General features: G+C 42.1%; 2 protein-coding genes across 3 annotated transcripts; both read left to right on the top strand.

Moving 5' to 3' along the window:
• Nucleotides 1-16,021: 16,021 nt before the first annotated feature.
• Nucleotides 16,022-26,191, top strand: l(2)34Fc (reeler domain-containing lethal (2) 34Fc). The gene is made up of 4 exons (XM_080268507.1): nucleotides 16,022-16,191; nucleotides 24,428-24,561; nucleotides 25,131-25,219; nucleotides 26,050-26,191. The coding sequence occupies exons 1-4, from the start codon at nucleotides 16,050-16,052 to the stop codon at nucleotides 26,120-26,122; spliced, it is 438 nt and encodes a 145-aa protein (XP_080124633.1). The 5' UTR covers nucleotides 16,022-16,049; the 3' UTR covers nucleotides 26,123-26,191.
• A 10,673-nt stretch (nucleotides 26,192-36,864) lies between these two features.
• On the top strand, nucleotides 36,865-93,653 carry Cul3 (cullin 3). 2 transcript variants are annotated; one of them, XR_013896483.1, is made up of 15 exons: nucleotides 36,865-37,189; nucleotides 44,592-44,789; nucleotides 46,638-46,823; nucleotides 47,367-47,570; nucleotides 50,677-50,856; nucleotides 56,430-56,624; nucleotides 58,307-58,483; nucleotides 59,594-59,872; nucleotides 63,037-63,215; nucleotides 69,166-69,523; nucleotides 76,320-76,489; nucleotides 87,086-87,224; nucleotides 90,097-90,224; nucleotides 91,778-92,971; nucleotides 93,161-93,171. XR_013896483.1 is itself a non-coding variant. In XM_080268610.1 (14 exons), the coding sequence occupies exons 1-14, from the start codon at nucleotides 37,127-37,129 to the stop codon at nucleotides 91,800-91,802; spliced, it is 2,481 nt and encodes an 826-aa protein (XP_080124736.1). In that variant the 5' UTR covers nucleotides 36,865-37,126; the 3' UTR covers nucleotides 91,803-93,653. The 2 variants fall into 2 exon arrangements, 1 of the variants encoding a protein (XP_080124736.1); XM_080268610.1 differs by having other exon boundaries at nucleotides 91,778-93,653.
• Nucleotides 93,654-123,460: the final 29,807 nt, after the last annotated feature.

Raw genomic sequence — 123,460 nt, forward strand, 5'->3', positions numbered from 1 at the left:
ATCCAGATGCAAAAAAACATAAATTTTATTGGTGTTTGTGGAGGTATGAGCTGTCTAAAATTGTGCAATAGGGAAGATCGACTTGGACCGTAGAATTAACTATGTGAGATCGTAAAACTATTCGTCCATAGAAAAGAGGAATTACAGTAGTAAATTATAATATTTGGGGCGTTCGCTGAGGTATTTACCTGTGGGTGCTTTCTAATCTATGTATCTATCTTTCTAATCTGCCTATCTTTCCATCTATCTATCTACAGTATCCATCTATTTATTTATCTGTCTATAAATCTATCTTTTGTCGCCACCAGTATGTGTCCTGCTGATCAAAGCCAATATATTCTTATTACCTTAAAAAAATGAGGAAGAAAAAAAAAACATGTAATTATACTGGCTAACTCATAATATTAATAATAGTTTTTATCATTTAACAAAACCACTTAATACTTTACGTGCTCTCTCTCTCTCTCTCTCTCTCTCTCTCTCTCTCTCTCTCAAAAACTGTACTCTGTTCACTATAACTTGACCAAAAATTGCCATCTCTCCACTCTGAATGCTGAGCTGCAACAAGATATAATCACTAGAGTGTGTGCTGTGCTCTCGTCATTTTAACTCTACTTCTTTCCCTTTAACGACGTAGATTTTTGTCCCGTGTGCGAGAGGTATGGGGGGGGGGGAAATCCGTCCTTGGTGGCATCCTGTTTTTCTTTTTTATTTATTTATTTATTTTTTTGTTGAAAGTTAGGACATGTGTGTTTGTTTCCTCTTTGTTGGGTTTAGGAACAGGTTAGAGAGAGAGAGAGAGAGAGAGAGAGAGAGAGAGAGACCCTGTGGTTCGTTTGGGTTCGGGGAGAGGTGTGCGGTAATAGAGATAGATAGATAGATAGATAGAGAGAGAGAGAGAGAGAGAGAGAGAGAGAGAGAGAGAGAGAGAATGAGCTTGTGATGGAGTGGGAGGAGGAGGAGGAGGTGGATGAGTGGCATATGTGACGAGGAGAGACTTCCTTCCCCACATAACATGGGGTCGACACCAGACGGTTTGACCTTTCGTCTCCCAAACAGTCGACGACAAATGGAACAAACCCAACCCCAGACCCGCTTGCCCAGGGCCCGAAGACACGAACGACAACGATCCAACATGAACTGTTTTACTTGGAAGAATACCAGAATAATTTTAATGTGTGTGGGAATGGTGTGTAGAAGGGCTATGGGTGCGTGGAGGAGGATGAGGAAGATGCTGTGTGTGTGTGTGTGTGTGTGTGTGTGTGTGTGTGTGTGTTATAAGGGAGGAATGAATCTCCTTGGTTGCTAGAGTGTGTTTGTTTTCACCTGACGGCACTGGGGCATTACTTCAACTAGAACTCTAAATCGTGGCTGCATAAAATCGGATGAGCCTCAGTTGTGAAATAGTAATGAGCATCTTTGGTTACTACAGTCCGTTTGGTTTCACCTGACAGAACTGGGCCACCCGACTTCAACGCGAATACTACGTCGTGGTTACGTAAAATTCAATAAGTCGTAGTTATGACACAGGAATGAGTCTCCTTGGTTACTACTCAAAACAACCCTCCTGTCTGAACTACACCTGGCCATCAGCTGAGCTGTAAATGGGTTCGATGTTGCTGGAGAGGGACTCCTTCAGGTGGTGGCACAGATATAACCGCGTGGCTCAACTGCCTGGTTACACAGACGTCCCTCAAGTATCCTATCCCCCGAGAGGAGGATGGTGGGCCGCGGGAGAAGTATATGTTAAGCCTGCAGTCCACTGGGCGTACTGTAGTCTCAAAGCACTCTTTCAAGCCTCGTCTCACCCTCACACTCACACTCATCCTCTTATCACTCCACATCTACCTACTATCTTATTTTCACACTTACTTTCATTCTTGATCATACTCACACATTTTTCTCACCACCATACCACTATCTACTCACACTTTTTCACACTTCCTCGCATTGCCTCACCCTGAATTATAGTCATACACACACACACACACACACACACACACACACACACACTTTCCACCACCTGATCGCCATCCACTCACACTTTTTTCGCACTTCCAAGCTTCTTTTCATCCTCAGTAATACTCAAATACACCTCGTTCACCAACCTAGCAGTATTTCCCACACTTTTTCTTCTTATATTTCCACGCCTTATCTCACCCTAAATCACACTCTCACAAATCCTGCCGCTATCTACGCAAACTTTTTCTCACTTTCAAGCTTCTTAAATCTCACACACACACACACACACACACATACACAAGCTCAACACGGCCAGAGGCATTACCTAAATAAGTATCTTTGAATGAGTCAAGCTCTGTACCAGGTTAGACTAAATGATTTTTCATTATTAAAAGGAAAAGAAATAATAAGTTTAAATAAGACTGGTTCAAACAGAACATAGAACCACGATGCGTTGAGTCAGCTGGGTTTGTTTATACTACAGAAAGACCGGGAAAGCGTGCACACTGTAAGTACATACTCTGTTCATTTAGTATTACAAAATGGATACATACTTCAGTAAAACAAATTTGGAAAAGAAAAGGGATAAAAGTAAAAAGCAAAATGACGATTTCTACCAAAAACTAGTTGAAGTGGAGACTCACAATAGACTGGTTGAACGTGTACACAATCTAGAAATGGCTTTCAAAAATGAAATTGATGAAATAAAGAAGCAAATGCACTTGCAAAAGGAAGAGATAGATAAACTGGGAAAGGAGGCCAATAAGAAAGACACAACCATCAGTGAACTAACAGTGGAATTGAATACCCTTAGGAAGAAAGTGAGTGAAATGGGAAGTACAGTAGTCAATCACGAGAGTGTTATGGAAGAGTTAAAAAATGACACAGAGACAATTAGACAAGCAAGCAGTCTTATGGACCAGAGCAGTGATATTGAGGAGAAGATAACACAGGTGAATGAAGCTGTGCAAAGCTACAAAAATGATGTAGAAATCACGTATGCTGAAATGGTGAAAGTAAAGAAAGACTTGGAAACAAGGGTGGAGGAAAAAAGCATTAAAAAGGAAGTGAAAAGAATAATCCAAAACAATCCAAAGTTAGTCAGAGATTCAGTAGAAATAAGTAAATCAATAGTAATCACTGGTATAGAAGAGGAAGAAATTAAAAACAAAATCACTAGAGACAAAAAGGAGATGGCAAATGTAATGAGCTTACTGAAAGAAGTATCAGAGGAAATCTGTAGTAAAGACATAGAGGAACACAAAAGGTTAGGGAAATACGAGAAAAGCAAGACAAGACCTCTAAAGGTGACTTTCCAGAGTGTAAACACTGTGGAAGAGATACTAAAAAATGCAAAGAATCTTATGGAAAAAGAGGAGTTCAAAAATGTATGGATAAAAAGATGTCTAACACAAGAGGAACTGGAATTACTGAAAGAGAAAAGGGAGGAAGCAAAAACAAAAAATGAGGGAAGATCAGAAGAGGACAAGAAGAAATTTTTTTACAAAGTAATAGGATTGCAGGTACGAAAGTGGTACACAAACAGGATGGAAGAAAAAGGAGGAAGTTAGTAGAACCATGTCATGACAAGTATATAAACAAAATGATAAAGTTGATGTACTCAAATGTGGATGGAATGGTATCTAAATTACTAGAGATGAATGATTATGTCAGAGAAAATGAACCACAAATAATATGCCTAACTGAGACAAAATTAACACCAAGGATATCCAATGACATACTAAACTTAGAGGAATACAATATATGGAGAAGAGACAGAAATTTAAAAAAAGGAGGAATTATAATATTAACTAAGAAAAATCTAAAAGTCAAGGAAATAAACCTAGATATACCATCACAAGTAGAACTGATTGCAGTAGAGATCGACACATCTGAAGGTAAAGTAATTGTAGCCAATTTGTATATGCCACCCAAATCAAACACATGGGAAAGAGACGAATATGAGGACCTAGCAGAGAGTACAATTCATAGTATAAGATCCTTGCTACATAAAATGGAAGAGAAATCGGAAAGAATTATACTAACTGGGGATTTCAATACAAATATAAATTGGAATACTCTAGATATAAATAGCCAAGAAAGCTGCTGGGACCAAAAGCTCCTGGATCTCGTACAAGAGTTTTCTTAACGCAACATGTGAGGGAAACCACTAGAAAAAGAGGACTTGATGTACCTTCAGTGCTAGATCTAATATTTACTAGGCAAGAAAATGACATTGACAGTTTAATATATCACCCTCCACTCGGCAAAAGCGATCATGCAGTACTAAATTATAACTTCAGGATAGCATATGACATAGTAAACAGCACTGACAGTTACAAAAAGAGACTAAACTATAAAAAGGGAAATTATCAAGACCTAAAGAAGTATTTCTTAGAAGTTGATTGGGAAAATGAGCTTAGAGGACAAGATTTAAATGCTGTATATAAAAAATTTTGTGAATTTTATGAAATAGGAGTCCAGAATTACATCCCACAGCACAAAGAAGCAGATAAGAAAATACAGAAATGGTTCAATACAGAATGTAAAAAATCTAAAGAAAGAAGAGATTTGTTGTGGAATAGATGCAGAAGACACAATAGTGAAAGGGCATATAATAATTACAAACAGGCAAGAAACGACTATACAAGAATAAGGAGGGAAGCCCAAAAACAGTTTGAGGAGGATATAATAAATAAAAGTAGTGATCAACCAAAGCTGTTTTACAGCTATATCAGAAGCAAAACCAAAGTAAAAGATATAATACAATCCATCACGGACGAGGGAATCACTTATACACAAGAGAAAGATATTTGTGAAGCACTAAATAAGAATTTCCAATTAGTTTTTACAGAAGAAAAAAATTTTGAGAGAGACTATGTGGAACACGCATGTCCACACATACTACCAGATATACAAATAGCAGAAAAAGTAATACAAGAGGAGTTAAGTGGATTAGACAGAGGAAAAGCAAGTGGTCCTGATGAAATTTCATGTTGGGTGTTACGAGAATGTGCAAATGAGTTAAGTAAACCATTATTTTTAATTTTCAAGAAATCTTTGAGTCAAGGGAAACTACCTGATATTTGGAAAAAAGCAAATATAGTCCCCTTATTCAAGAAAGGAAATAGACAAAATCCTCTCAACTACCGACCAGTATCACTGACTAGTGTTGTAAGCAAGGTATTAGAAAAACTTATAAGAAAAGCTTGGGTAAATCATCTAGAAAAACACAGTATGATAACAGAAAGACAGTTTGGTTTCAGAAAAGGAAAATCATGTGTTACTAATCTGTTGAGCTACTATGACAGAGTAACAAACACAATACAGGAAAGGGAAGGATGGGTGGACAGTATCTATTTAGATTTCAAGAAAGCTTTTGACACAGTACCACACCAAAGACTTTTATGGAAGCTGTACCATCAAGGAGGAATTCGAGGCAAACTGTTTTGTTGGATGCAAGACTTTCTCATAAAAAGAGAAATGAGGACAGTACTAAGAGGAAACTACTCATCATGGAAAGAAGTGACTAGTGGAGTACCACAGGGTTCGGTGCTGGCACCAATCATGTTTTTAGTGTACATAAATGATATAAACAGTAACACTGGAAATGAGACCTATCTGAATATGTTTGCAGATGATGCAAAAATACAAAGGAGAATTACTAGCACAGACTCTTGTAGGGAGCTACAAGAAGAATTAAATAAACTTCATGAATGGAGTAGTACATGGCAAATGGAATTCAATGTGGACAAGTGTCATGTAATCAAGTTTGGTAAAAGTGGAAAAAGACCTGATTGGGATTATAAGTTAGGAAATAAAACCCTATACACATCAGAAAGAGAGAAAGACCTAGGTGTGATTATCAATAACAGACTATCTCCGGCTGACCACATCAGCGAGAAGGTACGGAACATGTATACACTGCTTGCAAATATGAGAATAGCATTCACATACATAAATGAAGACATGCTAAAAAGGATAATAACATCATTCATTAGACCAACCCTGGAATATGCATCAGTAGTCTGGAGTCCTCATCTCAAAAAGCATATAGACAAGATTGAAAAAGTTCAAAGGGCCGCTACAAGGGACCTAAGCTATGAAGAAAGACTAAATAAACTGAATCTACCAACACTACAGGAGAGAAGGAAAAGAGGTGACATGATAATGCTATATAAGTGCATATCAGGAAAGGAGAAAATAGACATAAATGATTACTTAACATATGGAGAAGCATCAGCAAGAGGACACTGCAAAAAACTGCATAAGAAGAGAGGTGATAAAGACGTAAGGAAATTCAGTTTCCCATACAGAGCAATTGATCAATGGAATGCACTACCGAATGAAATAGTGTGTGCCAAAACAATTCACAAATTTAAGGATATGTACGATAAATATGGTCTAAGACACGGGACAATACGAGCTTGACTCATTCCTGTAAAGATACAATTAGGTAACAATTAGGTAAGAACACACCTCTTGCTGGTCCAGTGGTAACGCCCTCGCTTAGCATCTGCTAAGACGGAGGTTCGAGCCTTGCTCGGGATGCGAAAAGTTTCACTGATGAAGCGGGTGGTCACTGTCCTCCTTGAGCAAGAGGATGGGTGTGTGCGTGTGTGAAGGTTAAGGCTTTGCCCTTAGGTCGGACTATATGAGCTCGCAGCTCTCTTCCGGGAGGGTAGGATGCTGATGATCAACATCACGTGATCCTGACCGACCTGGTGAATTACACACACACACACACACACACACACACACTGCTGCTACCTACTCTTTCATTTTCACATTTTCACACGTCCTTTCTCTCTCTCTCTCTCTCTCTCTCTCTGTCGTTACGCCACCCTATTGCTTTTAGTGTTCTTTTCACTATGCCTTCTTGTGATGGTCTGGCCATGCGGAGAGAATGGAGAATGAGAGACTGACTAGGAGTGTATGAGAGTGAGGTGTACTGAGGGAGGGGGAGGGGGAGGGGGAAGTCGAGGATGAGGATGAGGGATGGGGGAAGGCAAGGAGAATGAGAGCCTGACTAGGGGTGTATATGAATCCGGTGGAATTGGAAGAGGGAGGAGAGGTGGAGGAGTCGAAGGGATGGGATGGAAAGAATGGAGAACGAGAGACTGAAGAGAAGAGTGTATGTGAATGACGGGGAGGGGGAGGGGGAGGGGGAGAGAATAGCCTCCGTAATGTTCAGCTTGGTTTCGGCCATGGAGGCGATAATCGTTCCAGGAAAAGTCACCCTCCTGAGAACCCTCCAGTGCACAGCGCCTCAGTGCCATAGAGGGAATTCTGAACCCTAATGCACACACAACCATACGCTTAATCTCCTTGAGCAACCGTGATTTGTTTTTGAAGGAAAGACAAGGGAAAGAGAGGACAGAGTCTTCACGTGTACAGTGTTCCTCCTACATAAGCAAATCTTCGTTACGAGGAAAATGATCATAGGTAAATGTACAGTAGTTGTCTCGGCAGGAAGCACAGTGAAGGACGGTACACTATTTTTCCGTCTCTTCTTGCTCTTCCTGCAAGAAAACATGTAAGTTAAGACGGGGAATCTACCGTAAATATGTTCCAGAATCCCACCCCTGGGTAACATGTGGGAGTTCATCTGCACATTTAACAGCATACTCTTTTACTCAGTGGCCTTCTTGTGTACTGAGGGAAGGAGAAGAGCTGATTTATGTAACGTCGGTAAACTACTACCAGAATCTGTTGTTGCACCCGTTCGTGTGTGTGTGTGTGTGTGTGTGTGTGTGTGTGTGTGTGTGTGTGTTTTCGGAAACAATGTTATGTAGACTGGCAGAATGTGCTTGCTTTGGGAAGAGTGACAACCATTTTGTTGTTGGGGCTGTGAGGCCAAGTCAGGTTTCCGGGGGCCTGAATGGCTAATGAATGACTGTGGTCTATTTCATGGGAAATGATGTTGATTATGTCTTCTTCTTCATGTTTTTCTCCTCTCTTGCTTCCTGGATCCTACCTCTTTCCATCTTTGGGTGGGAAAAAGAGGTCAGGATGATTTGATAACGATAATGATGATGATGATGATGATGATGATGATGGTAATGAATATGCGAGGATTAGGCAGCCATGAACATCACCTTCATCTCCATCAGGCAAAGTATTGACTTCGTCCAATGCACCGAAAGTGGTTGCAACTCCTCTGCAGTACCAGTTAATATTTTTCAGTTCAGGTGGCCACATCTATATACTGATTTTATGCTGTATACAAAGAATAAGTCTAGTTAAGTTTCCTTTTATATATCTAATGATACTGTAATGACAAAACAAAGATTTTTATTATTATCATTATTATGTTTTTAATTATTATTACTTTTATTTTTTTTTTTATATTATTATTATTATTATTATTATCATTATTATTATTATTATTATCATTTGCAGTAGTAGCAGTAGTTGTTGTAGTAGTAGCTGTTGTGGTGGAAGTAGTATCCCTTGGCAACTATACTGTCCCAAATAACGCACGAGTAACTTGTTTTCTGATGTAAGCAGTCTCTTCAAGTGGAACGTCGTGTTGATCACTCTACCACATCCTTCATTCATCCCCTCCCCGTCCATCTCTAACCGTGACGCCCCAGGTCCACATTTATAAAGGATCCTAACCAGTGTGTAGAATTATCACGTCACCAAAACAGTTAACTAGTTGTCACAGATTGTTTTTGCGTATCTTTTTTTTTATATTGACATTGTTTTGTTTTTTTATTGTGAAATGTTTGGTAGCTAGACAAGTGGAAAAAAAATATATAAATACGGGATCATAATTATATACATGGCCTAGGGTCGTGTTGTAAGTGTCTTCGGTGATTTCGTAACAGGTGTTCTTTAGCCATTTATTCTGCACATTACGCCTCAATATTATACATGTTCCTGAAGCAAACTGCAGGCTATCGGTATCAAAACGAAATGAATATCGTACAATAAAACGTTAAGGTGTAATATGCAAAATAAACCACTAAGGAAGTGTTACGAAGCTTTCCGTCTCATCTGGAATACCGTCATGGGTATGATGTGTTTCTTAATTACATTTTCTGAATGAAAATAATGAACTCGAATCGGAAAGGAAAAATGGACCACATTAATTAGCTGGCAACTACTGTATTCCAATCTAAAAAACGGATGAGTGTACAAATTTTTGGTACTCCATTCACAACTTACACGAGCATTATCCCCATGTTTCTTCCAACTTCCATGCTACTGTACATCCCCTTCCGATTCATCTCAGCCATGACATCCCAGTGTCCCGGAGTCACCGGCCCATACTCACTGATGCTGCCACTGCCGCACTGCGCATCCCGCCACTCACGCTCATACCAACACCAGAATCACACCGCAGGTACTGTACAGACTTATCATTTCGGTTGTTGTTCAGCCGCCTTCCTGGGGCAGGGTGGCAACAGGGTTCTTCCACACGGCGAGGTGCAAGGAAAATGAAGGAGACATAGCCCCCAAGAAGATGAGCTGTGTATAAGGGATACGTATGAGTAGTAATCTTAGTCCGAACTTTGACAGCTTGGTAAATGTGACTGAGTTCCCCCACCTGGGAATGTCGTTCAAGGTCAGCTACCAGGCCTTGGTTCCCACGTCACTTCCATGGTAGTATACCTGGGACGACGGTAACCATCCACCTAATACGTTTTTTTTTTTTTGTGTGTGTGGGGGGGGGGGCTAACGAGTGCTACACCTTGCCCAAAAGTGACAGAACTACGCAGGGCAGGGGCGTCCATCCTCCCTAAGCCGGGCACATGCTCCGGCCGCATACCCACGAGGGAACATCACACTCACTCTAAAGTGAAACTCGTGATAAATTAGGGTGAGAATGAGGGTAAATTCAGAGAGATGGTGACACCACTAGAGGGTTACGGACATCACCGACACAGGGATTTTTTTGATAGACAGGGGAATCTTGACTACTGCTTTCGTCTGTGCATTCTGCAGACAGCCAAAAGATATTTAAACTACACTGGCCGACATACGAGCAATCCGTGTTCAGATATAAGCATTTTCAGATTAAACATAAAAATTCTCTTGTGAGCCAAGCAACATATGTACTGTATGTTAGATGTCTTTTCACCAACCTAAAGTAGCATCTTGACGTAATAGGCTGTTTTACACAGATATGCCATTTGTTACCTGGGGTTTTATCCTCGTCGGCGAAGGAGGCATTGTAGCACCTCTTCCTTAGCGATTTATTTTGCATACTACACGTTAATACTTTGTGTTATTAATGGGCGCAGATAAACAGACTGAACCTATAAAATAAAGGACATTTGTAGCGTGCCGGTACGGCCTGTGGACCCTCCAGGGAAACGTCGTCTGTGGCATTTTGGAGCCGCAGACTGGGAGGCCCTCAGGCAGTACTTCTTTGATTTTCCCTGGAATGATTATTGCTTCCATGACCGGGAGCCATCTGAGTGTGCCTTGCGCATTACGGAGGTTATTCTCTCGGACATGGAAGCATAAATTCCTTTCTCATATACTTTGACTAACGCAAGAAAGCCTTGGTTTAATCACGCTTGTTCTAATGCTGTCCGCAACAAGGAGAGGGCCTACAAAAGGTACCGGAGCCAACCCACCCCTGAATCACATCATCTTTACGTTTCTGCCCGGAATCGTGCTAAGTCTGTTCTTCGCTCTACTAAAAATAATTTCATCCATACTAAATGCTCTCAACCCTCCAACTCGAATTCTTCCCGCTCCATCTGGCATCTTGCCAAAAATCTTTCTAACAACTTTACCTCATCATCCTTCCCTCCTCTTTTCTACTCTGATGGTTCTGTAGCTATTTCTTCTACTGATAAAGCAGATCTCTTCGCACAGACTTTCTCCTCCAATTCTACCTTAGACGATTCCGGTGCTGTTCCTCCATCACTTCCCCCCTCTGACTTCCTCATGGCTGACATTAAAATTTCTTCAGTTGATGTATTTTCTGCCATCACTGGCCTCAGTACTAACAAGGCATATGGGCCTGATGGGGTCCCTCCTGTTGTTCTCAAGAACTGTGCTTCTGTGCTTACACCCTGCCTAGGCAAACTTTTTCGTCTTTGTCTGTCAACTTGTACCTTTCCTTCTTGCTGGAAGTTTGCTCTCATTCAGCCAGTCCCAAAGAAGGGTGACCACTCCCAACCCTCCAACTATCGTCCAATTGCTTTAACGTCCTGTATTTCAAAAGTTTTCGAGTCAATTCTTAGTAGAAAAATTTTAAGGCATCTTTCCTATCACAACCTTCTTTCCGATCGTCAGTATGGGTTCCGTCAGGGACGCTCCACTGGCGATCTTCTCACCTACCTTTCAGACTCCTGGTCATCCTCCTTTCGGGACTTTGGCTTAAAGCTTTGCCATTGCACTTGACATCTCAAAGGCTTTCGATCGAGTCTGGCATAAATCTTTAATTTCCAAACTGCCCTCCTACGGTTTCTATCCTTCTATCTGTGCCTTCATCGCTAGCTTCCTTTCTGGTCCTTCTATAGCCGCTGTTGTAGACGGCCATCGTTCTTCTCCTAGATCTATCAACAGTGGTGTTCCTCAGGGCTCTGTCCTTTCACCAACTCTCTTCCTTTTATTCATCAATGATCTTCTAAGCTGTACATCTAACCATATCCACTCATACGCTGATGACTCCACCCTTCACCTTTCCATTCGGTTCCCGCAACGCCCATCTCAACAGTTACTTCAACAAACAAGGGATGAGGCTATGACACACCTAATGTCTGACTTGGCTCGTATCTCTGACTGGGGTAAAAATAATATGGTTGTCTTTAATGCATCTAAGACTCAGTTCTTACACCTATCAACCCGACAAAATCTTCCACAGGTATACCCACTAATGTTTAATAATATTCAGCTTAATCCTGCATCATCCTTGAACATGCTTGGGGTTTCATTTACTCGGGACTTATCTTGGAAAGATCATATTACATCTCTTGTAAAATCTTCTTCCAAGAGATTGGGTGTGCTAAGCCGACTCCGCTCTTTCTTTACCCCTGCGCAATTGTTGACTCTATACAGGGGTTTTATCCGCCCCTGTGTGGAGTACAACTCTCATGTGTGGGGAGGCTCCCCACATACAGCTCTTCTCAATAGGGTGGAGTCAAAGGCTTTTCGTCTCATTAACTCTCCTCCTCTTACTGACTCCCTTCAACCTCTGTCTCTTCGCCGCACTGTTCCATCTTTATCTCTTTTCTATCGCTACTTTAATGGTCACTGCTCCTCTGAACTGTCTGCTTGCATTCCTCCACCTCTACGACGGGCGTGTAGCACCCGTCTGGCAGCAAACTCTCATCCTTTTTCTGTCCAACTCTCTAATGCAAGAGTTAACCGTTACTCCCAGTCTTTCATTTATGCAACAGGTCAGCTCTGGAACTGTCTCCCTCTGTCTGTATTTCCTGCTGCCTATGATCTCCAGTCTTTCAAACGCAGTGTGTCCAGGCATCTCAAAATGATCGGATCTTGAATTTGGCTCTATATTGTATTTTTTTTTTCTCTTGGAGGGAACTATTACTGCGGGCTCATGGCCTTTGGTTCCTTCTTCCTCGCATAAAAAAAAAAAAAAATAACATACTGCTATAGGGAATTAACAAATGATAGAAGGCGTCCTAGGCTGACGAGATTACGGACTTTGAAGTGATCAGTTTACCATAACGTGCCAAAGGTAACTGAAAAAAATGTTATTGTAGCCAAGGAAGTAACCGGTTCTGTCGAGAGAAGAGACAGGGGTTTAGGAATGTGTGTTACGGAGCTGATGTGGGACGTAGGTGAGATGATAATTATGTAAGGGTTGTGGAGCCTCTCTCTCTCTCTCTCTCTCTCTCTCTCTCTCTCACACACACACACACACACACACACACACACACACACACACACACACACACACACACACACACTATTCTCAGCTCATTTGTGTACGATTCCTGGCTAATAGAATAAATAAGAATAAAATTGCCTCTACTTAGAATACAGAATAAGGCCTACTTAGAATACAGAATAAGGTCCTAGGCAGATAGACCAGATGTGCCTCCTTCCACCATAATTTATACCTGACCTCCAAGTTACAGCATGATGGGATTCTTACTGGAATTATTTACCTACTTACCCTGCTCAGTAAACGTACGATGTGTGTGTGTGTGTGTGTGTGTGTGTGTGTGTGTGTGTGTGTGTGTGTGTGTGTGTGTGTGCTTAACCTACTCAGCATGACAAACGTAGGATGTGTGTATGTGCGTATGTATGCATGTCTGTATGTATGTGTGTGTGTGTGTGTGTGCTTGTGCGTATGTATGTATGTATGTATGTTTGTACATGTATGTATATATGTATGTATGTATCTCTCTCTCTCTCTCTCTCTCTCTCTCTCTCTCTCTCTCTCTCTCTCTCTCTCTCTCTCTCTCTCTCTCTCTATATATATATATATATATATATATATACATATGTTTATATTTATATATTTATATATATATATATATGTATAAAGATAGAGAGTACAGTATATGTATCTGTTTGAGTTTGTGCGTGTGTGTATTTATGTATGTATGTATGTATGTGCATCTGTACGCGTTTTTGCGTGTCTGTCTGTATGTATATGTATGTATGTAATGTATGTATGTGTGTGTATTCGTGCGCCCGTGTGCGTGCGTGTGTGTGTGTGTGTGTGTGTGTGTGTGTGTGTGTGTGTGTAGACAGGAGAGAAGGGAAAGGCTGGGTGAAAGTGCGTCCCCTGTGACTCTGCCTCTTAGTGCCTCGGTCATACCTTCGCCAACAACATGCAGTCCGTCCCTTGTCACAGAGTAGTAAGACAAAAAATCGCCTAGGCTATTATTCCACAACGTCAGCTTCACACTTGAGCGTGTCCTTTGCCTTCCCTGACGAGTAATATCGAAGAGAATCATTTACGGGAAGAGTAGTTGTTGTTGCTGTTGAATCCCCTCAGTCTGTCTGGCCAAGTAGATCCAGCAACTTTAGGCAAGCAACCTTCCCTGCAGGACCAACTTGTGCAGTGAACCGATCTGGGAGGAGTGTGGGGATCTGGTTCCCGGATGGACGCTGCCAGTGTTGCTCCACCCCGCTAAAAGGAGCACCATAGTAGGCTCTACAACACCCAGCTGTTTGGTTATATGATTACCACTCAGCTCTGTAAAAGGTTTCCTGGGTTACAGAAACACATTAAGCTTGTCATTCAGTGTACAGTCATCTGAACTGGAAAGAAGATATATATAAAAAGTAACAGGAAGGATGAAAGAAATTTGAAGAGAAGAAGGTAGATACAGAAAATGAATGATAAAGGTGAAAGAAGAAGTAGGCAGCACTACATCAACTGAGTGGATGATAGCCACCACCACTTACCCCCATGGGAAGAGAAATATGCAAGCTTCTTTCACCTTAGGAATATTAGCCACCAGAGGAAAGTGGCAAGCAGAGGGAGTGAAATATTAGGCGATAAATTTGTACCTGACCTAATAGTACACGTGTTTGTTTTTCCACTGTTCCCCTTCACCCGTTAGTAAAATTGGGGACCTGGATGTGAATTTGATTGCTGCATGTCAAGTTCTCGGGGAAGAGTGTGACTTGTTTAAAATCAATGTTTGCCTCGTTGGCCCCCGTGCAGTCGATAGGGCATTCATAGAAGCCTTGAAACACCTGGACTCGTCTTCTGGTCAGGTAAGGTACTGTATCTCCCTAACACCTCCTCCTTACCAATTTATTTCTTCATATGACACTTTAAATTATGTACGCTGTTTATGCATGTGAAGTTGAATGTACAAAAGTCCGTTCGCCTCCCATCTTGTTTTCTCACTGCTGGATTCATTGATACGTGAATGAGACTTGGTGGAAAAAGATGCATATTATCACCAACACATGAATGATATTATACACCACAGCTCGCTATGTTACACTCAAGCGTCTGTGAATCCAGTGATGAAACAGAGACAGAAAAGGTGAACGGACTCTTTATTTAATAAAGAGTTACCTGTACACTTAAGTTCAGTAGCAACCTCCTGTAGCAGAGATCACATCGCGATTTCGATGCCTTCGATGGCTTAGATCATGTAAAGCAGGTTGCTTCCGAACTAAATTAATTAAGTCTTCAACTTGTATGATGATAACGTTGCTCTCACCACTATGGACTTGCAGTGACGGAGTCTAGTCATATCCATGACTTGACTTGCGGTGACTCGGCTCGACTCATCTTGACTCTATTCCTCTGGTTTGGTGTAAACGTAGCCTAGCACCTCATAAATATTCGTCCCGTGGATTTACTTCCCTCCCCCTTTACAAGACGAGTCACGACCCATCTTGATTCGGCTCGTTTGGTGTGCTGTATATGCAGCCTTACACCTCATAAATACTCCCCCTGTGAAATTATCCCCCACCCCCACCCTTTCGGCGAACTTTTGCTTGTTTGCATGTAACCTACATTTTTTTTTTTTATCTCTCTCTCTCTCTCTCTCTCTCTCTCTCTCTCTCTCTCTCTCTCTCTCTCTCTCTCCTACGTCAAAGAACAAGATCGTGAGCGGACAGATATGGCCGTGGGTAATGTCATCCTCTTTTCATCTTTACTGGACGTAAGGTATAATGTATCCATCCTGAATGCTATTGGAATGCAACTGGAATGACGTGCTACTCACGAAAAAGTGCTATGGCAAGGATGCAAGGCCGTCGTATTATCATATTCCACCATCTTCGGTCACTGAACTACAGGAAATAAGCTGAAAAAGGACGTAAATCTCCACTAAATTAAGGTGAATGAACTACAGTGGTGGATGCTGCGTGTGTGGGGACAACAAAGAGGGTTTCACAGGAGGCCAATAATATTAAATACACAAGTTCATTAAGCGGCCAGAGAGTAAAAGCTGTAATCCCCCATACATACTTAGTTTGCATCAGTAACTTACAAGGGGTTACGGAGGTGTAATGTGTAAAATAAATCTTTAAGGGGGAAGTGCGACGAAATCTTCAAAGCCCATTTAGAACACGAATCTATTTTGCTTTCATACATTTCGTTTTCTCTCCCTCAGAGAATGGTTAACATGGCGATCGTGCAGGTGTTCCGGGCATGGCTGGTGATACTACCTGTGCTGATGGTGGGAAAGGTAGAGTGTTACAGCAGAGAGGAAGTGACAGCGGCCTGCGACTCCATGCGACCAGGACACCTCACTGTCGTCCAAGTCACCCCTCCGCCTTACAACGTCCGCATCACGCCCAGGAAGAACGGCTACTATGGTGAGTGTGGGGCTACACTGACTTGCATTGATAGGCAGGGTGGTCCATATAATAGGCATGCCAGTTCTTGTGTATTGCGAGGATTGCTCACTGTGCTGATGTACGGAGCGCGGATATTTTGGCCTCTTCGAGAAATTTTTGGTCAGCTATTACCCAAACTGCGGGCATATGAAAGCCAATAGCGTAAAGCAAGAGATGCGTTGTGCGAAGTAGAAAATGATCCAAGGTGGACACGGGACAGCCGTTCCCGCAACACACGAGAACTGGGATGCGTAATATATGGACCACTCTGTAGGCTACATAGGCTATATTGTAAGCCTGTGCATGGCCAAGATTGTATTCTTAGTAGCTTTGGATAATTTCAGAATACCTCCTCCTTATACGATTTACAGTATAATGACTACTATACCTTAATAATTTATCTTCTTGCTATTAGTCCCTTATCGGTGAAACCGGTCGGGGACTACAGGTTTGCACGATTCCGTCAGTATGTCAGTCCGTTTGAAATTTCGTGTCTACTCTGTTCCATTCACATCGACAGATTTTGATACAATTTCACACAATTGTTCCCCATATCATGACGGTGTCTCGCGCGCAGCTACCAGCCATCTTCTCCCAAGGTCACACTTGGGGCTCAAACAAGGTCGGGTGTTGCCATAGTTAACAGCCATACCTACATTCGTGTCCGCTCTGTAACTTCCACATGCATGGACAGATTTTGATATAACTTCAAACATTTGTTTCCCATACCATGACGGTGTGTCGCGCAGAACAACCAGCCATCTACTCTGAAGGTCAATTACATATGTATGGTCATTATCCGGAAGGGGACTTTGTATTGCATGGCAATACTGAATGCACTTGTTTCTATGGTTTTAATATCAACACAGTTTGCGTCAGGAGCATACAGAAAGATTTGGACGTATAATGTGGAAAATAAATTATAAATAGCGAGGGAAAAGATGCAATGACAGCTATGATAGAATCCGGTCGACAGACACGCAACCAGTATGACTTTGGACGGGTGAACGTGTGTCCAGAATACCGCCACTCAGGCCTGAAAAGGTGCTTTGCTTCTGTAGATGAACCTTACCCACACACAGAGAGCAGTAAGAACTGAAAGTGCAGCTGCCAAAAAATTAATAAATAATAAACAAATAAATAAATAAAAATGCCCAGGTCGACTGGCATTCTCAGATGTATTTACGACCGATTTTCTGACTTTTTTTTTTTTTTTAAGAAAGAACGAGAAATGTGAAGTTTCTGCATTATTTTCCTTCTTTTCCTTGTACTGCCTTAAAAAAATCTTAACAAACATACTAGTCTATTTTTCCAGAATGAACAGGAGACACAAAGATTCTACACTCTTTATTCTTCCTGCTACAGCAAATTTGAGTAGAGAATTGCTCATAACGTCATGTTCGAGAAAGGCTACTGTGCCTTGCTATGGGAAGTTTCCACTCATTCACAGACAAATACTTTTAAGTTAGGACTTGATCCATGTAGACTCAAGGATTTTTCTTGTTTCTGTTTTTTTATTTATTTATTTACTTAAATAGAAGCCTTAACGCTGTGGGAACGATGTAGCTGAAAACGCATCAGGGAAAAATTACTGTTGTTGGCACAGAGGGATTTTTTTTTTTTTTTTTTGGGGGGGTTGTTTATTTAGCATTCAGTACAAGCCCCCAACACTCTGGGAAACACTGTCCCTGAAGGTCAAGCAGGAGGGGGTGGGGTGCATGAGAGCAGGGGGGGGGGAATCGGTATCTTAGAGCATAGAAGGTATAGAAGTAATTATTATTACAAGCACAATAATGAACAAAGACATAGAATGGCACATACATGGTAGAAAGTTGTTACAGTAATTATTATTACGTGTTTTGAGATGAGTAAAGTGGTACTGTACATAGATACACACGTGTGTACATACGTATGCAGTGAGAGGCACATATGGACACATACATATACGTATATATCTATACATATATGAATACATTCACGCACATGTAGCCACAGACATACTGCATGTACAGGATAGGTGAGCATGCTTAAAGATATGGGTATGTGTACAGGCGTGCATACACATACATATGCAAGACGCACATATTTATGATATATTCATATATACATAGACAGGGAGACATACATATACATATACACCCTAAACAGCCACATACCCATAGTCACATACACAGGTAGATAGATAGAAAAAAACCATATGCATTTTAAAATTACCTCTTGATTCAAAATCCCAGCACTAGGGCAATACATGCACATGCACCTGATGTGCAGGGATGTTCTACGTACGATAATTATCGTATTTGTACTATAATTTGGGATGCTTGTACGATGTACGATATCACATTCAAAATATACGATAATTTTTGTCTATTTCAGCTTCTCTAGATTTTTTTTTTTTTTTTATATATACTGCAGGTTAACAACACTCACTTCCCGCCACACGGTTCATTGTGCCCACACCCCAGTAACCCACGCTTCCCCTGAGTCACTCACGAAATTCCTTTCCCCTCCCAGTCCCATGGGAGGTCAGGGCCAAGCCCGGCCGACCCCATAAATGTCAAGGACTTAGAAGTTCAAACTTTACTTGGTGCTTGGTAGTGGTCTGGTTCAATGCCCTGGCCAAGCTGTAGTGCTGCAGTACCCACTACCCACTCTGCAACTTTGTATAGGACTTCAGTAAAGTCGTAAGTACAGTTGATATGCTGGTATACATAAAGCTTTGTAGGATATTCTTAATTTCTTACCGGGAAACGTGAGTGTAAGGAAGGCAAAAGTAATGTACCGTCTTAATTACTAGTTTGTATTCACCTAATTGTGATTCTCCTGGATTGACTCAGTCAAGCTCATGATGCCCCGTGTACATATACCATTTCATCATACCTTTTTTTACACACCATCTCGTCTGGTAACTTGTTTTAATTGAAAATTTACCTGTACGATAATTTTAGGGTAAGATACGATAATTTTCATGCTACGGTACGATATATTGGGTCTCTGGGCAGAACATCCCTGCTGATGTGTGCGTGTGGACAACACACACACACACACACACAGAGGGCATCGTCGGGGGTAGACGTCCGTCACCGGCGTTCCATACCAGACCAACACGGCCAGAGGCATTACCTAAATAAGTATCTTTGAATGAGTCAAGCTCTGTACCAGGTTAGACTAAATGATTTTTCATTATTAAAGGAAAAGAAATAATAAGTTTAAATAAGACTGGTTCAAACAGAACATAGAACCACGATGCGTTGAGTCAGCTGGGTTTGTTTATACTACAGCAACACGGGGAAAGTGTAAGTACATACTCTGTTCATTTAGTATTACAAAATGGATACATACTTCAGTAGAACAAATTTGGAAAAGAAAAGGGATAAAAGTAAAAAGCAAAATGATGATTTCTACCAAAAACTGGTTGAAGTGGAGACTCACAATAGACTGGTTGAACGTGTACACAATCTAGAAATGGCTTTCAAAAATGAAATTGATGAAATAAAGAAGCAAATGCACTTGCAAAAGGAAGAGATAGAAAAACTAGGAAGGGAGGCCAATAAGAAAGACACAACCATCAGTGAACTGGTAACAGTGGAATTGAGTACGCTTAGGAAGAAAGTGAGTGAAATGGGAAGTACAGTAGTCAATCACGAGAGTGTTATGGAAGAGTTAAAAAATGACACAGAGACAATTAGACAAGCAAGCAGTCTTATGGACCAGAGCAGTGATATTGAGGAGAAGATAACACAGGTGAATGAAGCTGTGCAAAGCTACAAAAATGATGTAGAAACCACGTATGCTGAAATGGTGAAAGTAAAGAAAGACTTAGAAACAAGGGCGGAGGAAAAAAGTATTAAAAAGGAAGTGAAAAGAATAATCCAAAACAATCCAAAGTTAGTCAGAGATTCAGTAGAAATAAGTAAATCAATAGTAATCACTGGTATAGAAGAGGAAGAAATTAAAAACAAGATCACTAGAGACAAAAAGGAGATGGCAAATGTAATGAGCTTACTGAAAGAAGTATCAGAGGAAATCTGTAGTAAGGACATAGAGGAACACAAAAGGTTAGGGAAATACGAGAAAAGCAAGACAAGACCTCTAAAGGTGACTTTCCAGAGTGTAAACACTGTGGAAGAGATACTAAAAAATGCAAAGAATCTTATGGAAAAAGAGGAGTTCAAAAACGTATGGATAAAAAGATGCCTAACACAAGAGGAACTGGAATTACTGAAAGAGAAAAGGGAGGAAGCAAAAACAAAAAATGAGGGAAGATCAGAAGAGGAGAAGAATTTTTTTTTACAAAGTAATAGGATTGCTGGTACGAAAGTGGAACACAAACAGGATGGAAGAAAAAGGAGGAAGTTAGTAGAACCATGTCATGGCAAGTATATAAACAAGATGATAAAGTTGATGTACTCAAATGTGGATGGAATGGTATCTAAATTATTAGAGATGAATGATTATGTCAGAGAAAATGAACCACAAATAATATGCTTAACTGAGACAAAATTAACACCAAGGATATCCAGTGACATACTAAACTTAGAGGAATACAATATATGGAGAAGAGACAGAAATTTAAAAAAAGGAGGAGGAATTATAATATTAACTAAGAAAAATCTAAAAGTCAAGGAAATAAACCTAGATATACCATCACAAGTAGAACTGATTGCAGTAGAGATCGACACATCTGAAGGTAAAGTAATTGTAGCCAATTTGTACATGCCACCCAGATCAAACACATGGGAAAGAGACGAATATGAGGACCTAGCAGAGAGTACAATTCATAGTATAAGATCCTTGCTACATAAAATGGAAGAGAAATCGGAAAGAATTATACTAACTGGGGATTTCAATACAAATATAAATTGGAATACTCTAGATATAAATGCCAAGAAAGCTGTTGGGACCAAAAGCTCCTGGATCTCGTACAAGAGTTTTTCTTAACGCAACATGTGAGGGAAACCACTAGAAAAAGAGGACTTGATGTACCTTCAGTGCTAGATCTAATATTTACTAGGCAAGAAAATGACATTGACAGTTTAATATATCACCCTCCACTCGGCAAAAGCGATCATGCAGTACTAAATTATAAATTCAGGATAGCATATGACATAGTAAACAGCAATGACAGTTACAAAAAGAGACTAAACTATAAAAAGGGAAATTATCAAGACCTAAAGAAGTATTTCTTAGAAGTTGATTGGGAAAATGAGCTTAGAGGACAAGATTTAAATGCTGTATATAAAAAATTTTGTGAATTTTATGAAATAGGAGTCCAGAAGTACATCCCACAGCACAAAGAAGCAGATAAGAAAATACAGAAATGGTTCAATACAGAATGTAAAAAATCAAAAGAAAGAAGAGATTTGTTGTGGAATAGATACAGAAGACACAATAGTGAAAGGGCGTATAATAATTACAAACAGGCAAGAAACGACTATACAAGAATAAGGAGGGAAGCCCAAAAACAGTTTGAGGAGGATATAATAAATAAAAGTAGTGATCAACCAAAGCTGTTTTACAGCTATATCAGAAGCAAAACCAAAATAAAAGATATAATACAATCCATTACGGACGAGGGAATCACGTATACACAAGAGAAAGATATTTGTGAAGCACTAAATAAGAATTTCCAATTAGTTTTTACAGAAGAAAAAAATTTTGAGAGAGACTATGTGGAACACGCATGTCCACACATACTACCAGATATACAAATAGCAGAAAAAGTAATACAAGAGGAGTTAAGTGGATTAGACAGAGGAAAAGCAAGTGGTCCTGATGAAATTTCATGTTGGGTGTTACGAGAATGTGCAAATGAGTTAAGTAAACCATTATTTTTAATTTTCAAGAAATCTTTGAGTCAAGGTAAACTACCTGATATTTGGAAAAAAGCAAATATAGTCCCCTTATTCAAGAAAGGAAATAGACAAAATCCTCTCAACTACCGACCAGTATCACTGACTAGTGTTGTAAGCAAGGTATTAGAAAAACTTATAAGAAAAGCTTGGGTAAATCATCTAGAAAAACACAGTATGATAACAGAAAGACAGTTTGGTTTAAGAAAAGGAAAATCATGTGTTACTAATCTGTTGAGCTACTATGACAGAGTAACAAACACAATACAGGAAAGGGAAGGATGGGTGGACAGTATCTATTTAGATTTCAAGAAAGCTTTTGACACAGTACCACACCAAAGACTTTTATGGAAGCTGTACCATCAAGGAGGAATTCGAGGCAAACTGTTTTGTTGGATGCAAGACTTTCTCATAAAAAGAGAAATGAGGACAGTACTAAGAGGAAACTACTCATCATGGAAAGAAGTGACTAGTGGAGTACCACAGGGTTCGGTGCTGGCACCAATCATGTTTTTAGTGTACATAAATGATATAAACAGTAACACTGGAAATGAGACCTATCTGAATATGTTTGCAGATGATGCAAAAATACAAAGGAGAATTACTAGCACAGACTCTTGTAGGGAGCTACAAGAAGAATTAAATAAACTTCATGAATGGAGTAGTACATGGCAAATGGAATTCAATGTGGACAAGTGTCATGTAATCAAGTTTGGTAAAAGTGGAAAAAGACCTGATTGGGATTATAAGTTAGGAAATAAAACCCTATACACATCAGAAAGAGAGAAAGACCTAGGTGTGATTATCAATAACAGACTATCTCCGGCTGACCACATCAGTGAGAAGGTACGGAACATGTATACACTGCTTGCAAATATGAGAATAGCATTCACATACATAAATGAAGACATGCTAAGAAGGATTATAACATCATTCATTAGACCAACCCTGGAATATGCATCAATAGTCTGGAGTCCTCATCTCAAAAAGCATATAGACAAGATTGAAAAAGTTTAAAGGGCCGCTACAAGATGGATACCAAGCTTAAGGGACCTAAGCTACGAAGAAAGACTAAATAAACTGAATCTACCAACACAACAGGAGAGAAGGAAAAGAGGTGACATGATAATGCTATATAAGTGCATATCAGGAAAGGAGAAAATAGACATAAATGATTACTTAACATATGGAGAAGCATCAGCAAGAGGACACTGCAAAAAAACTGCATAAGAAGAGAGGTGATAAAGACGTAAGGAAATTCAGTTTCCCAAACAGAGCAATTGATCAATGGAATGCACTACCGAATGAAATAGTGTGTGCCAAAACAATTCACAAATTTAAGGATATGTACGATAAATATGGTTTAAGACACGGGACAGTACGAGCTTGACTCATTCCTGTAAAGATACAATTAGGTAAGAACAATTAGGTAAGAACACACACACAGGCTTGTATGCATATGATACTCGTACATGCATATACAAAGATATACATATACTGTATATACACGTATACATAGACACATACATATACTAGTATACATATACATACATATATAAAAAAAAAATGGTTTAGTAAGGCAAAGAAGCCCGTAGCATGTGGCGCGAGAAAAAAGAATGAAAATGCTGCCAGCCGTGCTATTACAGGGGAAACAAGTCTAGGTAAGAGTGACCCGGGAAGGTCAGCAGGACACACTTTGACTAGACTCACTGTAGGACATCAGGACAGGGAGATATTATTGCTTAGAGAGTGGACTAGAGAGGAACTGATTCCTGCACAGTTTTCAGTCCAAATGCAACAGAAGTTTACGAGTTTTCTGCTTAACCAGTGTGTGTAGGGAGGGGGGAGGAGGGTTTTGTCGCAAGAGGTGGTGTACTTGGAAGAACAGAGCTGTGACAATTTTTTTTTTTTTTTTTATGCAAGGAAGAAGGAACCAAAGGCCAGGAGACCGCAAATTGTTCCCTCCAAGGAAAAAAAAAATAAGAGAGCCATATTCAAGATCCGTTCATTTCGAGATGCTTGGACACAATGGATTTGAAAGACTTGAGATCATAGGGACTAAGAAATACAGACAGAAGGAGACAGTTCCATTGACTTCGTCCAAATGAAATGCTGGGTCCTTTTCTGATTAATTCATTCATCAATCAGTCTGTTAATCAACAAGTCATTCATTCATTCAATCCGTTCATCACTCAGTCGTCAATCAACCCACCAAGTTAATCATGCATTCAGTTCTTTCATCACTCAGTCATCAGTTCACCCGCCATCCTATACATCCATCCATCCACCCACTCGTCACTCCAATCATCCACTGATTTATGCAACCATCCATCCATCAGTCAATCAACCCGCTTTGTCTGCAGTGACGGTGATCGGTAAGAGTGGACGTCAGTTCAGAGGGTTCTTGCTGCAGGCGAGGGACGCTGATGGCCGCCGAGTGGGTCGTTTCGACGACGTGCAGGACGCAGGAAGGATCATCTCATGTTCCTTCAAGGGGGTGAGTGCCATTCAAGGTGTGTCAGACAGTACTTTCAAACATAGTTAAGACCGATTCCCAGTCGTAACTTAGATTTTGCTTTTGCACTGGACAACTTTGCACGCTCCTTTCCTTGTCGTTCGTGCCAAAACAAATACGAGTACTGTATATAAGCCAACGAGATTTTTTTTTTTTTTTTCTGTTGTATACACTAATGATTTTGTAGGAGTAACAGGAGACACGAGTAGACTTTGCACTCTTCTTTCCTAGCCCTCCCTTGGAAAACAAATCACAGTTATGACAGGGAACTGATCATAAGTACCAGTATGTCTGTAAACCCAGACCCTGGCTATTCAGTTACAAACTTGCTGTATTTTTGTAATCTGTTAAACTACTGTGCGACACTACTGAGTCATTGTGCCAGTTTGACTAATGTAATGTAAGTTCTCTGGAAACATAAATAAATGATGATATGTTAAACTTATTTCTGACAAAGCGTGTGAGATTAAGGATATTAGGGGCTGGGAGCAATAAAACAACAACAACAACAACAACAACAATAATAATAATAATAATGGGTGTGTTTTCAGGGCGCCGTGCAGCACCGAGACAGCAGCGATAAGGAACAGGTGACAGCGCTCTGGGTTCCTGCCAATTTCACAGGACCCGTCAAGTTCAGGTTAGGAGAGAGAGAGAGAGAGAAAGGGGGGGTATTCATTAAACACAATGAATCTTAGTTAAGAGATAGAAATGAGTCTCTTCGGTTACTTGTCCAATAAACATCCCAGTCTGACTACACTTGGCCATCAACTGAGCTGATATAGGTTAGGGATTTCATCAGATCAGAACAAACGCACTATAGGTCATGTATTCTAACCCCTTCAGTACGATCATCTTATTTTTATTTTATCTTCGTTGTCTCCAGAGAATATTGATCTGCATGGGGGAGACTTTTCGAATTGGAAGAATTAAACACAGCCTTAAACCTTCCTTAACTCCTTCAGGACAGATCTTTCCCAGGTTCAGTAAAATAGTTTGGATGTAGCAAGAATTGACAACAATGATGATGATGACGATACTGATGATGACGATATTGTTGTTGATGATGATGATGACGATGATGTTATAGTTGATGATGATGATGATGATGATGATGGCTAAAATGACCTTTTCCAAACTCTTCATATTTTCTGTTGCTGAGGATAACAATTACAATGAATATGATGACTAACAGCTCCAAATTCTCTTACTTTGCTTGCTGTTGATGATGATGATAATGATTATGATAATTACTTTTCTTTTTTCATTCTTATTATTCCTATTAATGGAAAAATGAATAATGGAAGGTTCTGTAATTTCTCCAAACTCATTTTTTCGCTGCTGCTAATGATGATAATAATTATGGTGAATATGATAAGGTATATGTCAATGTAATTTCAGTTATCTTTACTTCTTTCTTTCTTTCTTTCATTATTCACTCATTCATTAATTAATTTATTTATTTTTCAGGGCAACTGTTGTGGAGTCCTATTTCAGTATCTGGATGGACGTGGAATCAGAAACTCTCAACTTGACAAATTAGTCTTTGGTCCACTCCCAGTCAAAATTATGGTGACTGGTTACAGTGAGGGAGTATGGGCATGTGAAAGACTGCGAGTCGAGGATGAGTTCATGCCTGTCACCACCACCACCACACCGTCTCTCATCACATCTTCATTATTTGCTGCCACACTTCTTATTATTATAAAAAAGGGAAAAAAGGAAATAAAATATATTGACACATCCGTCGTCACACCTGTCGCCTCCCAAACACATGTGCTACCACCTTTCATACACCTGCCCACCGACGGTGTCTTATTTAGCATCGTATAAGTGGCTTTAGTAATTTCGTAGCACCTCTTTCATCGCAATTCATTAAGTAGGCTACATTCCACCCGACTTTCCCATTGCATATTACCGATAAAAAGTTCACCGGTATCGATATAAAGACGATATAAGAGTATACAAGATAATGTTAAGGTGAAATAAGCAAACTAAATCACCAAGAAAGAGGTGCTACGAAGGTTCCCATGCCATTATGAGTACGTCCTTAAAACTGAGGGGGAAAAGTGTGAGCAAGCCTTTAATTTCTGACGGTCATTCAGTGGAACATCTGATACTGTTAGATGTCCTCAGCCTGCATCCAACATTTAAAGTGTAGTCAGCAACCATACAGAAAGATGAGACATATTCTATCATCAGATCATGTTTGTTCTTTTATTATCCCGTCAGAAATTACAGCAAGATCAAGACATGCTCTACCATCAACACACTCGAGTTCTATCATCGTCACATACTTAATAACTTATTGTTAAAAAATTCTACCTCGTCCACACCTTAGCGAACTCAGTTTTAACGACGCAACCCTACAGTCAGCTTCAGTGGTATTCGGTCTTGTAGTGCGGTGGGTGGAGTAAATGACTGGGAACTTCACGGTCACTCAGTCAGTCCTACTCTATCTATCTATCTATTACCAGACGCCCCAATCCCGTTTGGGGTGGCCACAAACAAATCGCCTCCACATCGCCCTGTCCCCCGCCATTTCACTGCCCTGTTCCCAACTCACACCCCCATCTCTCATATACCTCTCCACTCCATCCCTCCATCTCATCCTCGGCCTCCCCCTCCCTCTCCCCCCTCCACCTCACTCACATACACTCTCCTCGTCAGTCTCTCACCCTCCATCCTCTCCACATGGCCAAACCACCTCAGTGTGTTGCTCCTAACGCTTCCTATCACATCCACATCCACACCACAACGCTCCTTTATATCCTCATTTGTCAGCCTGTCTCTCCATATGACTCTACAGGCTCCTCTTAAATAACTCATTTCCACTGCTCTCACTCTTTACTTGTGTCCTTCCAACAACGTCCAAGCTTCACTTCCATACGTTAGAGTTGGTATCACAATACTGTCATGCAGCAACTTTTTCACTTCCATGCTCACTTCCCCTGTTTCTTATCACTGCCTTCAAGGAACCAGCAACCTTTCTTCCTTGTTGTGCCCTTTCAAGCACTTCACCCTCCAAACTTCCATCCTTACTCATCACACTCCCCAAGTACTTAAACGTACTCACATTTTCCATCTCCTCACCATCCAACCTCGCTGTACATTCACTGGCTTCACTTCTGTCAAAGACCATCACTTTACTCTTCCCTACATTCACCTTTAGATTCCGTTTCTTGCACACTTCCAAACTCATCCACCATGCCTTGCAGCTCCCCTTCGTCTTCACTTAACAACACAGTATCATCTGCAAATAACAGTACAGGGAGTTTCCAAACACTACACTCTTAACTAGGGCCAGTCCAATATCTACTGCCCTATCTTATATTTCTTTTATTACCCCCATCCATGTACAGATTGAACAACCATGGAGACATGACACATCCCTGCTTCAACCCAACCTTCAATGAGAAAAATTCTCTCACTTCACCATCCACACGAACTACAGCCTTAGCACCATCATACATATTCTTCACAGTATTCAACAACTTCCCATCTACTCCATATATTCTTAATACTTTCCACAATCCTTGCCTGTCCACCCTGTTATATGCTTTCTCCAAATCCATGAAGGCCGCATACAACTTCTTTTCCTTCTCTAGAAACTTTTCTACTGAAGATCTAAGAATGAATATATGATCTACACAACCTCTTCCCTTCCTAAAGCCTCCCTGTTCTTCAACTAATTCCTCTGTTATTTCCCTAACTCTGTCAATAAGTATCCTACCATACACTTTTCCTGTTACACTAAGAAGACAAATGCCCCTATGATTACCACACACTTCTTTTTCCCCTTCTCCTTTGTACAAGGGAATAATTATACCTGACTTCCAATCCTCCGGGATTCTACCTTCCTCCCAGGCCAATCTGCACATCTTCCACATCCATTCTACTACTATCTATCCCCCATGCTTAAGCATTTCACCACTGACTCCATCAATTCCTGGGGCTTTCCCCAATTGACTTTCTTCATTGCTTCCACAACTTCTATCATACTGATTTCTTCCTGTCTTCTCACCTCCCTCCTTCCTCCCAGCCATTCCTCAACCATTTATACTCGCATTACTTCCATTCCCTATGTTCAACAATTCCTTAAACTGTTCTCTCCATCTGCTCACTTTTTCTCCTTTCTCCTCTAGTAATCTACCATTTTTATCTTTCACTGCCCTGCTAACTTCACTGCCACCCTGTCTTACTCTCTTCACCTCTTTCCAGAACATTCTCTTACAGTCCCTCCACATTACACTCAAATTCCTTCCAAATTCCTCATCCACTCTCTTTTTACCCCCTACTATTATAATCGGTTTGTTTTTAGCTGACACAACCGGGCCATTCTCCCAACTTGAATATTAAATCTTGGTTGCATGAACTTCGATGAGCCTTAGTTGTGAAGTAGGAATGAGTTTTCTGAGTTACCAGTTAAAACTGTACCTCCAGGCTGACTACTCTTAAGAACATACGAATATAGAATAACTGCAGTAGGCCAGTTGGCCCATGCTAGGCAGCTCCTACAAGAAAGTAAGTAATCTACTAGAAAAGACGAAAACCCTTCAGCCGAAACCGGCAGGAAAAATGAGGAGCACCACGCTGTATAAAAAACTGACGTGGAAATTTTTTGCGAAAATACGAAAGTAGAATAGGGACTATCGTAGTGAACCTTGAAAAAGAAAATGGAATCAATAAGTAGTTTTTTTTTTTTTAATATCTAACTCATACTTGTTATATGCTTATTTAACCTATGCTTGAAACTCTCAACGGCAGCTACATCATTAGGTAGCTTACAGTATTCTCTTCGTCCACTGCTCTATTGCCAACCCGATTTCCAAGAATCTCTTTACTGGAATGGAGTTTCTTTAGTTTCACATCATTAGCTGGAGCTCTGTCCTGTATGCTCACTTTTAGTACCCTGCTAATATCTCCCCTGTTTATTTCCTTCATCCACTTCAAGTCTCCCCCAACTCTACGCCTTTCTCGCGAATGCAGATTTAACCCTCCAGTCTCTAAATTCGTATGAGAGGTTCTGAATCTCATGTGTCATTTTTGTCATTCGTATCTGTGCATTTCCTGACGAATTTATATCCATTCTGTAGTACGGACACCAAAACTGCAATGCATAATCTAAACGTGGCCTTACTAACTGTAAAAAAAAAGTTGCAGCATAACATTAGAATCAGTGTCCTCTTGTTCACGCTTTACGAGATGAATCTGAGCTAGAAGGGGTTAGGGACCTTTGTCAGGTTAGAAAAGACGTGCTTATAAGTGAAAGTTAGTACGCGCTCTCTGATCAACGATAACTCACACATATGTGCATACATACATGTGAAACATAAACATTTGTCTCATATACATGGACACATACATACAACGCCTTTACACCAAGGACTGTGGTTTTGTGAATGAATACATGAAGACAATAGTGACTTTATTATAGCCACGGAAAACATCATAGTTGTGACACTGTTGAAGAGGCTGTCAGTATAGTGTGTGGTGAAAGAAACTTTTCTAGCCTCTTGAACGTAAGGCTTTATTCAGCAAGAAACAACAGCAAGGTGTGAACAGAGAGATGGCCAGTAACTAACTGACCCTCAGCCAATATACTGTACATAGCCAAACAACAGTTTCGGGGGATGATCCGAAACACCAGTGAATGAAACATGAAAACGTTAATTCATAATCTATCGATTACCGTAGTGTCCGTACAGCCTTTGTTTTTAATGATAAGTGAAATTTGTACAATACATGTTTTAGATGTGTTCGTGATGGATGTATCCTTCCAGTAATAGCTAACCCACTTTAAAGATGAAATGTGAAATAAAGGATACCTCATATACAGCAGTTTGATTTTTTTTAAATGCTTATGGGTGTATAGAGTGAATCAGCCAAGTAGGTTTCTCCCTCTGACTGTCACAAAGGGTGTACCCATATGGCCTCTTAAAGAAATGTGAGTGCTGAGGATGAGCACTCTCTTGGTGGCAGTGATACAACAAGGCCCCATTGCCTGGTTACACATACGTCCCTCAGTTCCCTCCCTATGAGTATCTCCGCAAGGAAGAGTGTGGACTGTAGGAGACAGGCAACTTTGGCCTGCAGTCCACCGGGTTCACATCCAGATGAGCCTGGGGTTGCAGCTACCACTGCTACCACCACAACGACAACGACAATATAGCAACAACAACAACAACAACAACTACTACTAATACTACTACTACTACTACTATCTATCTATCTATCTATAGCCCGACGCCCTAATCCCGCAAAGGGTGGCCGCAGACAAAACGCCTCCAAGTCACTCTGTCACCCACCATTTGACTCCCCTCCCCCCAACTCACCCCTGGGGGTAGGGGGGTTTCAAGAATACTCCCCCAGTATCCCTGCTTGTCGTACGAGGCGACTAAAAGGGTTGGTGGTGGGTTAGTGCCCCACCCCGTAAAAAGAACTAACTAAAAAAGCAAATAAAGCGCCTCGGACCCGGACTACTACTACTAATAATAATAATAATAAAATAATGCATGGTATGTTTATATTTATCAATATGCAGTCAAGGGGCCGGTTTCACAAAACATACAATCATGTTCCTGCCGTGATTACGTAGGCAGGGAAAGGACAGTATATCTATCCGTCTTAAAAAATAATAATGATAAAAAAAAAAAAAAAAGGTGGCAGCGCTACGCTGTTGCAACCCTCCATATGACCAAGCACATACCCCCACCTCCCTGCACACCTAACCAAGCACATAACCGTCCTCATCCCCCACCCCCAAAATCTTATCTTTTAAAGGTGGGCGTAAGAAGAACGCCTTGAGGACACATAACCTAGGGCCTTCAGATTACTTGCACAGGTCTTTTTTTTCTCTCTCTCTCTCTCTCTCTCTCTGTCTCTCTCTCTCTCTCTCTCTCTCTCTCTCTCTCTCTCTCCAAAATCAGAACAGGAAAGAAAACCAATTAAACAACAACAAAAATCCATACACAAGATTACAGATGTCCTCCATTCATTAAAAAAAAAATGTAATAGTTGGACTTGTACGGGAGGTAGTTCATTTGTAATAGTAGGGCCATTGATATTTCTAACAGCTTTGTTCTGAATTTTGTTCATTTGTGTTAGAGCAACCTCTTCACATCCATTCCACAAGGATGAACAATATTCCATCTGAGTGCACACATGACTCTTGTAAATTATAGCTAACTGCACGTCAGTGAAGAAGTCACGGACTCCTTACAATAATCCAAGTTTCTCTGAAGCAGTTTTAGCAAGTGATCTTATATGAGAGGTCCAGCTGAGGGCACTGATGAAACGCCGAGAATGTCAGTACTTTTAGAGATACGAATAATAGTAGCATCGAAAGTAATATAGGAATCAGGAAACATCTGTCTATTAGTAAACTGTATACAGTATATTTGGTTTTCCTAGCATTAAAAGAGACAATGTTATTTTGTCCTCATTCAGTGATCTAAGTCTTGATTTAAGGAGATTGCTGTACTGAGTTTTGAGTTAGAGATATTAAACTTTGTGAATGGGTGTTTAAGTGCAACGGAACTGTGATGTGGTGGGTCATCGTCATCTGTATGAGTGAATGAGATTATGGGTGACAGATAAGAGATCATTAAAATGAATTAGGAATAGGGTTGGAGCCAAGTCTGATCCTTGTGGCATGCCGACATTAATCGAGTGGAAAGTGGAATATACATCATCATCTGCTCTTACTCTTATCTTTCTGTCGTTGAGATATGAGGAAATCAGAGGAACAGAAGCTGATAGCCCATAGCAAGGTTTTTTGCTTCATTAACTCTCCTTCTCTTACTGGCTCCCTTAAACCTCTGTCTCTTCGCCGCACTGTTGCATCTTTATCTCTTTTTCTATCGCTGCTTCAATAATCACTGCTTCTCTGAACTGTCTGCTTGCATCCCTCCACCTCTACGACGGGCGCGTTGCACCCATCTAGCAACAAACTCTCATCCCTTTTCTGTCCAACTGTCTAATGCAAAAGTTAACCGTTACTCCCAATCCTTCATTTACGCAACAGGTCAACTCTGGAACTGTCTCCCTCTGTCTGTATTTCCTACTGCCTATTATCTCCAGTCTTTCAAACACAGTGTGTCCAGGCATCTCGAAATGAACGGATCTTGAATTTCTCTCTCTCTCTCTCTCTCTCTCTCTTAAGAAACGGCTTGTGGGCTCGTGGTCTTTGGTTCCTTCTTCCTTGAAAAAAAAAAAAGGGGGGAATTTGGATAGCAGGGAATGATGCCATCGAAATCTCTGGAAAAAAAAAAATCATTCTTTTTATTTTTTCATTATAAAAAAAGGAAAAATACTAAGACACAACATTTTACTTATCAAAAGGCACCAGTTCACTGTAACACAAATAACACTGTGAAATTTCATGACTCTATAGTGAATACTTTTGAATTCTGGCCAAGAAACGAAATTTCTGCCCCCAGCCAGCTGCCCTACCGCGCAGCTCTACGGACGGACACCTATTGATCCCAGTGCTAACAACACCCTTTGACTATGTCAGATGGAGGGTAAAAGAAAAAAAATAAGTGCGAAAGGAAAATTACCATGATGGTAGTTTTTGTTACTAATGGGAAGACAAACTCGGAAAGGAAAGTCTAGAAACTTCCCATGTCTCTTGTTCCCTTTGCAAATGAACATCTCATTTACGGCAGGAGTTGTTTGTATGCTTTTTTTTTTTTTTTTTTTTTTCTGAAGCCAGATCAAGGACTGTAATTGTGTGGAGACCCTTCCCTTCCTCCCCCTCACCTGGCACCGCCTCACCTCGTCAGTCACTCACTCCCTTCTCTCCACCTATAGGCTACCTTTCGGGGATCCACTGGGTAAGCATCTCGTCATACATGAGTCGGAATCGGGTCCATAACCTATTGATTGTGGCATAGTTTTGGTATCGCCTTTCATAATGGTATCTTTTGCATATTATATCTTATCATTATCTTCTGTGTTATTAAAATCGCTTTTATATCCATTCACTGTGCATCAGTTATATACAAGACGATACTGAGGTGCCTTGTTCAGAGTAAGTCTTTTTAGAAGAGGTGTTGTGTGTGTGTGTTAAGATTCGCCCCACAACAATGGTGGGGACACGGGCAAACAGAGAGCCCGTCAGAGAAGTATCGTAAAAAACAGTCGGCTCTTAAGAGAGCAGCCGAGTAACAATATACTCAAGGACAGCAGAGCGAGGAGGATCGTGAGCCACGGCAGCGAACAAGAGGGACTCCAAGTCGCCAGAGATGTTCTGATCGAGGTACGCCTCTCTCAGGTCGACGTACAGCTGGCGCAGTAGAGGAGCTGAAGGGTCATCGGGATCAGCAGGGGTGAAGAAATCAAGCAGCATCTCCTGGAGATCAGAGTCGGTAGCCGAGGCCAGGTGGGCGGCCGTCAAGGCATCGATGGGCGGAAGGGCGTCGGCAATACGCTCGGCAATAGATGGAGGGTCGCCCTTGCTCTTACGCTTGCCCTTGCCCTTCCGTTTCTTCTTCTTAGCTGGAGGTGAAGATGGAGAAGAAGATCATGGAACGGCAGCAGGAGATGCAGCACACTCTTTGAGGTCCACCAAGCTCACTGCAGCAGATGGAGGCACCGAGGAAGGAGGGTCCTCAACGTCCAGATGGACTGAAGGGACGGGAGAAGCGATCCGTCCTCCCTCGGCTTCTGACGGCGGAGGGTGGACCTCGACGATAGTAGATCCAATTTCCATGTCCATTGTCGGTTCCGGGTCGGTGATCAGGTAAGAGCCAGTTGCCCTGTTGAGAGGGGCATCAAGCTGCAGCCGTTTCCGCGGTGTACTGCGGGGTCGTGGTGGCTGCAGCTGCCGGGCCTGACGCTTCTGACGAGGGGCGGAACATGCATCGCCAGCAAAGCTCCGAGGGATGGCAAGGCGTGGCAGCCCGTTCTCCTCAAAGATTTGAGGGAGGAGAACGCGCAAAGCCGCCTTGTCACCCCCACAAAAAGCTTCTGCCTTCGCGATACACATCGCAACGATGGTGTTGATCTCTCCAGAGCTTCCAGGACCCTTAGGCCGGCGCCTCCGAGCCGTGGGGCGTCGCCATGCATAGGCAGAGCCCTGCGCAGCAACACCTCCCGGCCCAGAGACATCCCTAGCCACAGGACCTCTGGAAGACTGAAGGAGACGAAACTCCACCGTCTCACCCTCGCCTAGAGAGCGTTGGAGGTGCCGTGAATTTGGAGCAACAATCCCAAGTCTGTGCACGAAAATATCAGCGCCAGTGTCCTGGCGCTTGATGAACCCATACCCAGCCTTCACGTTGAACCAATTCACGGTCCCCACAATCTTCTCGGCTCTCGGCGACTTTGATCTGCTGCAAGATGCCCCCCTCAACGGGTCGGAGGCGTGAGCAGAGGTGGAAGAAGTCGCTCTCTTGTCGGGCATGGTGAGGACTGGCCTGGCCAAGCAACGGACTGGAAGTGTGTAAAGGGAGGAAGAGGTGTTACAAATCTGTAGAGCCACTTCGAATACGACCCACAGTCTAAGGTAGACTGTCGGATCGTGTAGGCCGGGGATGCTATACTCGTACATATTCACGCTCGAATCCTTGGCACAACTAAGATTTGTTTCTGCAGGAAGAACTTGAGAAATGTGGATATTATGTATTCTCCTTTCCTTGTTCTTCCTAATACATACATACATACAGAGAGAGAGAGAGAGAGAGAGAGAGAGCAGTTGATATTTACTTTTTCTTGGAGAAACGGTAGACAATGAATGACTTGGCCCTCTCCTTTCCTTGTCGCTCCTGCAAATAGAAGTCCAAGCTGCGACAGTGAATCTCTCGTAAATATGTTCGAGTAATGTGAGCCGGGTTTGTTGTTGTTATTGTTGTTGTTGTTAACTCTCGGTCTCTGTGGCTGAGCAGACCCACCAGCCGCAAGTCATCTACAGGATCGTACCTTCAAAAGCGTAGCTATGATTTAAAAACTGGGATGGGCAAGGGTTGGCCATGCTTATTTATGGGATAGCTCGAGAAAGGGTCATTGGCGGAAGGGGGTTCAAGGGTATTCCTCCTGATATTTGTGATGGCCGCTGGGGTGGCCAGGCATGTCTGATGGGTGGTCAGTACCATTTCTGTCACCCCTCTGGCTACACCAGTGTCCCGTGCAATGAACCTGTTTTCGTGAGGTAGACATCACCTCGCCACACCAAGGTGTGGTTCCCAGATGGACGCCGCATTTGTGTCTCTCCACCCAGTTAACAGGGGCACCATATACGCCAAAGCAAATCTGGAAACTGAACACTGTCCCATAAGGCCATGTTCCAGACTGCTTTCTCACTGGCACGAAGAAAGGGAATATGGTCTTAACCCAACATGTGGCCAGTATTTTGCGGATAGAGGGAAAATCATGAACACAGGCGTGACTGATGAATGCATCCATGTTTTCTCCCAGACTATGACACAGAACCGTCGTTTTTCAATCCAGGTCCCTGCTCATCTTGTTAGGTGCAAACAGGGTGGGATTAAAAGCTCAATGAGCGGACGACCCAAGTATAGGCCAGTCTATTATATTTAAAACCATATTTTCTTTGGTGGCAATAGTTTCCACAGTGTATCAAGTGACAGCTTCGCCCAGTTACAGATACCTGTATATAAATACCTCGTCCAAGTGCAAGGTATGTCATCTCTGAGGAGTTGTAACGACAAGAACGAGAACATAAGAACACTTTGCTCTCATATACCTGGCTTTATGCGATGCAGGCAATAAAAAGACATTAAAAGGAGCGGTATCAAGGTACTGGAAATGTTTCGCTTATCACAGTCTTGACTCGGTGATGCGAAGACCCTATCGTCCATCACTTGCGATACAAGCAACCCTGTTTGACACGAAAGGTTTGGTCCTTTATTCATGTCTCACCTGTGATCAAAGGGCCTCACTTTGGATCTTTCCATTCCATTCAGACATGAAAGCAAGACAGAAATGTCTATTAAAATCATTGTCATGAGTTCCTTGGTGTAGAAAGATGGCGGCTAAGTGCGTCAACGTGAAGGTAGGGTAAGGCCGCATCCAAGAGCGATTCAATTGATATAGATTTAAGAAGACCAGCTGCTGTTTTACGTATCCCTCCGCTGTCCAATTATTTAAGAAATACCAAAAATCCACCAAATAACCCCATTTTAGGCGCTCATAATACATTAATTCCTTATTCCACTTGAAAATAGGAATTCATAATAGATATTTTGGCGAAAAAAGCGCAGCTGGCGGACTAGTTTCACCGGCGGAGTGAAAGACTAGTCTATCAACAATCATGGCCGACATTGTTCCGTATATTAGACCTCACTTCTGAAGCAAACTAGCGTAATGCTCTGTCACTAGTGATTTTATCATAATGACTGAACGTTCCCTGTGAGCTATAAAGGTGGTAAATGTTAATGGAATATGAAATATCTTGCGATGATGTTGTGTATTTTGGTAAAAGGCAATATAACAGCAATGTTTTGATGAACACTCCAAGAATTTCTGAAAGGAAGTGTCAAGGATTTTGAGTATTGCCTTAGAAAGTGAATCCAAATACGGTAATATGAGTTCCTTAAAGTCAGGAAACAAAAAGGATCATCAGAAAATGCGGATCCGCGCATTTCCGGTAAGTTTGGTGTTCGTGTCATAGCCTTAATACCGTTGTGTGTGATGGTTATCTGACGTGAATGATTAGCTTTTATATCTAACCATGTGCCATTGCTGTTAATGTTTAAGTTGATGTTATTCGTTGTTAACTTCCAAGATTTAGGTACATGATTCAATAAATAATATTCCTTTGCTACTTATGTACGTACAGTAGGCCTACTTCAGCTTATGCCATGCAAGTTTCCTTGGACAAATTGTACATAAAATCAGGAGAGTTCCCATTCACGGATGATGATAGTTTATGACAAGGATAAAGTTTAATCTGCTGTAATGATTTCCAGATTGTTTGGAAATTATGATACCAAGGTTAGGACCAAAGAATGTTGCTGTCATAGAAGGTTGGGTCCAGTTAGGCATACTTTGACACTTGTTACCCATGTAGAATTGTTTGTAAAATCACTGATGTTCTTTAAATTAGAAACAAATCTTAACACATTTGTGCAAATTTTTCAACCAGTGACATTGATACATTTGTGCAAATTTTTCATCCAGTGACATTGATACATTTGTGCAAATTTTTCAACTAGTGACATTGATAACCAGGTCAGCTGTATTTTGTTAAGGAATGATACAGTACCGGTACTGTATCACATGAGTGGGAGGTCAAGTTTTCTTCAGTTGAACACAGGCATTTGGTATTGACTGATGTTAAATTTCTGATAATGATGCAGTTAGTTTACTATAATCTGCCTCGCGCCCGTTTGCGGATGTGGTGTGGCCCGCACCTGTGTACAATGGTGCCACGTTTCCCCAACTTGCGATGTGAAACGGAAGCTATTTATGTACAAGGCATCACAAATTCGATAAATTCAGATGAATAAAACTTACACTTGTGTATTTTGATGGATGAATCAACAGTAATCTTATTATGCATAAAATATTTATACAGTAACACAGAAACATGGCATACATATTGTACAGTGTTGCTAAAAGAAATTGTAGTCACTTTTAATGGTTTTTAGTATAGTTTTAGGGTGGGTAATAATATTACAGTTATGGTTATAAGAGAATGAGCCTGAAAAAGGAAGAAATATGCCATTATCCAAAGTAAAAGAAATAATTCATATAATTCTTGTGAGTGGCAGCACTGACACACACAGTCTGGCTTAAGATAAAGTACGTACCCCTCCGTAAACACAAGGATAGCTTGTACAGGTGTTGCTAGGGAAAAATGCTCACATTTACTGGCTTTTACCGTAATTTTAAGGGCGAGGAATAATCACATTTATAATCATAAGCTAATATGTAGGACAAAATAGTAGGCATATGCCAATACTGAAGTAAAAAAAAAAAAAACATTATTCACTCGCGAGCGGCAACACTTCCACACCCAGTTGGTGGCCTTGACCTCAGGGGTGGTGTGGAGAGAGAGATGGAGGAAGGGGAAAGAGAATGAATGAATGAAAATCAATCATGGTACTGCAATAACGGGTCATCTGTCGCCGTATACAAAAAATGATAAATATCACTAAATACAACAAAATCAAAATAACAAATGAAAGCACAATTATAAACAACTTATAAAAGAATCAAAAGTACTCAGGGTGGCTCACATCTCCCGCCAGGAGAGAGAGAGAGAGAGATATAAGTATAGAAAACGTGGCAACACTGTACACAGGTGCGGGCCACACCACAGCCGCAAACGGGCGCGAGTCCGACTATAGGTAGGGTAAGCCATAATAAATAGATTTGACTTTGTGGATAAGTATAAGACTTTAGTAAAAGCTTTAAGTAATTTTGCTTGACTAGGCCTGTTTTTGTGTATTAGAAGAACAAGGGTGAGAGTCAGGAAAATTGAATGATAATTGTGTGAAGTGCAGAGTAACTTTTTACAGGCATTTAGATGCTTTTTGTTTTAAATTTCAGGGAGCATTAAGGATGAGAATTGCAGTGCTTGCTTCATGTCATATCATTTAGTTTATAAAGATTGCAACTTACTTGGATCTGTTGTCCATGTTCAGCTAATGGTAACTCTTCATGCTGTCCAGTGTTTAGCAGCCTCACTGTTCAGTCCCTTAACCCTGAGATACACTCTGTGATCTTGTCCCAAGTCTTACCTCTTCATTCTTACCTCATCTCTTCACATTGGTTATCATCTGTCCTCCCTACAAGCCCAAACCATCTCAATCTAGCTACCTCTTCTGATCGCAGCACTAATACGTTCGAGCCCCATCCTTCCTCTCAACACTTCATTTGCTTTTATAACCCATCCCTCCTCTCAGGCCTCTCTTTTAAGGATGCAATACACATCAGTCTTAAACATTCTTATCTTTGTACATTTGGGCCCATGAATACTCTCCTTCACTGCTGCCCAAGTCTTAGTACGGTACTGTACGCCATTGCACTTCTAACATGTTAGCCTATATACATGGACCTCATGGTGGGAGAGCCCTCTCAATGTAAGAAGGGGCAACAAGTCGCTATACTTTCCAACCACTCCTTACCGCAGCTATTGTGCTAGCCCCAACCCCACCACCAGCACATTATCATGTCCTCTGAATGACAGACTTCCTCCACACACTCGACCATCTTGTATGCTCACCTTTACGTACTGCACACTAAGAATCAGCATTATTTTGCAGCCTACCTCAAGTACCACTACATCTTATGAAGTTCAGAATCTATCTAGGCTATCTATCTAATGCCACACCTCAATCCCATAAGGGGTGGTCACAAACAAATCGCTTCCATGTCACCCTGTCCAATGCCACTTCACTGCCTTGCTCCCAGCTTACAGTACATGCCCCTCTCTCATATACCTCTCCATTCCATACTCCCATCTCATCCTCAGCCCCTCTTCCCCCTCTCCGCCTCACTCGCATACACTGTCCTTCTTAGTCTTTCACTCTCCATCCTCTCCACATGGCCAAACCACCTCAGTGTACTTCTCCTCCCGCTTTCTGTCACATCCACACCACAGCACTCCCTCACTTTCTCATTTGTCACTCTGTCTCTTCATGCAACTCCACATGCTTCTCTCAAATAACTCATTTCGACAGCACTCACTCTTGACTTGTGTCTTTCCAACAAGGTTCAAGCTTCACTTCCATACGTTAGAGTTGGTATCACAATACTGTCATGCAGTGACTTTTTTTCTTCCATGCTCACTTCCCTGTTCCTTATCACTGCTTTCAAAAAACCAGCAGCCTTTCTTGTTTGTTGTACCATTTCAAGCACTTCACCATGTTAACTTCCATCCTTACTCATCACACTACCCAAGTACTGGTACCTACTTAAAAGCACTCACATTTTCCATTTCCTCCTCATCCACCCTCACTGTACATTCAGTGACTTCATTTCTCTCAAAGACCATAACTTTACTCTTCCGTACATTCACCTTTAGATTCTGTTTCTTACACATACCGGTACTCCCAAACTCATTCACCAAGCCTTGCAGTTCCCCTTTCTTTGTCTTCACTTAATACTGTATACAGTATCATATGCATTACAGGGAGTTTCCAAACACTGCCCTTTCTTGTTAGTGTCACTTCAGCATCCACTGCCCTTTCCTGTATCTGTTTTATAACGCCATCCATATACAGATTGAACAACCATGGGGGCATGACACACCCCTGTTGCAGTCCAATATTCAGACAGAAAAATTCACTCAGTTCACTATCCACCCGCACGGCAACCTTAGCATCCTCATATATACTCTTCATAGCATTCAGCAAATTCCCATTTACTCCATACTGGTATGTCCTTATCCACCCTGTTATATGCTTTCTCCAGATACCTGAAGGCCACATAGAACTTCTTTCCCTTCTATGGAAACTTCAACACGAAAGACCTAAAAATGAATATCTGATCTACACAATCTCTTCTCTTCCTAAAACCACCCTGTTCTTCTCCAACTAACTTCTCTGTTATTTCTCTAACTCAGTCAATAAGTATCCTACCATATACTTTTCATATTAGCCTACACTAAGAAGACAAATGCCCCTAGGATTACCACTCACTTCTTTTTCCCCTTTTCCTTTGTACAGGGGAATAATTGCACCTGACTTCCAATCCTCCGGGACTCTACCTTCCTCCCAGGCCAGTCTGTACATCTTCCATATCCTTTCCACTAACTTCTGTCTCTCCCCCATGCTTCTGCATTTCACCACACACTCCAATTCCTGGGGCTTTCCTCCTTTTGACTTTCTTCATTGCTTCCACTACTTCCGTCCTACTGATTCCTTCTTCTCTTCTCACCTCCCTCCTCTTCCTGGCTGGCCACTTATACCTGCATTACTTTCATTCTCTGTGTTCAACAATTCCATAAAGTGTTCTTTCCCTCTGCTCACTTTTTCTCCCTTCTCCACTAGCAATGTACCACTTTCACTTCCTGACTTTCTTCTTTATCACCCTGTCTAACTCTCTTTACCTCTTTTCAGAATATGTCCTTACATTCCCTCCACTTTACACTCAGATTCCTTTCAAATTCCTCATCCATTCTCTTCCTGCTCTAAGACTCTTACTATTCTTTTTGTCTCTCTCTTCCTCTCTACATATACGGTAACTCTCTTTTCTGTCTTTCAGCTTCCTCCATGCCCCTTTTTCTAATCCATTCACAATATGCTTTCTCCTTTTGTGCTACAGTCTGTTTCACCTCATTCCACCATGCTGTTCCTTGCACCCCCTTTCATCTTCTCTTCACCCCACACACTACCTCACATTCTGCACCGATTTCTTCTGTGAATATCTTGCACACACCTTCCATGTCCCCCATCTGCTCCAAATCATTTATACCCAGTTGCTTGTCCACTTCTCTCATATTTGCCTTTTTTCCATCCTCTTGCAACCTTTCTACCCTCCTTGTATGAACTACTTCCTCCTGTTCTTTCCTTCTCCTCCTCCATCTCATTTGAACCTTGACTTTCATCCCCCACCAAGTGGTGGTCAGAAAGTCCACTTCCCCAGTCTCTGTATGCTCTTGCATCCATTACACACCTTCTCATTCTGTCATCCACACACACATAGTCATTGCCTTCCGTTCATTCACCTCACCACCCTCCCTTCTCATCACTCACCACGTATGCCTGTGGATTATTTTGTGTCTAAAGAGGGTATTGGCTATCACCAACCCCCTCCCTGCACAAATGTCCACTAGGGCACAGCCATTCTCATCCGCTTCTGGAGGCATACCCCACTCACCAACTACCCGGTACTCCATCCACCTTCACATTCCCAACTTTTCCATTCATATCTCCAATCAAAAACACTGAATCCTTTCAAACTTTTCCATGCACACTTCCACATTTGTCCAGAACTCTTCTTTCACTCGTCTTGCATGATCTTGGGGTATCACATAGGTACACACACACAATCGCCCACATTTGTAATTCAACTTTCAGTCTTACTCACACAATCCTTTACCCAGTGGATCCATACTGTCTTATATTCTCCTTCCATCTCTTGCAGACAACAATACAAACTCCTTTTGCCCTCTCATTTTCGCCAAATTCTGCTTATATACCCCATCCATACTCCCATTCTCTCACAGTTTCACCTCTCCATATAGTCTCAGTTATTCCACATACATCCACTTTTTCATCCTCAAGCACGTGGACAATCTCCCTTTCACCTCATCATTTGCTTCCCTAACATTCCATGTTGCAATCCGTACCATGTCCTTTATTCGGTCCTTAGTTGTCACCTGTTGGTCAGTCCTGGTCTGAGGCTTCTTGTTCGTATTTTTAGTTAGTTGTTTTCTGAGGAGAGGCACTAACCCACTTGCTGTCACGTAGGGAATGTGTGTTGGTTGGTTATAAGGTTACGGTACCACCCAGTGTTGTAAATGATATCCTGGTTTGCAGGATATCATTTGGCTTGCCACTCAGTGCAGAGCTACCCTAAAATAGAGTATTGCAACACTAAAGTGGGTGGATGATGGTCGCCCCCACCTACTGTATATAGCCATATTCCTTCTGCTCTGACTGTGCCCCCAGTTGCCCTAGATACGTTAATCCTTCGTTCATCTGTAGCCTGTCTGCATTAACCAGTATAAATGATTATCTGTCAGAGCAAAAAATTTGGCTGAGTTCTTTGATTGTATTATCTGTCAGTGCACATGGAAACCAAAATTTTCAAACCACCCACCACTCATGGTGGTCCCTGCAATGCCCTTGCCACCCATACGCCATCGACGATTCCCACCAAAACAAAGCTATGTCAGTCACTTATATTGCGTAAGTGCCCAGCAAATGCTCCTTGCAGTGACAGTGCAAAGAAGACAAGAAAAGCCTTTACTCTTGAGGAAAAAGTTAAAATGTAGGACAAAGCAGCATGTGATGTGCAAGCCTTTTGCGTATGAGAGGAGAGTAGCATTCGTACAACCACAGAATTCTGTATCAGTTGGGTGTGTTTACAATGTGTACACAAAAATCCTGTCGGTACTGCATATGGTAACTTTTTTAACATAGTAAAAGCCACTGCATCATCAGCATTACCTCAGTTACCTTCCCAGGAGTTTCCATTGTTACTCAGTTACCATTTCACAAAGGGTAGACATACACCTGAATTGAGTGACACCAGGTGTACAAACCAGAATTCAAACCCAGGTGCCAGTGAGCTGGGAGACCCAGTGATGCTAACCGTTTATGCACCGTGGCAGTACCGGGTAGATAATGTAAAAATTGATGTTAAAAGGTGGAGCATATTACCTCAGTACAGTATTCTAGAAACTTTTCCCCACCAAAAGTAGGGAGGGCTTTGAAGATCAGAGACTCATGGAGTTAAAAAGTGTAAGGGAAAGGGGTCAAGAGTCACTTTGGTGCTCATCTCAATAACGTAGGACTTTTAGCCTGTCACTGATTATTCTCCCTCCTTTGGGATACAATGCCAGCACATCATTCGGGCTGCCACAGTTACATCTAGCCTAGGTATTACCCTAAGTAGGTACTCATTGTACTTACCAACCCACAAAGGGTGGATGAACACCAGAGTTTCCTGGCACCAGTGGCCCACACTAGAAGTTGAACTCTTGCACTGTTTGGCTAGCAGCTTCTTACCTAGGTGTGCTTACCACTCAGTCACTGCATCCAGTGCTGCTGCTGCTGTTGTTGTGGAGGTGGTGGTGGCCCTTGCCCTTTGGAACTAAAATCCAGGGAATACAGGCAGAAGTTGTCCATCTCCAGAAGTCCACCATCCTCCTTTCAGTTAATATTAGCAACTGTATTATTATTATCATTATTATTATTATTATTATTATTACTACTATTATTATTATACCAGTATTTTATATATTTACTTTTACACTATTGCTGAGAGTCATGGGTCTTATCCCTCATAAATTTATTCCTGTCAGCCTTAATTTTAATGGCATGTCACCTGCATACTTGATTAGCATACATTACTAACAATTAATGTCTTGCCAGATGACTATGGATGAGCGGTACGTGGAGAATATATGGCAGCTATTGAAGAATGCAATCCAGGAGATCCAGAAAAAGAACAACAGTGGCCTAAGCTTTGAGGAGCTGTACCGCAATGCCTACACCATGGTCCTACACAAGCACGGGGAGCGCCTCTACTCAGGCCTCAGGGATGTTGTCACCCAGCATTTGGAGAATAAGGTGGGACAGTTAGCTGTGTTCTTAACCCCTTGTTTTTGTTGTGGCCCCAGGCTCATCTCAGTATAAACCTGATGACCTGCAAGATTGTATTGCCCTTTTCCTGCAATCCACCATCTTCCTTTTGGAGGATGGGAAGGGAGTTGAGGGATGTTAGTATAACTGAGCAGCTGGTTACATCAGTGTCACGCCTAAAATCCAAGTGACACTCTATTTATTGAGTTTTGCACTGCCTTCCACTGAATGATTTTATTCTAACTTGGGAAGGACATCAACTTGTGCAGGTGCTTATGAAGGCTGTAACTCTGGCCTCAAGGATGTCATCAACTTGTATTTATAGAATAAGATGGGAAAATTGCCAGCCTTCTTTTCAAATTGTAACTGCCAAGGTGTTCTGGCATAATACATTTGCCATCAGGTACTGATGAGAGCCTACACCTGTTGCCAAAGGGAACTTGGAGTGATGCTAAGCATTTATGGCGTCCACTTTGGAGCCAAACTTCCTCATATTTCCCTGCACCTCACTGTGGGAAAGGATCTTCATCCAACCCTGGCAAGGCATTGTCTGCCACAGGAAAATGCCAGTTCCTCTCTCACAGTGTATGTACTGTGTTGCACCATACCTGTAGTAGGACAGCCCTACTGCAGTTGCAGTCATGGGGGGTCAGCAGGTCCACTCATCTAAACTGACTGAGGTTAAGTTATAATAACAATATTAACATTCATTCATAGCTGGAGTTACTATAATTACAGCATAACATTTGTATGAAAAGAACATATTTTGGTACTGTGTACAGCTACACTATAAGTGTTATGAAATTCACTGAAAAGCAGTGGACTTTGTAAAACCACTTCCAAGCACATCAACCGTGATGATTGTATTTTTTTGAAAATATGATTCCCTTAGAAAATCAGCTATTGAGGATATGGAGAATGTGAGTGCATTCAAGTACTTGGGTAGTGTGATGAGTAAGGATGGAACTTTGGGGGATGAAGTACGTGAAAGGGTACAGCAGGGAAGAAAGGTTGTTGGTACACTGAAAGCAGTGATGAGAAATAGGGAGGTGAGTATGGAAGTTAAGAAGTCACTGCATGATGGTATTGTGATCCCTACCCTGACGTATGGAAGCGAGGCGTGGACCTTGCAAGAGGGGAACAAGTCAAGAGTGAGAACAGTGGAAATGAGTTACTTGAGAGGAGCATGTGGAGTGACGTGGAGGGACAGGTTGACGAATGAAGAAGTGAAGGAACGTTGTGGGGTAGATGTGGTTGTGGTTGAAAAGATTAGGAGAAATACACTGAGGTGGTTTGGACATGTGGAGAGAATGGAGAATGAAAGACTGACTAAGAGGGTGTATGTAGGTGAGGTGGAGGGAGGGAGAGGGAGGGGTAGACCGAGGATGAGGTGGAGGGATGGAGTTGAGAGGTATATGAGGGAGGGGGGGGTGAGTTGGGGGGAGGGGAGTCAAATGGTGGGTGACAGGGTGACTTGGAGGCGTTTTGTCTGCGGCCACCCGTTGCGGGATTAGGGCGTTGGGCTATAGATAGACAGATAGATAGAAAATCACTGTGTTTGATGTTATCATTTATTGTATGGCTTGCAGGTGCATGTATTTTTGCTGGCTTTGGATGGTAATACTGTACCAGGTATTGTTATTACCAATTGCAGTACATTCAGCTTCGTATGCCTTACAAATATGTACTAGTACATTGACTTTGTATGAAAAACTGTATTATTATATACATTATCCTTTGTTGTATGGTTTGCAGATGCATGCAGATGTGATGTCCTCACTGCAGAACAACTTCCTGTTATATACCGTACATTATCCTTTGTTGTATGGTTTGCAGGTGCGTGCAGATGTGCTGTCCTCACTGCAGAACAACTTCCTGCAGACCCTGAACCACGCCTGGAATGACCACCAGACTTCCATGGTTATGATCCGAGATATCCTAATGTACATGGACCGCGTTTATGTGCAGCAGAACAATGTCGACAATGTTTATAATCTAGGACTCATCATTTTTAGAGATCAGGTAATGGACTGTGATAATATGAGCTGAATGTTTGTAGCTTCTGTATATAGTATTCAGATCTGTTAGGGCATCTCTGAAAGCAAATCCATAGTTCGTTTTGCATAGTAGCTATTGCTATGGTAGATTTTTTTTTTTTCTTTTAAGTACATTATGAATGCCTGTCACCCAAGAAATTCTGTGTGGATGAACAACAGTCAGGAAGTATTGTGTGAAGTTAGGAAAAAATACTGAGAATACTGGAGAAGTGATTTTGGTGGTCTTGCAGGGTGCGATTGAACGAGTGTGTGGCTTATTTCACTAATTAGGCTATAGGTGACATGTAGAGGTGTATGGTATGTAGGAGGACTACCTGGCCTTGAGAGTAGGCTGTGAAGCCTATGCCCAGAGTCGGTCAAAAAAAACAAAACAAAAAACATGATTAGTCCATTGATGTTTTTCTCTTTCCTTACTTTCTGGATGCTCTCTTGTTTCATCTTTAAATGAAAAAAAGAGGTTGAGGCGATTATGATGAGTGTTTTATTTTGATTATTGGTCGTGTTGCAGGTTGTGCGATATGGGTGTATTAGGGATCACCTACGAGAAACCCTGTTGGACATGGTGATGAGGGAACGCAGGGGCGAAGTGGTGGACAGACTGGCCATCAAGAATGCAGCTCAGATGCTCATAGTCTTAGGCATTGAGTCTCGAGCTGTATATGAAGAAGACTTTGAGAGACCATTCCTGGCACAGTCAGCTGAGTTTTATAGGGTAAGTCATCAGTTAAAGGTACCATATGTATGATCCCAAAATGGTGTTATTGATTCATGTTGGCATTGAGTCTCAAGCTGTATATGAAAGAGGACTTTGAGAGACTGTTCCTGGCATACAGTGAAGTTTTTTATAATGTCGTCAGTTAATTCGTTTTATACAGTTTATTCTTGTTACCTCCATTTTATTTTAATCAGCTTCGGAGCAGTTTTTTGAGCAGGAGTAGTGAGAGAGAGTCCATCCATTCATCCATCCATCATCAAATCCTATGTTGCCCTATGAAGAGCGTAGGAGCCCGGGGCTAGGCAAGTTGGTCCTGACATTTAAGATGAGGGTGACCAGCATCATTCATCCCTGAGTGGCATTATGTGAGCAATAAACCCAACCATCCCATGGATACAGAGGCTTAGTCCGATTGGAGCACCCTGATTACCCACTAAACCACCAGGTGCCGTTATCTGGTTATGTGGTTACCACCCAGCATAGTAAAGGGTTTCGGTGTATAGGAAACCATTTGGCTTGTCACTCAGTGTAGAGTCACTCACAGGCAGAAGGAAGAGGAAAGAATGAAAGAAAGAAAGACAGCAGAGGGAGTGTAGAGTCACCCATAGGCAGAAGGAAGAGGAAAGAATAAAGGAAAGAAAGAAGAGGATAGAAGGAGGAGGGGAAAGGGCAGACACCCGAGAGTGGCACTACATCGAGTGAGTGGATGGTGTGTGCCCCCACCTACCACAGAGCAAGAATAATATTCAAGTATACATCACCACATTGAAGGGTGTATATTTCTGATATAATAGTATTGATCAACAATTGCTAAGTTGAGCAGACAGTTATGTCATTGTGTTCTGTAAAGGTCCAGACTTGGATACTTGTTGTTAAGTTTACCTTTCAAGTCTGCATTGAGTACTCTAGCTTCAGCAGGCTTCCCAATTTCCATCTCCCTGCACTCTTTAAACCCCTCACTACAAGGAAGTCTTCATTTGGTGTATTTCTCACCAGATGATTTTACTCTGCTCATGATAGATCTTTCAGATGTGTCAGGTTAGTTATAGCCTTTATTAACTCTGTCAGTGTTATAGCCAAGTCCTTCCATAACTTGAATAAGATCATCTGGTGGTAGCATGACATAAGCAAACTAGAATGGCACTCAGTAGAGCGCATACCTCGCCAACACCCAATCTTGCAGTGTTAACCCCTTAAACGCGGCCATGAACAGTCGACCCCTCCGAGTAGCGGGGTTGTATCGCGGTCTGAGTACCTGTAGGAAAATATTAGCCAAAAATCAGAGATTAACTCTAGAACATTATACTTGGTATGGCAGATAGTATTTACATTCAGCTTTCGCCAGAGACAGGTGTTGAGCCTTGGTGGACTACCCAAGGACTTGTGGAGACTTGCAAAGTTGGGTAACCAAATCTTCACTTTCACACCTCCAGCAACCCGGTTTCCCCTCTACCACAGCCTCATTCTGTCACAGTAAACTTTATACTACAACGTAAAGGTAGTTTGGAATCCATATTTGTACAATAAGCACTGAAAATAAGGCTAAAATCAACGGAGCGTATGGCCGACATGCACTGCGGTGGCGGTCTTCCCGTCACTCAACAAACATTTCCATTTTCACAGCAAAAAACATGTATACTTCATTATTTTCAATCATATTACATCCCAAAAGATCACCACGGCGCGCTTTTTATTCTGCCTTACGCCCGCCACTTTATTCTTGTTCCTGTCGGCCGCCTGCACTGACACGGAAGAGCTAGAACTCGCCATAATGTCACTTTGAAAGCCTGCGGTAAACTGACGCTAAACAGGGGCAAACCGTGAGAAAAAAAGCTAGTGTTACAACTGAGGAAACAAGCGTTTCCTATTAGCATAAACTGCTTGTGAGAGGAGAGCGCAGATTTACAGTTCTGAGCACTCAGAACGCTGCCATGTATCACAGCCTGGCTGGCCGGGCCGTGGTGGGGGGGTATGGGGGAAAAACGCGATACTGTACTTGGCAACAACGGAGGTCAGTAGTACAAAGGTAAAGTATGCTAATTGTAGCTAAAGGGCGGTGGTACTGATAGACAATACCAGCTGGAGCCTGCTTGCCCGCGGTTATTCAAAATTTACTAGAATCGCAAACGCGACGATCCGCCGTTATGTCCTTTTCGCCGAGCGTCGCAAACGCGACGATCCGCGTTTAAAAGGTTAAAGAAAGTGAAAAAAAAAAATCCTGGATCCGCGCCTATATCCAGATTCGCACCAATATTTACAGGAATATATTCTGGGCCAAGGCCCATTCTTCTACTAAGTTTCGTGGAAATCCGGCCAGTTGTTTTTGTGTAATCTTGCTCACAAACCAACCAACCAACAAACAAACTGACAGGGGTGAAAACATAACCTTCTTGGGAGAGGTAAAACTACATCATCTTTGCAAAGTATAGCATTTAAAGTTGCTCCTCTCTCCATTACTCATTCTGTACCTCCCTCATTAGTCTGTCAATGAATGGATTGAACAGACATGATAATATTGTATATCTCTGATGCAGTCCCACCTTTATCTCAAACTGTTCACCCTCTTTTTCCACTCACACTCATGCCTCACCCTCATTTTTAAAGCTTTTCATTGCACTTAAGAGTTTCCCTTCCATCCCCAGCAGCTGTAACACTTCTTCCATCCCCAGCAGCTGTAACACTTCTTCCATCCCCAGCAGCTGTAACACTTCCCATAATCCACCGTATCCACTCCATAACATGCCTTCTCGGGTCCATAAAAACTATATGCCTACCCTTCTTAGCATGCTTTTCACGCACAGTTCTCAAATCTGTAACCTGATCCTCAAACCCATAGCTTCACCCAAAATCTCACTTTTCACCCTTAATGTGATGCTTTGTATGTAAGTCCAATCACCACTTCTCCCAGCACCGTACCTGAGATTTTGTATCAACTAAACCAACATTGATGTTGTAGCTTTGTCGGGTTATGGCTTTTTGTCATCCTCTCTCTTTTGCCCCTGTTGCTGAAGTCACTTGTGATCTGTCTTGTCATTCTTGTAGCATTCTAGTAATGGGGTGCTCTGTGTATAGGGAATGATAAACATTATATTTTCTTTGACAGATGGAGAGCCAAAAATTTCTGGCTGAAAATAGTGCATCAGTGTATATCAAGCGGGTGGAGGCGAGGATACTGGAAGAGGCAGAACGAGCCAAGCATTATCTTGATGAATCCACTGAGCGCAGGATTGTGGAGGTGGTGGAAGAGGAACTTATAAAGAAACATATGAAGACCATTGTTGAGGTGAGGCAGATTTTTTTTCAGTATGTGTCTGCCCTTTCCTCACTTCCTTCCTTCATCTTCTGTCTTTCATTCTTTCCTCTTCCTTCTGCCTACAGGTGACTTTACACTTTCTCTTCTGTTTTTCTTTCCTTCACTCTTTCTTCTTCCTTCTTCCTGTTGGTGACTCTGCTGAGTGACAAGCCAGATGGTTTCCTGTACATCAGGAAACCATTTACCAAGCTGGGTGGTAACCATATAGAAAAATTATGGCACCTGGTGGTTTAGTGGGTAATCAAGGCACTCCAATTGGATTGAGCATGTATAGGTTTATATCCAAGGGGTGGTTGGGGTTTATTGCTCATATAATGCCACTCAGGGATGAGCAAGGCTAGTCACTTAATGTCAGGGCCAACTTGTCTAGCCCCGGGCTCCTATGCTCCTCATGGGGCGGCATAGGATTAGATGATGGATGGTAAAAAGAATAATGTACAGGTAGTCATGCATGTGAGCTGGAGTCAGAATTTTGGGGGATTGCTCCCTACGTGTCAAGTGGGTTGGTGGAGGGTTAGTGCCTCTCCCTGTAAAACAAATAACTCAGAGTCAAATGGCCACCCCGTGCGGGATTATGGCGTCTGGCAATAGATAGATAGATTGATTTCTGAGTAAATGAATATATGGCTTGTTTCATTGGATTTTGCTGGTGTTTACCTCTCCCTCTGCTGTGTTTTGTCTTTCTTGTTTTCTGGACAAAATATCTCGGCCCATTTTGAGGAAGGAAAGAGAGACTTGGACGACAAGAATGAAAATTATGCCATTTTTCCTCTGAAAGAGCCCTTGTACTGGAGTTGGCCATAGTACTTTATATATATATACACAGTATACATGTATACTGTATATTTATATATAGCTAAATCACCTAGTTACTTCCCAGCAGTTTTAGATATTGATGGAGTAGAGAAATTAGTGGTAAGTAATTATCATCTAATCCAGTGTTGTCCCATGAGGAGCATAGGAGCCCAGGGCCCTGATATTTAAGATGAGTGTGACTAGCCTTGCTCATCCCTGAGCGGCATTATGTGAGCAATAAACCCCAACCACCCTTGGATATAAACCTGCACCGGCTCAGTCTGATTGGTGCACCCTAATTACCCACTAAACCACCAGGCGCCACAATTTGGTTATAAAGTTACCACCCAGCGTAGTAAATGGTTTCCTGATGTACAGGAAACCATTTGGCTTGCCACTCCATGTTGAATCACCCATAGACAGAAGGAAGAGGAGAGAATGAAGGGAAAAAGACAGGAGGAAGGAAGGAAGAGAGGAAAAGACAGGCACCCAAGAATAGTACTACAATTACATCGAGTGAGTGGATGGTGAGCGCAGAAGCCTTAACTAAAACTCTGTGACTGAGTGCCCTATCTAAGAGTGATATTTGCTTGGTTAGGTTCGAGGCATTTAGGCACACATCAGTCTTGTAGTAGTACTTGCCAGATTTGCTGTTAGCCATATGTGCAAACATTTTTAGGCACACATCAGTCTTGTAGTAGTACTTGCCAGATTTGCTGTTAGCCATATGTGCAAACATTTTATGATGATAGTTGGGGGTGCCCATCATCCACTCACTTGATGTAGTGCTGTCTACTTCTTCCTTCACCTCTAGTATTCTTTTTCTGTCTGCCCTCCTCTCTTCCTGTTTTCTTTCATCCCTCCTGTCACCTTTAATAACTCTTCCACTTGAAATATATGTACGCTGAGTGACAAGCCAGATAATTTCCTGCAACCCAAAAAACTGCTTACCGTGTTGGGTGGTAACCATACAACCAAATAACGGATTGACGTGGAGCCTACTATGGTGCCCCTGTTAACTGGGTGAGAAGATGAAATGCGGTGTCCATCCAGGAACCAAGCCTCCATACTCCTTCTCACACCTCGCTGTGACAAGGCTCTGTCTGCCATAAGAGAACATCAGTTCAGAGCACAGGATGGCCCTGCAGAGATAGTTACCTGCTTGTGGGTATGGGTCTGCTTGGCCACATAGCCCAGGGTTACTCAACAGTAACATATATTTTGCAGGGCAGTGTCAGGTTTTCACATGGATCAACCTTTTTAGACCTGGTGGCTACCATGCAGTTGTTAATGTTGCTTTGAAATATATGTGTCTATGTATGTAGCCAATATATATATATATATATATATACAGTAAGGTCCCGGGTTACGTCAGTATCGACTTACGTCAATTCAAGGTTACGACAGTCGGTCCGTGAGTGGAAATTTTAAAATATAAGAAAATAAAGAAAAAATACGTAAAGAGTGGGTTTTGAAGTGTTGCTAAGTACCGCGAGATGTCTCTGGCGTTTTCCCGCCTCACTCTTGACTACCAACAACAATCGCTCTCAGTCTCACTGCTACCACCGCCTGATACAGTGATACCGTCATTTTCTTGTGTTTTTCGCCATCCTGATTCCAAGATGCCTAAGAGACAGCTTCCTGGTGACCATAACGACTCCAAGAAACGCAAGACCATCACATTACGTGAAAAAGTCGATATTATTAAGCGTAATGAGAAAGAAGAAAAGGCATCTGCAATCGGGCGTGCGCTTGGGATGAGCCGTACTACCGTAGCTACCATCCTCAAAGACAAGGAACGTATCTTGACTCACGTTAAAGGTGCAACTCCCATGCAATCAACTGTGATTACCAAGCAAAGATCGGGACTGTTGATTGAGATGGAACGGATGCTAATGCTGTGGATTGAGGAAAATAATCAACGGTGCATGCCTCTGAGTGAACAGTTAATCTGTGAAAAAGCACGCACACTCTACCAAGACCTTAAGAAAGAAAAAAGTGAGGAAAGTGAGACCAACGAGACATTTGTGGCATCAAAAGGTTGGTTTACTCGTTTCAGGGCTCGAGCAAACCTAACCAGCAAAAGAATTTTCGGAGAAGCAGCCAGTGCAGATGACGATGCAGCAAAAACATTCGTTAAAGAGTTGGAGGAGTTGATTGAGAAGGAAGGCTACATTCCAGAACTTATATTTAATGTTGATGAAACGGGACTAAACTGGAAAACGAATGCCTAACAGAACCTATATTGCTAAAGAAGAAAAAACCATGCCAGGTCACAAAGCATCCAAAGAGCGCCTAACGCTACTTTTTGGGGGGGAAACTGTGCAGGCGATTTCAAGCTCAAACCGCTACTCGTGTACCACTCCGAAAATCAAGAGCTCTTAAGGGGATCCTTAAAGCTAGCCTACCAGTTCATTGGAAAAGTAATTTAAAGGCTTGGGTGACTAGTGCAATTTTCATTGACTGGTTTTCAAAGTGTTTCGTGCCAGAGGTTGAACGGTATTGTGCTATGAAGAATCTGCCATTCAAAGCTCTTCTCATTATTGATAATGCTCCTGGTCATCCTTCGAGCCTGACAGAGTTGCACCCTAATGTAAAAGTTGTGTTTATGCCACCAAACACAACATCAATCCTACAACCCATGGACCAAGGTGTAATAAGAGCTTTCAAGGCTTACTACCTGAGAAAAACATTCAGACAGGCAATACGAGCAACAGAAAATGGTAAAGTAACACTCAAAGAATTCTGGAAAGATTTCAACATCTATAAGGCAGTTAAAAATATTGGAGAATGTTGGGCTGAAGTGACTGAGACAAATATGCACGGAGTGTGGAAAAAGTGTGCCCTAACCTCATAAATGACTTTAAAGGATTTGATGAAGACAGTATAAACGAAGTCAAGCGCAACTGTGTGAAAATTGGAAAGCGATTTAAATCTGGACATAGACGAGAGTGATGTACATGAACTTGTTGATTCACATGATCAAGAGCTGAGTAATGAAGACTTGCTATACCTAGGAAAGCAAATGGAAAATGATGAAAAAAGTGATGAGGCAGAACCGCTAAGACAGTTTAAGATTAAGGAAATGGCAAATGCTTTCGACTTCCTAGAAAAAGCAATGGCTGCATTTGAAGATCAGGACCCAAATGCAGAGAGGTTTGCCAAAGTGTACAGGGGAATTGAGGATGCAGTGTCCTGTTATCGTCAAATCTATGACGAAAAGAAATATGCCGCCAAGCAGTCTTCAATTCTCCAGTTTTTCAAGCGAACTGAACACCGAGCCACACCTTCACCACCAGTTGCTACCTCATCCTCATCGTCAACCCCTGACTCCCTATCTTCAGCCCCTGACTCCCCTGCTTCAGCCCCGGACTCCCCTGCTTCAGCCCTGGACTCCCCTGCTCCGGTCCCTGACTCCCCTGATGCAGTGCCTTCCACATCGCAACCCCAGTAACGAGTCAAGTTGATGTCAGAAGGTATGTAGTGACACATAGTATGCATCTTTTATTACAGTACCATACAGTAATCGGTCATTTTATCACTGAAATAATTTTGCTGTCCGAGTGAGAAAAAAAAAAAAAGCCATCAAACTTGATGTTAGAAATGCTTACATTATCGTGCTGGTAATGATGTTATTTCATATTTTACGGCAGTAATTTACAGTAAACTTTATTGTATGATGAAGTATGAAAAGTGCTTGAATATAGGAATAAAATGTGTGTTGGCAGTGTGCACGTGTGTAAGGACGGGAGAGTGAGGGAGCGGCAGCCAGACTCAGTTGTGGGTGAGGCAGTGGTGGCGTAACTCTGCTGCCATGACGATGAGAAGTGCTGTTACCGCAGCGAGTGCGGTACTGTGACGAAGACTCTTAGCTAGTACAACTTATATTTTATTCAATAAATATCATCAGTTCAAAAGACTATGTTTCTTATACATACCTGTTATAAGATTATTACATGTATAGTATGCAATGTATGGTTGAAAAATCTGTAAGATGCATTGCGGTAAGCATAATCATACGACGTACTGTATAAAACTCGAGTTACGTTCAAAATCGGCTTACGTCATGTCTCAGGAACGGAACTCTGACGTAACCCGGGACCTTACTGTATATATATATATATATTGTAGTGCTGCTCTTCGGTGTCTGCCCTTTCCTCTCCTCCCCCCATTCCTTCCTTCCTCTTCTATCTTTCTTTACTTCATTCTTTCCATGTCCATCTGCCTATGAGTGACTGTACACTCCCTCTTTTGTCTTTGTCCTTCATTCTTTCTTCCGTCTGCCTACCGGTGACTCAACATAAAGTGACAAGCCAAATGGTTTCCTGTATACCAGGAAACCATTTACTATGCTGGGTGGTAACCAAATAATGGCACCTGGTGGTTTAGTGGGTAATTACGGCGCTCCAAGTGGATTGAGCCGGTAAAGCTTTATATCCAAGGAGTGGTTGGAGTTATTGCTCATGTAATGCCACTCAGGGATGAATGAGGCTGGTCACTCTCATCTTAAATGTCAGAACCAACTTGCCTAGGCCCAGGCTTCTATGCTTCTCATGGGGCAGTGTAGGATTGGATGATGGATGGATATATCTATATATCTATATATATATATATATATATATATATATATATATATATATATATATCATCATCATCATCTGGACCTCCTTTCCCGCCCTAGGGCACGGTAAGACACACACACACACACAGGATGAGATGATTTAAGTTTACTCTTTCATTGCCAACAGATGGAAAACTCTGGAGTGGTCCACATGCTCAAGAACAACAAAACTGAGGACCTGGCCTGCATGTACAAACTGATGTCTCGAGTGTCAGACGGTCTGCGGGCAGTTGCGGAATGTGTGTCACAGCATCTGCGGGAACAGGGCAAGGCACTTGTGGCTGAGGAGGAGGGTGGCAAGAATGCTATCACTTTTGTCCAGGTCAGTATTAACCATTTCATTTCTGTTAATGCATTTGGGTATTTTATTTGGGCAGAAACCAGACAACTCTAAACACCACAGACCATACTAGTGTGTATTGGTCTTTTCTCTTAATAGCAGCAGTCAAGCCATTTCCCATCTCAGACCCCTGTCTTGGAGGTCTCCACACAGGACAACAACCCAAGTCTTCCTCAGTCTCTCTGGGCATACTTTGACCCTCCCCAGCGTATCACCCTCACTCTTGGCATGTCCAAATCATGTTTTACTTAACTGGTTTGAATCTCTTCTTTGACATTGCTTATGCCAAAACTCTTTCATGGCACACTGTTTTCAGTTCTTTTATTCTGTGATGCTTTTTTCATCCATCTCAACATTTTCCTTTCTGTGCATTCCAGTCTGTCTGCATATATCATCATCTTTCACTGCCAAAGACTTAATGTCATACTGCATAACACTTGTTGCATATGTTGTTTAGAGTACTCTGCATGGAAAGAGAGCCCATTCATAGTCAGAAAAGGCGCTGGTTCCCTGAACATCTATCCACTTCCCATTTTAGCAGTGAAACTAGTCCTGGTCCTGCTTCTGCAGTCAGCATGCTTCCTGGTAGCAAATCTCCCCCACACAATCCAAGTGGTTGTCATCCCAAACATCTTTTCATTCATTCAGCAGCCTGAACACTCCAGTATACTGCACATGGGAAACTTCTTGCATCCTGCAAACTACCTCCAGCACCACTATATCTTTTGAGCCCATGTATGACAGTATTTTCACAGAATAGAATCCTTCCCACATCCTTTATTACACTCTGCACAAGGCCATGCACCTTGTTCCATGATATAACCACCCTAGCTCCTACTTACCATGACATTTTGTTTTATCATTTTATATATTAACTGGTATGATAATGGAATGTAAGAAGGAAAGTGTATGGCACAGTAGATTTTGGCAAACAGTACAGAGTAGAAAAAGAATCACTGAATTGCAGGATCCAGATGGAAGGTAAAATGCTTGAGGAGGCTAATAGTTTTGAGTATAGTATCTAGGAGCTATTTTGTATAAATATGGCAAAATGGAGGGTGAGGGTAGGGAAGTTAGTATGAAGGTTAAGAATGCTGTGCATGAAACTGTTTTGCTGCTGACACTCATATGAGAGTGAAGTCTGGGCAGTGAGTGACAAGAGAGGTGCCAGGTTGCAAGCTGTAGAAATGACCAGTCTGCACAGCTGTAGGAATTGGAAAGATAGAGGATGTAAGTAATTGTGAAATTTATAGTTGTTATGGAAAGGAAGAAAAAGACATGAGTGGAATTTGGAATTGCGGAGTGGATAAAGAGGAATACATTGAGATGGTATGGATATGTACAAAGAATGCACATTGATAGGATTCCATAGAAAGTTTGTGAAGGCATGACTGTGGGCAGTGTTGGTAAAGGCAGACCTTATGTGATGTGAAAAAAAGAGTGGAACAAAGAGGAAGAGGAGTGTGTGAGAGTGTAAGAAGTGTCTGTGAGGAGAAGGTAGACTGGAGGCGATTCTGTCATGGCCATCCCTTGTTCAGGGGTTCCCAGAGGGATCCAAGGTGTTGGAGATGATGAACTGGTAACATATTAATAAGAAGTAAAGTTAGAATGTTTTATTTTCCCTAATGTTCTCAGGTAGGACTTATAAATCTCTTCTTTTTCAGAACTTGCTGGACTTGAAGGACCGGTTTGACCACTTCCTCCACAACTCATTCAACAATGACAAAATATTCAAGCAGATGATAGCAGCTGACTTTGAATACTTCCTCAACCTCAATAACAAATCACCAGAGTACTTGTCATTGTTTATTGATGACAAGCTCAAAAAGGGAGTTAAAGGGGTAGGTATTCTGGATTGTGTGTGTGTGTGTGTGTGTGTGTGTGTGTGTGTGTGTGCGTGTGTGCGTGTGTGTGCGTGTGTGTGTGTGTGTGTCCTCATGCTCATCTGTGTATGAACCTAGTGGAATATAAGGTGAAGTTTTACCTCTCTTGCAGTCCTTCATCCTCCTGGGGGGCTAGGGAGGGAGTTGAAGGATGTTTGTATAACCAGGCTGAGGAGTTGCCCAGGTATATTGGTGCTACCACCTGAAGCCATCCCTTTCCAGTACCTAAAGTTTTGTGTAAATTGATCATACTGATGAGAGTTTAGGAAACTGATGACTTGTCAGCTCCAGCTGTGACTTTTGGCATGGTATAGTTTATCCATATTGAAGGATATTGGAGTGTTTGTGGTACCTTTTCGTTAACTATTTCATTTGTATTCTGCACTGTAATGTTCTCTTTCATATACAGGTAGTTACAGTTTATTCATAGGTTCACGTTATGGGAAAAAACTGTACATAGTCTTTTAAAATGTTTAAAAAAGGATCTTTTTGTATAATTTTTTTTTTCTCTCCCTTTGCTTACCTTATTTTTTATTATTTATTTTTTTTCACTCACTTAAAGGCCGCCTTCAGTGGCCTTTCCACTCCATATCAGAAAGGCTTTGTTACAGTAACTTCAGTGCCCACAGAGAAAGTGATCCGTCTAAGCCGCTGAAGGCAATTGATGTCAAAAGACCAGAAATGGGTCATAATTTGGAAACCAGTGGCCCGATTCGACTGGAAATTGTTTTATTCTTCAAGTTAGAGCATTTGAGCAGTACCTTGCTCGGACAAAAATTGTGTAACCGCGCTGTGTTTGCTGTGTTACAGTAACAGATGGACAAACAAACAAACAGACAGAAAGTGGATCATTATAATGTAGATAGATACTATAGATAGATGCAAGAGGAAGAGTAATATTTGATTATCTTAGATGTATTAAGGTAAAATTTTTTGGTATTGCTCAGTTTTGTTTTATGTAAAAACTATTTTACATTGTGTTTTGGCACATCTGACCCTTGCATAATTAAGAGACTACCTTTATGGCTGTTAGTGTTCCCACAATGATGCTGATCCCTTGACCCATAGATGACAGAGGCAGAAATCGAGGTAGTGTTGGACAAGACGATGGTCCTCTTCCGGTTCCTCCAAGAGAAGGATGTGTTTGAGCGCTATTACAAGCAGCATCTAGCCAAGCGTCTCCTCCTCCAGAAGTCTGTCTCAGAGGACTCTGAGAAAACCATGATCTCCAAACTCAAGACAGAGTGTGGTTGCCAGTTCACATCCAAGCTAGAGGGCATGTTTAAGGACGTCACAATCTCCAACACTATTAATGAGGAGTTCAAACAGCGTGTTAGCAGTGCTGGAGTAAGTTTAAAAGGTTTACCGGATTTCACGGTCATGTTTGGAAACAGCTGTAACTTTGCTGTGGCAAAATATTTCCAAGTTAGCCATCTTATTTGTCATGACCCTGTTTTTCTCTGTAATCCACCCACTTTAACTTGGCATCATTTGCTCCCCAAACCTCGCCCCCACAACATCCTGGAAAGTGGTCAAAACCCTTGGCTTTGACCACTTCCCAATCATCATCACTACCAAAACCAGCATCATCCCAGCTGGCCACAGACACACATACAGTAATTATAAGAGAGCCAACTGGGAGGCCTTCACAACTGAAACAGAACAACACTTTGAAACATTAAACACACAAACATCAACACCGCTGTGCACCTTTTCAGTACAGTTACTCAAAATGCAGACAAAAGACGCATCCTTAGAGGCAACAGAAAGAGACACAATCCCAACTTCACACTAAAAATTCAAGGCCTCATCAGTCAGTGCGACATACCCCAATGCGACACTCTGCAGCACTCCCCGACACCCCATAAGCAAGACGCCGCACAACAAATACAAGCACTCAGCACTCAAATAAATAGTAAAATATCAGAGCAGCAAACACTATATTGATAGAATTATCTCCAAACATTTGATCACAAAAACACCATCAAACTCAACAGAGCACTAAACAGCATCACACTCTCCAACAGCAGCACCATACAATCACATGCAGCCATCACAACAACAGACACCATACCCGCAAACAAACAACAAGCAAACACTCTCATCAATCACTTTTCACAAGTCAGCCATCTAAACCCCCATTATGACCACTGACGTGTCATCCGATGCAAGAGACAGTTTCCCACAGACCTAGACTTTGTACCCTTCACTTACAACCAGACAGAGCACATCATTAGCAGCCTTAAGTGCTCATCTGCCTGTGGCCCAGACAACATATGCAAACTACACCTTAAACACCTTGAACCACAAGGCATAGAAGCACTCACCAATATATGAAGCTACAGCTACTCACACAACATGATACCCAACATATGGAAGCATGGTACTATCATCACTATCCCAAACCCAACAAAGACCCCACGTTGCCTTCCTCACTCCGCCCCATCACACTCCTCAGCATCCCCTCCAAAGTCAGTGAACGACTTGTGTTACAGTTAGTAACACCTCACTTCCCCCTAGCCCCATCACAACATAGTTTTAGGCCGCAACGCTCCACAAACACTCTTCTTACAGACCCTACACAAAGAGTTTTTGATGGCATCAGTTCAGCTAGACCACTACACAGAACACTCCTAGTCACATTAGACATTAGCAAAGCTTTTGATGCCATCCCTTGCCATAACCTCACAAACAAAATATTCAGCACAAACATGCACTGTAATACAAAAAGATGGCTGGCAAACTTCTTAGCAGGCAGATATGCACAGTAGCATTTGCCAGTCAGTCATTGAACATCAGAAACTTCACAAATGTCATCCCTCAAAGATATGTGTTGTCCCCTACACTCTTTAACCTTTACCTGCACGACAAACCCACACCCCGCACACCACAGATACACATAGCTTCCTGTGCAGACAACATAACACTTACATGTACACACCAAAATCCAAACACAGCCACACACATCCTCCAACCTTACCTCAACACACTACATGAGTGGTTCATCACAGACTCAATATAGCCCCAGCCAAATCTACAGTGACCTTTCTCAAACTGGACAGCAGAACATGTCACATTTCACACCTCACCATAAACAGCACCCCTCTAACCCCCCCCCCCACACACACACACACACACACACACACACACACACACACACACACACACACACACACACACAGAGCGTGTGTTCTTGATGTAACATACATCAATGTCATTTAAACAACACATCACAAACATTAAAAATAAATTATCACCAAGACTCAGTGTCTTAAGGTCACTTGCCCATACAACATTCGGACACAACAAAGAAACCACCACCACAGTATACGAACAATATATACATTTTGATTAATTACGCAAGCCCTGCCTGGGCTTCTAACCTCTGTAAAACAGACTACAACACCCTAGAGACGATACAGAACAAGGCCTTAAAAATAATCATAGGCTGCACAGCTACTACACCTACAAACCACCCACACCAAGAAATCAAAGTCCTTATAGTCAGGGATCATCTAGACATGAGAGGCACCCAAATTCTTGCCGCAGCCTCCAAAAACCCACACCATCCACTACACTACATGGCAGCACATCTGCACACACCAAGGAACATCAAAACACCCAGCACTCAATATCATACAAATACTGTCATCCCTCCCCCACACCCGCCTCAACCAGCTTCCAGAAGCATATCCATGCTCAGATCACCCGCCGCTCCATTCAGTCTTTCAAAGACAACACACGGCTGCATGCACGGCCTCCCAATATCCACCCATCTGAGTCCTACCTTCCTCGTGAGGACAGGGTCCACTTGGCCAGGCAGAGATGTGGGCATCATCCAGCCCTCTTGAGTTATCAGAAGAGGCTGAATGACCCAGTCACTGATGCCTGTCCAGGATGCAGCACAGCATCCCATACTGTTAAGCTCATTGTGGAAGACTATTGCACACAATCACTTGTGCCAGCAACACAACATACACTCCTTGAGAGCTCTGTGGGAAAGTCCGGTCTCAGCTGTGGCCTTCCTTAGAGACTCGGGACTGTTTGGCGAGACTGCTTAGGGAACAGCTACTACTTGTCAGAGATTTTTTACTTTTTGCAGCTTATTTCCTGTAGCTCATTGACTTTTTATACAAATATTCTAGTATAAATCTCATTTTGCAGCTCGGCATTCAAGGTGGAAATAGGGATATTTCATGCCAAATTGAACAGTGTATAATAGAAGTTGGTAGGATTCATTAATAGGAACAGGAGAGCACTAGAGGAGGCGCACCATCTGTTGTGTACTTTTCAAAATGGGACAAACATCCACTAGCACATCATTCAAGACTGAAACTCCCAAGTCCACATCCAGGCTAAAGGAGGATATTCTTCAAAATCCTAAGGGATAGAGACCATTCCATTAACTGCCTTCCTTCACTTTCTTCCATCTTTTATTGTTTTTCTCCATGCCATTCCTTTTCAAATAATGTGCTGATGAACGATAGTAACTGAATAATGTTTTGCACCAGACGAATCTTTGTGGTGTTGACATCTATGTGCGTGTGCTGACTACGGGTTACTGGCCCACTCAGTCGGCGAACCTTAAGGCCAATGTTCCCATGGCCCCGAGGAGTGCCTTCGAGGCCTTCAGGAGATTCTACCTCAACAAGCACAGTGGCAGACAGCTCACCCTTCAGCCACAGTTAGGGTAAGTCAGGTTAATTACTTCATTCTGGTGATGTGGTGCTGGAGAGGGGCACCTTCAGATAGTGGCATTGCTATAACTAGATGGATCTTTTGTCTTCTTTTCAGGTAGCATCACATCAGGTGACAAGCCTAATGGTTTCCTGTAATCCAGTAAATTATTTACATTGCTTGATGGTAACTATAATACCACCCTATACATGTTCCCCACATGTCAACAACAAGTGGGTTGGCAGAGGGTTAATATCCCTCACTGTAAAACAATCAACTCAAAGACAAACGGTCACCCTTTACGGGATTATGGTGTCTGGCTGTAGGTAGATAGATAGATCTTCTGTTCAGTTATGCAGACATACCTTGTCACGCCCTCTGCTGTAAAAGAGGGATGATGGATTACAGGAGAAAGGCAGCTTCAGCCTGCAGTCTACCAAATTCATATATAACCCCTGCTGGGCTGATTCCTTGCAAGATAGTTTATCTCCCCTGAGTCATTGTTTTATAACCATTGTAAATTGTACCTCATAAGTGGCTTGTAACTTGGCCTGTGCGACCTTTGTGCCTCATTTGGGGTCTGAAACTTGGCAGGGGATAATGATCTAGCAGGGGTTAAACCCCTTCTTTACGGAAATGCATTTGACAGTATATGTGTACTTTCATTCTTAAAGCTATTGAGGTACCAAGAAAATTTTGGAAGTACACGTGTACTTCCAAACATCATTGTTGTCAGCATGGCTTTGCTGCCTTTGTATGGTGTTATAATCCTTCCATGTGGTTTTCAGCTGCAGAAAAAGCTGGACTGTATGGTAACACTCCATTTTTCTCGATCAGCTGTTATGTCGTACATTCATCATGAACCCTCATTAGTTTCGACCAATTGTAGACTGCATATATGACATAATTTCTCAAGCACCAATCAGATTATCAGCCTCCCCACCACCCACACCTCCCCTGCAAGTATGGGACTATTTTTCAAGTAAATTTGTGAATGATGACTTAGTGTGCCTGCGGCCTTGAAGGGAATGTGTACTCTGCACTAAACTCCGCCACAGACCCCTATTATACGGAAACATGTCGTCAAGTGATGAGGAGGAAGATTTTACCCTCCTTTTAGACAGTGATCTGGATGAATCTGATAATGAGTGGTTGTCTGAGGAAAGTGACGATGATCCATTGTATGAGCCGGGATTGAATGAGGGTGGGAACACAGACGACAGTGAAAGTTGGGTGTCAAGTGTGTCTGCCTCGAATTCTGACTCTTCAGCTCCTCACACATTTAGGTTACTGAGTGACCCTTTTTCAGACAAAAGACCAAATGATTTGCCGCATGTGGTGGAAGATTTTTCGAATGTGCATCTGAAAGTAATTTATCACATTGAAAATCACCTCTACAGTGAATTTGATTGTTTCATGTTGTTTATGACAAAAGAGACAGTGCAAAACATTTATTCTTGGACAAATGCACATGCAGACAAATTTTTCATTGAGAACCCAACAGAAAGCAAGAGGAATTTCATGGGTAGGAGATGGGTTAATGTAACTGAAAGTTAGTTCTTTGTGCTTATGTTCAGCTGAACATTACCAGGCCTGGCACAACCAGTAACCCACATGCATTCCTCTGTCATCTTTCTCTTACTGTCCCTTCATTTTCCCTTCCTTTTATTTTTCTTTTCTTTTATACTTAGTACACCCATATTCTTTTCCTTTTACATCAGTTTTTCCCTTATTCCTTCATTTTTTCTTCACTTCTTTCATTCTTCTTTATCGCGTATGGCCTTGCCTTGCCTTGCCTGGTTGCATCTGCCTCTGAGTGCACGTGTAGGCTATATACTGTAGGTCACCTCCTCACTCACTAAAAACCTATTATTTACTGCAAGAAATCAACATAAATTACAAGGTAATGAATGCACTTATAAACTGTGCATATTACTGTTTTCAGGCCTAAATATGTATTTGTTATTTATGTATGTATATTTTAACAAAACTTATGAGGAAAACAAAAATATGTAATTTTTTTTTTTTTTTTTTTTTTTTTTTTTTTTTTTTCACAATCTTTTGGGGTTTATCTGATCACTGATGTTAAAAAAAAAATAAATAAGTAAATAACGCAAAGTTATTAGCTTAGACACGATGATGAATAACCCTCCATCCCCCAACGCACTAAAAATGTTGCGTGACAACTCGGTGTTGGGGGGCGGTGGCCGCCAACGCCACGGTAAAGAAGGGGTTAATGACCATATATAATAGTATATGGTAATTGTGTAGCCTGTGTTGGTGTTAAGTATGGTGTAGTGCCTGTAATTGTACAAAATGAATTGCAAAGAGAGAGATGTTAGAAAGTCTTCAAAGCTCACAATAATCTAGGCCATAGTGATTCAGTGGAGCTTTTGACCTCTGTTCTGAGAAAAGTCTGTCTATCTATCTATTGCCAGACGCCATAATCCCGTAAGGGATGGCCATTTGACTTTTGAGTTATTTGTTTTACGGAGAGGGGCACTAACCCTCCACCAACCCACTTGTTGCCACGTAGGGAGCACATATGGTTTGGTTATATGGTTACCACCCAGCTTTGTAAATGGTTTCTTGGCTTACAGGAAACCATTTGGCTTGTCACTCAATGTAAAGCCACCTGTAAAGGAAAGAAAAGGAATAAGTGACAGGAAAGATGGGAGAAATAGGAAGAGAGGAGGGCAAGCACAGAAAAAGAATGATACAAGCTAAGGAAGAAGTAGGCAGCACTACATCAAGTGAGTGGATGATGGTTGCCACCACCTAATACTTTAATTGCAACATGTTGATTTTTTCATATGATATCACAATTGAGGGAGTGTTGACCATATTCAATGCCGCCTTCATTTATTAGTACTAATAAACTGGAACACATGTTTTTTTTTTTCTTTTCCCCAGGAAGTTAAAGAAGAATGCTTATTAATGTTTCACTGCTTCCCATGACGTGGATTTGCCATTGTTTTGCAGTTTGCTGTACCAGTTCTATAAAAATTTTCTCTCTCTCTCTCTCTCTCTCTCTCTCTACTGTATGCACGCACACACACACACACACACACACACACACAAACTTCATGAATGGAGTAGCACATGGCAAATGGAATTCAATGTGGACAAGTGTCATGTAATCAAGTTTGATCTCTCTAATCTATCTAATGCCAGACGCCTCAATCCCGTTTGGGGTGGCCACAAACAAATCGCCTCCAAGTCGCCCTGTCCCCCGCCATTTCACTCCCCTGCTCCCAACTCACACCCCCCTCTCTCATATACCTCTCCACCCCATCTCTCCATCTCATCCTCGGCCTCCCCCTCCCTCTTTCCCCCTCCACCTCACTCACATACACTCTCTTCGTCAGTCTTTCACCCTCCATCCTGTCCACATGGCCAAACCACCTCAGTGTGTTCCTCATAACGCTTCCTATCACATCCACATCAACACCACAACGCTCCTTTATATCCTCATTCGTCAGCCTGTCTCTCCATGTGACTCCACAGGCTCCTCTTAAATAACTCATTTCCACGGCTCTCACTCTTGACTTGTGTCCTTCCAACAACGTCCAAGCTTCACTTCCGTACGTTAGAGTTGGTATCACAATACTGTCATGTAGTAACTTTTTCACTTCCATGCTCACTTCCCTGTTTCTTATCACTGCTTTCAAAGAACCAGCAACCTTTCTGCCCTGCTGTACCCTTTCAAGCACTTCACCCTCCAAACCTCCATCCTTACTCATCACACTACCCAAGTACTTAAACGTACTCACATTTTCCAATTCCTCACCATCCAACCTCACTGTACATTCACTGACTTCACCTCTCTCAAAGACCATCACTTTACTCTTCCCTACATTCACCTTTAGATTCTGTTTCTTACACACTCTCTCAAGCTCATCCACCAAGCCTTGCAGCTCCCCTTCGTCTTCACTCAACAACACGGTATCATCTGCAAACAACAGTACAGGGAGTTTCCAAACACTATCCTCTCTCACCAGGGCCACTCCAACATCCACTACCCTACCTTGTACCTCTTTTATTACCCCATCCATGTACAGATTGAACAACCATGGAGACATGACACATCCCTGTTTCAACCCAACTTTCAAAGAGAAAAATTCACTTAGTTCACCATCCACACGCACTGCAGCCTTCGCACCATCGTACATACTCTTCACAGCATTCAACAACTTCCCATCTGTTCCATATATTCTTAACACTTTCCACAATCCTAGTCTATCCACCCTGTCATATGCTTTCTCCAAATCCGTGAAAGCCGCATACAACTTCTTTCCCTTCTCTAGAACCTTTTCCACTAAAGATCTGAGAATGAATATCTGATCTACACAACCTCTTCCCTTCCTAAAGCCTCCCTGTTCTTCTCCAACTAATTTCTCTGTTCTTTCTCTGACTCTGTCAATAAGTATCCTACCATATACTTTTCCTATTATACTAAGAAGACAAATGCCCCTATGATTACCACACACTTCTTTTTCCCCTTTTCCTTTGTACAAGGGAATAATTATACCTGACTTCCAATCCTCTGGGACTCTATCTTCCTCCCAGGCCAATCTGCACATCTTCCACATCCATTCTACTACTATCTCTCCCCCATGCTTCAGCATTTCACCACACACTCCATCAATTCCTGGGGCTTTCCCTGATTTAACTTTCTTCATTGCTTCCACAACTTCTACTGATTTCTTCCTGTCTTCTCACCTCCCTCCTTCTTCCAGCCATTCCCCAGCCACTTATACTCGCATTACTTCCATCCTCCACGTTCAACAATTCCTTAAAGTGTTCTCTCCATCTGCTCACTTTTTCTCCCTTCTCCACTAGTAGTCTACCATTTTTATCTTTCACTCCCCTGCTAACTTCACTTCCACCCTGTCTTACTCTTTTCACCTCTTTCCAGAACATTTTCTTACAAGTTTGGTAAAAGTGGAAAAAGACCTGATTGGGATTATAAGTTAGGAAATAAAACCCTATACACATCAGAAAGAGAGAAAGACCTAGGTGTGATTATCAATAACAGACTATCTCCGGCTGACCACATCAGCGAGAAGGTACGGAACATGTATACACTGCTTGCAAATATGAGAATAGCATTCACATACATAAATGAAGACATGCTGAGAAGGATAATAACATCATTCATTAGACCAACCCTGGAATATGCATCAATAGTCTGGAGTCCTCATCTCAAAAAGCATATAGACAAGATTGAAAAAGTTCAAAGGGCCGCTACAAGATGGATTCCAAGCTTAAGGGACCTAAGCTACGAAGAAAGACTAAATAAACTGAATCTACCAACACTACAGGAGAGAAGGAAAAGAGGTGACATGATAATGCTATATAAGTGCATATCAGGAAAGGAGAAAATAGACATAAATGATTACTTAACATATGGAGAAGCATCAGCAAGAGGACACTGCAAAAAACTGCATAAGAAGAGAGGTGATAAAGACATAAGGAAATTTAGTTTCCCAAACAGAGCAATTGATCAATGGAATGCACTACCGAATGAAATAGTGTGTGCCAAAACAATTCACAAATTTAAGGATATGTACGATAAATATGGTCTAAGACACGGGACAGTACGAGCTTGACTCATTCCTGTAAAGATACAATTAGGTAAGAACACACACACACACACACACACACACACACACACACACACACACACACACACACACACACACACACACACACACACACACACACACACTCTCTCTCTCTCTCTCTCTCTCTCTCTTCCCTGACTTACAAGGCTTCCCATATCTTTTTATCAGCATGTAAGTTTTCATCAGTAACTTAAAATTTCAGCACAGTTTGCCATTTATTTTGTTACCATATTCCAGCTGCATACTTTCTGAGCCCAAACTCAACTCATCCTTAGATGGGAAGAGGTTAGGGTGATGATGATGATGATGATGATGATGATGATGATGGTATTGCAGGTCAGCAGATCTCAATGCAGTATTCCACGGGTCAAGGAAGGAAGAGAGTGGATGTGCTTCGCCGGGACTGGCAGCAGGTTCGGGTGACAGTGTGAGCAGTGTGGCAGGTATATCCTCCTCCTCCTCAGCCTCCACCGTTCCTGCGCCTCCCCCCTCCAATAGTAATGGACTCATGCCCTCCCCAAGCCTCCCTGCCGCACCCCCCATTCCAACATCTGCCTCTGCGGCCTCCCCCTCTGGGGCAGCCATCATGGGAGCTGGAAAGCCGTCAGGACCCAAGAAACACATCATCCAGGTGTCGACATACCAGATGGTCATCCTTATGCTGTTTAATACCAGGGATAAACTCACTTACGAGGTCAGTTGTCTGTATTTAAACTGCTGTGATTGGTAGCATATCTCCTTTCAGAGGTTAGTTGTCTGCATTTGAACCCTTTAACTGCATGGATTTCTTATCAGTTGAGGTTTGTTGTCTTAGGATTGCAGTTTATTAGCCAGCAGAGAATGGTGAGAAGGAAAAATGATGAACTGTTTGACAGACTTATGTCCCAGACTACACATAATATGAAAGATTGCACATTCAAAAATATATTTACCTGAGAATGAATGAATGCTGAACCATTTACAGTTATTCTTTAAATTTTCTCATATTTCTGTATATTTTTTGTTTTTCATTATTGCTTTTGGGAGGCTTCAAACTAGTAGTTAGACATACAGTACCTTCATTAACTTCTCTTTGTAGTAGAAGTCTGTTTTTAGTTAAGTAGAATTATCTGGTGGTTGCAAGGCTAAAATATACAGTAAAACCTCGATATAATAGACCACAATATACCGAAATTCGTTTTTATTAGACTCGAGGAGCTTACCGGCCTGAATTCTCACGTTGGGAAATATCCGATCAAGCCAGAAGTGGTCCGGACTGCCTGACCTCAGTCCAGCTTGGGTAGGGGGATGGTGGAGGATGGGCATGTTTGGGTAGGTTGTTGTGACCTTGATGATGGGCATTGGATGGGGATTGGGTGGTTGTTGTGACCTTGATGATGGGTGTTGGATGGTTGTTGCGAACTTGATGATGGGCATTGAATGGTTGTTGTGAACTTGATGATGGGCATTGAATGGTTGTTGTGAACTTGATGATGGGCATTGAATGGTTGTTGCGAACTTGATGATGGACATTGAATGGTTGTTGTGAACTTGATGATGGACATTGAATGGTTGTCATAACCTTGATGATGGACACTGAATGGTTGTCATAACCTTGATGATGGGCATTGAATGGTTGTCATAACCTTGATGATGGGCATTGGGTGGTTGTCATAACCTTGATGATGGGCATTGAACGGTTGTTGTGACCTTGGTGATTGGCAGTGGGTGGTTGTCATAACCTTGATGATGGGCATTGAATGGTTGTTGTGACCTTGGTGATTGGCAGTGGGTGGTTGTCATAACCTTGATGATGGGCATTGGAGTGGGTCAGGATCTTGAGGATATAGATTGCTGGATATGATTTGGATAACAAATAATGGAGCAACGGTGCTATTGAGAAAAGAAGTTGTGTGATCCGGATTACTGTCTGATGTCAGAAAAAGTCCGGGTTAGCAGGGGGAAGTCTGGATGTCACTTTTATCGGAATTTCGCTGTTTTCAGAATGGCCTGGGCCCCAATTAGTCCGTTATAGTGAGGTTTTAATGTAAATGTCATCAAAATTGTAAGGTTAAACCACTGTGGATACATTTTTCATGATCAGGTAGAATTCCAGAGCAGCTAGAGAATACACACATTACTCCTTCAGTCCAGTGATTTTTTTTTTTTTTTTTTTTTCTCCCCTCCCATGCTATCTTCTGGCAACTTTATTTAGTGTAGAAAAGATCTGTTGTAATGAACTGCTTGTATCTAATGAAAGTTATACCTAATTTTCAAGTTCAGAAAGTCTGTCTCAAGTTAAATACAATAATCCCCCATTCATCTATCATGATGCAGCCACAATGGAAGAGTTGAGAGGAAGGATGGGGCTGGAGTGTATTGGTGTTGTGATGAGGAGGGGTAGATTGAGATGGGTTAGGCATGTGGAGAGGATGGGGTATGACAATTGGGTGCAGAAAGTGAGAATGTTGGGATTAGGTTTGCAAGGGGCATACCGAAAAAGACCTGGGATGACTTCGTCGAGTGCGACCTCAGGGATAGGGGACTGAATAGGGAGGCTGCCAGAGATCAGGCAGCATGGAGAGCTGCCATTAGGTGACCAAGGCTGACAAATGTAAGCATAGTGGGGTCTCTGTAAACAAAATAAGCAAATGCAGCCAAGGCACTGTGGGATAATGCTGTACTACCCTCCCTACTCATCTACAGAGGATATAACCCAAATAAAACCCTATACAGCTCTCCCTGTCGGTACATAAAACCATCTTGATACCAATTTTCCAGTGGCCATGGGTATACATTCATTATATGATTAATAACACAAACATATTTTAATATACCGGTAATTTAAATTATTAAAAATGACTTTCCTCTATACATATTCAACTGTAGGCCTCACTTAACTGCATTGAATGCTTGTTCAGTTACAGGCGCTAAGAGTGTTATTTATTAAAAAGGTAGTAAGATGCTTAAATGGAAATGAGCCAAAAGCAAGCAATATGCTATGCAGGTTATGCAACACAAAAGGAGACAGGCTGTTATTAAAAAGGGAGTAAGATGCATAGTTGGAAATGAGAAAGCCAAATGCAAGCAACATGCTATGCAAGTTATATAATGCAAAGGAGACAGGCTGGTGCCAACTACATGCATATTTAAGCAAATAATGCCATATTTTCCATAGAAGGAGCTAAGGCATTAAGAATATATTATTATATATTAAAAGTGATAGTGAGATATGTAGATGGAAATGAGCAGAGCTGAAAGCAGGCAACCAGCTACGTACGTTATATAAAAAAGGGGAAATGCTAGTGCCAGCTGTGTGCATATTTACTTAAACAAACTATTGTTTTCCACAGCAGGAGCTACAGATACTAAGAATATTTTTTTTACATTTTAAGATTGAGGGTGAGATGCATAGACAGACTGAGTAGAACCAAAAGCAGGCAACTAGCTACATAAGTTACGTATCACAAAGGAGACAGGCTGGTGCCAGCTGCATGCATGTTTACATAAACTTCTTTCATTTTCCATAGAAGGAGCTACAGGCATGCACATAGGACAAAAGCAGGCAACATAAGCACCTACAAAAGCTCTGGTATGGCAACAATGGCCACAGACTCTTTGATAAACTTAACACTGGACAGCTTACTCTCTCTGATTGAGGTGGAGCAGGCAGTGACCTTTGTTTTGGCTGGCATCGTCAGTGGTGCAGGGATGTTACGGGGAGCGGCGGGTGATTTGAAAAATTCGGTGTCCGTGCACAATAAAAAATGTATATTGCTTTAATTCAGCCAGATTATGTGCTTTATCAAATAATGATGTGTGTCAGGTAGTGCTGTGTCAAATAAGTGGGGGATTACTGTAAAATTATCTGAAGACATCAAGAATAATATGAAAACTACACCTTGTGAGGGAGTTGTTAAGTTCCCAATATAAGCTTCCTTGTTAATAGTTGGGGATATGCTCACTTTTTTTTTTATTTATTTTTTTTTTATTTTTTTTTTTTTTTAGGAATAGTACTAAGGGTAGGTGAGGGGACTCATCATCCACTCACTAAGTGTTGTGCCACATTCAGGTGACTGTGCATTGAGTGACAAGCCAAATGATTTCTTGTTGGGTGATAACCACATAACCCGTGGATTGCGCAATTACCCTTTTTTTGTTTCCATCCCGTGGTGCACAAAAAATGAAGATTTTTTTTTTTTTTTTTTTTTTTTTTATAAACTTGAAAATAAACATCTAGGGCATCATCTGGTGGAAAAAAAAAAAAATTCTCCTCTCTTTGTCTTTCCGTAGGGCTGTGCGTAAGTTTACATGGGGTAGGAATGAAAAAATGAAAAAAATATATATATATATATATATATATATTATAAACCTGAAGATAAACATCCAGGGCATCATCTGGTGAAAAGAAAAAAAATCTCCCTCTCTCCGTCTTTATGTAGCACTATGCGTAAGTTTGAGTAGGGGTGGAGTAGTTAGCGGTGATGCACGGCCAGCACAGCCTGAGCTGTGGCTTGCAACATGATGCTACCCAGCCTGAGCTGTGGCTCACAATCCATGGGTTAACTAGATGACACCAGGTGTTTTAGTGGGTTATGGTGCTTCAGTTGGATGGATCCTAAAGGGATGTACATCCAAGGGATGTTTGGGTTTGAGTTTATTGCTTACATAATGCCACTCAGGGCAAGCGAGACTGGCCACTCTCTCTTTAAATGTCAGGACTGAGTAGCCTAGCCCTGGGACCCTATACCTGGTGGGACAGGAAAGGTTTAGGTGATACATAAATAGATAGAATAATCGGTACTGTTAAGTGGAGAAATTTTGCTAATGAGCTTTATTGGTAGCTTGAGAACTTGAATGGTTGATTTCACTGTACAGTACTTTAATGACATGGTGGCAAAAGTGATTGTAAAAAAATTACAGTTTATAACAAGAACTTCCCATAACATGAAGTCCCCTCATGTGAAATTCAGAATTTGTTGAGGCAATGAACATGATTATGTGTAGCATGCATTTTAGGAAAGGAGAGAGAATGTTGATTACCTACAAATCTGAGGGAAATAGTAGCCAGATTGACTATTTCATGGTCAGGAGGGCTAATAGGAGATTCGTGAGGGCTGTTAAAGTTATAGGGAGTGAAGAGTGTGTGCAACAACACAGATTATTGGTATGTGGCATGGTGCTTAAGGAGCATGTGGTGAAGGAGAGGACCTATGCACCTAGGAGGAAAATATGGAGGTTGAAAAACTAAGCAGTAATGGATGCCCTCTATAGCAAGATGAGTAGATTGTTGGCTGAACAAGGAGCTGTTGACAGAAGTGTTAATGAATAGTACAGAGCTCTGAAGAACAATCTCCTGAGAGTTACTGATTCAGTGTGTGAATGGACAAGGGGCCTTCCAAGACATAAGACAACCTGGTGGTGGGATGAAAGGGTATAAGCAGCAGTTAAGAAGAAAAGAAGGTTTTTCTGGGAGTGGAAGATGGGTGGTAACAATGAGGAATACCTGGCTATCAAGCATAGGGTTAAAAAAGAGGTATACAGGGCAAAATTAGTCTCAGAGACTTTTAATGGATAAACTAAATAGCTTTGAAAGGAAGAATATGATATTTAAGATGGCAAATCAGATGAAGAGGATGGTGGACAGTAAGGATAGTCAAGATGCCTGGAAATAATATTATAACCAGTTGCTGAATGAGGAGTTTGACTGGAACAAGGACTGTTTGGAGTTAGCAGATCCAGTATTTGTCCCTTGGCCTTTGATTGTTGCTGCTATTGTGAGCAGGACAATAGCCAGGATGCGGGTGACGATTGTGTGTGTCTGGATTGACTGCTGAAATGCTGATGGCTGGAGTGTGGTTAGTTACCAATAACTGGCCAAATAGTGTGATTGTAAATGTGTACAAGGGGAAGGGTGATGCCTTGGAAAGTGGGAATTATAGAAACATAAAACTTTTGGACCAGGTAATGAAAGTAATAGATAGAGTTCTGAAAGGTATGATAAGGAAAAGAGTGAATATTGATGAAATGCAGTTTGGGACCATTGATGACCTATTCATCGTCCGACAACATCAGGAATAATGTATAGGAAAGAAATGGGAACCGTACTTTTTTTTATTTCAAGAAGGCCTTTAACAGAGTCCCTAGGGAGATGGTGAAGTGGACAATGAGAAAGCTTGGGATCAAAGTGTGTTTGGTTAGAGTCATTTTGAGTACGTATGTGGGTGTTCGAACCTAGGTGAGAGTGAATGGAGATTTAGGTGATGGGTTTTCCATCATTGTTGGCATGCATTGGGTCAGTTATGAGTCCCTTTTTTTTTATCATGACGATTGAAACTTTCTCATTGGACTTCAGAAATGGACTCCCAGTGGAAATATTGCGTGCTGATGACTTGGTGTTCAATGCAGAGAATGAAAAGGAGGTAGAGGAAAGATTTAGGAAGTGATGAGATGGTATGGGGCACAAGTCCTTTAGAGAAAATGCAGATGAAACAGAAACAGTGTTATCTAGGGCTGGTGAAGGTACTGTCAAAGAGGAGGGAGAGCGGCCATGTGCGATATGCCACAAAGGTGTCTGAAGTAATTCCATCTTGTACAGTATTTGTTATAAGTGGGTGCATAAGACATGTGGTGGTGTTAGAGGTAGCCTGCGAGATAATGCTGATTTTGTGTATGTGGTGTGTCAGGAAGAGCATGTGGAGATTGTCAGGTGTGAAAGGGTTGGATTGATCTTGCTGGTGAGTCTCTTGATTGTGTGGAAGAATTTGGCTACTTGGAAAATGTTATGAGCCGGAGGTGGGACTGGAGCTAGCCCTGTGGCTAAAGTAAGGAGTGGTTGGAAGAAGTTCAGGAAGAGCTTGCCTCTTCTGACATTGAGAGGGCTCTCCCTCCATGCTAAGGGATCTTTGTATGCTGCCTGTGTTAGGAGTGTAACACTGCATGGTAGTGAGACCTGGGCAGTTAAGGACAAGGACATCCGTAGATTCAAATGTACAGAAATGACAGTGATAAGGTGGATGTGCAGGCTTCCTTGAATGCAAGGCCGGGGGGATCTAGGTTTATGATGGAAGAGTTGAGAGGAATGATGGGACTGGAATGTATTAGTGTTGTGATGAGGAGAGGTAGATTGATATAGTTTGGGCATGTGGAGGGGATAGAGAATGACATTTGGGTGCAGAAAGTGAGAAGTGCGAATACTGGGGTAGGGTTGCAAGAGGCAGACTGAAAACAACCTGGGACTAGGTCTTAGAGTATGACCTCGGGGGTAAGGGACTGATTAGGAAGGCTGCCAGAGATTGAGCAGCGTGGAGATTCACTGTTAGGTGACCAAGGCCGACACGTGCAGGCATGTTGGAACCTTTATAGATGAAATAAAACGAACGTAACATTCCTGTCCGCGACTTAATATGTGCCAAGAGAAGATGATCATCTGGAAGTAGGAAGAATAATAAAAAAAAATATATATTATCTAAGTGAGTGTTAAGCCACATTGCCACTAATTTCCCCCACAGGAGATCCAGAATGAGACAGACATACCCGACCGTGATTTAGTCCGTGCCCTACAGTCCCTGGCGCTGGGGAAGCCCACACAGCGGGTTCTGGTCAAGACACCCAAGACCAAGGAAATGGAGTCCTCACATGAGTTCACCGTCAACGACTCATTCACGTCAAAGTTATACAGGTATGGAAGGATTGTCCTCATACCCACGGGCTCAACAGGATGTAAACCCAGTGGACTGCAGACTGAAATTGCCCTTGTTTTGCTCTCCACTATCCTTTTAGGGGGAGATAAGGAGATAATCGAGGGACTTTTGTATATCTGGGCAGTGGAGACACTGAGTTACATAAGTGCTACCACATGAAGGTATCTCCAGCACCTATAGAAGGCTGGATACATTTGATAAAAACTGGAAACAGCTAATTCCATTTTATTCCCTTTGAGGAGTATGGGTCTCTGGCTATACTACTGTATGTTTAATGCTAGGTAACCAGCTAACCTCTTATTGGCACTACAGTAAACTCTCAATAATCCGTTGGAATTCAGCCAAGCTCTGCACTGGTCAAAGTGAAATGGCGGATATTGCATATCCAGCCCAACATTCGGCTTTCAGCCAGATAAAGTGATTCTAGCCATCTCAACCCTTTATTCTAAAAACTTTACCATGAGTAGAAGGTGAAAGCTAAGCATATAAAAACAATACAGTAATGATACAGTACTGTAACACAGTACTGTACATAGTGTACTAGAGTATGTACTCACCAATTGTTGGCATTGATGAGGAGAAACAGCACTGAGGGTTCACACTCATAAGCAGGAGGTAGGAGGAGGCCGTAGCACGGGCCGAACAGGGTAGTACTCCCGAGGGGAATGGGAATGCTGGTAATAGGGAGAGCTGGAGCTCCTGTTTCACTAGCTATCTAACCATCCCCCTTTGCTGACCTTTTCAGTGTGACAGTAACACGGAGAGGAGGCCAGCATACTCTCCCAAACATTTTCTCTAACTATCTCTGCAATACACCACATGCACTTTACATTTCACACAACGTATCCCACTACGTTACAGGGGTTGGCGCCAGCAAGGGCATGCGGCCAGAAAACTTTGCCCCCGCTACCTAGTGGCGGACTTCTGGGGGGAGGCGTGGCGGGGGTTCCACCGGCATAGATCATGGGTCCAGGGCGAGATGGGGCTCGGGCCTGTGCTAGAGGGTACAGGGCATTGCGGTTCCCAGGCTGCCGCTTCCACCCAATAGAGAGGGGCCCGAACCTGGGAGTAGCGCCCCAGGAGGCTGCCCTATCAGTGGGTGTATAATGGTGGGATCGTTGCAGTGCCAAGACGCGCTTGGAGGGTGTCCCTGCAGCTGTCCTGGCAGGGTGCCCCGAGGCCACTACCACAGCCACTGGTAAGCTGGTGGGCTAGGGGTCCCAGATCCATTGCCTGGACCTGGGATTGTGCAGTGAGTGGGACCTGTGCTGTGTCTGTCCCCATTTATTAATACTGAAGATGACAAAACAAAAAAGGTTTCAAAGCAAGCCTGAGGACAGTAAATCACCCATGGGGATGAGGGTGGGTTCATGGAATGTGGGAAGTTTGAGGGGAAGAGCAGGGGAAGTCGTTGAGGCATTCAGTAGGAGGTGGGTGGATGTGGCATGTTTGCAGGAAGTCCGGTACAGGGGTGGATCAGCCAGAAAGATTGTTGGGAAGGACTGTTGCTATAAGTTGTTTTGGCAGGGGGGGACAGACGGATATGGAGGTGTTGGTGTGATGGTTGCGGAGAAATGGGTGGAATATGTTATGAATGTTTTGAGAGTAAGCGATAGGATATTGGTAGTGAAAATTCTGTTGGGAAGAAAGATAGCTGTGATTATATCGGCATATGCTCCACAGGCAGGATTGGATGAATCAGAGAAAGATAGATTCTGGGATGATTTAATTCGTGTAGTGGGTGGTATGCGGGATGATGAGATAGTGATTTTGGGAGGGGACTTAAATGGTCATGTAGGTGAAGCAGCACAAGGTTATGAAGGAGTGCATGGGGGATGTGCATATGGTCTAAGGAATGCAGAAGGGGAAAGGATACTCGAGTTTGGGGAGGCAATGGACATGATTGTGTGCAACACATATTTTAGGAAAAGAGACAGTAGGTTAATTACGTATGAGTCTGGGGGAAATAGCAGTCAGATAGATTATTTTCTGGTTAGGGAGGGCCGATAGGAGGTTAGTGAGGGATGTTAAAGTTATAGGAAGTGAGGAGTGTGGTGAAGCAGCACAAACTGTTGATTTGTGATATGGTGCTTAAAGAACAAGTGATGAAAAAGAGGACTTATGTACCTAGGAGGAAAATATGGAAGCTGAAAAACCAAGTAGTAAGGGATGCCTTCTATAGCGAGTTGAGGAGAGTGGTGGCTGAACAGGGAGCTGTAGACAGAGGCGTTAATGAACAGTACAGAGCCCTCAAGAACAATTTCTTGAGAGTTACTGATGTAACATGCGGCTGGACAAGAGGACCACCAAGACATAAAGTAACTTGGTGGTGGGATGAGGGTGTAGAAGCTGCAATTAAGGAGAAAAGAAGGCTTTTCCGGGAATGGAAGAAGGGTGGTAGCAAAGAGGAATATTTGGCTGCCAAGCGTAGGGCTAGGAGAGAGTATACAGGGCAAAGTCTGAGTCACAGAGACAATTACTTGATAACCTAAATCATGGGGAAAGGAAAAATATATTTAGGGTGGCAGGTCAGATGAAGAGGGATAATCGGGATATCATAGGTGAGCAGTGTGTGAAGAATGATGAAGGAAGGGTAGTGGTGAACAGTGAGGATATTAAAGATGCATGGAGAGAGCATTATAACCGGTTGTTGAATGAGGAGTTTGACTGGGACAGGGAAGGTTTGGAGCCAGCAGATCCAGTGTCTGGCCCTTGGCCTTTGATTGATACTGCTACTGTGAATGAGGCAATAGGCAGGATGAGGGTGGGGAAGGCAGCAGGTGTGTCTGGGTTGACTGCCGAAATGTTGAAGGCCTCAGGCGATATAGGGGTGAGTTTAGTCACTGACCTGATAAACAGGATTATTTATGAGTGTGTTGTCCCAGATGATTGGCTGAAGAGTGTAATTGTAAATGTGTATAAAGGGAAGGGTGATGCCCTGGAAAGAGGAAATTATAGAGGTATAAAGCTTTTAGATCAGATAATGAAGGTAATGGAGAGAGAGTTTTAGAAGGTATGATTAGAGAAAGAGTGAATATTGATGAGATGCAGTTTGGGTTTATGCCAGGTAGGGGGACCACTGATGCCATATTCATTGTTCGACAGCTTCAGGAAAAATATATTGGTAGGAGAAGGGATCTTTATTTTGTTTTTGTTGATTTGGAAAAGGCCTTTGACAGAGTCCCTAGAGAGGTGGTGAAGTGGGCATTGAGAAAGCATGGCTTGGAGGAGTGGCTGGTTAGGGTGGTTATGGCCATGTATGTGGGTGCTCACACCCAGGTGAGAGTGAATGGAGATTTGAGTGATGAGTTTTCCGTGAATGTTGGTGTGCATCAGGGGTCAGTCTTGAGTCCCGTGTTGTTTATCATGGTACTTGAAGCCCTTTCACGTGACTTTAGAAACGGACTCCCGTGGGAGTTGTTGTATGCTGATGATTTGGTGTTGATTGCAGAGAATGAAAGGGAGGCGGAGGAAAGGTTTAGGAAGTGGAGAGATGGTATGGGGCAAAAGGGTTTAAGGGTAAATGCAGATAAAACAAAAGTGATGATATCTAGGGTTGGTGGCGGTACTGTCAAAGACGAGGGAGAGTGGCCATGTGCAGTTTGCCACAAGGGCGTGGGAAGTAATTCCATCTTGTGCAGTGTGTGTGAAAAATGGGTGCATAAGAGATGTAGTGGTATCAGAGGTAGACTGCGAGATAATGCTGATTTTATGTGTACGGCGTGCCGGGGTGAGCAGGTGGAGATCGTCAGACGTGAAAGGATTGAACTTGGTGGTGAATCTCTTGAGTGTGTGGAAGAGTTTTGTTATTTGGGAGACATGTTGTGTGCTGGAGGTGGGGCTGGAGCTAGCTCTGTGGCTAGGGTGAGAAGTGGTTGGAAGAAGTTCAGGGAACTCTTGCCTCTCCTGACATTGAGAGGGCTCTCCCTACGTGCTAAGGGGTCTTTGTATGCAGCATGTGTTAGGAGTGTAATGCTGTATGGTAATGAGACCTGGGCAGTGAAGGAGGAAGACATTCGCCGGCTCAGACGTACTGAAATGACAATGATTAGGTGGATGTGCAGTGCGTCCCTGCGTCCAAGGCCTGGAGGGGTTGGGTTTACAATGGAAGAGTTGAGAGGTAGGATGGGACTGGAGTGTATTGGTGTTGTGATGAGGAGAGGTAGATTGAGGTGGTTTGGACATGTGGAGAGGATGGGGGATGATAATTGGGTGAGGAAGGTGAGAAGTGTTAATATTGGGGGTGGGGTTGTGAGGGGTAGACCGAGAAAGACATGGGACGAGGTCATTAAGTGTGACCTTAGGGTTAAGGGACTGAACAGGGAGGCTGCAATGGATCGTGCAGCGTGGAGAGCCGCCATTAGGTGACCAAGGCCGACACATGCAAGCATGTTGGAGCCTTTAAAAACGAAAACGAAAACGAAGCATTACGGTACAGTCCACAGAACAGCACAGGGGTAGTTTAACAAGCAGAGTAGAGCACTAGGACATTAACACTGACAGGCCATTAGTTTGAACATAGGCTGCCACAGAGTAAGCCAAAGCACCAGGGTTCAGCGAGTGCATGGTCAGAAGAGCAGGAGCGCACAGACATGTCTTGACTCTACGACATCTACAAGTGAGAATTAGAGCACGTCGATATTCTTTTTGTGCCAGACAAGTCATGCCCATGACAGACTCTGATTGCCTGGTGCACAGCGGGCATTTTCAGCGGCTCCCAAGTTTCAGGATTTCCCCTAGTGCCAGTTGGTTACCGCTTATGAGCCGGTTGAGACCCCTCAGTGCTGGGTATTGCATTGGATCGCCAATTAAGTCCCATTTCAGTGCTGGATGTTGCATAAAAATTGCTGGGTATTGCTTTAATCGAGCCAAGATAGCTGTTACGGATATTGCATCGGGCCAGATAATGTGACAACGGCTAATTGGGAGTTTACTGTATATTAGTAGAAGAGCCTTCACTCACCTCCTGGAGAGTGAACCTGTACAAAGCCATCCGTTTGACTATAGTCTGGTTGATCTCATCTGAGAGAGAATCTTAAACGTTTGAGGCCCAGCAGCTGATTGGTTGTCTGAGTGCAGTCAGTAGTAACGACATATTTTGAATAAATTTTATTTTAAGGGTTACAATAACCGTTTGACATTAAGATTACTCAAATGAAATATATATAAAGCTATTTCCATAGATTAATTTATCAGATGGCCTAGGTACTGTACGTGTGAAATTTACATTTTTGCTAAATCAACACTTTCAGAGTTTTGTGAGTTCCTTGATTTTTTTTCTCATGTTCAGGCAAATTAAGGTAAATTTTATATCATTACTGTGAACTATGTGAAATCGTATATAATAAGGCCAGAATTCCAGTGAAATATGACATATTCCCCAAATTTTGATGAATGACTGGTAGACATGGGTGGGGGATGGGGCAGGCTGCTCATGGGAATGGCTGCCAGCCAAGAGAGGTGGGAACTAGGATGTCGCACTTGACTGAGCAGACAGTTTATCTAATTTTCCTGAGAATGTTTTGCTGTCACATCAGTTTACTTTATGTTTTCTACCTTTGCATTAATTCACATTATGTTTTCTACTTTTGCATCATCAGTAAGCTTTCTATCTTATTAGTTTCCAATATCTGCAGTACAACAGCTGTGGCAAGATATGGGCTGCAGGATATTTGAAAGTAACAGGTGATGTAAAGCCCTGTCTTCACCCATGTCTACCAGTCATTCAAAAAAAATCATGGAATACATTTATGTCATATTTCATTGGAATTCAGAAGTTTTACCAGTACTACATTGGGTTTTACATAATGTCATGGTAGTGGAATATAATGTACCGTAATTTGCCTGAACATGCAGCAAAAATCATCATCATAATTATCATCATGATCATCTGGACCTCCTTTCCCACCCAAGGGCAGGGTGAGTAGCAGTGTCCAGACAGCACAAACTTGCCCAAATCAATTAGGCCACACTTCCATTCATTCATCATTCAAGCCCCCGGAATCCTGGCTATACCGGATACGCCAAAAACATTCACCACACTCTGCAGCTTCACACAAACGTATCCGACTGTGTCAATCCGGACGCTGCCATGGTCACAAGGGGTGCCAAAATCCCTGATCATGCACTTCTCCTCACAACATTCATCCAGCCAACTCGATCTCTTGTCAGTTCCTTAGCCTCACTGACTTCCAAACCTCTCTTCCTCAAACACTCATCCACCATATCTCTCCACCTTCTCCTTGGCTTACCTCGCCTCCTACCTCCTTCAGATTCGTTCAGGTATACCTTTTTCACCACTCTATTGTTATCCATTCTTTCCACATGACCATACCATCTCAGGACACTCTCTTCGATTCTGGTGTCCACCGACTTCCTCATTCCACACCTTTCACGAATCACATTATTTCGTATCCTATCCACCCTCTGTACTCCACATACATTCCTCAGCAGTCCCATCTCCACTGCTCTTACTCTTGACTTTTAATTTTCATGCCACATCGTAGTCTCACATCCATATGTTAAAGTTGGCACTAACACTCCCTCATATAAGCCTCGTGCAGCTGCAACACTCAAGCCTCTGTTTCTTATGAAGGCCTTCATTGCACCAGCTACTTTTCTTCCTTGTGTCACTCTACTTTCAGCTTCTTTTGCACATTTTTCTCTCCTTTCTAGCACTGAACCCAAGTATTTGAACTCTCTCACCAATTCCAGTCTCTCTCCATTCACTGTGACATCACACTGGGAGTCATCTTCTCTCAATAACCATCACTTTACTCTTCTCTACATTTACTCTCAAGGCACGACGCTCACAGACATCAGCAAAACTCTGCACTAGCCTATCAAGTTCTTGTCTGGTACTCGTAAGCAGTACTGCATCATCAGTATACAACAAATTTGAGATATTCTATCTATCACCATTCATTATCAATGCCATACCTCTCTCCATTACTCGTGTTTTTACTTCTCTCATCACCCCGTCCATATATACATTGAACAACTATGGGGACATCACACGGCCTTGTCACACGCCCACACCAATCATGAACCATTCACTTAGATGCCCATTAACCCTTACACATGCTTCTCTACCATCATAAAAACTCTTGACAGCACCTAGCAGCTTACCATCTACACCATACATGCGCAAAACATTCCACAATCCCTCTCTGTCTACTTTGTTTTATGCTTTTTCCAGATCCATGAATGCCATAAACACCTTATGGTCCTTCTCACAAACCTTCTCTGCTATCTGTCTCACTGCAAATACTTGTCCACACATCCTCTGCCACTCGTAAAGCCACCCTGTTCATCACTCACTAGGACTTCTGTTATCTCTCTTACGTTCTCTATAATAATTCTTCCATATACCTTCCCTACCACACTCAAACTTCTGCCATGATAATTCTTGCACTCACTTTGTTCACCTTTTTCCACTCTGCAGGCACAGTTTCACTCATCCATGCCTTCATACATATCTCCAACAAGCACTTCATTCCTCTCTCTCCACTACACTTAAGCATCTCTGCATACACCTGATCAACCCCAGTTGCTTTCCTATTTTTCAGCCGTTGCACAATGCTCTTCACCTGTGCGAATGTCACGTCTCCTGGCACTGCAGTCCTTCTCAGCACACCCCCAAAACCAATCATGTTTACAGCTGCTCTGCTCTCTCTATTCCCATTCATCAGGTTTTCAAAGTATTCTTTCCGTCTGGTCCTTACTTCATCTGCATGGGTTAGTAACCTACCACCTGCATCTTTCACACCATCACAATTCTTTCCGCTTTCACTTATACATTTCTGCACCTCTTTCCAGAAAAACTTCCTGTTTTCAGAGTAGTTCTCATTCATTTTTCTTCCCAGATCATCATTTACCTCCTTCTTTTTCCTCTTCACTAGTCTCTTTATGTGCTTCTTGCTCTCGATATACTCAGTTCTTATTTCAACTGAACCCCTATCCTGTAACCACTTTAGCCATTTCTTCCTCTATTTCCTCCACCATTCTTTTAACCTCCTCATCCCACCATGCCGTACCCTTCTTTTTTGTTGATACTCTTGCCACACTACACACCTCACAACTAAGCAATCCTTATATGCATTCCATAGGCTGTCTAGATCCAATTCATTTCAGTTCACTGATTCTAACTCGTCCTCTACTTTGGTCCTGTAATCATCTGCCATTTCTTTGATCCTCAGCTTCTCAACTCTCAGTCGTTCACCCTGACTGTTCTTCTCTCTCTTGATCTACCTCACTCCTCTCAGCTTGATCTTGCATACCACAGTCATGTGATCTGACAGACCTCCACTTTGTCCTCTCACAGCCCGCGCATCAGCAGCCATTCCCATCATCGACCTTCTTACGACCACGTAATCAATCAGGCTTCTTTCAACACGATCCCCATTTCCTCTATACCGTGTATATTTATGTGCATCTTTGTGTTTGAAATACGAATTACAAATGCACAACCTCCTCTCCTGACACATATCCTTTAGTCTCTTCCCATTATCATTTTCTCCTGGTACTCCATAACAACCCATTATGTCATCCTCTGGACCAGTGCTTACTCTTCCGTTCATATCCCCCATCACGATCACTTTACAGCTCCAGGACATTTCTACCACTACTTCACCCAGCTATCCCAAAACCTGTCTTTTTGTCTCTCACTCCTGTCCTCACACGGTGCATACGCTACAATCACTGCCGCTTTCACCTTCTCAAACTTGAACTTGACATAGATCCACCTCGAGCTGATACATTTGTAGTCTCTCATTCCACTCTGCCACACCTCATTCATCAACAAAGCAACTCCTCCTTTGCATCATCCTCTCCCATTCATTCCTGATCTTACACATTTCACACCCTCCCACTCCTCCACTTCACACCCTTTCATCTTCGTTTCACACAATGCCATCACAGCATATTTCGCACTCTTGAACACATTCACCACTTCCACCCTCTTGCTCTCCTCATTCGCACCTCTCACATTCCACATGGCCACGCAAGTCTGCCCATTTGGTTGGGGCCCTGGACAGGTATTGGGCCCTCCGAGGCTCTCTGAAATGACTGCCATGACTTAGTGAATTTGGATAGGGGAATCTGGAGGACACTTAACCCTGCCAGAAACCCCGGTTATATGGTTACCACCCAGCGTAGTAAATGGTTTCCTGGGAACAGGAAACCATTTGGCTTGTCACTCAGTGAAGAGCTCATATGGCATCACTCTATACATTGAGTGAGTGGATGATGGGCACCCCCACCTACCTCACAAGAAAAAATCAAAGTAATATAAAACTTTGTCCAAAATTGTTGGTTTGGCAAAAGAACTGAAAACCTCACACACATCTATGCCATCGGATAGACTTTGTAAGGCTTTTTTTTTTTTTTTTTTTTTTTTTTTTAAATCTGTGCAGATAACTATATAGGTGGTAGGCGGGGGTGCTCATCATCCACTCACTCGATGTAGTGCTGCTTTGGGTGTTTGCCCTTTCCTCTCTTCGATCCTGCCTCTTCTGTCTTTCTTTCCTTCATTCTTTCCTCCTTTTTTTTCTTCCCACAGGTGACTTTGCACCTCTCTTCTGTCTTTCTTTCCTTCATTCTTTCCTCTTGCTTCTGCCTGTGGGTGACTCAACATTGAGTGACAAGCCAAATGGTTTCCTGTACACCGGGAAACCATTTACTATGCTAGATGGTAACCACATAACCAAATTATGGGGCTTGGTGGTTTAGTGGGTAATTGTGGTGCTATAATTGGATTGAGCCTGTGTAAGTATATCCAAGGGGTGGTTGAGGTTTATTGCTCACATAATGCCACTTAGGGATGAGTGAGGCTGGTTATTCTCATTTTAAATGTCAAGTTCAACTTGCCTTGCCTCAGGCTCCTACGCTCCTCATGGGGTGACAGGATTGGGTGATGGATAGATGGATAAAATAAATATATATATATATATATATTTTACTTGAGCAGTCTTATTGCTAGACAGTTACTGTAACGCTAGTAATACAAATTATGTAAAATGCATTGTTACTAATGAATGCATTCAGACAACTAATCAGATGCCAGCTTTAAAAAATTTAAGGCTCTTTTCTTCTCAGAAGAGATCGAATAGGCTGTTGGACATTTCAACCACTACACTTGATTTTATGCTCCATTTATGTTAGTAAATTATATTTTATAAATTGAAAGTAGGTTGAAGCATAAAATGTAAACCTCATTTCTTTGTGTAAGCTTTAATATTTGCCTAATATCCTAAACTGTATTTCTTACAGAATTTTAAAATATTCATACAGACCGTAATGTTTAGTATAATTTCACAAATACACTCTTTTTCAGGAGCTGTTGTTTAGGAAATGCAGTTAAAGGGGCAGTTAAGGATTGGATGTTGGATGAATGGATAGATGGACAGAAATATGCTTTGCTTGCATTGGGGACACGTAGATGTTTATTGGCTGTACATAGTCATTTTAAGTTAATTTGTTATGATGTTTGAGAACTATAAATACACTAATGCTGATTATAAGGATTGAAGAGGCTGAGATATTCATGTAGTGTTCATTTCACATCACACTAACAGAGTGAAGATTCAGGCGGTAGCAGCAAAAGGTGAAAGTGAGCCTGAGCGGAAGGAGACCCGAAGCAAGGTAGACGAGGACCGTAAGCATGAGATAGAGGCAGCAATCGTCAGGATCATGAAGGCCCGCCGCCGCATGACAGTCAGTCTATACATGCCTTTTGTCCTCTGTCTTGCTTTTCATCCTTCCTGCCAGCTTTCCATCCAGTTTAGTATTAATCTATACTGAAACCTTGTTGTTACAGACTAATTGGGGGAAAAGAAGGACTATGTATCCGGTAGTTCATTAAATAAGACATCAGTTACAGTATGAAAAATGGTCTGGTAGGTACCCCCCATAGGACAAGTTAGAAGAGGTCAATAAATCAATATTGTATGGGTTTGACCTGCATTCCATGATATTGTACCAGTGTATATAATAAATCAGTAAGCAGTACAGAAATACATTAATGTTGACCCTCATTCCAGTAGATAATATTGAAAAGAAGAGAAAATACCAGGCCTGGGTTCAGTATTTAACAGATTTGTCATGTAGGTTGCTTGATGCGCTCCCTATACTGGATCTTGGTTCAGTATGTAACAGAAGTTGTCTGGTAGGGTCATAGGGTCCATTATATCTGAAGTCTAGCAGTAGTGGGTCCATTAATTTGACGTCTGACTGTATTATCCATCAGTTCTCATATTTTCGGTCAGTGTCCCTTCTTGTTTACACTGTATTTACAGACTCAACTCCCCCCCCCCCCCCTTTTTTTTTTCCATATTTTTTTGTGCCTATATGTCTTCTCATTGCTTACTGTTTTATTCCATCCCATCTCGAATCACTTTATTCATGTTACTTTGTTAAATATTAGGTCATGCAACAGTGTAGTTTAATTAATTCAAAAGGCTGTGTTGCACTCATAGAAACCTTGTCCGAGATCCACAAACTTATGGTCATCCCCTTGTTGTAACTATGATTTGTTTTTTTTGCAGGAAAATTAAGAGCAGAATCATGTAGCATCTGTGGTTGCTCCTGCAATAATAAATCCTAGTTAGTGAGGAAAATTATCGTGTTATAAGTACGTTTTTTTTTAGAACAGACAACTAAAGGAGACTGCTGAGTCCCTCTATGTCTCTTTTGTTCCTGCAAAATGTCTTAGTTACCGTATTAGAGAGAATCAGTCATAATTTTCTCTTTTTATCTAACCCCTTTTATTAATCCTTACCCCTATGACACACACGCATGCACGTACAGTCAAAGACAAAAATCGTGTCGCGGTTTTGTCCAAAGATTAAGTGCAACGCTTGAAACATTATGAAAGCTCTACCACAGTTACATGTTCGTGGTTGGCTAGCCTGACTTCATCAAGCTTCATATCTGCTGCTGATGGGATGACGGTATGAGTGAACCCTTGAAATTCCGAAGCGTTAACATCAACTCGCAAAAATTGCTGATTCCGAACTTCGTATGAGAGATGAAATTCCAATGGTTAGGCGATGATCTCCTGACATTTCACCTTACATCTTACCACAAAAGGTCAAGCAGACCTACTATACCATGGTATGGAGAGGTCAAGCAACAGGCATCCAACTAAGAGGAATATGAGAGGTGGCATAATCTTCCTTTATTTACGGGAAACTAATCCTGAACAGAAAGCTCCAACATTTGGTATAAGTATAACCATAGAAAGGTGGATTAGGATTTCAGGAGGAAGGCACAATGGAGAACTGTCATGTTTCAGGTCTTCCTCGATTTACCCCAACACTATAGGACCAGGAAATAATCACAACGATGGAAGCAGCACCATCAAAGCAGTGCGTACGGCATAAGAAACGAAGTGCACCTAGAATGAAGCACACGAACAGTTGTGCGTAGACTTCAGTCGTCGGGTTTATGTGTTCGAACTCGTCTGTAGGATTCAGTTTGCCAGTCACTCTAAAAGAAAAAAAAAATCAACTATTATAATAGAATAACTCTGTTCTCATGTGTTGAATACTATAGTGAATTTTGTTTTCCAACACTTTAATAATGTCCCGGGTCATAATTATCAACTTGATTAGCTAATTTACAGTCAGTAAAGATGGGTAACTGACTTCCGAACACCTGTTTAACTGAATTGTAATGTTGATAATGTTGGCATAAAAATAAAAGATGAGAAACGCTTCATCAATACTAAATAAAAACAGCAGTCAGATAGATTTAATAATTATGTAGATTAGTTTATTGTGGTAGGTGGGGGCGCTCACCATCCACTCACTCGATGTAGTGCTACTCTCGGGTGTCTGCCCTTTCCTCTCCATCCTTCTTTCCTTCCATTCTCTTCTGTCTTTCTTTCCTTCATTCTTTCCTTGTCCTTCTGCCTACGGGTGACTTTACACTCCCTCTTCTGTCTTTCTTTCCTTCATTCTTTCCACTTCCTTCAGCCTGTGGGTGACTCTACACTGAGTGACAAGCCAAATGGTTTCCTGTGCACCAGGAAACCATTTACTACGCTGGGTGGTAACCATATAACCAAATTTTGGCGCCTGGTTGTTTAGTGGGTAATTATTGCACTCCAGTCGGATTGAGCCAGTGAAGGTTTATATCCAAGGGGTGGATTGGGTTTATTGCTCATGTAATGCCACACAGGGATGAGTGAGGCTGGTCACTCTCATCTTAAATGTTGGGACCAACAGCCTAGCCCTGGGCTCCTACGCTCCTCATGGAGCAATGTAGGATTGAATGATGGATGGATAGATTAGTTTTGGTAAGTTACAAAAAAATATGCTGGCATCCACATGCTGGTCCTCTGGAGCAAATGGCAACTCGAGTCAGTGCTACCAACCGATCATTCGACACAGAGCAGACCTCTCCAAAACTACAGTCTTTCAGCAGATATTTTCACCATATTTCACGACACGACTTTTGTCTTTGCCCACACACACACACATATGAATAGCCATGTAGAATCATAGCATTGAGTGAAATGCTACTGTAAATGTAAAATGTTATTAGATTACAGCAGATAATAGCTAATAGTTACCTCATCTTGCAGCATAATAACCTAGTGGCTGAGGTCACTGATCAACTAAAGTCCCGCTTCCTACCGTCCCCAATACTTATCAAGAAAAGAATTGAGAGCCTCATTGAACGAGAATATTTGGCTCGGACGCCAGAAGACAGGTTAGTACTGTACAGTATGGCATGGTACATTTTACTATATATTGTTTCCTCATGTAAATATGATTTTCGTTTAAGGATGGTTGCCAAGAGAGTTTAGAAGTGGGTGGTAGTGGGAACTTTTATATGCTGAGGACTTTATTTTGATTGCTGAAAGTATGCAAAAGGCCAGAGAGAAATTGAAAATGTGGAAGGATGGGATGGATGGAGAACTAAAAGCTCATAATGGTAATATGATCAGTATTTGGGAAGATGGTAATGCTGTGTAACAGCATGTGTGTCCTTTTATAGTGTGTAAGAAGGGAGGTGAGAAGTTTTGCTCTGTTTACAGTTAATAAATGGGTCTGCACAAGCTTCATTGGTGTTTCAGGTAGACTGCAGGATAGGGATAGTTTTTGAGTATGTTTTGGAGGAGTATCTGAAATGTGGACAAGAGGATGAAAAGTGTTGATTGGGGAGATAGCCATTTGGCAGTGCATGGAGGAGTTTTGTTGTGGAAGAGTGGGTATAATAATAATGATTGTTCAGTAGTATTATATTGTATATGGTAGGATAGTATATAATAAAAAAAAGTTCAAAAATTACAATAGTTGTACAGTGGGATCTCCTAAATTGTGGTCTTAAGAGACTGGGCACATGCTGCAGTTTGAGAATTTCGCAATTTAGAAATAACTAATCTTATGGGAAAAAGTACTTATGATTCTAACATTTTGGAAAAGTAGCCCCCCATATCCCCAAACCAACATCAAACTGGTCACCAGGGATCTCTAACGACCTGGAAAAGAAAGTAGTGAAGTATTTAATGGAAATCAACAGTATTTTCAGATTCATAGTAGACTATGACTGACAACATTGTTTGAATGGGTGGAGGAGAGGGGAGGGGTTCTTTCTTATTACATCTAACTTCTGGTTGTAAGTTAACATTGGCTTCTTCTTCTTCCCCTTCCTCAAAGAAGTTAAGGGCTTCGGAGGGTTATGATCGGCAATGGTAAAAATTCTCATACTAGAATTTCAACCTGAATGAAGGTTTGTACAAGCTAGAACCTATAATGAGGTCCATGATGGAAATGTCCCTCCCAGCACTGATTCCCTCTTAAGGAATTCCTCTCTCCCAAGCCACTCCACCTTACCCCTACCCACCCATAGAGAGAGAGAGAGACACACACACACACACACACACACACACACACACACACACACACACACACACACACACACACACACACTTACTTACTCGTTCAAACATACCATAACAGATGTTAAAAAGCACATCGGGAAACCTTCGCTTTTGAGGTTGCAGTGGCGAATTACGTACAAGTATATATAATTTCCGCAGGTTACTGATCTTGCAAACTGTTGCATGCTGTTGCAGCATATTGTGAATTTGCAGTTTAGAAATGTGCGATTTAGGAGATTCCACTTTTTTTTTTTTTTATTTATTTTTCCAGCAAATCATTTTTCAACTCTCCTCTAGTACTGTATTTTTTGTTAATTTGACAGGAAAAGTTAAAATGATTGTGCAGTATTGTACTGAATTGTGTTTTTTAATGTTACAGGAAAATCTACTCGTACGTGGCGTGAACAGTAGACTAAGTATTGAAGCATAGCCAAGGCTGTGAAACCTCCCTTTGTTAGAAGTACCAGTCGTGCAGCCCTTGAGGGAGAGGGGGAGGGGGCAGAAAGGAGTTATAAAAGAGCCCTCAATGGATCACCTAGTCCACCTCTGCTCTCCTCGGCCCTGTGCGCTCTCTCTAGATGCTCACTCCACCCTCCGTATATTCTTGTTGAGCTGCGGCAAATGCTCGGACTCTTATCCCCACCCTACACGTCCCCTCGACCCGGGGTTACAGGGAGGAAAAAAAAGAGTCTCGGGGCTACCTACCACTCGCTTGGTCATAGTCCTCCATACTGGCAACTTGTCGTTGCCCGTGGGATTTGATTGAAACTGCTTAGTGGTGATTGGACCAAATAGTGACTCAGTGGTTACCAAGGGCGGCATTCTCGTCAGTCGAGGAGACTTCTTGGTGCCTCTTCCTTACTGGTTTATTTCCATGTATGGCACATGAATATTCTCTTGTATTTCGTTTCAGCAAATATTGTTAATATTGAAAACATGTAAATACTGTATCTCATAGCAGTGTATTTCATTGTGTGGCAGGTTAATAGTGTCTTATCCTTCTTTTATGCAAACTGTGTCAATATTATAAAAATACACACATCATCCTTACCAGTTTATTTCTACATATGACATGTTAATTGGTTTTATATTTCATTTGCATAGTCTGTGTCAATAAAAACCTCATCCTTGCCAGTTTACTTCTGCATACTGCATATTAATGTTTTCCTATACTGTTTTTTTTTTTTTTTTTTTTTTTTTTTAATGCAGTCTTTGTCAGTGTTTAGAAAATACAAATAACATTCAAGATGGTATAGTAAGGTGTAATAAGCAAAATAAATCACAAAGGAAGAGGTTCCAGAAAACCTAAATTGATGAAGATATGAGCCCCCAAGAATGCCAAAATAAATTATTTTGTGCAGTTTTCATTGAAAGTTGATACCATGTTGTTTAACACTTGTGATAAATTGGGTATCCATGTCACTGGTAACACTGATGCAGAAGAATGGGGAAGAAAAGAAACTAATAGGGACTGAAAGAAACAAAAACAAGAAAGAAAATATTAGGAAGTTGATAAAATAAGTAGTAGGAATTCAAGAAAGGAAACTGCATTAGCAAGAAGCCAAGACAGGAGGTAAAGAAAGAAACTGCAATACAGATACTGCAGTAGGAAAAAAAATAATAAATAAACTCAAGAAATTTTATATGTAATTAATCAGGAAACTAATAGGCATCCCTAAATGAAACTATATTAATAGGAAGCCAAGAAGTAAACTAATAGAAAGTGAAGAAAATTGATTGGAAGCAAAGAAAGAAACTACAGTTAATAGGAAGAGAGACACTAATAAGATGAAGATATGCCAGCCCTTTCGAGGTTTGAATTGCATAACTTGCTTGGTCTCAGTGAAGCCTGATGTGGAAATAGTGGCAGGCACAGAGCTAAGTACTAGGACATATTCTCATCAGCTTATGATGCTCCATAGAATGGCATCCTTTAAAATTTTTTTATTTTACACATACACCTGGTTATTTGGTAAGAGCATCAGTTGGATGGATAACATTATAAGAGAATGTTAAGATGCCAGATGCAGAAATAAACTCTTCCTTCATGATTTAGTCTGCATACTACCCCCATAGTTTCTTGTATGTTATTTATTTTGAATCTTGACTTCAGTTGCCTAGACATCATGCAAGAGAATGTCAGCATACTACTGTATACAGTAATTAAAAATAAACTGGTAAGGAACAGGTGCTATGGAAACTCCTTAGCTGACGAGAGTAAAATCCAAGTTTGTAAGTGATGCACTTGTTTCAAAATGAACCCCCCCCTCCCTTCTTTTTTTTATCATTTTAATTGCCACTCATACATGACACTTCAGCAATCTAGGTGGAGACTTTTTTTTTTTTTTTTTTTGCTAATTTATCCATTTCCCTAAGTAGAGGTCATCATCATCATCATCATTATCATCCGGACCTCCTTTCCCTCCCTAGGGCAGGGTGAGGTACTGATTTATAATTGGTATATTGCATTTTTTGCTAACCTAACAAAAATCCCTAAGCCCTTTCAGGTCAGTCAGTGGCCAAGTGTAGCCATATTGGAGGGTCAAGTTGACTAGTAATCAAGGAGGCTTATTCCTTATTACTGACATTGTGGGAGTGACCCACTTCCACCAGGTGAAAACAAACCGACCATAGCCTGAAGTACAGAACACTCATGACAGCCTTGACCTTGCAAGTGTTATCCTCAGATGCACCCCATTGTACTAAATTTTAACTATAATAAAGGATAATTTGCATTCCAGTGTAGAGGATTTTACTGTAAGCAGGTTAGGGTAATCATTGTGTGTGAATGAATGTAAAAGATGTTGGTTAACCTACTCCTGTAGTCTGTTCTGAATTAGAATTACACTCAACCACATGCTCACGCTTCCACGGTCATACTCGCTAACTTCCATCAACTGTAATTAATAGCAGGTGATGGAATTGGATTGATGGAGCATGAGCAGGTGTGAAAAGGTGAGAGTCATGGCTGAGTGCAAGACTAATTTGGAATGTGCTATAATACCCAGGCACTCATCCTGACATGTGTAGAAGTGCATTCATTTTCTTTTAACTCAAGAAATAGTTTGAAAATTCACCCCCACACTCAAAGGATGTGTGCTGTATTTTGTATCATTCTTGCTACCACAATATGATCTTACTGAACTTAGGTTGGACCTCGAGTTATTGAAGAATTAATGAAGGCTACATCTGTTTCCTCCAGTTGGGCAAGTTTACACAAAGATGAGTAAGAGCTAACAAACACAGTGCTGGTTGGAAGGGGTTTGAGAATATAAACAAGTGCATTGACTCTCAGTGAATTTAGTTTGCATCTGTTACTTGTTGACAATTATACTGTAACCACCACCCCTTCACTCTGATGATGAAGTTTATATTCTTACTACGACAAGATATTCAACTTATAAAGGGGTCTCTATCATCAGAGAGCTTATTTAAGGCTATATCTAATCCCTCCAGTTTGAAAAGTCTGTGCTAAGGTGTCTGAAGTTATTTAGAGATAGCAAGAATGAAATAAGAAAGTATGACATTAGACTAAAGAGGTCAGCTGTGCATGTAATGGTGGTTTTACTTAAGAAATTCATGTGGCTTTTTGAAAATTAACCTCTTCAGTCAATTGGCATAGTCTTGCTGCCTGCAGAAGATTTGTTTTGGCTTTGGGAGGGAAAGCAGGAAGTGAAGGAGTTAATGGAGATTGCTGCTAACCCATTTGCTGCAGATGGTTCCTCCAAAGTTAAGAGAATTGCCTGGAGGGAACAGGAATAAACTACAGAAAATCACGTCAGATTGAAGGGTTAACTTTTTTTCATTATGTTTAAAGATTTATGTGATAAAAGACTTTCATACTTTTATATGACTTTGCAGTGTAATTTATATTGAATTAATACATAAGAAAAAATGCAATGTAAGGAGAAGTTTGGTGCCTGTATATTGATGTGCCTGGAGTGATGATACAGTACATTCTAGCCTGACAGAGATCCCCAAACCTTTTCAGCTATTTTGATGGCCAAGTGTAGTAAGATTTGAGAGTTGATGCAACTTACCATAGCAACTCATTTTTATCTGATAACTAAGGCTCATCAGCTTTCATGGAACCACAACCTAGTGTGCAAGTTGTAGGAGTGGCCCATGCTATCAGCTGAAAGTAAACCGACTATAGTTCCTCTGCATCTCTGCCACATGCTAGGTTATCTGCAGCAGATCAAGGGAAAGTGAGAAATGGTAGATGACAGAAAAATCTGACCAAGTCTCCTCAGTATTCAGAAAACCTGTCTGAGAAAGTGTTGCACTGAAATAAAGAATTTCACGTGGAGGAATCATGCTTTTGCGTAGTAGCTGGGGGCACTTACCATCCACTCACTCAGTGTAGCACTGTTTTGGGTGTCTGCCCTTTCCTCTCTTCCTTCCTCCCTCTTCTGTCTTTCTTTCCTTCATTCTTTCCTCTTCCTTCTGCATACAGGTGACTTTACATTCCCTTCTGTCTTTCTTTCTTTCATTCTTTGCTCAGTGTGACCCTACACTGTGACAAGCCAAATGGTTTCCTGTACACCAGGAAACCATTTACTACACTGAGTGGTAACCATATAACAAAATAATGGCACCTGGTGGTTTACTGAGTAATTAAGACACTCCAATTGGATTGAGCCTGTGTAGGTTTATATCCAAGGGGTGGTTGGGGTTTATTGCTCATGTAATGCCACTCAGGGATGAGTGAGGTTGGTCACTCATCTTAAATAACCAACTTATCTAGCCCCAAGCTCCTATGCTCCTTATGGGGATTGGATGATGGATGGATGGAATCATGCTTTTGCTGCATTTTTTATGCTGAATTTGTGAATTTCATTGTCAGTTTTCCTTTTCACCCTCGTAATACAAAAAGAATCTTCAGAGGGTGTACAGACATTACAGTTTGATGGGTTAACCACATCAGTCTGATGACATCCTTATTGTCTACAGACAGTTTCATCAGCCTTTCTCGACTAAAGAGGTGAGATTTAGCCTTCATGAACCCCTTCATTGTTAGGGTGATGTCATAAATAGAATAAAAATCAACAGGTAGCAGCAAAAATACATCATTGACTTGAATGAGTTACTGCCTTCCCTCCTCCCTCCCCCCCCCCTTTTTTTTTTTTTTTTTTTTTAATTATTTCTTTCATCTTATGATGGACTTTTCAAGCTGGAGGAGTTAGATGTAGCTTTTCTTATCCTTTTTATTGCTGCCAATCCTTCTTAAAGTTGAATAAAATCACCTGGCAATGCTTGAAGATGTAATATACATCACTGTGTTGAAGACATTAACCCACTGTGCCCAGGAGACATCCTTTGCAGTTTGTTATTGCTGCTGTTAGGTGATTTTACCATGCCTAGGAATACTCTCTCTTATTGGAGGGGTTTGTTAAGGCCATCCTGGAGAGGGATGGTTTCATGTGGTGGCACCAATATACAGTAAGTGGCCGTTGGAGACGCATGGTTACACGAATGTCCCTCAGCTCGCTCTCTTCTTTACCCTCGGTGGCCTGCTGGAGAAAGCAATTTAGTCTGAAGTTCACTGAGTTCACACTGAGATGAGCCTGAGGTTGCAACTGCTACTATTAAAGCCATATCATACCCCTCCAGTTTGTAAAGTCTACCTGGTGAGTAAAATAATCTGCAAAGAGACGAATTAAATGAAAAAGGAAACTAGGCTCATTGGGTTAAAATGAGACAAATGCAGTAACAGTAGGACAGTATGAAGTTCAAGGAGCAGACAGAGGTAGACAACTGGGTGTTAGATAAGAGGAAGAAATAAAGGTCAGAAGTAAAAGAGAAAGTGGGGTAAGGGCTTAGGATTTGGTTTACAGTATGTCTGCCTTTTTTCTTTTTTTCCAGTCTGGTAATGTGTCTCCTAGGTTATTCTTGATATCTCCAGATGATTTTCTTGAGATTCAGCAAGAATTTTAGAACTGGAGGTGTTAGGTATAGCTGTAATTAACCCCTTCACCATTTAAGGATACTTCCAAAACTGTGTAAAATTATCTGGCAACAACAAGAGTAAAATAGACATATTGTACTGTACATTGATTGAAGGGGTTGGTTGATTTTTGTACACTTTTTTTTTCTTTCTTTCTTTTTTTCATCTAGTCTCTGCCAGATTTCTTTGTACACTTGCTATCATTGGAAGTTTAAGACAGGTTTTAAAAGAGTTATGTATTTATTCCATTAAATGAATGTCCAAAGAGGCATTCTTGTTCTGTCATTATTCCTTTTAAAAAATAATAATGATAATTATAATATACAGGTGTGCTCCATACCCCTTTCAGCTGCTGTGGGAAGTAGGCACTGGGAAAACATGTTCTGAAAAATTTTCCTTTAACACTGACAAATTTTTACCCTTTTTTATCAAGGACATATTTTGATCTTGTTATTACTAAACAGTTTTATTCAGCTTAGGGGAGGCGTATCACAGTGAAGGGGTTATTGATACCCATCTCCAACTCCTCCAGTTTGAGAAGTATATCCTAAGATGAATAAAATTGTACAGAGTTATCAAAAAACAAAATATATGTTATTGAACTGAAAGGGTTAAATGAAGGCAAAATAGCCACTTTTTTAAAAATATGCAAGGTTTTATGCACCTCATAACTAGTGACTGCAGTAATACTGTATATTGATGGTAAGTGAGGTCACCCATTATCCACTCGATGTTAACTGGATGGAGAGACGTTAAGGTGGCATCCACCCAGGAACCAAACCTCCACACTAATCCCCATGCCTTGCTGAGGTGAGACACTGTCAGCTACATGAGAACATCGGTTCACTGCACGGGACAGTCTTGCAGGGGCAGTTGCTTGCCTACGGTTGATGGGCCTATGCAGTCAGACAGAGTGGGGTAGTACAACAACAACAGCAATATATGAATTTTGTACATAGCGGTGTTGCACAACACTTGAGACCATTTGGGGTGGTGTTTCCTAGCCACAACAACCTACAGCCACTCCCCAATACAAGGATGAGCAGTTCCCTCTAAACCATACCTTACATCCCACACAGCTGCAAACCTAAACTGAAATTGACAAATCACAGTCAGGTAAGAGTCAAACCCAAGCCCACAGGCTGTTGGTCCATGGTGTCACCAGCAAACTTGGCTATTAGGTTGTGCAGGCAATTACACACCTCATTACACATAGAGTACTATGTGTATAATACATGTAGCATACTAAGATGGCCCTTAACCACTGAACAATAATTCTTATAGGGAAGGTTAAGAAGTAATGTGTGGGGACCTCTCAATCTGCATTACTTTAGAACCTCAGACAGGAAGTTGTTGAATGCTATGAAGAGTATAAGGGTGCTAAGGCTACAATGTGTGTCAGTGGTGAACAGAGTGAATTTTTCTGTCTGAATGTTCGATTGAAAAAGGGATGTGTCATGTCTCAATGGTTGTTCAATCTATATATGAATGGAGTTATAAAAGAGATACAAGGTAGGGCAGTGGATGTTGGAGCGGCCCTAGTGGGAGAGGGCAGGGTTTGGAAACTCCCTGTACTGCTGTTTGCAGATGATACAGTAAGACCTCACTATAACTGACTAATTGGGGCCCTAGCCGATATAATTGGTAGGTGCTAAGACTGTGTGTGTGTGTGTGTGTGTGTGTGTCTGTCTATCTATCTATTTGTCTATTGCCAGACGCATTAATTCCGTAAAGGGTGGCCACAAACAAATCGCCTCTATGTCGCCCTGTCCCCTGCCATTTCATTGCTCTGCTCCCATCTCACCCCCCCCCCTCTCTCATATACCTCTCCACTCCATCTCTCCATCTCATCCTTGGCCTCCCCCTCCCTCTCCCCCCTCTACCTCACTCACATAGACTCTCCTCGTCAGTCTCTTGCTCTCCATCCCCTCCACATGTCCAAACCACCTCAGTGTGTTTCTCCTAACGCTTCCTATCACACCCACATCCACACCACAACTCTCCTTCACTTCCTCATTCGTCAGTCAGTCTCTCCATGTGACTCCACATGCTTCTCTCAAATAACTCATTTCCACTGCTCTCACTCTTGACATCCGTCCCTCCAACAAGGTCCATGCATCACTTCCATACGTTAGAGTTGGTATCACAATACTGTCATGTAGTAGCTTCTTCACTTCTATGCTCACTTCCCTGTTTCTTATCACTGCTTTCAAGGAATCAGCAACCTTTCTTCCCTGATACACCCTTTCAAGCACTTCACCCTCTAAACTTCCATCCTTACTCATCACACTACCCAAGTACTTAAACGCACTCACGTTTTCCATTTCCTTCTCATCCAGCCTCACTGTACATTCACTGACTTCACTTCTCTCGAAGACCATAACTTTACTCTTCCCTACATTCACCTTTACATTCCGTTTCTTATACACTCTCCCAAACTCGTCCATCAAGCCTCGCAGCTCCCCTTCGTCTTCACTTAACAGCACAGTAGCCTATCATCTGCAAACACCAGTACAGGTAGTTTCCAAACACTGCCCTCTCTCACTAGGGCCACTCCAACATCCACTGCCCTACCTTGTATCTCTTTTATAACCCCATCCATATACAAACTGAACAATCATGGAGACATGACACATCCTTGTTTCACTCCAACCTTCAAAGAGAAAAATTCACTCAGTTCACTATCCACACGCACTGCAGCCTTAGCACCCTCATACATACTCTTCACGGCCTTCAACAACTTCCCATCTACTCCATATATTCTTAATACTATCCACAATCCTTGTCTATCCACCCTGTCATAAGCTTTCTCCATATCCATGAAGGCCGCATACAACTCATTCCCTTCTCTAGAAACATTTCCACTAAAGATCTAAGAATGAATATCTGATCTACACAACATCGTCCCTTCCTAAAACCTCCCTGGTCTTCTCCAACTAATTCCTCTGTTATTTCCCTAACTCTGTCAGTAAGTATCTTACCATATACTTTCCCTATGACACTAAGAAGGCAATGCCCTTATGATTACCACATACTTCGTTTTCCCCTTTTCCTTTGTACAAAGGAATAATTATACCTGACTTTCAATCCTCCGGGACTCTGCCTTCCTCCAAGGCCAATCTGCACATCTTCCACATCCATTCTACTACTATCTCTCCTCCATGCCTCAGCATTTCACCACACACTCCATCAATTCCTGGGGCTTTCCCCATTTTGACTTTCTTCATTGCTTCCACAACTTCCATCCTACTGATTTCTTCCTTTCTTCTCACATCCCTCCTTCTCCCAGCCATTCCCCAGCCACTTATACTCGCATTACTTTCATTATCTGTGTTCAACAATTCCTTGAAGTGTTCTCTCCATCTGCTCACTTTTTCTCCCTTCTCCACTATTAATCTATCATTTTTATCTTTCACTCCCCAGCTAACTTCTTTGGCACCCTATCTAACTTTCTTTATCTCTTTTCAAAACATTTTCTTACATTCCCTCCATTTTACATTCAAGTTCCTTCCAAATTCCTCATCCACTCTCTTCTTACTCTCTCTTACTAATCTTTTCACCTCTCTCTTCCTCTCTACATATAACTCTCTCTTCCGTCTCTCAACTTCCTCCACATCCCTGTTTCTCGTCCACTCACTACTGTATATGCTTTTTTTTGTCACAGCCTCTCTCGCCTCTTCAGTCCATTATCCTGTTTCCTGCACCCTCTCTCGTCTTCTCTTCACCCCACACATCACCTCACATGCTGCACAGATTTCTTCTGTTAATATCTTGCACACACCTTCCACTTCCCCCACCTGCTCCTGTCCATATTTACCCAATCGCTCCTCCACTTCCATCTTATATTTTGCCCTTTTTCCATCCTCTTGTAACTTTTCCACCCTCCTTGTATGTATAGCTTCCTCCTGTCCTTCCCTTCTTTTATTTCTCCATCTTATTTGGACTTTATTTCTGACCACCACCAAGTCGTGGTCCGAAAGTCCACTCCCCCAACCTCTATATACTCCTGCATCCATTACCCATCTCATCCTTTCATCCACACACACATAATCGACCACTGCCTTCCATTCATTCAGTTCACTACCCACCCTTCTCATCACTCGCCATGTATACCTGTGGATCATTTTGTGCTGAAGAGGGTATTGGCTATCACCAACCCATCCCGGCACAAATCTCCACTAAAGCACTGCCGTTCTCATTCAACTCTGTAGGCACACTCCACTCACCAACTACTCCATCCAACTTCTCATTCCCTACTTTTCCATTCATATCTCCAATAAAAAACACTCTCTCATTCCATTCAAACTTTTCCATGCACGCTTCCACACCTGTCTAGAACTCTTCTCTCACTCTGCTTGCACGATCTTGCGTTGGCGCATACACGCACACAATCGCCCACATTTGTAGTCCAACTTTCAATCATATCCACACAATCCTTGATCCAACTGATCCATACTGTCTTATATTCTCCTTCCATCTGTTACTCACAACAAGACACACTCCTTCTTTTGCCCTCTTCTTCTCACCTACTCCTGCGCATATACCCCATCCATACTCCCATTCTCTCACACTCTCACCTCTACAATTAGTTTCAGTTAACCCACATACATCCACTTTCGCACCCTCAATCACCTGGACAATCTCTCTTCCACCTCTTCATTTGCACCCTTTAATGTGGCTATCCGTACCAAGTCCTTAGTTCGGTCCTTGGTCGTCACATTTTGGTTAGTCCTGGTCCGAGGCTTCTTGTTCGTATTTTTAATTAGTTGTTCTCTAGGGTGGGGGGGCCCTAACCCTCCGCCAACCCATTCTCGTCACGTATCTTATTATTATTTTTTTTTTATGCGAGGAAGAAGGAACCAAAGGCCATGAGCCCGCAGTAACAGTTCCCTCCAAGAGAAAAACAAAATACAATAGAGAGCCAAATTCAAGATCCGATCATTTTGAGATGCCTGGACACACTACGTTTGAAAGACTGGAGATCATAGGCAGCAGGAAATACAGACAGAGGGAGACAGTTCCAGAGCTGACCTCTTGCATAAATGAAAGACTGGGAGTAACGGTTAACTCTTGCATTAGAGAGTTGGACAGAAAAGGGATGAGAGTTTGCTACCAGACGGGTGCTACGCGCCCGTCGAAGAGGTGGAGGAATGCAAGCAGACAGTTCAGAGGAGCAGTGACCATTAAAGTAGCGATAGAAAAGAGATAAAGATGGAACAGTGCGGCGAAGAGACAGAGGTTGAAGGGAGTCAGTAAGAGGAGGAGAGTTAATGAGACGAAAAGCCTTTGACTCCACCCTATTGAGAAGAGCTGTATGTGGGGAGCCTCCCCACACATGAGAGTTGTACTCCACACAGGGGCGGATAAAACCCCTGTATAGAGTCAACAATTGTGCAGGGGTAAAGAAAGAGCGGAGTCGGCTTAGCACACCCAATCTCTTGGAAGCAGATTTTACAAGAGATGCAATATGATCTTTCCAAGATAAGTCCCGAGTAAATGAAACCCCAAGCATGTTCAAGGATGATGCAGGATTAAGCTGAATATTATTAAACATTAGTGGGTATACCTGTGGGTATACCTGTGGAAGATTTTGTATACATAAAAGAGACGCATTGTTTGTTTGTCCTTCAATCACGCCCAAACCAAGGGCCAGAGACCCCCTGATCCATATATATTCTGAATTAGGGTGACCCAAGGATGGTTAGGGGGGTCAAAATACAGATCTGGGTCATTTGAGGTCACCAGTAGAGTGTTCGCCTTCATGGCCAGGGCAACGCCGGGTACCAATGCAGGCAAATCTTTGGCGTGGAGACTCACATGACCTCCAGTTTGGACACAGGCAATGTGAGGTTGACCTCCGAGGTCATTTGAGGTCACCAGTAATACACTCTCAAACGACTGGACCCAGCAGTCCAATTTTTGGCATGGAGACTCACATGACCTCCAGTTCGGACATAGAGGTCATTTGAGGTCACTAGTCGGAGGGCTTTTGAGGTCACCGGGAATAATAAACAAGTGCGCACAAATACTGTGAATTAGTCTGCGAAAGGGGAAATACAAAGCTCCTGGACCTATTGTAATCCCTCTTCAAAACCATAAGAGGTACTTGGTCTTTCTAGAGTAGACAGAAAGATTGAACTAGAGCAAATAGGATTAGAATGTTCACCTTTTTGGCTCGGACAACGCCGGGTGCCTCTGCTAGTGGATATATATATATATATATATATATATATATATATATATATATATATATATATATATATGTGTGTGTGTGTGTGTGTGTGTGTGTGTGTGTGTGTAGATGTGTGGCCTGCCTGCCTGCCGGCCGGCCTGCCTACCTTTCCAGCCATCATGACTGTCAGCCAGCGTGCTTGCCTTCCTACCTACATTGCCTGCCTGCCATCCTAATTGCCTGTCTGCCTGCTAGTCTGCCTCCATGCCAACCTGTCTACCTGCCTGTCAGCCTTCCTGCCTGCCTGCCTACCAACCAGCTTGCTTGTCAACCTGCCTCACTGCCTTCCTACCACCTGCCGTAAGCTAATTGAAATCGTCAGATGAAGACTTAAAAAAAAAAAAAAAAAAAAAGTCCCGGGCCTCTGTTGGTAGGATGTACATAAAGGAATATGTGGCATACACGAAACTGCTACAAATTTTCGTTTTCATACGTAGGAAGCGATGAGAAGGGGGAATATCAAAATTATATCGAACCCTCTGCAGCCTCTTCATTGCACTCACGGTAGGAAAAGAGGATGGTCAGACGTTGTGAAGGGTCGTATTTTAAGTGGTTTTGACGATGTCGTAGCACTTTCTCATAGAAATCTGTTATACAACAACTCCTTAATAGTCCCTTGCTTGTTACTAATGCAGACTACATTTATATAGATATTAAAACGATATAAACAACACACAAGAAGATGTTAAGGAGTAATATGCTAAATACATCGTTATGAAAATTGTGCTACGAAATCTCCTATATGCCAATAGAACAGGGGTTTCAGCATCAGATAATGGGCCATTTTCTCTTTGGCTTCAGAGCTTTCATAAAGTCTCTTGTTCTATGGTACACAGTATTTTGCATCTTACACATATCTGATCATCACCGATATAACTGGGTGGCATCACTGCCGGGGTATACAAATGTCCTTCAGCTCCACCCCTATCCCCCGAAAGGGGGACAGTGGATTGCACGAGAGGGGCAACTTCAACCTGCAGTTCACCGGTTCCACGTTTCAGATTAGTCTGGGACCACAGTATTAACAACATAATCCTTCTGTTACTCTTTATGTTTACTGATGCAAACCGTGTCGATATTACGACATAACTAACAGAAGAGAATAATAAAGTATTAACTTATCCGCGCTCGAAAGGGTTAAGTATGAAAAATAAATATTTAAAGATCACGTGTTACGAAGTCTCGTAGATAAACAAGAATAGATTAAGACCCAATATCCCCAAACGCAGAGCAAAAACCTCTCTGATGATAACGATGCAAAAGGATTGAACCTTAAACAAGAAGCAGCACCCTTAGTGCAACACCCGCTCCCTCAACTCGACTGTTTTTGATAATCTAACCTGGGCCAAATTTTTGTCCTTCTGTAGCTAATTGCACATGGCTCAGTGGTTGAAAAAGACAATTCTATGGTTTTACATCCTTTCCACAGCACGTCTTCATGACTAGCACCATATTCTAGTGTTTTTCTATAGTTACAACTCAGCATTGGAAGTAGGGAGACGGCAATTTTAGGCCGAGTTAGATTTATAATTGTATAATCTAAGAGCTGGATGATTGTCTTATGACCTTATCTTCGACCGATTACTTTCAAAATACAATTACAGTACTACATTCCCCCTTAACCAATAACACTTCCACCACGTATGGTTCAAATCAGATCATGAACTGTTTAAGTTGACTTTAACCCCTGACGAGACCTTTGGCCTTTCCCTGTGACCTCGATCTTTGACTAATTGGTCTCAATCGAACTTCTTTATCCTTGTTTTAACCTGCATCCATCCACAAATTTTAATCTAAATTGGATAAAAACTTTTAGTTGACCTTGTCGTGCTGACCTTTGACCTATTGGTCTCGGACATAGTGTCAACCCCTTGGGATATCCTCAACCCATCCACCATATTTGATCCAAATCATATCAAAACTGTTTTAGTTAATTTGTTCACACAGTCACACAGGTCGGGCTTTGACTTCTTTGACTTTCCTCTGTGACCTTGACATTTGATTGCTTGTTTTCAAAATTGAATCCCCTCGTTCTTACCAGACCATTAACTCTTTGACCTTTCCCTATGACCTTGATCTTTGACAGAGTGTTTTGAAAATCGAATATTCTTATTCTTGCCTTATCTTCAGCTCTTCCACAAAGTTTGATCTAAATTGAACATAACTTTAAATTGATCTTGTCATGTGACTTTGACCTTTGATCCATTGTTCTCAAAAGCCATGGATCAACCTCTTGGCTGATCTTCAACACTTTCACCAAAATTAGTTAAAATCGAACTGGATTTATGGACTGATTTATTTAGTAATTGACCGACAGACTGATTTAATGACTGGATGACTGATTGCTGACTGGGTGATTTAATAAGTGGATGATTTGTTGAGTGATTCATTGACCGGGATTGCGGTTTACTGGCTGAGATGACTTATTCAGCGTATACATATTAATTAACTGACATTAACTGACTGGCTGAATGATGTGTTATTGATTGACTGACTGACTGACTAACATTTTATGGACAAACTACTGTCATACAGTATCTGACTGACTAACTTACTGACTAAATAATTGGTTTACTGACTGGCTGGTAGACTGAGAAGTTACCTGACTGACATTGATTGACTCACTGACTGACTGACTGGCGACTTACTGAACGAAGTGTTTATACATTTATTTACTGACCGCCTGTCAAACTGACTGGTTGATACTGGTATCTAAAAAATGTATGACTTTTACCGCTTCATACTTTGACTGGTTGACTTTCTGATTGAGTGAGTGAGGGAGTGAGTAACTGAACGGCCGACTTACTGACTGATATATTTACTGACTGAGTGACTGACTGATGTACTGTAGTTAGACTGATTAACTGCCTAACTGACTGAAGGGCTTAATGAGTGCGACAATTCGAAACAGAGATATACTGAATAATCAACAGACTTCTCTATGTGATGATACTTAACAACACGAAGAGGCACACACAGCAATACCCACACCCACCAAATAGTAAATAGGCCGAGCATTTGACTGCCTTTGATCTTGGCCCGTATGCTCGTCGGTTGAGGAGCTCCCTAGCACTTTTCCCTCAGCGATTTACTTGCCGTTCTACACATTAACATTCACTTTATGGCATTTACTGTATTGTAACAACGGCACAGTTTGCATATAGTACATACAGGAAATATCAGCGTTCTATATCTCTAGAAATAAGTCGGTATTTTAGGGAGCTTTCTTACCCAGCTTAAATACGGGCCCTTGATCGAACTGCGTCATTTTTGCCTGACCCTTCACCCTTCCACTAACATTGATCCGAATCAGATCAAAGTTATTTTAGATGACCTTGGCATATGACACTGACACTGGACTGACTGTTCTCAAACTCAAATTCCTTTGTCCTTGCCTTACCCTGAACCCTTCCACAAACTTTGGCGTAAATCAGATGAGAACTATTAAAGATGACCTTGCTATGTGACCTTAACCTTTGACCTATTGTTTTAAAAAACAGTAGGCTTATCCCTTGGCTGATCCTTAAGCCTTCCATCAAATCTGGTCTAGATCAGATGAAAGAGTGTTTGTTATGCTGACACACAGACACACGGGTAGAACAATGACTATATCCTGTGCCCTTCACCTCTGACTGACTGTCCTCAAAATCGAAATTCTTCGTTCTTGCATTACCTTTAACCCTTCCCCAGGCTTGGTATAAATCGGACGTAAACTGTTTTGCGTGGTCTTATTGGTCAAATTTCGACCTAGGCCTGTGACCTTCACCTTCGACTTATGATTCTTATTAAAAAGGCCAACCCTTAGACTCTAAGCCCATCTAACTCTCCTCCAAATTGGATTAAAATCGAATGTTTATTTTGTTTTCTCTCTCTCTCTCTCTCTCTCTCTCTCTCTCTCTCTCTCTCTCTCTCTCTCTCTCTCTCTCTCACACACACACACACACACACACACACACGCACACACACCTGCATGGACAAAGAAAACATGGTAAGAGACTGAAGATGCTTGTCCATTTTCTGTCGATATTCTGATGATAGTTCTCCTTTAGCATGTTTATTCCAGCCAGACAAAGATCCCTACCCCTCACAACTCAGCTGACGGCCAGGTGTAATAAGACTAGAAGGAAGATTTGACTAGTAACCAAGGACACTGTTATAGAAGCGGCCAAGTTCAGCCAGAAGAGAATTAACTGACTATGGTTTTGTGTTGCCCCACTGGATCCAGCCCCACCTCACCCAGAAAGCAAGGATTAGGGTGAAAATGACAACGATGACAATGATGATTCAGTAGGCCTGTGATAATGATGATGATGATGATGATGATGGTAGTGGCGGTGATGATGATGGTGATGATTATGATGATATCGATGAGAATAGGATTATGATGATGGCGATAGTAATGTAGATTATAGTGATGGTTAATCGTGAAGACAGTCATGATGGGATTATGATTGTGATAGTACTGGTGGTGGTGGTGATGATGATGGGATTATGGTGGTGATAGTACTGGTGGTGGTGATGATGATGATGTTGATGGTGATATTTAATTGTCAACAGGCAGACGAACGTAGCTGCAAATAAGCAGTCATCGGTAATACATCCTTTTGGCGTCTCTCATCGTGATGCCAAAGGTTACTGAAAGTCTGAAATTTCCATGCGTCCGTCAGAGCCAGCATACGAGTAGCACAGGTGTGTTTGGGCCGCATTATGAAAAAGAGCACCGAGATGTGAACAGGCTCCCAGTGTTTGACGATGATTCCTGAAACATGTGAGGACGAAATATTGTTGATCTTAATTGTATATCGTTGCTCTCTAAGCTTTGTAATGTGGGATGCAGGCTGATCACGTCTTACTGGTGTTGCATAAATTACGGGCCAGTAGCCAGACTTTCAAAGGGAGGGGGGGGGGCGTTTTCTGCTGAATCTGGACCTGCGTAGCAGCCGGCTGCTCAAAGCTCTGTTGCATGCCTGCTATTGGTGTCTAGGTGTATGCGTAAGCAACGTTGTGTAGCAGCACAAAACTTCTGAGCAAGGGAGAGTGACTCTTTTTGCACTCATATTAAAAAACAGACCGTGAGAAAGTGAACCTTTAGGCAGATGGAGGGGTGGGAGGCGTCCAACCCTCTCGAACCCCCTTCCCCCGGCTACGGGCCTGAATTATCGTTAAACATTAAGGCCTTTTCTTGCATGCATTATCGCTCACTCATTGTTAATAATATTGCCGTTTAGAATCAACACTGTCGATAATAAAGTTAGCAGTATTGGTACTAAGTTCAGGACCGCAGGTGTTCTACTGGCTTTGCAGATTTCGTTTCGCATTTTGCTTGGAGACTGCAATTTAAGCAAATAATTCCTTGTAATTTGTTGTTGCTGTTGTTGTTCTTGTTGTTGTTGTTGTTGGTGGTGGTGGTGGTGGTGGTGGTGGTGATGTTGCAACCCAAGGCTCTTCTAGAGGTGAACCCTGTGGTCCGCAGGAAAGCGGCCATTTCAAGTGGTCGCTCCCAGAAGTATTTTGTTGAGAGTATGTTAAATGACTGACTGTGTTATCGCAGTGTGGTGCATGTGGTGAGTCAAGTGTGTTGTATTGTGGTCTGGGGGCTGCATAGCAGTGTAGGAGTAGTGGACTGTTTGTACTGTTGCAAGGAAGGATGGTAGCCACATCCCAGTCTGGCTAGGTGTACTCGTGTCTCTGGGCTGGGTAGTTTTTGGCGCCCTGCCGCTACCTTTTGGTTACTGCACATAGTGCCTAGTCAGATTGCTTCCCATAATCCAGAAAATCATATACCACGCTGGTTGGTAACCATGTAACCAAATGAAGTCTGGTACTTTTCTTGGTTAAGGCGCTGCAGCCGGTTGAGGATGTAAGGGTTTACATACGAGGGATAGATGGGGTTTATTGCTCACTTAGTATCTCGAATTTAGGGGATTGTGAAGCAGATCACTACCGCCTTAAATGCAGGGACAGAGAAACCCAACTGCAGGCACCTGCAACCCTGATGGGGTGGCATCTAGAAAACCTGGCTTAAACGAAACGCAGCAGGTGCCCGTTTGATAAAACTGAAGTACCTGTAGACTCTGACTTATGACCAAGTTCTCTGAATGACCTAGAACCCGTTACTTAAACTACAGGACCAAATGACTTTAATGAACAGGGCCAAATGATTATAATAAGTGGGTGCCATGGATTACCATGAAGTGCCAAATTCTTCCTGTTTTGGATTTTCAAAAACACTTAATTTACGTTATGTCAAATTTAGCACTTTACCATCGTCCTAGAAACTGATTCGTCCTTTAGTATAAAATTCATTATTACACAACAACATATACCGGTAATGCATGGAAATGAGCGAGGAAAATGTCAAAATCAGCGCACGATGAAATACTGCTGGCAACATTTTTTCACTTATTTTCTTCCATTATCTTTTATTTTATAATAATAAATAACTCAGTAGAGACAACTCTCGGGGTAATCACTGGTGTGACTGGAAGTAATATTTTAGGATGATGGGCCTATAGCCTAATTGAAATAAACAGATTTGCCTCCTTCCTTTTTGATCAAGGTAATGATGTCGTTTTTCTGACAATTCGTGTGACTTGGAGGGTCCCTTGGAGGGTTTCAGTTGGTAAACGTGCCTCTATTTCTGTTTAGGTCATATAAAAAAAAGGAAAATGTTCCCCCGAGCTAGACCTTTTTATATCATATAGCCCTGCTAGGTGACAGGAGCGCGCTACTCCTCCCGGCGGGGCAGCAACCGGACGTGGCTCGAACTCACGACCCCCCCCCCCGGTCCCAAGTTCGATGCTCTACCACTGAGCCACCCTGCCCCCGGTAGGTCCTATAAAAGAAAAAAAGCTAAATCCTATTAAAGCATCTTTGCAGCGACTTTCCTCCCCCCCTTTCAAGTTCCAGTCAGCCAGACTTATTGGTCTGCGAATATCTTGCTCGACCTGCTTCTTGAAAGAAGTAATTACAACAGATGTACAGTACAAAGAGTGGAATACTGACAAAATTCATGCTCGCAGGCATCCAAAATACCTCTTGCAAAGAGTACCTGAACCAAATCCTGAATGAAAGCTGACGACAAATTAGTAAAAACATAATAATAATTCCAGAATCACTATCTGTAGTAAAATTTGTATGAATACCGGTTTATATTGTAAACCAAACAAGACCGTAGCTTGATTTCCAGTGCCAATATCGCGTCAAATATGCACGCAATTTGACTGTGTGACAAAGTTTGAAGAAGGACTTCAAATTTGAATGTTTTATAAGTCTTTAGCTAAACTGTTTTGCCTTCTGTTAAGGGCTTTTTTATAACTTTTCTTTCAAACTTTATATTCTGTAGGCAGCCTTTAACTGAAGCGTTAGAATTTGTCAAAAGTTATTTTAAAAAAAATCAATGGGTACTGCGCTTGAGTTGACACCAGCGGTATAGCACTGGAACCTGTCGCAGAACGTCGGTGAACATCGAAGAGAGTGGGTTGACATTGCTACGCTCTTATTGAAAATCGGAAAGATGCCGTGGGGAAAGCTAGAAGGAGGTGAGTACGTTATGCTGCATGAGTCATTAGTTGGTAGCGAATGTGAAAAGGTAATGCTCTGACTTGAATTCTATTATAATGAGAGTTTTGCTTAAGCTGACTTGGGATGTGTTGCGGTCATAGCTGTATCCGTGCATCAGCGTATCTGAACCCAGAGGACTGGATGCAGCCCACAGTCGTATGGTTAAGTCCTAGGTTTCTGCTTGGTAATCTTTTTATGCATAAATTCTCCAGTGTAAAATATTTCAGTATTACCTCCAAATAATTAGTGCTGGTAAGTTGGTTGTACTGCCTGTGTAACTTGAGTAATGCGAAATCGTTGATGGTGGTAAGTTGGTTTACTTTAAAAGTTCACAGCTAGTTTTACAGTGTGTGTGTGTGTGTGTGTGTGTGTGTGTGTGTGTGTGTGTGTGTGTGTGTGTGATTTAATTCGAATCACGTTTGTGAATTTTGTCCTCCACGCGTTATGATATTGCCAGCCCGTTTTTTTTTTTTTTTTTTTTTTTTTTTTTTAACCATTTTGATATTGACTAACTTTGGGGGGCGGGGAATCATTGCTTATGGGACATGGAGCGACGGTGGTGATATATTCGATTTACAAAAGGGAGGACCTTAGGCATCATTCAGTTCCCAGGCCGATGGGATTGCATGACTACCGTATACCAGTAAATAGCAGGCCCATTCGAAGAGGCGGGGGGGGAAGGTAGTTTTCTGCTGAATCTGGGCTTAAATAGTAGCCGGCTGGTCAAAGCTCTGCTGCATGCGTGCTATGGGGGTCTGGGTGTATGCATAATGAGGTTGAGAAGCAGCACAAAACATCTGAACAGCGGAGAGCGACTTTTTGCATTGATATGAAAAACAGGCCGTAAGAAAGTGAACCTTTAGGCAGGTCGGGGGTGGGGGACGTCCGACCCTCTCGACCCCCTCCCCCCCTCTTGGCAACGGGCTCGTCGGATGACCTGTCTCGCAAGCACCCCACCTTTTCTCTACACGTCATTCAGCTTGACTCAGGCCATTGTGGGACGTTTCCTGGCAGTAATCCTCCAATAACAGAGAGGCTATATGATGTAATCACCCAGAGTATGGGACGATATTAATTTAAAGAAAGGAAATTATGTAGAAATTATGGGAAATTTAGATAACGGTAGAGCCAAGTGGCCCTGACGAAATATGCGGCTGGTTAAAGGAATGCAAATGCATGAAGTAAACCTTTACATAAATATATTAACTCACTGAGACAAGGCATTCTACATAATCTGCATTTCAAGCCAGGGGGAATCGAGAGGGTCGGACGACCCCCCCCCCCACGTGCATAAAAGTTCACTTTCAGGGGGAATCGAGAGGGTCGTACGACCCCCTCCCCCCCACCTGCATGAAGGTTCACTTTCACGATCGGTTTTTTAATATCAGAGTCGCACTTTGTTCAGACGTTTTGTGCTGCTTCTTATCGTCACTCATGCATACACCCAGATTCCCATAGGTAGCAAGCAGCAGAGCTTTGACCAGCCAGCTGCAATGCAAGTCTAGGTTCAGCAGTAAACAACCTCCCCCACCCTCCGAAAAGTCTGGCTATGGGGCTGCATTTATCCTACATCGCCCGTCATATAGGTCCTCAGTGTATGGGTCTGCCTCCACTTCCCATCTGCAAATGTCAGAAGTTATTCAGAATACTTCCCGCTGCACTGCGTTTGGGGCATTAAAGTCCTCCCTGGCCATATCCCTTCATGAAGAATCTGGACTCAACTGAGATCTCTTCCACCTTCATGGTCATCCATTCTGCCAACCCCTCTCTATCTTATATTCCCACACCCCACGTGTTTGCCTTCCCCCACACTATCCTTAGTAAAGCAAGTCATTTCTCATCCGTGTCCTGGAGGCCTGTGACGCACTGTCCATCCCACCGCCTTCTTCCTCAGCAACCCTTGTCTCGCATCCTCCCGTGGTATGACCTGTCCTTGGTGACATCCCTTAACCTCTCAATCCCATTCTGTAAGTAAGTCGTCTGATGCAGTGCTGGACTCCCAAAATTACCTGGACGTGGATGCTCCCCTGTACAATATGACTTTTTTCACTTTTTCACTGACCATTCTTGCTCCCTGCCTACCTCTGCGTATGCAGCGTATTTTGTGGACCTTCCCCACTGCCAAACCTGGACCATGCCTGGCTCACTCTCTGTCCTCACCACAGAACCCTGTGCCGTCTTCTAAGCACAAGACTGTGAAACACTTCATACATCCTGCCAACCAGTGGTTCTGTCATTGTTTTGCAATAGCCTTTCGGGGAGCGGCCATCCCCCCAGCCACAGCTAATGCAGTTCCATACAGTCTAATCTCTTTGCACCTTTGTTGCCTCACCTGCATGGATCATATGCATTCAGTGGATTCTCTCCCTGTTCCCATGTTTTCATCCATGGGAATGAAGTTGTTGACCAGGCAGCACAGCAGACTCTGCCCTTTCATCGCCTCACCCAGCTGGACCTAGACCCCTCTGTCCTATGCTCTTACTTGGGAGTTACACCTCTCGTTTGACCTGGCTGCAACCACACTGGGCCTTTTCTTTACCAATGCGGCCACCCACCCCAGGGCTCGCCATCCCAACCATCGTCTGAATGTTGCCCTTGCTTGCCTGCTCATTGGGCACACAGGTGTAAACAGTCACCTACACCAGTTAGGTATGATGCTGATCCCATGGTGTCCATGGTATCCTTAAACAGTAGCAACCATTAAGCACCTCACGCTATGGTGGCCTAGATTTCATTCCCTTCAAGTTGCCCTACAGGACTGCCTGATTGCTTTCAGGTTTCCCCACCTTCCTCCCAGTCCTCCTTGGAGGCAGTGTTGGAAATCCTTCTCTTTGCCAACAGTTCTGCTGGGCATGTGTGAATTCCTGTGGTCATCGGCACAACTTCCCCGTGTACGAGGAAGGGCATTGGATCATCTTATGACAGGCCCTTTATACCCACAAGAAGAAGAAGATAGCAAGCAACCACAAGTGTATGGGAAATGCCAACATCCACTATTCAAGAAAGGGGACAGGAAAAAAATATGAATCTACAGACCAGTCTCTTTACAGATATAATGTGCAAAATAATCAGAAGATTGATAAGGAAATAATGGGTTGAACACCTTGGATGTGATGAGTTGTTAGATGAAAGACAGTTTGGAGTCAGAGCTGGGGGATCCGGTGTCTCAGATTTACTGTTTCAATGAGAAAGTATCTGAAATAATGCAGAAGAGAGAGGGATGGGTTCACTGTATGTACATTACGTAGGTTTTAAAAAGGTTTTTGGTAGGATAGCTCATCGAAGGCTGCTTTGGAAACTGGAATACAAAGGGGGGATTAGGGGAACTTCTTAACCCGCCCCATCCCGACCACTTTACCACCACTGACTCCCCCCAATCCCGACCATTTTTGGATTTTTTTTTTTTTTTTGCTCAAACCTCCGCTTTTGGTGAGAAACATCGAAAATTCATAGAGAAATCGCTCACCTGAGGTTTAAAATACTCGATACAGGTACTTACTGGGTTTTCTAACAGGCTGGCACCAAAGAAAACGAGTTCTATGGGAGGATAACTATTTCACACCACTCATAAACGGTATTTATTTATTTACTTGGTACGAATTTATATGTAGTACGAGAGTATATTGGTTTTCAAGCAGTAATATAGGCAATATAAGCATTGTTTCACTCACTAACTCATCACCATACCTGACCTTTTTTTTGCCACATTACCTGATCATCATTTCTGACTGTTTCTTCCTCTAATGCTATGTAAAGTTTGTCCTCCACATTGTCATTGATTGGGGAATCACTGTGCCCCTGAATTTCGTACCGTGGCATGACATGGCTTTACTGGCCAGGTCACTGATAACAGGTGAATTGCTGAGACAATGGCGTGCAGGGGGGGGGAGGTCATGCTGGGTAAGGCATTGTCCCTACCTTGTCATCTTGAAGAGGAAGGTGTCACGTGTATACGTACCAAAAATCACTTGCGAAAATTGAAAATTGTGCAAATTAGGGACCTTGGAATTGATTCGCGTTTATGTACGTCGACGGGATTGGCGGTGACAAAACGTGTGGACGTTAAAGAACGTCGATGGGACGCCGCGGGTTAAAGTGGATAGAGAGTTTTCTGGTGGATAGGAGGATGAGAACAGTAAGAAGGGGAAACTACTCAGACTGGAGGAAAGTAGCAAGTGGAGTCCCCAAAGGCTGGGCTTTGCTCCAGTATTGTTTGTCAATGTAAATGATGCAGTGGGAAATGTTGGTACGGGCAACTGTATGATTATGCTTGCTGATGATGGAACAAAATTCATGATCTGTCAAGAACAATACAAAGATTTCATATAGAGAATTGGAAGCCATTATTAGACTCTAAATAGAATAAGAAATGAGATAATTCTCTGTCCTACGGTCCATCTGTCAGTTCTTTGCATAGACATTGTATGAAAGAACATGCATGGTGCATGCACTGGACCGAATAGAATAATTTGCATTATTTGTTGGTGAGAAGGGCTCTTGTCCTTACTGTAAAAACCCAAAAGGCAAAATATTATCAAGATAAGCTGGCATTTGTGGTAGCCATATACAAAAAGCTGGCTACACTTATGAATCAGATTAGTCATGAGACTATAACTGATAAACCAGCTTCTGCATCTGATGCCAGGTTGGCTTCTGATTTTGTTTCATTCTTCACATCTAAGATATCTCACATTCAAAACAAATTAGACAGTGCTTCTTTCAGTGAGGAAGTCTCAGTTGAATTCCAATCACATTGCGCAAGAAATCATGTCCTTTCAACATTTCACGCACTGGATATAAACAGTTAAAATGTTATAGCAGAGATCTTTATAAAACATATTGCCCACTGGATCCATTCAGTGTCACAGTTTTGAGATATGTACAAACATGCAGCAGAGTTTTATTTTTAAAATAGTAAGCAGATACTTCTTACAAGGTAACTTTGTGCAATCCAAGAAACGTGCTTTGCTCCGGTCCCTAATTTAAAAGCCTGGTCTCAGTGTTGAGAGCATGTTAAATTATCCTGTTTCCAACATGTCATTCTTATCCAAGATTATTGAACAGGCCATACTAGATCAACTCATACCATCACTGAAATTAACAGACTTGTTTCTCCCATTCAGTTGGCATGTAGGAAATACAGGTACCGTTTAACTGAAACCAGTAACAAAGATTCATGACAACTTAGTTCTAAACCCCTGCAGTGGGATGTCCCCTCTCCTGGTTCTGTTGGGTCTGTCTGATCATGAACTACTGCTAAATGACCAGCATTTGTATGGTGTCTGTCATGATGCTGTTTTGCTCCTTAAGTCATATCTGTGTGACAACTCTAAAAGTAATTGTGGACAACACTTATTGGTGTTTGGTTCCACTTCTGTTTGGAGTCCCTCAAGGATTGTTTTAGGTCTAGTTCTATTCACGCTAATTTATCATCTCTACTTGATGCACATGATGCCATTTTTATGCTGATGACACCCAGCTTTTTGTTAAGATGACATATATTAATGATACCAAGAGTAAACTGGAATCTCTGATGACATATGAAAGAAAGTCTGCATGGCAAAGAGGAGACAAGCTGAATTATGTTAAAACGGAAATCATCATCATTATTCAAGGAAACATGAGGGATGGTGACGCTGATAATGCCCTGACTCTGGAGAGTGGCGAGTCACAGCTTCATCGAGCTAGCATTGTGTGACACTTGGCTTTTTTTTTGTGTGTGTGAGTTTTACGCCAGGTCCCCATTTTTTGGATAAGGGCTAAGGCGTTGCCCCTGGCTAGAGGACTTTGGTTTGGAGCGTGTAGCATTTTATGACCGGATGCCCTTCCTGATGTCTGCCAATGACTCTTGGGTGGATTCGATCCTCCGACCCTTCAGTCAGAGCGGAGCGCTTTAACCAACTGAGCCATGGCTGTATATTTTAATTCAAAATGAAATATTAAGAACATATTGATCAGGTTGTCAGAGGTTGTAATCTGCACATCGGAAACCTGTGCTTTCTGAGACAGCTGCTGAGTATATGTTGCTTCCTCACCTGTGCCAAGCTGCAGACCTCATATGAGGCACAGTGATGGTCTGCACAGGATAAGCTGCAAGCCTCATATGATGTACACTTTACATCAATTATAAAACAGTGGCTCAGGAGAAGTAAACCACCTTACAAAGAATCAGCGTGGCAGGGGTTAACACTGATTCATGCCATGGCTTTGTATTGTGCTGATTATTGTAAATCATTATGGATTGGCCTCCCAAATAATCTACATTAAAGAAAGTGCAGTCTGTGTTGAATAGAACAGCAAGGCTTATCTTTGGCCTACCCCCAGGAACCCCGACCACATCGATTATAAAACAGTTACTCAGGGTAAGTAAACCACCTCACAAAGAATCATCCTGGCAGGGGTTAACACTAGTTTATGCCATGGCCTTGTCTTTTGTTGATTATTGCAAGTCTTTATGGATTGGCATCCAAAATATTCTACTGCATTAAAGAAAACTCAGTCTGTGTTGAATAGAGCAGCAATGTTTATCTTTGTCCAACCCCCAGGAACCCCAACCACCTCATTTCTACTTGAGTTGCACTGGTTACTAATAAAGAGTAGAATCAAATTAAACTGTTGTGTTGTTACTTTCAAGGTTCTTAAGTTTGGTGAACCAAAGTATCTTGCTGAGATACTAAAACTTCTGTCAGCAATCCCAAGTGTGCTGTGAAGAAGTGAAGACACTTCCTTGTGCCTCAGTGAACCAGCAGCTGTTCACCAGTCATCTTTCTCTGATCAGTAAATTGATATTATTCATGAAGCAGTTGACTTCAGTTGAATCTTTTAAAGAGCAACCCAATGTCTTTCTGTTTTCATGAAGCTACAGTTTGGGGAAAGGTATTGTGACATGATTACTGCATTGGGTTTAATTGTTGTTGCTTTTTTGCTGATGAAGTCTTTATTGCATATGAGAGATGACAGTTCTTGTTACAGTAAAAGTTTAAATGAGCATCAAGCCCAAGTGAATTCTTTACAAAGAACTGTCACTTCTGAGAAGGAAAAACAGGTGGTTATTATTATTATTTTTTTTTTTTTTTTTTTTTCCCCCTGGGGGTAGGGGGGTTTTTCAAGAATACTCCCCCAGTATCCCTGCTTGTGGTAAAAGGCGACTAAAAGGGTTGGCGGAGGGTTAGTGCCCCTCCCCGGAAAACAACTAACTAAAAAAACAAACAATAAGCCTCGGACAAGGACTGACCAAACGTTGACGACCAAGGACCGGACAAAGGACATTGCAATTGGAACGTGGAATGTAAGGGGAGCGAATGATGAGGTGAAAGAGAGAGAGATTGTCCAGGTGCTTGAGGATGCGAAAGTGGATGTATGTGGAATAACTGAAACAAAATGGAGAGGAGAAAGTGTGAGAGAATGGGAGTATGGATGGGGTATATGTGCAGGAGTAGGTGAGAATGAGAGGGCAAAGGAAGGAGTTTGTATAGTTGTGAGTAAAAGATGGAAGAGGAGCATAAGACAGTATGGATCAGTTGGATCAAGGATTGTGTGGGTAAAGTTGAAAGTTGGAATACAAATGTGGGCGATTGTGTGTGTGTATGCACCAACGCAAGATCGTGCTAGAAGAGTGAGAGAAGAGTTCTGGACAAATGTAGAAGTGTGCATGGAAAAGTTTGGAAGGAATGAGAGAGTGTTTTTGATTGGTGATATGAATGGTAAAGTTGGGAATGTGAAGGTGGATGGAATAGTTGGTGAGTGGGGTGTGCCTGCTGAGATAGATGAGAATGGCAGTGCGTTAGTGGACATTTGTGCTGGGAGGGGGTTGGTGATAGCCAATACCCTCTTCAGGCATAAAATGATCCACAGGTATACATGGCGAGTGATGAGAAGGGTGGGTGGTGAACTGAATGAAAGGAAGGCAATGATTGATTATGTGTGTGTGGATGAAAGGATGCGAAGATGTATATTGGATGCAAGAGTTTATAGAAGTTGGGGGAGTGGACTTTCTGACCACTACTTGGTGGTGGCCAGAATTAAAGTCCAAGTAAGATGGAGGAACAGAAGAAGGGAAAGACGAGAGGAAGGAGTAGTTGCAAGAAGAGTGGAAAGGTTACAAGAGGATGAGAAAAAGGCAGAGTATAAGAGAGAAGTGGAGGAACGATTGGGCAAATATGAATTGGAGCAGATGGGGGACGTGGAAGGTGTGTGTAGAATATTTACAGAAGAAATATGTGCAGCATGTGATGTGGTGTGTGGAAGGAAGAGAAGACGGAGGGGGTGCAAGGGAACAGCGTGGTGGACTGAAGAGTGAAACAGGCTGTGGCACAAAAGAAGAAAGCATACAATGAATGGATGAGGAATAGGGGCGTGGAAGAGGTTGAGAGGCGGAAGAGAGAGTTATATGTAGAAAGAAAGAGAGAGGTGAAAAGATTAGTATGAGAGAGTAAGAAGAGAGTGGATGAGGAATTTGGAAGGAATTTGAGTGTAAAGTGGAGGGACTGTAAGAAAATGTTCTGGAGAGAGGTGAAAAGAGTAAGACAGGGTGGAAGTGAAGTTAGCAGGGGAGTGAAAGATAAAAATGGTAGATTACTAGTGGAGAAGGGAGAAAAAGTGAGCAGATGGAGAGAACACTTTAAGGAATTGTTGAACGTGGGGGATGGAAGTAATGCGAGTATAAGTGGCTGGGGAATGGCTGGGAGAAGGAGGGAGGTGAGAAGACAGGAAGAAATCAGTAGGATAGAAGTTGTGGAAGCAATGAAGAAAGTTAAATCAGGGAAAGCCCCAGGAATTGATGGAGGTGGTGAAATGCTGAAGCATGGGGGAGAGATAGTAGTAGAATGGATGTGGAAGATGTGCAGATTGGCCTGGGAGGAAGGTAGAGTCCCGGAGGATTGGAAGTCAGGTATAATTATTCCCTTGTACAAAGGAAAAGGGGAAAAAGAAGTGTGTGGTAATCATAGGGGCATTTGTCTTCTTAGTATAATAGGAAAAGTGTATGGTAGGATACTTATTGACAGAGTTAGAGAAAGAACAGAGGAATTAGTTGGAGAAGAACAGGGAGGCTTTAGGAAGGGAAAAGGTTGTGTAGATCAGATATTCATTCTCAGATCTTTAGTGGAAAAGTTTCTAGAGAAGGGAATGAGTTGTATGCGGCTTTCATGGATTTGGAGAAAGCATATGACAGGGTGGATAGACTAGGATTCTGGAAAGTGTTAAGAATATATGGAGTAGATGGGAAGTTGTTGAATGCTGTGAAGAGTATGTACGATGGTGCGAAGGCTGCAGTGCGTGTGGATGGTGAACTAAGTGAATTTTTCTCTTTGAAAGTTGGTTTGAAACAGGGATGTGTCATGTCTCCATGGTTGTTCAATCTGTACATGGATGGGGTAATAAAAGAGGTACAAGGTAGGGTAGTGGATGTTGGAGTGGCCCTGGTGAGAGAGGATAGTGTTTGGAAACTCCCTGTGCTGTTGTTTGCAGATGATACTGTGTTGTTGAGTGAAGACGAAGGGGAGCTGCAAGGCTTGGTGGATGAGTTTGGGAGAGTGTGTAAGAAACGGAATCTAAAGGTGAATGTAGGGAAGAGTAAAGTGATGGTCTTTGAGAGAGGTGAAGTCAGTGAATGTACAGCGAGGTTGGATGATGAGGAATTGGAAAATGTGAGTACGTTTAAGTACTTGGGTAGTGTGATGAGTAAGGATGGAGGTTTGGAGGGTGAAGTGCTTGAAAGGGTACAGCAGGGAAGAAAGGTTGCTGGTTCCTTGAAAGCAGTGATAAGAAACAGGGAAGTGAGCATGGAAGTGAAAAAGTTACTACATGACAGTATTGTGATACCAACTCTAACGTACGGAAGTGAAGCTTGGACGTTGTTGGAAGGACACAAGTCAAGAGTGAGAGCAGTGGAAATGAGTTATTTAAGAGGAGCCTGTGGAGTCACATGGAGAGACAGGCTGACGAATGAGGATATAAAGGAGCGTTGTGGTGTTGATGTGGATGTGATAGGAAGCGTTATGAGGAACATACTGAGATGGTTTGGCCATGTGGAGAGGATGGAGGGTGAAAGACTGATGAAGAGAGTGTATGTGAGTGAGGTGGAGGGGGAAAGAGGGAGGGGGAGGCCGAGGATGAGATGGAGGGATGGGGTGGAGAGGTATATGAGAGAGGGGGGTGTGAGTTGGGAGCAGGGGAGTGAAATGGCGGGGGACGGGGCGACTTGGAGGCGATTTGTTTGTGGCCACCCCAAACGGGACTGAGGCGTCTGGCAATAGATAGATAGATAGATAGATTATTATTTTTATTATTATTATAATATCAGTTGTCTTTGTGACCCTGTTCATATCCTTTCTTTATGTAACCCTGTTCATGTCCATTCTCTGTGAGGCACTGTCCATATCTGTGATCCTCTTCATTCTTTCTGACCCTAATCATGTCCACGCTCACTGTGACCCTAATCATGTCCACACTCACTGTGACCCTAATCATGTCCACACTCACTGTGACCATAATCATGTCAACTCTCAGTGTGACCCTAATCATGTCCACTCTCACTGTGACCCTAATCATGTCCACTCTCACTGTGACCCTATTTATCTCCACTCTCACTGTGACCCTAATTATGTCCATCCTCACTGTGACCCTGATCATGTCCACTCTCACTGTGACCCTAATTATGTCCATCCTCACTGTGACCGTAATCATGCCAATCCTCACCGTGACCCTAATCATTGCCATCCTCACTGTGACCCTAATCATGTCCATCCTCACTGTGACCCTAATTATGTCCATCCTCACTGTGACCCAAATCATGTCCATCCTCACTGTGACCCTAATCATGTCCATCCTCACTGTGACCCTAATCATGGCCATCCTCACTGTGACCCTAATCATTGCCATCCTCACTGTGACCCTAATCATGGCCATCCTCACTGTGACCCTAATCATTGCCATCCTCACTGTGACCCTAATCATTGGCATCCTCACTGTGACCCTAATCATGTCCATCCTTACTGTGACCCAGTTCTTGTACACTATCTTTGTGAACCATATTCATATCCACTTTTTCTGTGACCATGCTGTGCCAGTACACACTACTGTACAGTACTCCCAGAACAGTCATTCAGTTTCCTTTACATCTTGGCACTGACGAAGAGCTTGGATATTGTAGTGTGGTGCATCTAGATGGAGCAGCTGTGGCATCCACCCAAGAGTCAAATCTTCTTCACCTCACTGTAGAAAGGAAGGATCCTTGTCTGATTATGGTGAGGCACTGTGTACCACAGGGGGCCATTGTATCCCCACACTATGTACTGGTATGTACAGTACTGTACATGTAGGACGACTCAGCAGAAGCAGTTAAATGCCTGTGGTTGACAGGTCAGCTCAGCCAGACAAACCAGGATTCAGCAATAACAACTCTACATCTTTCATGAGGCATTGTTTCATACCATATCCAGTTTAAGAAAACCACATACCGGTACTGCATGTTTAATCCTGAACATACTCTTTTCTGCTGCTAACATTCAAAATATACCATACCAAAGTATCATCCATAGGGTTGTTACCGTATACACTTTCATTCAGTGTTCTTGCATCCTCTGCGCTTATATAACTCCATCTTGTATTGAGTCTTTTTTTTTAGCACTGGCCACTTTTCTTCACTGAGGCATTGTACTTTCCACTTTCTTTATATTCTGTGTACTGTACTTAACTCTTATCTTTCACTACATTGAATTGTTACAGTTATGGTGTTCTACCTATTGATGTCCCTCTTTCCTACAGCAGATTACACTGTGAGTCATCTGCTCACAATAATCACTTAAGTTACCTGTAATTGCTTTCACCTTGCCACTCAAGTACAGTCGCAAAACTCTTAACCAATCTGTTTAGATCCTGTTCACTCACTCTTAGCATGCAGCATAGCATAATCATCATACATCTGAAGTGGTATGCTGTACTATACTCCATCCTACACAGTTCACCACCATCTTCACTTTTCTTACCACAACATGACTTGAACATTTCATAACCACGTTTCATTCTTTACTTTGTGTTAACCATTTCATTATGCTTTTTCAGAACCTAAACCTCCTGCTCGAATTGAGACTGGGACAAAAGGATCTGTGATACCTCTTGAGACCAACTTCTTCCCCATAGTGGCAAGGAATCGGAATACCTGGCTGGTGCATTATGAAGTTACAATAAAAAAGGGAAAGGAGAAGAGTGGGCTTAAGGAAGTAATCCTTCCCCGAAGAGTCAAAATGTAAGTTTTTGATTATGTTTAAGAAAGTTAATTTCTCATGAAACGATGAGGCAGAATTCTTATAATGTACCGG

This window comes from Coenobita brevimanus, chromosome 28 (assembly GCF_032717465.1).
Source record: "Coenobita brevimanus isolate Jiangsu-jjx chromosome 28, ASM3271746v2, whole genome shotgun sequence".
In the NCBI taxonomy this organism is placed as follows: Eukaryota; Metazoa; Arthropoda; class Malacostraca; order Decapoda; family Coenobitidae; genus Coenobita; species Coenobita brevimanus.

What these genes read in the sequence shown, in the direction of transcription:
- Cul3 (XM_080268610.1), top strand. Translation starts at nt 37,127, where the DNA reads ATGAGTTCCTTAAAGTCAGGAAACAAAAAGGATCATCAGAAAATGCGG. An exon ending in TGCGGATCCGCGCATTTCCG is followed by an intron (nt 37,190 to 44,591) that starts GTAAGTTTGGTG and finishes ATGTCTTGCCAG; the next exon opens with ATGACTATGGATGAGCGGTA. An exon ending in GGGATAAACTCACTTACGAG is followed by an intron (nt 69,524 to 76,319) that starts GTCAGTTGTCTG and finishes TTTCCCCCACAG; the next exon opens with GAGATCCAGAATGAGACAGA.